Genomic DNA, 118774 nt, shown 5'->3' with positions numbered 1-118774 from the left:
TCATCTGTTAAAGTAAAGAAATGTTGGCTTGAAATATAAGTGTTCCCCAAGGTTGTAAAGAATGTCTTGTCTTCAAATAAACAAACATTAATTACCACTACCTTTTTATAGTATTATTTTACACACTGTGAATCCATGAGGTACCTCTATTAATTTACTTACTGTAATTGCATCATTGCTTCTTAAAATATCATTGTTTCTAATTCTGCATTAATGCTCTGAGTTTTGGGTGTTTACAGGATCCCAAATGTCTTTTATTACACTGAGGTTATCTTCTGAAAATTCCTCTGTGTTTACACCATAAACACAGGAATGATCCTAGTTGATTTTCCTACCATGTGCATCCACTGGCCCACGCACATGGTCACTGGGCAGTTTTCCAAGCACCACCCATGCTTTGGAAAGAAACAAAAGCATGTGATACCAAACCCAAAGCATGCAAAAGCAGGGACCTGCAGCCATGCACAGTCTGGCTCTGTGCATTTGGATCTTCTCTCTCCACACCACAGCTGAATTCTCCTCCAGGTCTGAACTGGAGTATGAGTTCGGCGACTACAGGGGCAGATGGTGCATTGATGAGCAGGGCTTTGTGTACGGCATTGGGGAGGTGTACCAGCCCAGCCCTGCTGCCTGCCCCTGCACGTGCACTGAAAACGGACCTGTGTGTTTCCGGCCAAAGTGCCCACGCATTCATCCCCGGTGCACTCGCGTCAGGTACCGAGCCTGCTGCCCTGTGTGTGAGGCCGTCAGCAAAGTGTGTGTGTACGGAGGCAAGACTTACAGACTGCTTGAGGAGTTTAAGGTGAGTTAGTAAGGGAGGAATGGAAGCTGAAATGAGGTATATATTGGGTGGCACGTGGCTTGACTGTTAGTATGTTTGCCTCTCAGCACTGGGGTCTTGGGTTCAATTCCCTATCTGTGTGTTCCTTCTGTGTCCATGCAGGTTTTCTCTGCGGGAAATTGTATATTTTATCAGTTGAATTGGAGGCTTCAAATTGACCTAATGAGTGTATTTGTGTGGATGTGTGTATAAAAGCTTGTAGGTTTAGATATTGATTATTACTCTGTTCTGGGTGAAACCCATTAGTGCCCGATGCACACCTGCAGGTGGACAGTTGTTTCTGGTTGAGTCTAAAGGATTGTGACAAGTGCTGATTGTAAAGTGTTTATGGATTTAAACATATTTAGCATATACTGCCATGTGCAAAAGTTAGGATAATCCTAGTCAGCTGATATTGTAGGTCTACAGAGATATACAGAGATATAGAGATATTGGATTTACAGAAAGTGTGCAATAATTCTATAAAAAAATAGACAGGCGCATAAGTTTGGGCACCCAAACAGAAAAATTACATCAATATTTAGTAGATCCTCCTCCTTTTGCAGATATAACAGCCTCTAAACTCTTCCTATAGCTTCCAATGAGACTCTGGCTTCTGGTTAAAGGTATTTTGGATCATTCTTCTTTATAAAACATCTCCATTTCAGTCAGGTTTGATGGTTTCTGAGAATGGACAGCCCATTTTAAATCACACCACAGATTTTCTATAATAATATTCAGGTCAATCATTACAGAACATTGTCCTTGTTCCTCTGCATGAATGCTTTAGTAGATTTACAGCAGTGTTTAGTGTTTAGGCTCATTGTCTTGTTGAAGTATCCAGCCCTGGTGCAACTTCAACTTTCTCACTGATTCTTGAACATTGTTTTTAAGAATCTGCTGATATTGACTGGAATCCATGTGACCCTCAACCTTATCAAGATTCCCAGTATCTGCACTTATCACACAACCCCACAGCATGATGGAATCACCATTTTACTCTGGGGAGCAAGTGTTTGTCTTGGCTTCTTCAGTCCACAGCACTTTATTCCAAAATGAAGATTTGCATTACTCTCCCATACAGCCTCTCCTTGTGCAAAGTGTGCTGAATAGCTGAACGATGCACAGTGTCTTCATCTGCAGTGAGATGATGTTGTAGGTCTTTGGAGCTGGTCTGTGGGTTGATTATAACTATTCTCACTATCCTTCTCCTCTGCGTATCTGAGATTTTTCTTGTTCTGCCACTTCAGACCTTAACTAGAACTGTGCCTGTGGTCTTTTATTTTCTCACTATGTTCCTCACAGTGGAAACTGAGAGCTGAAATTTCTGAGATTTTTGTATACTTCCCCTAAACCATGATGTTGAACAATCATTGTTTTGAGGTCATTTAAGAGTTGTTTTATTGCCTCATCTTCAAAGAGGAGAAAAACTTGCAATTGGCACCTTAACCTTTTTTTATAATTAGATTCACCTGTTTGTGTAGGTAAAAGGTGTTCCAATAATTAGTGCTAAATGTATTGAAATCAATAAAAATAACAATGGTGTCCAAAATTATGCACTTTCCTAATTTTGTTTAAAGAATTATTGCACACTTTCTGTAAATCCTTTAAACTTCATAATTTTTCACTTCTCAAATATCAGTGTGTTTGTCTAGTATATGACATTTAACTGAAATTGTTGATCATATCAACCAATGCAGTCATGTACAGGAAAATCATGAAAATTCTCAGGGGTGCCCAACATTTTTCATACCACTGTAAATATATTTGTAATTTCAACAAAGTACATGTTTTTTTCATACATCTTTTTCAATGTATTTTATACATATTTCATTTCAATACAGGAACGTGTAGGGGACAAATGCTGTTGTTGTCACCCAGAAATGACAAGCTACTAAACCCCACTTAAGCACACACACACACCAGTGAAAAAAACTTATTGCATCAGGACTGCATTGTAAAATAATAATGCCTACTTTAACAGTCATGCACAAACTGCTATTATACTGTTATTATACTGATATCACCATGTATTCAACTGTTATCAGTTCACCATGTGATTCACTCAACTGGTACAAAAATGTGTAATAAATAAACAGACCTACTGTGCAGTAAAGCAATGGCTGTTATTAAACCACCATCACTCACTTTAAAACTACTACCTACAGATAACACAGTCTAACAGTCTGTCCTTATAATAATACATGCAGCATCTATCTGTCCTTGTACTGCTGTGTTTTACAATGCATGAGAAAGCTGTTTCTGATGCTGTAATTTTATAATAACCCTGGATTAAACTTCCCCAGTGTTACACAAGTTTAATGTTAGTCCAGTTCACTTTAGGGTTAAGATCAGGTGTGTTATTTGAGTCTTGGTCAGTTTAATGAATATGTTTGTGCTGATTGTGTTTCGTGTGTGTGGAGTAGTTATCACGGTGTGAGAAGTGTCGCTGTGAGGCTAATCGGGAGGTGTACTGCAGCATATCCGGCTGCCCTGCTCTGCACTGTGTGGATCCCTCATACGAAGCCAACCACTGCTGTCCTGTGTGTAAGAACGGTAAGACGTACACACACACTGCACAAAGTGACACAATAATTAGCTGATATCAGTTCTAAACAAAAAGTTATATATGTCTAATATATAGTTGTGATTTACCAATTTTTTGCACTATAGGAGTTTCAGTTCAGTTCTCCAGCAGTATTAGCATTACCCGCTAACCACAACAATTGCTAGCTCTTTGACCATTCAGAGGTGAGTATTAATAATGTCCTGTAGACTGCTGCTAACCCTGTCTAGCACTGCTACAGCAATATTAGCACTAGTCGCTAAGCACTAGCTCTTTGGCTGTCCAGAGGGGAGTGTATTGTACTGTAGTCTGTAGTCTTTACTTTGTTAAAACAAGTTACGTGGGATGAACCGCTAGCTAATATCGCCCTGGTCTACCGGAACACTCTGGGTTCCAACAGTGTAGTGCTGTCGTGCAGCATTAGTCGCTAACAGTTAGCAGGTAGCCGCTAATGCTAATGCTCCAGCTTTAGTGGAAATCTAGTTCTTACAAAAAAAAAACACCCAGCGGCGAGACCTGCTGAACGAGACAAGACGAGACAAGACGAGATTTAAAAATAACATTTTAAAGAAAATGTCAAAAAAGAAAAATGGCTTGAAAGTTTTATTTGACAAAATCATATAACGCACAATTAACAGACTGGTTTCTCTCACACACTGATTTAATAAAAACAAGATTTAAAAATAAAAATAAAACTTTTGTAGGCCTTATATAGAGCAAACAATAAGTGCAAACTACAACCAGTCATATTAAGCCTATGGTTTGTGTTTTTTTCTCCTAAATCTCTTGTAATTTAACTATTCATAACAATAACCAGTCATATTAAGACTATGCTTGAAGTGTAAACAGAGACAGAACATGTTTTTAAATACAGTACAGAGCTAAGGGATTAGTACAACTGCCTACGAAACAGTCACTTGTAGGATTTACTTACAGTATTTACATATGGTTTGTGTCTTGTTGGTCACTCTGTTACCGTTTATTGTTTCCACTGGAGCCAAAATGCAGCCAGACATACAACTTAAAAGTAGCAGAAGCATCTTCTATGCCAGGAGTAAGTTATTTAATTAGAATTCAGTATGGTCCAGTTCTCGTTTTTCCGCCCGTTTTCGGGATCCCTATCTCCTTATAAAGGCGTTTTTCACGACCGCGACATGGGTTCGATCCGAACAAGGAGCAGTGTGTTTATTTATTTATTTTTTCTTACCGCCTCTGCACAGTTCTGATTGACTGAAGAGAGTGTTTGGTGATCTTACCCCACACGTGATTGGTCTGTGATTTACTGCGCCGCAAAGGGTGTATACAGTTAAATCCTTCTCAGTAGGTTTGGGTCCGCATTGGACAACGTTTGGGTCCGGACCCGGACCGCGGTCCGCCCATTAGTGACCTCTGTTCTATGCAAATGCCTGAATTTTCCTCTTCTGCTGAGAGCTGCCCTCACTACTCAGCTACCCGCTGTATCGCTAGCTTGCCAGATCCCTCTTAAAAAGTCCACACTTAACTATTTTTTTTCTTCCCACGAGACATATCGCCACGTTTAATCTCGCGCCACGAGATCTCGTCACACCCCTACTTATTGATAGTGTGCCCTATAATTTGGTGCACCTTATAGTGTGAAAAATATAGTAGTGATTTTTGCTTGTTTTAGGTCTTGTTTTTATTGAATGTCTACTTGCCACTGGAATAAGACACTAAGACAAATGCAGTGTAAAATACTTTTTTTTATTTAGTATACATAAATACAATACATCCAGTGCTAGGATGGAATGATTTGGATCAAAGAATATTCATGTGTTAGAATGGCCAGTTAAAGTTTTGACCTAAATCCTGTTGAGTATCTGTGGCAAGACATGAAAATTGCTGTTCACAGATGCTCTCCATCCAACCTGGCTGAGCTTGAGCTGTTTTGCAAAGAAGTAAACTAAAGCTACCCTACCCTAAAAGACTTGCAGCTATAAATGCAGCGAAAGGTGTAACATTAATTGATTTTGATTGTGGTTGCAAGGTGACAAATTGTAAAAAAGTTCAAGGGGTCTGAATACTTTTGCAAGCCACTGTAGACAGTTGCTCCACTCTAGAGCTGTGCTGCAAAATCATGTGTTTTTCTATGCCCAAGAAAAAGGAAAAATACCATACCATTCACATTGTGTTAGGATTTAATGATGCATGGACATTTAGAAATGCTTCACAATATAAATGTGCATTTTTGAAGATATGCAATAAGCAATGATATGCTTATTGTTGTTAAGGTTGTGTGTGTAACGATATGATGCTGGAAATGTGTCGTCCACGCTGTCATGCACATTTTATTGATCCACTGGGCTCCTGTGAGTATTACATAGGGACCGAGTGGCGCAATGGAAAAAGAGTGATGCAACGGAACTGTTCAATACACTGCTTACTACCAACCTGTCCTCCAGAAATAGAAACTAGCCCACAGCATGCTGGGATAGCAGGGGCACCAGGGGCCATGGGACGGTTCATGATAACAGAAGGCATAAAAAGAACAGATTGTGTATGTGTGTTGGCGTGTGAGTGTGTGTTTGTGTGTTTCATTGACCATAGAAAACATAGACATTGCAGCGTCTTCCAAAAGTGAAGCTACCGAAGCTACCACTAGAGTATTTTTTCTACAGTAAAAATTTCCTGTGTGAGTCACAGTATAATTATTTTGCAAATGGTACATTTTCCGCTATATACAACTCGGATACTAGTTTTGATTATCATGCAGACAGGTCGTGCCAAAAAATCCAGCTCTAGACTAGCTGGTCTTCCAAGAAAAACATACCCTATGCTGGTCAAGAGATAGTAAATGTGCTTTACTAAGTCTAAGTCTTAGTACTGGTTTAGGATATGTTTTTTGTGGATCACTAGCTGGCCTTGGGTGTTTATTTTTTAGCAAGGGAATCATTATATCTTCCATAACTGTAAATAAACACAGAAAGCTAAAGCACATGTAGCTGAAATTGACAAGGAAAGACAGCCAGTCTTTTAGCTTTACAAATGAGACATACAGTTAGGCCCATAAGCATTTGGGCAGTGACACAATGTTCATGATTTAGGCTTTGCATGCCACCACACTGGATTTAAAATGAAGTAAATCTGATGTAACTAAAGTGTACATTTTTAAGTTTCATTAAAGGGGTTAAACAAAAATATCCTATGAACTGTTTAGGAATACAAGTCTCCTCATTTCAGGAGCTCAAAGTAATTGTACAAATTATGTCAATAATGATGTCAAATATTATGGCTGCAGGAACTATTTCTAATCCATCATTATTTAAGCAGCTAAAAGGTCTGGAGATGATTCCAGGTGTGGCATTTGCATTTGGAAGCTGTTGCTGTGAACCCATAACATGCGCTTAAAGAAGCTCTCAATGGAAGTGAAACAGACCATCATTAGGCTAAAAAATGTCCCTGGGTCACCAAGATTAATGATTTGACAGAAGACAGAAGAAGAAAGATAAGTTCTGAAGTGTACAGGGATTTACTTTCTGCTCAGATTCTACCAAACGCAGAAAGATTGCTTGGACAGGCCTGAACAGTACAGATAGCCCTTTCATCATTCAGATGTGAATATATCGGACTGTAGTGTGTATGTTTACCGTGTTAAAACAAGCTACGTGGGATGAACCACTAGCTAATATCACCCTGGCTTACCGGAACACTTAGTGTTTCTCAGTGTAGCGCTGTCAGGTGGAATTGGCCACTAACTGCTAGTGGTTAGCTGCTAATGCTAATGATGCTGCACGCAATGGAAATCTGGAAATCTAAGCTTACTGTAAATAAAAAGATGCGATTTACTCCCCCAAATAAACAGTTTTCAGGAGAGAAACCTATGTAAATGAACATCCACCACTTGTTTGACGTTAAAAAATATATATTTTTTTTAAGAATTAAAGTTTTGTTTATTTTGCTTAGCTTTAGCTGGGTGGCAAGACCTGCTGAATTAGAAGGCGAACATGGTGACACCTCTGTTCCTTACTAGTGTCGCATACTGCTCCTTATGTATGAAAATAGACCAGAAAATACACAGTTATTGAAAATGTGCCTTATATAATCTGGTGCGTTTTATAGTGCAAAAATACAGTACCTTGAGTCCCTGAAATAAGGAAAAAATTGTAGAAAAATGTTTGTAATTAAACACTTTAGGCCTATAGTATATTTTTGTTCATCCCCTTAAATTAAATCTACACTTTAAGTCTACTCTTAAATTACATCTCATTTGTTTTAATTCAAGTCCAGTGTGGTGGCATGCAGAGTCCAAATCACAAAGATTGTGTCACTGTCCAAATATTTATGGGTCTTACTGTATGCCAGTGGTCAGTTACCTCATCTTACTATCATTAGGCAAACTGTCCCTTACACTGTGACAAATGTCTTGACGAATGGACCAATAGAACTTCTCCAAAATTACCTGAAATATACTCTTTTTTCATTGAACAGTGAAAATATGTGCCTATAAAGTTATTAAGCAAAAAGTCTTAAGTATCCCGATGTGCAGATGTACAGGATGTAATTTAAAGTGCCAATAGTGCAGATAAAATAAACCCATAATTTAACTTATGAGATTTAGTTTTAGCTGTCCTCATCTCTCTTCCGGTACAAAGGATCTCATAAGAGCGGCTTTTTGAAAAGGTTTACAAAATGTTTTGTCATTAAAACTCTTTCAATTTCCAGTGTTTATTTCCAGCTGCTGGTTTTCTCTGTGCCAATAATGACAGATTTTAATATGTATTTCATTTTCTGCTATATTGTACTGTATTAAGATATAAAGTGATTGACAGCCTGGCTTGAATAGACCGTCTGCAGGACCTTTATTGTTCAGTTGGCTTGATATTTGAGTCTTTCATGTTTCTTCTGGTTTAATGTCTAGAAATGTTAGCACCTAATGACTATGCACACGTCAGAATGTTTAACACTAAAAAAGTATTAATAGAAAAAATGTATTACTTAAATAAGCTATCTACATTATATATATTGACTTGGCCACAATGTTAATTGATAGACTGGTTGATTGATTAAAGTCTAGTTTAGTTACAGATTCTGAATGTTGGTTTTGAATCATCATTAACTGCCCAGCTATAGTTGAAACATTACACTTTTCAGGAAAATGTCTTTTATCTTTACTGCACATTTGGACTCTGATTGTGGATATATGTCTTGACAGGCCAGAACAGGGCAAATTAGCAGTGTCTTATATTCTGTGTTTTGAAAAATTGTGGGTCAAGTCAAGGTACAAATCAAACTTTGACCATTACTATCAGTTGCCATGTTAAGTTTAGCAGGTTTCATTAAAAGCTGCATGTAAACAAAAAAAAAAACAGAACTGCTACTTTGTGAAAATCAATATAATATTGCAAAACAGTATTGTGATACTCCGGCGTATTAATTTTTTACAACCCTACTGACCAGATGTTCTGTGTGTTTCCTCAAAGGTCCAAACTGCTTCGCTGGAAACCGCATCATCCCGGCCGGAGAGCGAGTGGAGATTGACGAGCGGACCGTGTGCTACTGCACTTACCGTGACGGCACATGGCAGACTCAGCCTCACGCCACCTGCGAGCCGAGCCAGCAGCCAGACGAGGAGGATGCATCCAAACAGATGGAGGAGAGTGAGAGAGAAAGAGAGAGGGAGCGAGAGAGAGAGAAAGAGAGGCAGAGGGAGCTGTTGCCAAGGCTGGACGTCATCCCATGAGGGCAGGGGTTCTTTGGACAGGCCAAGAGAAAAGCAGGAGGTCCGGCAGATGCCCGTGGCCAGGGTAAACACAACCTGCGTTGGGCCTGACTGCCAACGCTGACCTCTTCCACCTCCCTCTGAGCCGAGACACCTGCTGAAGCCATGCACCTGTCCCAAAATATCCAGACACCTGCTCATCCAACATTTCTTTCACAGTCAAGGGTATTAGAGGCCTCCAGCACTCATGCCTTTAAAAAAAAATGTGTTTGTTAAATGGTTAATCCCTCTTGGATGACTAATAAAAAGTAGGTCAAATGTGATCGAATGAGATTTCACTATATTGTACATTTACATAACTTGTAAGTACAATCTTGTAAAAATGAGTTTCTGATGAGTTAAGATGTCCATTGTTCAGCAGCCCATTCGTTTAGTTAACTAGTGGACCACCATCAGTCGTGAATGACAAGTTATTCTTCAAGATTTAAAGGTCTCTTGTTACTTTGATCAAACTTTGTTTTTTGATCATTGCCATCAGGTAGAAGCGTGAAGGTGTAGTTTTGGCTTTGCAGCAATATGGGTGTTAAATCGAAGCATCAACACTCTTAAGAAATAGGTTCTATAAGGGATCTGTAATAAAGGCAAAGGAGTAAAAGTCAAAGAGGCATTTGGATGAAAACATGGTTCTTAACTTAGTTAAAAGGTATAGACTAATGTATTTTTCACACTAAAAGGCGCACCAGATTATAAGGTGCACTATCAATGAACGTTTATTTTCTGGTCTATTTTCATACATAAGGTGCACCGAATTATAAGGCGCATTATGTGACATTAGTAAGGAACAGGTACAGGGGTTGGCCAATCTGAAAGCTGAAACACCTGTCATTTTAGTGTGGGAGGTTTCATGGCTAAATTGGAGCAGCCTGGTGGCCAATCTTCATTAATTGCACATTGCACCAGTAAGAGCAGAGTGTAAAGGTTCAATTAGCAGGGTAAGAGCGCAGTTTTGCATAAATATTGCAATGCACAACAACATTATGGGTGAAATACCAGAGTTCAAAAGAGGACAAATTGTTGGTGCACGTCTTGCTGGAGCATCTGTGATCAAGACAGCAAGTCTTTTTGATGTATCAAGAGCCACAGTACCCAGGGTAATGTCAGCATACCACCAAGAAGGACCAACCACATCCAACAGGATTAACTGTGGATGCAAGAGGAAGCTGTCTGAAAGGGATGTTCGGGTGCTAACCCGGATTGTATCTTAAAAAACATAAAACCACGGCTGCCCAAATCAATGCAGAATTTAATGTGCACCTCAACTCTCCTGTTTCCACCAGAACTGTCCGTCGGGACAATAAATTATTGTGGTCTAAAACCAGGTGTTTCAGTTTCATTGTCCAACCCTTGTAAGTCGCCGTGGTTCCCTTCTAATTCAGCAGGTCTCAACAGGGTTAAACGCTTCTTTTTCTGTTCGGTTATGTCATTCTTTACATACAAGAAAAAAAGCTACTTGTACATTGCTTTTTCTTGTTATTTTCTTATAAATTGTTCTACTGTATATAGCACCAAAATGTGTGAGAAAGCCCTATAGAGATGCAGCACATTGTTTATAGAGTGGGCATTTGGTATTGTTTATCTTGATAAACAACAGAGACCCTTGAGGGTTGTGTATCATTCTGTAGTCGGCTTCATGCCCAGAGAACTGGATCTAAGCTGTGTTTTAAAAATCACTGCTATTGCATTATGTGGTAAACAATACACGTGGCATTTACACTGTAGCATTAAATCTGTCTAAGCCTCTTAACTACCACACTGGCAGTCTAATATTTTGGTGAGGTTAACTTATCTTTTTTTCATTATGTTCATGTTCATTCTACAGCACTGCGGCAATATTATTATTTTTTTATTTTAAGCAACTTTATGACTGGCATTTGGGATTTTCCTGATTGACAGTGAATAAGAACATGCCTAAACCAGTATTGAATCAGGGGGTTGAATTTTTTTGGAATCCTAAATTCTGCATGCAGGTCCAAAGCTGTTTTAGAGTTGAGATTACCAAGCCCCTCAATGGAGGTTTTACCTTAAATCCACACCTTATACAGCCCCATTCAAGTAATCATTAAGTGTGTTTACATGCACTTATTCGAGATATAGATGTCGTCTTGTAAACAGCATACTCAGCATATTAGAGAAGTCAATAATCATATTTCTCAGTGCATGGACACCTACCTCCAAAAGTTTTACTGTAGACTGAATATGTGAATATAAAGCCCTATCCAGACAGGATTGGTGGGTTTAGAATCCAGTTACTTAAAGGGCTAGTCCTTCACAAACAGAAACAGAGCACCTATACAGCCACTCAAGTTTCAGAAATCATCCGTTTTTTTTTTTGTTTGTTTTCTTGTCTGATGTCTCTGTGTTCATGTTTCTGAACTCGGTTGATTTGGTTGTTTAGGGATTACTAAATGTACAGTGTCGACCAACATGCATGCAGTGCTTGTAAAAATCATATTTGTAAATATTACAGCATTACACATAAATAAACATCTTCATTTTCACCTAAAGAATGAGGTTCATGCTGAGCATATTTTAATAAGTAATGATTATTATATGCAATTTACTATTAACTATATAATACATATGCTTTTTCATCCTGTATATCAATGTGAAAAGTTGTCATTGATTAAAGATGCACATTTATAGACATGTAAATAATTATATGAAATACTCATGAAAGTTATACAGTACCAGTCAAAGGTTTGGACACAAACCAGAATATGTTTTATATTTTAGATTCTTCAGAGTAGCACCTCTTGTTTAGATGACAGCTTTACACACCTTGGCTTTTTTTTCTCAGTCAGCTTTATGAGGTAGAGTCACCTGGCATGGCTCACAGTTAACAGCTGTGCTTCACTAAGAGTTAATTACTTAAATTAATTACTTAAACTTAAATCAGTTGTGTTGTGAAGAGGTAAAGTTGGTATACAGTAACTAGCCCTATTTAAATAATGTTTTAATCCATATTATGGCAAGAACTTCTCAACTAAGTAAAGAAAAATGACTTTAAGAAATTAAGGTTAGTTAATCCGAAAATTTGTAACAACTTTAAAAAGTATCCTCAAGTGCAGTCGCAAACACCATCAGAAACATTACACTGCAACTGGCTCTCATCAGTATCAGAAACCGCAAGTTTCCATATTCCATACCGCAACACTCCATATAAGAGCACCTAAATGCTTTACAGAGTATTTTGGTTTGTTTACTACATGATTGGCACCGTATATCACCAATATTGTGTAAAAAAAAAAACACATTCATTCTTTTTTTCGTTTTGTTTTACATAAAACAAATCTTTTTGTTTTTCTTTACATTGCGTCAAAATATGGGTGGATTGATGGATTGATCGTAATTACTTATCATAAATGGATTTTTCAGAATTAAATACAACAAATAGTACACCTTAGAAAGTAAAAGAAAAATAATCAATACAATGAATTTGAATAAAATGTAATAGTTCAGACCACTTGACACATCAGGCTTGTATTTTAAAAGACAATTCTTCACTGGGTAAATTCTATGGATTAATTTCAAAGTATTTTAAAGGTAAACTTTTCACTTTTACACTTTTCGCAAAGTATAAACTCTACAATACCCTTTCTGAAGTAATGTCCTTATCTGCTTGTTATTTCGTAGCCAATGTGTTAAAAAGCATGCACTCCCAATATAAATATCCAATCAATCATGTGATTGACAAAATGACAGTGAAAACCTCTTACAATAAAGCTACTCCTGTTGTAATTACATTTATCACAACAGAACATTCCCAAATATGTATATCAATTTTTAGTATTTTTTTTAAATTAGGTCAGTATAACTTAATGGACCTCCATTAGAGTCAAGAAGCTGACCAACTAAAACAAGGTTTTACCGACTAACACTGTTGAGTAGGAGTCTGAGCATGCGCAGTGGAGTATGCTGCAGTTCGCTCCTCCGCCTGCAGGGGCCGCCGTGGCGCTGAAAGCGGAGAGCCGGAGCGTCATTTCCGAGCGCTCCCCTCTCCTCCTTCCTTTCTCTTTCCAGCCGCGATGTCTAAGAGAGGTGAGCGAGCCTGTCTCTGAATCCGCTTTAATCCTCTCTTTATAACACCTTTAAACTCACACTGCGATGTTTAACTATAATACAAAGCCCTTCTGATTTCGGTTTGGACGGTATGGAGGCAGTTTTAGTTTTAATTTTGATGATAATGGTTTATAAGTTTTGGCGCTGATGGAGGAACGGAGCGGCGGCTCTTCAGCGGGGAGCGGTGGAAGGTGTTTTAGGCCAAAACCTGTTTTGAGAAGCTTTTCAGCGGCTGTTTTATGGTATAAATGTTTTATACTTTGGTCTATTGTGTTAATTTTGGGTTAAAACAAAGTTAAAATGTAGTGGACGGTCTGTTGTGGAGCTAAGTGGGCTAGCTAAAGTTACCTAGCCTGGCTAATAGCTGTATGAGTAGCAGTTATGTTGAGAACAGCATTAGCTAACGATACTACATGAAGCTAGCTCATGGTTAATCTAAAGCTGGATGTTGGATAAAAAGGTAATACTGTGGATAAGACTGGGTCTCCTAGCTTTTAAAGGACTGTGTGTGGCAGGTTTGATGTGGAATTGTGGTTCTTTGCAGAGATAGCGTAGCTAGGCTAGGTTAGCTAACTACAGCTTGGCATTTCTGTACTGTGGTTGTGAATGAAGCCAGGCGTCACTATTTAAAACACACGTGTAGCCGAGTATTACTTTAGTGGCATTTTTTTTCTAGAAGTACTTTTTTCTTCTTAATACCTTGCATGTGTCTCTTTACCGTTTTTAATGCGGAAAAAAACACTCCTCTAATGTCACCAGGCTATGGTATTTAAACACCAAAAGTAAGCTACATAAATTAAGACTGTTATGCCATTGCATAACATGGTGTAACCTATTTGCTTCTCAGAAAAAGCAATAACTAAAGTTACAGTTAAATATTTAATTTCTCAGCACTTTACCTTCTTCCTCCCAGCAGACATATCACCAAAACCCAATATTGTTTGGCATTTTGAGTGTGTATAGCTGAAATTTAATTCTTAGAGAACCACCAATATGTATGCAGTTTACCCACATGTACATCTTTGTATAAACCTAAGCGATATTTTCGAAACAGTATTACGCTCATAAATCCTTCTAAAAAGCACTTGCTTCGTCTGCTCAGTGGCTGAGTGAGTTGTCGTGGAAGGAAATAGTAAATCCCATTGCTCTTGGGTGAGATGGCAGCTTTAATTAATGTACTGTTCAATCTCAATCCGTGATGGTACACCTTCAAATGAGCTATGTAAATCTGAACACGTCTTCATAACTATGGGGTAAGAAAAAAAAATATTGCAGTGAGGGAGATTTGGGCAGGCATTAAAAATTTCTTCAGGTGTCTGGTTTCATTCGCCCACTCTTTGTACCATTCTGACATGGCAAGATTCTTTTACAACAATTGCACATTAAATTGGTCTGTCTTTTATAGTGTTAAGTTTATGTACTCTCTTTATTCTGAGCTGATTTTATTATTTAGTCCGTCAGGTAATGTTATACAGTTTGGAGGCTTAACTTGTATGGTATGTTACTCATATGTAGTCTACATTTAATCTACTCAATAGCAATTTTTTTTCAAGCACATAACCTACAGGTACACGTTTATTTACATTTACTGAATTTGGTGGTGTGAGCTTGGTTGACTTAACAAATCTGTCAGTGATTAAATAAATGGTGATCTCTCTCTTTCAGGACGTGGTGGAGCATCTGGAGCCAAGTTCCGCATCTCACTGGGTCTCCCAGTGGGAGCGGTCATCAACTGTGCTGACAACACAGGTAAGGCAGCATGTTGCTGACCAGTTTATAAAATCTGTTTGTAACAGGGTGCTGATTTTAATAGTTTTACAGTTGCCCTGCTTTGTAAGATGTTAGTTAACATTTATTTTTCATTTGCTGTTGCTGTCACACCTTCTATTCATTGTTCACTGCAGTGTGAATTGTTGCTGGATAAAGAGAAATCAATGTAGTTTAATTATTATATAATAGAAGTTATACATTGTCAAATGTGCAGGGAAGGCACCAATAGAAATTATCCAAAATGTCTTGGAATAAAATGTTCACACTCCCTTGCATATAGGGTTATTTAGGGATCTGTAAGAGCACTTTTGGCAATATGTAAAACAAAAAAATTACTCTACTGTACTCCTTCTAAAAAGCACTTGCTTCGTCTGTTTAGTGGCTGAGTGAGTTGTCGTGGAAGGAAATAATAAATCCCATTGCTTAAGGGTGAGATGGCAGCTTTGTTTGTAACTGTTAAATCTCAATCGGTGATGGAACACCTTAAAGAACTTATGCATTCAGCAGCCTGCTCTTGCTATTTGAGAAAATATTGTCCTATAACTGTTTATGTAAAGTGTTTTTGTGACATAAACATATGTTTTTGACATTTGTTAGGTGCCAAGAACCTGTACATCATCTCCGTCAAAGGTATCAAGGGTCGTCTGAACAGGCTCCCTGCTGCAGGTGTTGGTGACATGGTTATGGCCACTGTGAAGAAAGGCAAACCAGAGCTCAAGAAAAAGGGTGAGTATATAAATGTATACAAGGAATATAAAGGCAGCTGATTGCAAACAAGTTATTTACTTTTGCTTAAAAATGCTTCATCTTTCTATGTATTGGTGTTGATTGTTCACTGCCCGCATACTTGTTGATCTTGGTACCCTTTACAGTGCAGCACTAGTGTTAAGTTTTTGTGCGCCACACCAATCCACTGTTGTTAAGCTGGACTTTTACTTGATTGCTGCCCATTTACACATTTTTAACTTTTGGTAGTGTAGTCACAAATCATAATGTCTAATTTTAACTAGAATATTTTAGACCAGACTTTAGCCTGTGAAGTAAGAGCCAGACACAGCAATGTTTGTTGGTCAGTCCTCACCTCTAAACTGAAAGGGTGTAGTGCAAGATTTCTGGGCTTTAATTACCTGCAAAGTGAGTGCCTATTTTGCCACTTTCACTGTTGCATCAATTAATATAGCCTATGTATTCAGAGGTGATGCAATTACTAAAACTAGTGACATACCAACAAGGCACAGTATAGCTGGGCATTTTGAATATTTAAGGCTGAAGTTTCTCTGTTGCTCAGTACCACCAATATTTATGCAGCTAACCCATGTTTACATCTTACAAATAAAGCTATAGTATTGCACTCACAAATCCTTCTAAAAAGCACTTGCTTCGTCTGCTCAGTGGCTGAGTGAGTTGTCGTGGAAGGAAATAGTGAATCCCATTGCTAATGGGTGAGATGGCAGCTTATTCTCTGTGCTGTTCAATCTCAATCCGTGGTGGTACACTTAACACGAAACAACTGTTTGGTGTAATAACTGTTAGGAAGCTTTTAGCAGGCTTTAAACTCCTTTCTTTTGGAGAGTCTAAGATTGTCTGGAACAAATGTCACTTCTGGCTTTGTGAAGTAACATCCCGACAGTGGTTTAACCACTCATTTAGGAATGCACCAAAATACTTAATCTGAAACTGAACCTGTGTGTTCAGAGGAATACGAAATGTGTTTTGCAGGTTTTCACCACTGCAGTGTATATTGTCTTTTTCAAAGAAAAGGTTATCACAAAAGTGAAATTGGTTCATGCACACTTGCATCGAAAAAGACATGATCTAAAATAATCCTTCGTCTTTAATGTAGTCTTTGATTATCTTGCTTTTTTTGTACTTTTGGTTAAATTTTTAGTTGATGAAAATTAGGTGCTCCTATTAATTCTCTGAGGTGCAGTCTCTCAGAGCTGAAATACTACCATGTAAAGGATTGGAATCCTAAACTATGAAAGTAGTATTCTCTGATAAATGTGTAAAAACGTGGTGGTGTGGGTTATTTTGGAGCATTTGTGCTTGATTCAATTAGTTTGTACTAAACATCAAAATGAATGGGTCTGTCTTTGTTTTGCAGTGCATCCTGCGGTGGTGATTCGACAGCGGAAGTCGTACCGGCGAAAAGATGGTGTGTTCTTATACTTTGAAGACAATGCGGGGGTCATAGTGAATAACAAGGGTGAAATGAAAGGTGAGTTGAATTCAGTTTGAAATCTGTTACTTGAGGCATTTTGCATGTGTTCTATTGAGCTGTTCAGTTAATTTAGTAGTATGCATTGCAGGTTTTTCTAACTTGTGTGGCTCTGTGTCATTGATTTGTTGAAGGCTTTATTGGCCTAGAAATATTGAATATTTTTCCTAACTCCTCCTAAAAACCACTTGCTCCGTCCACCCAGTGGCTGGGTGAGTTTCTGTGGAAGGAAATAGTGAATCCCATTGCAAATGGGTGAGATGGCAGCTATAATATCTGTACTGTTCAATCTCAATCTGTGATGGTACACCTTTACTTTCTCAAAAATGTTGACTTTAAAGAATTAGTTTAGTATATTTAAATAAATAGTAGAATTACATTGACTGGTGTGTTTTAAGTAATATAATTTGGTAATGCTATACCAAAACACAACTTCCAGTGGTTTTCACCTTTTATTGTTTGTCCACTGAGTGTAAAAGGCAGTGCTTAAGTTCTGTACTTTTTTTTTTCTCTCTTCTGTATGGTAATATTACATTTAATACTTGAGAGAACTGTGTATGTTTGTGTAAAAGCTTTTTTGTCGTCCACCTTTACATATTTTTTTGTTTTCTCTCTTCCAGGCTCTGCGATCACAGGACCCGTGGCCAAGGAGTGTGCAGATCTGTGGCCCAGGATTGCTTCAAATGCTGGGAGCATTGCCTAAATTACAGCTTGGCTCCATATTTTCAATAAAATATTGATAAAAATTGATAAAGGCTAACATCTTGTCTTTGTGGTAAATTGATGTACAGTGACTCATTACTGGGATTTACAACAGTTTTTGCTTAAGTGCTTTTCGTTTTAACTCAATATTGCTTCTAAACCCTCCCCAAAAACTTTTAAATTTAAAGTTAGGTTTACGAACCAGATGTAATGCTTAACTTGTTGACTGTAGAATATACATAGACAGTCTTGTTGCCAACTACCTCATTTAATTTGCTGCCAATTACATATTTGAAAGGAATAATTGTGGTTAAAGTATTTGGTTTATCATGGACACTGAAATGGGTCCGGTGTTTAAGATGGCCAAGTTAAGTAAGTTTAGGGTTATCTTTTATCAATGGTCATTGACTTTGTGGTTTGTGGTCCTTCATTGCAGTCATATCTTATGAGTATTATAAAAGTGGAATCTGTAAGCTTCGTCCTGAGTAATAAGACTGGATTTTGGGTCTGGGATACTTTGTAATTGGGTCATTACAGCTGGTTAAAATAAGCTTGATGTGTAGTCCTGTTGGTGGCAGAGTTAGAGAAGTTTTTATTTCCGTTAGTTTGCTATAATTCTAATAGATTTGTTTTAAACACCTTTTGGAAAAGCTTATTTTTTATTATAATGTATTTGTTATTATTGCAGTTTGTATATTGTTAGAATGATTTTCATTTAAAATATGGTGTATTTGGCCTGCCTGCAAAAATTAACACATCACTTATATGTAACTTATGGTCTTTTTTTGTTCATGTACTGCTAGGATAATCGCATAAGTGTGTGTGTGTGTGTGTGTGTGTTGTGCTATATATATATATATATATAATGTATTTAGGTATGACACTGATTGTAGAGGTCTCAAAAAGCCTAAATATATCCTTAGATCAGAGTGTTTTAAAATAGAACACAATAGTTAAACTTCAAAATAAACTGATAAGTCTATTCTATCAAATAATGACTGCCAAAATTTAATTGAGTGCATGTTTTCTGACAATCAAACATGTAGAAAAAAAAGTACTAAACAAATGGTTTGCCTACTGAGTGAGAGATACATGCTTGTGTATTATAATCTATATGCTTATGTGCGTTATGTATTCTTGAATTGGTGGTTTATCTAAAAAAAATATGGGCGTGAGAATTGCTGCTTAAAAGGAGCTCAAAAATATTTGGTTTCTATGGAGCGTTGGAGCAAAGTCATAGTTTATAAATGTTTGATCTTGTAATTTTAATTTCTTTATTGACAATCCTGTTTGCTATAGTAAAATGGAAGTGTACGAAGTCTGTGTTCTTCTGTTTGCAGTTATTTGTTTTGCTAAAAACAGCATTTTACTTTGGAAAATTTAAGGAAAATTGTGTAGAAAATAGAAATATTGGTGTACTTCTGGCATTACTGCTACTGTGAGCTGATTGAGTTTAAAAATCCTGATAAGTGGAGCTGAAAAGCTTTAAACATTGTGGTTGCAGTACTAAACATGTACTATTGTGTGCTTAGGAAATACATATATTTCTCAGTATGATCAAACATTTATAAACTCTTGATTTAGCTCAAACCATAGACTGTATATAGCTTTTATATAGCGTTTTGTATATCTGGTATCAGTGCTGAAATAATGCCACACAGCTGAGTAGCTTATGTGTACAAACAAGAAAGAGAAATAAAAGACATGAGACAAAATATAGGTGAAAAAAGAGTTTATTAATATTAATATGATAAATATATACCAACAATAACAACAAAAAAGAAATCAACATTTGTTTTTGTTTTTTTATTAAAATAGCTAAATCCTGAATAAATGTTTAAACTCGTAAAAAGGTTCAATTTAATGTTTTATAATAACTTTACATTATAATAACTTTAAACGTTTTATGTTAAAAAGCTAGACATTATTTAAAAGTCTAAAAAAATTTTAATGCTTCAAAAGCTTATTAAAAATATTTAACATTTTACCAGTTTTTTAACACTTAACGCTGATTTTAAAACATACTGCTTATGTTTTAAAATCTAATTGCATAAAAAGCTAAATGTATCAAAAATATGTTTAGAAGTAAGTACAACAAAAAATTAAAAACTAAACTAACTAAAAGCTAAGCACTAATTGAATACTGTGACTTAGGCCTGTCACAATGATTACATTATCAATGTTTCGTACAATAAATGGACATGACCTTAATTATATATATATCGTCTGTTGTGTTTATTTGTATGTTTGTACACAAATATAACAATGAGTATTTTAGCCAGCAATAACAGACATATGCTTTAATAACTGAGACTCTATACACACAGTGTGGACTGCAGTAGGTAAAGAGAAAATATGTATTTCCAATAATATGGTTATTAAAATTTAGTTTTCTTTAAAAGGGTATAATTTCTTTTTTGTTGTTTTTTTATGTTTGTCTGCTTCTTTTTTGTATATTCTATTATCATTATATTAGTGACAGAAAATTGTCGCAATAATTTTTGGGACAATATATCGCCAACAAAAAATTCCTATCGTGACAGGCCTATTGTGACTAGATTAATATTAATACTATTTAAATATATATTTAAATATATATTCTATTTAATAATATTATAACATATATATATATATATATATATATATAATATTTATTATAATATTTAAAAAATATTTACATTTATTTAAAAATTACACACAATTACTCAACATAAAGTAATTTAAAAATAATTAATTAACTCTATAAAATATAAAGAACATTTATTAACTGTAAAAAAAATTTAAAGGAAACTTAAGAGACATATATATATATATATACAGAGAATAAATAAAGGATACTGCTGAATCAGACGCGAAGTTTCTTGCTAGTGGTTCCCAGTCCTCTTCTGTGAGCGCAATGCAGGGGCCTGTGTGTTCATTGTCCTTGTCTGATGGAGGATCCAGCTGTCTGCAGGCAGATGTGGCAAACCTAAAGACAAACGACAATGAACATAAGACAAAACAAATATTATCCCTGGAATATTTTAAATGAAAAAGTATAGTCAGAAATGAAAGTTTTTGAATTTGTTGTATTTGAATGTTAATCTTTAATAAAGTCTATTAAAAAAGCAAACCTGGTCTTCTGGTAGAGTCTCCAGGTCAGTTCCATGAAGCACAGGTGTGCAGCATGGCTGCGCAGACGCCACTCCCAGTACTCGAACCTGTCCCCCCACTCGATGGGAAAGAAAGAGGGGTAGACCAGGCCTGCAAATAAACAGAAAAACACAAATAACCTCATCAGTGCTGCTCAAACCAATCTCCACTCATTTACTGATCAGTCAGGTACAGCTGCATATGTACAAAGAGAACCAGATTAAAGAAGGGAAAATAAGAAACTCACAGGTAGCTGGGAAGTAGAGGCGCTGAGGAATTCCATCCGGTCCATGCAGGGGAAAGGATGGGCAGAGGAACACAAAAGCCACTGTTGGAGCCCATCCGGGCCCTGTAAACAGCAATACCAGATATTTTACATATATTTGCAGTATATTTGAACTGAATGTATTGAATGGAGGGGGGTGGTGGGAGACATGTGAGATTAGTGTAGAAAAGCTGTTTCTTACCGTGAAAAACGACACAACCGGTTGGTCTGGGGAAATAGGGGTGGTGCTCCTCCAGCCAGTCCAGGTAGTCCAGCAGCTCCAGCCCTGAAAAAAAAAAAAACTGGAAAAGACATGGTGAGAAAAGCCCTGATAGAAATGAGTGAAGAAATGTGTGAGAATGAGTAAGAAATGTGTAACAAAAATTGTAAAAATGTGAGAAAATTGTGTGAAATGTAGTGAGAAATGTTTTAAAAATGTGTAAGAATGTGCAAATTGAGTGAAATGTAGTGAGAATGAGTAAAAATGAGTAAAAGTTTGTAAAATAAGTTGAGGATAAATCGCAGATCAAAGTCGCTCGTGTTCAGCCTTGAACTTCTCAGTCCAATCTGAGCTTCAAACATTCATATCTAAACATTTTAAACCAAACGGTTGCTTAGTAACACAAGGCGTCTCAGGAGTTAAACTTGATGCTTGCCAGATTGTGAAGAGACCTATGAAATCCGTTTTATTTATTTATTTAATTAGTTCGTTAGTTTGTTCCTTTTAATTGAGCTGAATAACGTAAAAAAAAAAACAAGTTCTGTGGGAATAAAAAAAAATAACATTATAAGCAGACGTTACACTATCTGTTGCATTTAAATAGTGGAGGTAGTATTACAGTATATTAGAAAAAAACATGATTGAAAGTTGTCCATTTTGCCATTGAAACCTATGGGGATGGGTGGGGTTACACAGCTTTCTGCAACCGAACAGCAGGGGGCGCCCGACCTGTGGTGTGTGTCCTTCGAAGGATGGGTAGGCTGCGATGGCTGTACTGAAACGGGACAGTCTACCCTACGGAGTATTTCCTGTTTCCTGTTTGAGATTCTACCCGCCACAACCAAAGTCAGAGCTGAGAAATGAGCCAGAGATTTTGATTCTCGTTTTGCTTCAGACCACAAAATACCAAATTAATTAAGTCCAGGTTAAATAACTGTGCAATTACTTAAATGTTTTAAATGTGAACGGCTGGAACTGAACATAAACAAATAAAAGGACATTTGAAATGAAGTTGGAAAAAAGAGAATAAATTAGAATAAAGTATTATGTTATATTATTTATTATACATATTATATAGTATTGTGTATTTTATATATATATATATATATATATATATATATATATATATATATATATATATATATATATATATATATATATAAAATACACAATACTATATAATATGTATAATAAATAATATGTATATATAAATATATATAAATACTATATACATAAACATATATATATATATAATTTAGTTTATGTAAATAAATATATAAGTATTTATATATCTATAAACTATTAACATATAACAACATAAACATGATACTACATATATAAACTAAATAATACTTATGTATATATATATATATATATATATATATATATATATATATATATATATATATATATATATATATATATATAGTTAATAATATAAATGATATAATATATAAATAATATTTATATTATCTATAAGTATTTATATATCTATAAACTACATAATACAGCCGACTCCTCTGCTGACTCCGCCCTTTTCGTGCTGAAATAAGCCAGCGCGCAATGAATCTTGGGATACTGTAGGCTGTGAAGGATACACCCTGTGCATCCTTCGTTTCCGAGGAAAATTCGTCGGCCGCATTCGAAGCAGTCTTCGAAATGGGACAGCCTAGTCACACCGCGGTGACGTAATCGGCCTTCAAATGAGTCCTTCGAAGGATGCAGCCCCTGAATTGAGACACAGCTACAGTCTATGCTATAGACAAGTGTGGAGTGGGGAAACCATGTCACAAAGACTGGAGGGTTAAAAAAAAGCCCTAAAATATTAGCGACAATTTCAAGAAACAGTATATACATTTTCACAGTTAACCTAATATTAAAACCACATTTTCCTTCTTTTCTATGATTTTCCTTTTTTAAATCATATTTCAAAGGTGCTTCACATATTAAAAAAACTCATCACATAACCAATTTTCAACACTTGAGCAAACATTTTTAGTGTAAAGAAATATTTTAAAAGGTTTAACTTTTGAGACTTCATAAAACAGATCCTGATTTAATATATGCATGATTAACATCATACTACATTTAAAAAATATGTATTTTATTTTGAAATTAAAAATTATTTTAAAAATGTTTTTGTCACAAAGATTTTAGGTCACTGGTGTTATCAAGACTCTTATATTATATTTTATCATAGATATTGTTAGCTCTGTTAAACTGTTCTCTGGGTCACAGGTAATCAAAAAATAAGCATCTCAAAGAATGAGAAGGTGAGTCCATACTTGATCATTTTATTTTTTTAATTTGACGATAAGTCTCTTCATCAGGTTACACAACTTCTTTGTCAAATATATTGCCATATGTCTTTTATTTAATTGATTTTAAGTACTTACACATGGTCTCTTGACTGCCAATGAGGCAGGCTTTTCACATAATCTTCCATTTTAACTAAAATGTCATTGGTGTCACAGTCACTGATGTTACAGATGTGTTACCATGTGGTGTTTGTCCTTTTTCATGATTTTTTTTTTCTAATTAAAAGTATCCTGCATACTAAAGCGCTGCCACTATGAGCGGGAGGCCGCAGGTTCGAATCCCAGCTTATGCAGCTTTGCCATCAAGCTGCCGGCGCTCAGAGGGAGCACAATTGGCCCTGCTCCCTCCGGGTGGGTAGATGGCGATCTCTCCCCACATCACTCCTACGGTGATGTCTGCAGCACAGGGCGTCTGTGAGCTGATGTATCGGAGCTGAGCAGCTGCGCTGTCCTCCGAGTGCGCTGGCTGCTCGGTAATACTGCATCAGCAGCAGCGGTGGCTGACTTCACATGTATCGGAGGAAGCATGTGCTAGTCTTCACCCTCCTGGTGTTTGGGCATCACTAGTGATAGGGGGAGTCCTAATGAGTGGGTTGGGTAATTGGCCGTGTAAATTGGGGAGAAAAAGGGAAAAATTAGAAATAAAATTTTAAAACAACAAAACAAAAGTACCCAGCATGAAATGTTAGAATCATTCATTCTTAAATCAGTAGTTTAATTTTCATGTTTAATGGACAAAAATGTATTATTATTTTTTTAATAGTATAGAAAGATGCCTTTAAGTATAAAGAAAGACTTTCTTTTTGTTATTTTCAGTGCTTGTGTATAAACATACTTTGGTAACATGTTAAGTTGAATGAAATTTCTTTATCACATTCAGCCACATTGTAATTTCAATTAAAAATAAATACATTGATGACAAAATAAATTCTTCAAGATGGGGTAACACCAGTGACAAATTGACCAAAATATTGCATTTTATGTTAAAATAGATTCAAATCTATTTGGAATTAAGCTCTCTATTTTGCATATTTGGTAAGTGGAGTTGTTAATAGACATTTTAAGGTTGTTTATTTCTGGAACAAATTAAATATATATTTTTTAAATGTATCAACTTGAATTCCCACTCCAAATGGAGAATGGCCCTCATACATGCGTCTGCTCTTATTACTTTATAGAGGATAAACCAACACGAGAGATACTGGTTCTGTTGCCATGGTTGCCAGTTTGTTTTCGGAGCGATATACCAGATCCGGTTTATGGAGAGACTACCTCTTCCTGTCTCCACTGTTAAATCAGATAATCACTGTAATCCGCTAGAGGGAGCCCGCGAGTGAGTCCAAAATGAATGGGAGTGTATAGAGCTAAACGGCTAAAAACTCAAATAAAAATAGTAACGAACTACTTGGACAAGATATTAATTTAAATTTAGAAATTAGCATGATGTATTTGTCTAAGAAAGTATAGATAACTTAGCTATACGTTTCAGTTTTTCTTCAGTAAACGGTTTTACGCAGTAAAGGCGCTAGCATTGCTGCTACTGTGAGCTGACCGGCGGGTGAGCTGGTGTTGGAACTGCAGTCAGAGCGTGTTTAAAAGGTTTATAACTGGAGTTTAAAAGCTTTATACATTATTCTTGCGACACCGGAACATGTGATATTGTTCTGTGTTGAGGAAATGAGTATATTTTTCAGTATTAATATGATGAAATATTTATAAACTATGATTTATATTGAACCCATTGATTTTAAACTCACAGGGGAGCGCCCCCTGGTTGTCAGACAAAGCCTACAGCGATACTGAAGTGGGAAATCTCTTCATTATTAGAGTTTCTCTGGCTGAACGTTCTTACTGAGCTAAGTTGAGCTGATCTCCTGCAGGATCTGCTTATTATTTATAGAGGATTTTTATAATCAGAGGGCTGTGGAGGTTCTGTGCTGATGGATAACAGCGGTATAATAGATTTCTCGGCGCTGGAGAGGGAGCTGCAGGCTGCGGTGGAGGCGGATGAGAAATATCACAGAGAAAACGAGGCGAAATTTCGCGCCGTTCAGCAGAATGTGGCGACTTACGAGGAGTTCAGGTAAAGCGCTGAAAAACTGAGGATCAGCTAAACTCACACTAAACTCAAATTATGACATGATATTACCTTATAAAATACTGGAGTTGTAAGGAGCCTCCGAAAGGACACGAAGAGAGCAAAAATTACTTTGTCTTAAAAAAAAAATCATACTTGTTGAACTACTTGATTTAAGATTATCTCGGGATAATTATCTCGAGATGATTAATGTGAGGGGGAAAACAAATCAGGTAATTGCCCTCTCTGGCCTGTAGATGGAACCAATACGCTATTCTTTATCTACAGAGCTGAGGGGTCGTGGATAAAAAAATAAATAAATAAATCGAGTAAACCATATAGCAGTTCATGCTCACGATTTATTTCATTCGAGGGAATGATTTGCAGTTCGTGCTCACGATTTCTTTATTTTGAGCGAATGATTTTTATCCGCAAATGACAAGAAGCTCGGAAGGAAAGGATCATTTTCTGCTCTTAAACTGTTACAGGCTGCTGTGATTATCATCAGTTATCTACATTTATAATACGATATGATATATTATGCTGATTATTAAAGCTCTAGTGTTAAAGTTAGATAATACAGTGTCCAGATTTTGCAGCTACCATTAGCCCCACTAAACATTAGACGTCTTATGGACGTGCAGATCATGTCTATATTGCGTCGGTCGGTCCAAGACCAATTCTGTACGTCTACACGACGTGCAAACTAGGTCCGCTATTTGGACGTCTAACTATGACCCCACTTGGACGTCAATATGCAGTTAAACATTTGAACGTCGGACTAGGTCACTTTTTTGGACGTCATGGGGACGTCTAATACAGGTGCAGGAAATTAACATTATTTAAGAATATATTTATTTTTAAATGTATGTCAAAATTGTTGTTATCAATATTGTTAATCACTATGAATATAGATTATTTATGATTAAGCATCATTTATTTCTAATTATTTATTTGAGTATTATATTTTTTATCTATTTAATTAATTAACGAATGTAGGTATTTATTTACGTATGTTTTTATTTTTATTTGGAAATGCAATTTATGTGGAAAATTGTTAAGTTGATTTCAACCAGTCAACACCACTCTGATTTGCTGAGACCGCACGTCATCATAAACTCCACTCTGATATGCCGAGGCAAAACACACTAAACATTTTTTGGCTGCTGCAGTAGCTCAGCTCAGCTCAGCTCAGCTCATTCAGTTCAGCTCGCTCAGCTCAGCTCCGCTCCGGACCGGACTCAGCTGCCAAGCTATAAGGTAAGACGATATGTATAAGTTAATGTATTTGTAGTGTTAGTTGTTTTAGCTCTGTGGTCTTAACCTGAACCTGCTGGCGTTGCCTCTCTTCCCAGGCAGTTAGCTAACTAGCTAGCTAGCTAACGATAGCTAAACAGTGGCCATAGTTAAAATGGAATTGGAATTACTTTTGAGAACGACCGTAATGCAAATAATATTTACTGTAACCGAAGCTTTAACGTAGAAGCATTGTCCGGTCATTAAGTCAATGCACTAACCAGAGCTAGGCTGATAAGCCAATCTAAGCTAAATCAAAGAACCGTCTTTGGCTAAATTCGCTAAGCTAGCGTTAAGTTATATAAGTTTGTGGCACCCACAATTAACCTAGGCAACTGGGGGCAATATCAAGTGCATTTTGAATAGCCTGAAGAAGTAAGTTTATGTTAATATTACATAAATAAGGCAATTTAAAATAGTTTGTTGTGGGAAAACATTTATTAAAATAGCTTAATATGATGTGTGAGAATTAAAACGGCACGATAATTCTGGTCAGGTGTTAAATGTGTATTCCCGCCTTTAGCTTAGCGTTAGCTAAGCCATAGCATGAAGAAGTAAGTTTATGTTAATATTACATAAATAAGGCAATTTAAAATAGTTTGTTGTGGGAAAAAAAATATTAAAATAGCTTAATATGATGTGTGAGAATTAAAACGGCACGATAATTCTCGTCAGGTGTTAAATGTGTATTCCCGCCTTTAGCTTAGCGTTAGCTTATCGTTAGCTTAGCATTAGCTAAGCCATAGCATGAAGAAGTAAGTTTATGTGAATATTACATAAATAAGGCAATTTAAAATAGTTTGTTGTGGGAAAAAATTAATTAAAATAGCTTAATATGATGTGTGAGAATTAAAACGGCACGATAATTCTCGTCAGGTGTTAAATGTGTATTCCCGCCGTTAGCTTAGCGTTAGCTAAGCCATAGCATGAAGAAGTAAGTTTATGTGAATATTACATAAATAAGGCAATTTAAAATAGTTTGTTGTGGGAAAAAAAATATTAAAATAGCTTAATATGATGTGTGAGAATTAAAACAGCACGATAATTCTCGTCAGGTGTTAAATGTGTATTCCCGCCTTTAGCTTAGCGTTAGCTTATCGTTAGCTTAGCATTAGCTAAGCCATAGCATGAAGAAGTAAGTTTGTGAATATTACATAAATAAGGCAATTTAAAATAGTTTGTTGTGGGAAAAAATTAATTAAAATAGCTTAATATGATGTGTGAGAATTAAAACGGCACGATAATTCTGGTCAGGTGTTAAATGTGTATTCCCGCCTTTAGCTTAGCGTTAGCTAAGCCATAGCATGAAGAAGTAAGTTTATGTTAATATTACATAAATAAGGCAATTTAAAATAGTTTGTTGTGGGAAAAAAATAAATGGCCATCTTCAACATTTTCTGAGATTTCTAATTTGTCTTTTTCTACTTGTGCAGATGGAGTCATGAAATGTGACGGGACAGCCACCGGACTTCATACTTCGGAGCATCTCAAACATGCACCACAAAGACGTGGAGGACACACCGCTGTCTCTCAGGACCTAGAATCTTAATGAAAGTATAATGATGTTAAGGGAAGGTGTAGTGGAAAGGTGTGATAGTGTTGAGGGAAGGTGTAATGTTAAAGGTGTGATAGTGTTGAGGGAAGGTGTAATAGTGTTGAGGGAAGGGGTAATGTTAAAGGTGTAATAGTGTTAAGGGAAGGTATAATATTGTTAAGGGAAGGTGTAATGCAGGGGTCTCAAACTCATTTTTGCCGAGGGCCACATTGACATATTGGCTGTCCTCTGAGGGCCAGATGTAACTTACAAATATAAGAAAATGTAACCAGATGTAATATAAAATGAATGTAATTACTCCTTAATGTTAAATAACTCTCAATATACTATTTATTCAATCAAATATTACAGTTGCATGGAAAAATGTTTGCTTGTTGCTCTATTAACATAAATCCTTTTAATTTGTCATGTTATGAAATCCAAAAACTCCATCAATCAAGAACCAAACTATTCAAGTGAATAGAAATTACATCAAGTACAAGTTATATTAACTTTGATCAAAACGTTTGATACTGAAATAAGGCTTAATAAATATAAAATCAAAAATTGTGAGCTGTGACAGATTTAGCATTTCCTCAGATTTAGCAGTTCCTCATCCAACCACTAGTCGGAGCTGCAGCTGCAGCACCACAAGCCCGCAGTCTTTGCTTAGTCAGAGCTACAGCCCAGCCACGGGCTACAGGACTCAGCTGAGCCTGTCTGGAGCGTTTTGAAATTTTTTAAGTTCTTCTGTGTATGAAATAAAATAACCCCACTAACCGGATAATACAGCTCTCTACAGTTCATCTTTCAGCCCAAGCAGCTAACAGCAGCAGTTTAGAGCAGCGTCACGGAGGCACTGCTGGGATTACATTATAAACAGGTCAGTTAGCGCTGCTAACCTCAGGATGTTTATAACTACGGAGTTTAATGGACACACCACGGCAGCAAGGTTAGACTGTTGAAGGCTACTGAAGACTACTAAAGCAGGCAACGCAGCGTAAGCAAAAAAAAACAAAAACCACACACACACACCAAAATACAAGTTAAGATAAAATATGAAAACGAACATAATAAAGCATAAATAATTAAATTGAATTGCGGGCCAGATGTATGTTTATTTTGTTAACCCGTGAGGGGCCGTATGAAACCGCGTGGGCCGGTACTTTGAGACCCCTGGTGTAATGTAAAGGTGTAATAGTGTTGAGGGAAGGTATAATATTGTTAAGGGAAGGTGTAATGTTAAAGGTGTAATAGTTTTGAGGGAAGGTGTAATAGTTTTGAGGGAAGGTGTAATAGTGTTGAGGGAAGGTGTAATGTTAAAGCTGTAATAGTTTTAAGGGAAGGTAAATGTTAAGTGAAATTGTTATGGTGTGAATCTAAGGTGTATGTTATGTTGATGTAAAATAAAGGCATTAACCCCAAATGAGATTTACTCATTATTTTTATTATTATATTAATGTTTCCCCAAACAGAAAGGGTCAATTTAAAATCAACAGTGGTAAGATGGGGGTAATTAATTTATCCCTTGCTTTTACTGGTTCTTTGCAGGTTGACATGTTTTGGAAAAAGTGAGAGGGTTGAAATGCAATTTATTTGTAAAGCATATTGTGTATAACTAACGTGCATAACTAGTTCCAGAAGGTTGTGAACCTGTTCCAGTAATTGTTTGGCTTAGCTTTGTATGCGTTTCCAGTGATCTGCTGAAGCTGGAACAATGGAACAGGTGCCACCGTCTGAAATGGCACTACAGTTATGCAGGGAGCTTCAAAGTAGCTGGTCTATAAAAACGAATACATGTAAATTTCACGTAGAAAAGACGTCCACAACGACTTAATTTAAACTAGAATTAGCCCTTATCCGGAGGTCTGGGGGACGTCAATACTGGACGTGCAGAAGACGTCAGAAAAAAGACGTCGTCTGGCGTCACAGTCTGCACCTTCAGGAGACCAAAATTGGACGTGCAAAAATGACCTAGAAAAGACGTCGTTTCAACGTCTCTTTGTTTAGTGGGGCTGAGTGTAGGGAGAGCGTGCACAGTCCTTCGCGGACCTTATTGCAACCAAAGGAGCACAAATACAGTTTTGGTTAAAAATTCGACCATTCTTGAAACCTTGTTTTTTCCATGAAAAATGAATCAAACGAGTGGGAAAATGCATGGCCATGGTAAATTGGACCAAATTTTGCTCAGAAATGTGACAAAAAGTACTTTTCAATTTTTTACCCAAATCAGAAAAAAAACGTAGACCCGCGGTATGTCGTTTTGGTGAAAATTTCAATTGAACAATGAACATTTTACTGATGCAGAATGACTGTATGTGTGTTATATAAACCATATCAAGTCAAAGTTATGATGCAATGTGGAATTGTGTTTATTCATTTCTCAATAACATTTAATCAGCCTCCAATGCCCCCCTTTTTAAATCTGGTTACATCATTATTACTTTTATGATACTTAGATATCATCTGTAAATAAATCTTTGTGGAAAAAAAAATCAAACACATTTAGTTTTTATGTCTTTTTATAGGAGGCATGTTTCTTTGTTCTGTTTTATTTGTGACATGTTTCGTGAGCAGGACACTGTGATTTGACAATATGCAGATCTTCAGTTTATTTTATGAGATATAGAAACAGCATATGTTATACATAAAATGCAGTTTTGTGTTTCCATCATTGTATACCTTTGAAAGGTAGGAAGCTTAAAGACCTTAGTCCTGCCCATGTCACTAAAATATGCACATAAAACAATGTCTGAGATAATACTGTTTGTGTATGTTTCTGAGCTTATAAATCTGCGTTATGGTTTTGATTTGTAATGATGTATCAGAAAATAGTATATTTATATTTAAAACAACAATGTTCATTTTACTCAAATATATACTTATAAATAGCAAAATCAGAGAAACTGAAACTGTGGTCTCTTATTTTTTCCATAGCTATATATATATATATATATATATATATATATTATATTATGATGCAATTTGGAATAGCGTTTATTTATTATATATATATATATATATATATATATATATATATATATATATATATATATATATATATATATATATATAATAAATAAACGCTATTCCAAATTGCATCATAACTGTCTTTTATGGTTTACACACATCCTACATTGGAATTGGAATTGACTGTATTTGTGTTCCTTTGGTCGCGATAAGCATTGCAAAGGACTGGGCACATTCTACCCACATGCCACCATCACAGCAAAATATGCACACTGTATTATCTAACTGTAACACTAGAGCATTGATAAGCATAATGAATATATCTAACTGATGGTAATCACAGCAGCCCTGTAACAGATTAAGAGCGGAAAATGCTCCTTTCCCTTCAAGCTTCTTGTCGTACTGCGCATAAAAATAATTTGCTTGAATTAAAGAAATTGTGAGCTCAAATGAAAGAACTCGTGAGCTCGAATTAAAGAAAACACGAGCATGAACTGCTATATCACTCGCTCACTTTAACTTGTTTTTATCCACAGCTCAGTACACGGCTCAGTACTTATCTTCCCAAACTCACTGGAAGTTTCTGGAGTAAATTTTGTGGCAAAAGTGTTACACAAATAAAATAGTAATTAAATAAAATCTGCAATAAAAAAGTTTTGTTGCAAATTCAGAGAAAAAAAAACTATATCAAATACATAGTTCTGAAGATGCTTGGTTACTTTATTTTTCTTTTCGGTTATATGAAAATTATGTGTTTGGATTGTGTCACTCTTCGCTCTCATTTTTATGTTTTTGTTGATTTTCTGTGGATTTTGCTGCTGAAGTCTTTTGATTTTGAAATCTCTGGTTTGCTTCTTTTTTTTTTTTTTTTTAGTTTTGACACAGTTTTTAGGGGTGGGTGGAGCTTTGAAGAAGACATTCTACTTGAATCTTAATTGGTCACCTGATTTTACAGTTAACTCTGTAACAGTCACAGTTAACAGCTTCTCACCAGCCTGTGTTTTATATACTGTGGCCATTATAAATCGATGGTAACAGATTAAATGGGATTTATTGCATTTCTACTGGATAATATGTGTTCACATTAGAGACTCAGTGTGTGTTAATATGTAGTGTACCCAGGTTTTGTTTCTGTTTCAGAGATATAGTTCTGGCATCCCACCTGAAGCCCCTGGATAAACAGGACAAAGCTAACGCTCCCCGGAAGCAGCCATGGAATCCAGTCTCTGCAGGGAATAAAGAGAGAACTGCTCCCACACCTGAGATCATCCAGGTGAGTCTTTTAGACCAGGGGTCATCAACCCTGCACATGTAATTAATTAATTTATTAATGTATTATTAATGAATAGTATTCACAATATTCTAAAGCACTAACATCTGTTAGGGTTTAATAATGGATTCACTAGTGAGAGTTAATAATTAAATGAGAAATACTGTTCTAAGTACTGTTAATTAATGTACCATTTTTATAAAGTGTTACATTCCAAAAAACAACAACAATAATAATAAAAATAATAATAATAACAATAATAATATAATAATAGTAATAATTCTTGATCATTCCCTTTTTTAAAACCACACATGAAACTGTGCTCCCGCTGTTTATTATTATTCATGTACATTTAGTAGTAGTAATGGTAAAGTGTCTATGTAACAGTTGTTAATATACCTGGTTATTATGAGACGTAGTAGTATTTATTTAGTAGACTGTAGACTGTTATTTAGTAGACTGTTATTACCTGTTGAAACTCTCCATTGTGTTGGGTTACAGTTAAGGTTAGGATTAGGATTTTTACAAATAAAAACTTAAATGTGTTTACAATATTATACTAGTTTATAGTTAGATTATAATATAATCATTAATAATAATATTAAAAAAATATATAAATAAACACATGGACAAAATTGTTGGTACCCCCTCAGTTAATGAAAGAAAAACCTACAATGGTCACAGAAATAACTTTAATCTGACAAAAGTAATAATAAATAAACATGCAATAAAAATGAACAAATGAAAATCATACATTGATTTTCAACCATGCTGTAACAGAATTATAAAAAAAATAAACACATGAAACAGGCCTGGACAGAAATTACGGCACCCCTAACTTAATATTTTGTTGCACAACACAACCTTTTGAGGCAATCATCGCAATCAAACCATTCCTGTAACTGTCAATGAGACTTCTGTACCTCTCAGAAGGTATTTTGGCCTCTGGTCCATGTGGTACAGACCATATCACAGCACAGTGACTACCTATAGCTCTATATATAGACCCACTGACTGATTACAAGATTGTAGACATCTGTGATGATAGTTAGTGGCACACCTTGATTTAACCCTTGTGTGGTGTTCATATTTTTGTTACTCGTTTACTTTGTTAATTATATTTAATTCAGCAAAATTAAGCAATTTTGCATTAAAATGCTTTACACATGCTCGCTTCACCTAAATTGCAAGCAATATAAACAGCTTACATGGTTAATATTTGCCCTTTACCTTTCTTATGTTACATTTCTTTTAAAAAGTGCTACTCTTTTTTTATTAGTTTTTTAATAAAATGTAAAAGAAAATAAATTAAACTCAAGATATGAGTAGAAAATTTGTTTAGTTTCAAATTTACAAATGAAGCAATGTTTATTAGCCCTTGGCCAAACATACTGTTTGTAATATATGAACAGTGTGTGTTTATTGAAAATGTGTTTTGATATATGTTTTTCACAAAAAATGAGCCAATGCCAATGAGTTTGAGTTAGAAAAATACCACACAGACCCGAAAACCACACAAGGGTTAACATTTCCCTTTGGTCGCATTATTTTCAAGGGTACCATCGTTTTGGCCAGGCCTTTTTATAAAGTTTACTCTTTAAAAAAATTCTGTTAAACAACGGTTCAGAAACCATGTCTGATTTTTTTATAAATATATTTTTAATATTACTTTTGTCAGATTCAAGTTATTTCTGTGACCATTGTGGCTTTTTCTTTCATTAACTGAGGGGTACCAACAATTGTGTGCATATGTGTAATACTAGTGTCATTACTATTGTTACTACTGCTGTTAATAAAAAAAAAAATTGTTTTTTTCTACCAAATACTATTATTACTACTATTACTACTACTGCTACATCTACCATTGTACTACTAGTTACAACTTTTGTCAGTTATTATTTGTAGTTGTGGAGTTATTTCTATTATTATTATTATTATTATTATTGTTATTATTGTTATTGTTGTTACTATCATCAGCAGTATGCTTGATTGTAGGCAGCAGTTGTGTTTTTCTGTGTTTAATTATTATTTTGATTAATTTTATTAATTACTATAATTTAAAACCTTGTTCTAGACTGCTCTCTCCGACTTCCAGCCGAGGACCTCATCAGAGTTCATGCGGGACTGGCGTAGGCTTGATGGAGGTTCTCTGGAGAAGTATGGTCTCCTCCTCAGGCTGGGTGGAGGAGTGTTGCAGGGTGTTTTCAGTGCCGAGGTTGGCTTTGGTCTTCTGGGAGAGTTCCTGGTCATCATTTCCGAGTGTCTTCAGTCGGGGGACGAGGCAGCAGTGATTGGACTACTGGAAGGTCTTTCAAAAACGGGCCGTTTTGGTCTGAACGTATCGCTCCTGAGCAAGGCCGAGAAAGAAGCATGCAGGGAGCTGTTCTGTAGGCTGTGGAAGACAGTAGAGGTGGACTGTACAAGCCATCAGATCCAGGACAAACCTTCTGAGGAATCTAATAGACATCACATCATCAAATGTCTAATGGACAAGTATGGCATTTGTGAGATTATGTCATGAACATTTGTTTTTTATGAGCCAAGACTTGCCAGTTATGTTAATGGAGATATTCCTGCTCAATCACTCTTGGTTCAACTTAAACCCTTTCAACTCAAATGCTATATTTAGGAGATGATTGGACACAGGACCAGAGCTGAAGATTCCCGATAGAGGTCTGATTTACTGTAAACACTCTTTAAAGTGATTGTTTGGTGAAAATAAAAGCTGTGGATAAACTGATAAGCCATGTTTGTTTCTGGAAATAGTTTGCTCTTCTTAAACTGTGTGCAGTGTTCAATAATCCCTAATAGATTTCATTATCTGGCTTATGACACTGTATGATTCACTGTTCTTTATTAAAATAGAATTTTGGGCTAAGAAGTCTCGATTTTGTTATTCATTCAGTCATTTAGCTGAGCAATTATAATAAACAGATTATAAAGAAAAAGTGAATAATATTATTTAATCACTTTTAACATAATCAACAGAGACAAATAAGCAGGTTAACACATTAAAATAACAACTAACAACATTTTGAAATAGTAGAAACAAAGAATAACTACTTCAAGAGATTACAAAGGCGTGTCCTATATACAAGAATGATCAAAAACGTCCATTTGATTGTTGGGTTAATGTATGTCAGTGTGTTCATTAAATCACCTCCAAATCTCTCCTCATTGGAGTCAAGTATTATTTAGTATTATTACCTATTCAACTACTACTTTCTACTGAAATTCCTATACTCTTATTAGTTTTGTAAAAAAAAAAAAAATGTGTGGCCACAACTTATTATGGTGTGGGAAGGAGATAATTAAGTTGTGGGGATGACTTATATGGCCAGGACATGCATTGTGGGCACACATTAGAATTTGTCTCCCACACCTTACTCTTCCTATCTTCCCCATTACAGGTGCATCTCAAAAAATCTGAACATTGAAAAGTTACTTTATTTCAGTAATTTAGGTCAAAATGTGAAAGATATATTACACACAGAGTGATCTATTTTAAGTGTTTATTTCTTGTGTGCCAAGTCCTGCTGGAAAATGAAATCCACATCTCTATAAAGGTTGCCAGCAGAGGGAAGCATGAAGTGCTGAAACTGCACTGACTTTAGACTTAATATAATACAGACCTCAAGCAGCTTGGATTGTGTTCCTCTCCACTCTTTCTCTAGACTCTGGTCCATTAATTTCCAAATGAGATGAAAATTTACTGGCAGTCAGTGATGGTTTGGAGAGCTTTATCATCTGCTGGTGTTGATCCACTATGTTACATCAAGTCTAAAGTCAGTGCAGTTTTGTTTTCCCAGGAAATCTTACAGCACCTTATGCTTCCCTCTGCTGAAAACGTTTATAGAGAAACAGATTTTATTTCCCAGCAGGATCTGGCAGATTGCCAATTGGGCTTTTATAATATCCACATTTTCTGAGACACGGATTTTTGGGTTTTCATTGGCTGTAAGCCATAATCATCAACAATAAAATAAATAAAATCTTAAAATAGATGCCTCTGTGTGTCATCTATATAATATATGAGTTTTCCATTTTTTACTGAAATAAAGTAACTTTTCAATGATATTCTATTTTTTTTTAGATGTACCTGTATTTTAGAAAATTACTGCAAACCACTAGAGGGAGCCCTTGAGCAAGTCCACAAATAAGGGTGAATAAGGCTTAACTGCTAAAAAACAGTAAATATATACACTTCACCAGGATAATACTTTAATTTTGGAGAGTATAAAGATGTATTTTGAAATAAAACAACAAAACCAAAGAAAACTTGCCTACATTTTTACCTATAATTTTTTTAAACCTATATTTTCTACAGCAAACGCTAAAAGTGTTAGCTAGCATTACTGCTACTGTGAGCTGATACTGGATATACAGGCAGATCATGTTTAAAATGTTTATAACTGAAGTTTAAAAGCTTAAAAATATATGTAAACATTTGTTTTTTTGTGTTGAGGAAATAAGTAAAGTTTTTTAGTATAAAAATTAGTAAACATTTATAATAATATGATTTTGTTCAGTTGCTTAATACGAACGTATTTGTTTTGGGTGGTTGTTTAGGTGTACAAAGCTTTAAAACTAAATTCTGAATTAAAGAATTTAGAAGATTTAGAAGTTGAAGAATTGCACTAAATGTCTTTCTGTTTAGAAACATCAGCGTCACATGAGGAAACAACATTCACAATGTCCAGTGGTTTGCAGGGTTGCCAGCTGTTTGAAGAAAATTCAACTGGATGTGTTTAAAACTGGCTAAGGGAAAACAGCTTTGGCGGAGGAGCAAAATTGCAAAGTCGGCACTTAACAGTTTTCTTACTGTGCCCAAAGTTGTAATTAAACAAAGTAACTTGTTCAACTTAATTTGTCCATGTTTTATATACCTAACCTGACAGAGAGTACATAGCTAGTTCTGCTGTTGGAAGTTTTGTATGAGTAGTTACTTAGAGTTACTCATTTATTTTAGTGCTTACAAATTATTATTATTTTTTTTACGTTTCTGATACGTTTCTGTTTCTGTTTACTATAAAAAGAAAAACGTACATTTAAAAACTACATTTAAATGTACTTTTTTTGGTAATTCCTGACCTTTACATATTTAAGATATCAGCAGTTTACTGTTCATGAGGTTTTTGACAGATTTTATCAGTCAATGGTCATTTAAATGGTAATCAGATTTTTCATTTAGAGTATTTTGGTCTCTTCTTGTTTAAACCGATAAAAGGCGAGAGATATTCCTATTTAAACACTCCTGAGATAACTCATCTATATGCTAAATGCAATATTTAGGAGATGTTTGGACACAGGACCAGAGTCTGAAGATTTCTGTTAGAGGTCTAATTTACTGTAAATACTATTTAAAGTGATGTTTTTGGTGAAAATAAAAGCTGTAGATAAACAGATAAGCCATGTGTTTTTCTGTAAATTGTTTGCTCTACTTAAACTTATATTATGTATAAGTAGTTACTTTCAGTTACTTATTTATTTTAGAGCTTAAACATTTATGATTTTAAAGGATTACATTTTACCATAAAAAAGGCTTTAAACACAAATTATTCACACATACAAAATAATTTAAATGTACTTGTTTTTGGTCATTCCTGATCTTTACATAGTTAAGATATCAGCACTTTATTTTAGGACCATGTTTGAATGAGTTTTTTAATAGTGATAATCTGCTGAACACTGACTACTTCAGTTTTAAGCAGTTTTCCATGTAGTTTGGTGGATTTATGGATTTTAAAACACGTTTTGGCTGGAAAACACTCTGAAACACTCTGGCAACCCTGATGGCTCATAACTGTCAGCTATCTGTTGCTTAGCAACGATATTTCAAATGCAGTCTGGTTAATATTGAGTGGAAGTAGTGAGCTACAGTGTTTACTATAATTTACTTTAAATAGTAGTTAATAGTGCCTTTAAATTCCACTTTGATTAGAAATATGAGTGTTCATGGAGTGTTTCTTCTGTCCATCTGGATGCTGTGTCCTTCATTACTGATGTCCTATCAAGCTCCTGAAGATAAAGAGGACATCTTCACTACCAGAGCATGTCCTGCTCTTCTGGTCTTTGAAAGTGTGGCCTATCTGGAGGACATGACCATAGAGCTGCCCTGCCACTGTAAGCCAGAGAAGGTGCTCTCGGTGGTGTGGTACTATCAGAAATATCTCGGCATGATGGACACCAAGGTGCTCACCGACTTCTCAGGCACTGCCATAGTGGACTCGTCCAAAGTTGGGAGAGATCTGGAGCTACGAAATCGCTTCTCCATCAGACTATTCAGCCTTATCGTCTTCAGGGTGCAGGAGGGAGACTCTGGGCATTACGTCTGCGGCACAGCTTCAGGAGAGTTCTTCTACGGCTACGATGTGGACATCCAGGTGGTCCGTGAAGTGCTTTTTCCTTGGAACCTGGTTCCATTAAAGCAAAAACAAGCCTCAGAAGCTAAGGAGAATGTCAACACACCTTTCCAGGTGTTCACAAGCTACTGGCCTTGGTCCCTCTGCGACCGCTGTGGTGTGAAAGGAGAACAGACCCGAGTTGGACTGTGTTATGTCATGAGCCAACACCTACAGGTGAGATATCTTCGCCAGTCGAGCAACGTGACCTCTTGCGGTTCCTCAGCAGTTCCTCTAAGGTTTGGCCTTGCTAACAGTCATCACAGAGCAGAGCTGGTTGTAAGAAGCTGCCACACTCCTTGTCCTAAAAAAGCTACAACCGTGAGCCCAGAGCGCAAGGGCCTGCTAGACTTTCTCGGTTATGGTGACCCAGAATCTCCTGGGCTTTCTGTTCACTACCATAACCATCCTGTAGGCTCAGATCTGGTGCTTTCCTGCCCTGGGATGAAACCCCAGCACGCAGTGGCCTGGGATAAAGGCTCCACCCCACTTTACCGCTCTGAGTTTATGGAAGGTCTGAAGAAGAGCTCACGTATGTTTATCGACGTTGGTCACCACCTGCACATCAGGCTTGTCCATCTAAAGGATAAAGGCTCCTACTTCTGCTGGATTCAAGGCAAAAAGGCTGCTGAGATCAAGCTCGGGGTGTATTCACGCGTGGGCCGAATGCGCAGAATCTCGGACCCAGAGGCTCTCTTCATCCTCAAGAACATCCTGAAGGTCTACGCTCTCCTCACTGCTGTGTTTCTGCTCATAATATCAGTCAGATTCATTTGGCAGGTGCGCAATGAACGAAGAGCCTCCTTCCACTATTACTAGGAATATGACTGATCGTCTAATAAATACATCACATTTTTTTTATTGGTTGACATGTGCTAAAATGTATCTATTCATTACATTAAACATGATGCTTTTATCAAGTATTTAAGAAGGTGATTGATGTACATTATATCACAGTTAGTTCAGACCCTGCAATGTGATTGGTTGAGAAGTATTCTATTAGTGCCATTATCAGCCGGTAATGCACTGTAACCGAAGCTCTCCATGTATGACTCTGCTACGTACAGGTGCTTACAAGCCAAACCACGCAGCTACAAACAGAGCAGTAATGGAACTATTTTAACTCATGGAGTGTTAATAACCAAACAAATCGTACTTTCTCTCCTCCTCAACTCAAAATCTTTCAATAAATAGAGATAATAGAACTGTGGTATAATCACAATAACACACTTGAGGTTCGTGCTATAACGTGTAATATTGGCACTCATGCCTACGACCGCAGCACAGCACTGCCAATATTTCTCCCATATAACATTGCTGCAAGTTAAGTAAAAACTGCATATAAAACTCACAATACTCATGCAGGTTCACTTGTGCTTTGCTATAGCAAATAAAATGGCAGTAGTTCTGTTGTAGTCCTGGTGACTCTTGGTTCAGTTCACCACAACTGTAAAGAAATACGGGTCGGTGAGTTCCTCTGTAATGAACCACAATTTCACAATGGAATTGAAACATCCAGGGTGGCTTTCGTGTGAAATGCTCTGTTCCAGAGAAAAGTATCTAGTTAGCCTCCTGAAAACACTTATTTTACATGAGTTGCCAATATTTTAACATCAATAACATTCCATATAAAACTTCATAAAAAGAAAATATGTGTAGGTTCACTGTTGGTATTGAATAGTAAAATAAAATGTATTTAGCCCCTAATTCCTTTAAACAAAACTGAAATTCATCAGTAAATTTTCTCTTCATTAAGTTTTTTTTAACTTTGTATTTGTTTAACATTTTTAAGTATGATTCTTTATGTGTTCCTTCATAGTCTTGGATGACTTCAGTATTCATTTGCAATGTAGAAAAAACACTGGATGAAATTGATATTATATTTACACCAATGATAATATATGACCATGATATGCAAGTCAGATCTGTAGATCTGATATTGTAGGTGCTAGGAATGTCAGATGATATCTAAAATGGGAGAATGAGAGTTTTTCTAGCACAAATTGCATTATAAAGATTTATATTTTGAGTGTTTTTTGGTTAAAAACCAAGTTGGGACCTCTTACCTAACTCTGGTGTCATTTTCACAGGTGTTAAAAAATGAAGTACAAATACTTTGTTGCGTAAGTAGAAATGTTGCATATGGTTATGTTGGTTGAAAAGGCAACAAATAAAAAAAAAAACACTGTTTTAGTTAGTTTACAGCAAGAATGAAATAATATTTTGCACATATACATATTTTTTATGACCCACCATTATGTTTCATTATACTGGACTTAGATATGCCATGTAACATTATAATAAATATAAATCAATTATAAATAATCAGTATGGTACGGTATGGTATACTAACCAAAAATTGATTTGTTTCCTGAGGGGAACACTATGCCATGGAGGTTTAATATATTTACATTATGCTTAAATACATTCATTTTTAATGAAACATGCAGCCCAGTGCATCCCACATTTTTCAACATTAACATTTTAATATAACATTGTAGTTATCATGGCTTTTAGAAAAATGTGTTTTGTGGAGGGGGTGGGTTGGTAGTGCACGGACAATGTAGCGTAACCTAAACTTTTATCCTTATTGCCATTTTTCCCCCTACATTATTTCTCCTCTCTTTCTCTCTCTCTCCTTCTCTCCTCTTTTCCCTATCTCTCTTCTCTCTCACTCCTTTCTTTCTCTCTCTTGACAGCTCTGAAAAAAAGAGACCACTTAAAAAAGATGAGTTTCTTTGATTTTACCAAATTGAAAACCTCTGGAATATAATCAAGAGGAAGATGGATGATCACAAGCCATCAAACCAAGCTGAACTGTTTGAATTTTTGCACCAGGAGTGGCATAAAGTTATCCAAAAGCAGTGTGTAAGACTGGTGGAGGAGAACATGCCAAGACATGAAAACTGTGATTAAAAACCAGGGTTATTCCACCAAATATTGATTTCTGGTCTTTTAAAACTTTATAATAATAAAAAAAAAAGCTCTGCATATTTTGCATATTTTTTCTTATTTAAGCCATTTCTCATTTTCTGCATATAAATGCTTTAAATTACAATATTTTTATTTGGAATGTGGGAGAAATGTTGTCCGTAGTTTATAGAATAAAACAGCAATGTTCATTTTACTCAAACATTTACCTATAAATGGCAAAATCAGAGAAACAGATTCAGAAACTGAAATGGTCTCTTAATTTTTCCTGGGCTGTCCTTCTCTATCCCTCTTTCTCCTTTTCTCCCTCTCTCTTTCTCTTTCTCTATCTCTTTCTGTCATCTCTCTCCTTCTTTCTCCTCCTCTCTCTCTTCTCTCCTCTTTTTCTTTCTCTATCGATTTCTCTCTCCCATTCTCATTCTCTCTATCTCTCCTCCTCCTCTCTCTTTCTCTCTTCCTCTCCCATTCTCTCTATCTCTCCTCCTCTCTCTCTCTTTCTATTTCTCCTTCTCTTTCCCCTCTCTACTTCTTCCTCTGTTTCTTTCTCTCTATTTCTTTCTGTCACCTCTCTCCTTCTTTCTCCTCCTCTCTCCCTCTCTCTTCTCTCCTCTTTTTCTTTCTCTATCGATTTCTCTCTCCCATTCTCATTCTCTCTATCTCTCCTCCTCTCTCTCCTTCTCTCTTCCTCTCCCATTCTCTCTATCTCTCCTCCTCCTCTCTCTTCCTCTCCCATTCTCTCTATCTCTCCTCCTCTCTCTCATTCTCTCTTTCACTTTCTCCTTTTCTCCTTCTCTCTTTCTCTATCTACTTCTCCTTCTCTTTTTCCCCTCTCTCCTTCTTCCTGTTTCTTTCTCTCTATCTCCTTCTGTCATCTCTCTCCTTCTTTCTCCTCTCTCCCTCTCTCTCTGTCCTCTCTCCTCTTTTTCTTTCTCTATCGATTTCTCTCTCCCTCTCACATTCTCTTTCTCTCTCTTCTCCTCTCTTTCTCTCTCCCTCTCCCATTCTCTCTATCTCTCCTCCTCTCTCTATCTCTCACCCCTCTCCCCTTCTCTCTCTCTTCTTTTTCTCCCTGTGTCTCTTTCTCTAGTTCTATCTCTCCTTCTCTGTCCTCTCCCTCCTTCTTCCCCAGCCTCCTTCCCTCTCTCTCTTTCATTCTCTCTCCCTCTCTTTTTCTCTGTCCCTCTCTTTTTCTCTCTCTCTCTTCCTCGGTTTTATTTCCTCTTCTCAAGCTTCAGCTCTCAGGCTTCAAGAGTTGTTTCTCTTTTTCTCTCTCAGCTGGAGGAAGCGCTCACTGCTGCCCCCGCTGGGGCCCTGAGAAACACCCCCCTCTCACACACTCTCACAGACAGGCAGGGCTTTCCGGAGTTCAGCGCTCTCCGCCGCGCGCCGCGATGAAGGACCAGAACAGCAGCGAGGAGATCGATAAAATACTCCAGGATGCTCCAACAGCACGGAAAGCCCTGCTGGACAACTACAGCAACCTGTTCAGCGTGGCGGAGTACTGCGAGAAGAACTACCTGCAGGTGAGGAGCTGCTGATTATAGATTAAAACCTGTTACTCTCACAGTTCAGAACCTCAGCGCAGGTTCCTCACTCTACACTACACCCTCAGGCCTGCACTTTACACTCTTAACCTGCTCCCAGCTCACCTCCTCAGACCACTGATTAATCAGACCACTGATTAATCTGTCAGATGCAGGGCTGTAGACACAAGCCCAAATCCACACTCAGCCAAAAGTTGGGTTAATTTAATGAAACCCTAACAAAAGTACAAATTAAAGCAGCAGCTCAGAAACAACTTAACTGAAAAGGTGATGAGTAATTTCTAAAACTTCTGTGGAGCTTCTGAGTCAAACCACTACAGTATCTCTCAGCACAGGAACTCAAGAGTGTTATAATCTGTTCTTCTCTTCTGATGCAGTTAATGAAGCTCAGGAGTTCCTTTTTACACCAGTTAATGCACTGGAGAGTAGATGAAAGTCTCAGCTTTTTAGATGTTTAGATTAACCCCAGTTTGCTGGAGTGTAGGGGGGGGGAGGGGGATGGGGGGAGTATTGTCCTAAAGAGTGGCAAAAATGAGGCAAAGTGCTCTTATCAGGTGCCCTTTCCTGACACAGCAGTGCTGCTGGAGTTTTTAAACACTGTGTATGCTCACTGTTAGGTCTGTCTTGATAATTACATTATCGAATTATCGTTGAATAAATGGACATGACCTTAGTTGTAACAGTTAATAATCGTGATATTTTCTATTGTGTTTATTTGTATGTTTGTTCACATACATATTTGGAAAAAATAAGAGACCACTTCAATTCTGAATCAGTTTCTCTGATTTTGCTATTTATAGGTATATTTTTGAGTAAAATTAATATTGCTGTTTTATTCTATAAACTACAGACAACATTTCTCCCAAATACCAAATAAAAATATTGTCATTTAGAGCATTGATATGCAAAAAATGGGAAATGGCTAAAATAACAAAATAAATATGCAGAGCTTTCAGAGCTTAAATATGCAAACAAAACAATTATTCATACGTTTTAAGAGTTCAGAAATCAATATTTGGTGGAATAACCCTGGTTTTTAATCTCAGTTGCATGCATCTTGGCATGATCTCCTCCACCAGTCTTACACACTGCTTTTGGATAACTTTATGCCTTTACTCATGGTGCAAAAATTCAAGCAGTTCAGCTTGGTTTGATGGCTTGGGACCATCCATCTTCCTCTTGCTTATATTCTAGAGGTTTCATATGGTAAAATTAAAGAAACTCATCATACTTAAGGGGTCTATTTTTTTCCAGAGCTGTATATAACAGTGAATAGTATTTAGTCATTTAATTAGTAATTTCATGACTGGCTGAAATACTGTTTACTGTTATATATGTGTACGCAGTGTTTTAAAAAAACTCCAGCAGCACTGCTGTATCAAAAAAGGGCACCCAATAGAGCACTTTGTCTCATTTTTGCTTGTCCCTTCCCCCTATACACTCCACATACTGGAGTGGATTTAAACTTAATTTATTGTCCAGTAAATGAACTGGTGTAAAAAGGAACTTCTGAGCTTTATTAACTGTGACTCCATACACACAGTGTGGACTGCAGTAGGAGAAGAAAAAGTAAATATTTCCCAATCTATGATTCATTAAAATGATTAATTAAAATTATTTTAAAAGGGTATTATTGCATTGTACTTCTATCATGTTATCATTACGTCAGTGGCATTTAATGGGTTTAAAATGAAAATATATTTTTTATCGGAGTAATTCCTACGACAATATATGATCCACAAAAAAATGATCATGACAGGCCTACTCACTGTTTACTTTATTTGACACTGCTACATAGCTGCACTACCTTGTGGGCTATATGTAAAGTCTAAAAGTTATTTTGCTCATCCTCTAGTCCTTAATCAGTGGTTACAAAACTGGGTTTAAAAACTCCAGCAGCACTGCTGTGAAAGATCTATTCATACCAGAACAATACACACTAATACACCACCATGCCAGTGTCAATGCAGTGCTGAGAATGAATGATCCTGTGGACTTCTAACCATTGAAAAACAGGATGAAAGGAGGCTAATAAGGTCTGTGGAAAAACATATTTGACTACAGTTTCAAACTATTTATTGAATGGAGCTGATTTAAGGGTGTATTTTGTGTACAAAAATTGACCAAACCTGCACTAATAAGATAGAATAAAGTCTATATCTATATTATTTATATCCTGCAGATGTGATCAGCCAACCAAGTCCTGTGTAGAGTACTTGTTGTGAAATTCTAGAGCAGGGGTCGGCAATTAGGTTTGGCCACGGGCCAGATATTTTCAAAGCTATCACATTTCACATTGTTTTTGAAAATGAAGTGTAATTGGATGAAGTGCTAGTAGACTAGTAGCTCTCCAGCCCAGAGGGTTGTTGAACCCAGTTGCAGAACAGTTGATTTTAAAGCAGGTAAACCCAAGAAGAAAGGAAAAATAAATAAATTACCACACCGCTCCTCATGCAGGATAAAACCTGTGTTGTTCACTAGCCGATAATGTTGAGCTCCAATACACTACCGCTGCCCCGGCTAGTGAATTGAGACACAGCTGAAAAAAAAATGCCCTCATAAGGAGCGGCGAAAAAACGAGAACGGGCAGAAACTAAAATCATGCCGAGCGCGTCAGCGAGGCAGGGAACGAATGTAAACAAAAGCTCTCCAGAGAAGCGTTTTATTTATTATGTTTTTCATTATCGTTCATTTTAGTTGAAACAACCTCACTGGCCAGATGTTTCTGGTTGCAGGCCACATCTGGCCCGCGGCAGACACTTATTTATTGTGAAGACACTCACTGAAGTGCATAATAGTATAGCATAATAATGCTTAGTATACTATAATCTACTTTTTTTTTTTACTAGGGGAGGCACTGAGAAGTTGTAAACTGCACAGAAAATGTATTAAAAACAGTGACACAGCGAGGTTGTTCTCCAGCACTACTATCTTGAAATTAAGTCACAATAAGTTGACTGACGAGCAAGTTTATAAGTTTAGTGGATTATATGTTTATGCCATTTGCTGTGTAGTTCTCTTCATTCTCATGTAAATATTTTTTTTTAGCAACAGCCTCAAGCTGTGCACTTTCAAAGTTCTTAGTGCCTCGTTTTAAATGTAAGGGCCCTCAGAATTCTACCAATTAAGTGTGGAGCTATTTTTAGCATATTAATGATGTAAAAATAGTAATTTCTTTGCATAGGTAGTGCTATGCCCCTATCACTAGCATGGTAAGTCTGTTGGGAGCATTAGCTAAATGTGCTGTTTTTTGGCATGCTGGGGGTGAACAGAGGTGGCTATTCGTTAAAAGTTAGTATTCATAATTTTGTTTCTCTACATTCCAAGCACTAAACAAAAACAAATCTAAAGTAATGAAAATAATTTAGAGTTTTCAATCATTCCTATTTTTGCCCGTGTACCAAACCCTTGTTTACCACCATGAGATGATTTAAATACCACCAGTTGTATATCGTCTTGTTTATCGTTGCTGGTCAATTAAAAAACAAGTATCTCCAAAACGGCAATTTAACAGAAGAGAGATAAAACCTACGTAACTTTCAATGGAAATTAATGTAAAAAAGAGTTTATTTCAAGTCATTTTGGAGAATTTGTATTGGTCCGTCCATCAAGAAATTCTGACACAGTGGAAGGGACAGTTGGTCTGTTCAAATTATGTAGTGAACTAAAAATCCATTAAAATAGAGACACTTGTTTTTCATTGGACAACGACGATATGTTAATCTGCATGTATGCAAAGCTTGAGACCCACTGCTCTAGAAAACCAACAGTTCAGTAAACAGGAATAATTAATAATCTGTGGACTTCCCCTTTTAATGTTGGCCTCTTTGGCAGCAGCCAAACAATTAAAAGTTCTTAAATAATAGTGAAATGATTAGTTTAATCAGGATCATTTCAGCATGAACATTGCCAACAACAATTACCTGTGCTGAGTTCCATCTCTCAAGACTCGGGTTTGAGTGTTTGAGATCATGGAAACTGTGAGCCTTTACGTAATCTGTCAAAACGTGCCATTCAGTGAAACTGAGTGTGAGGCACTACAGGGAAATGACGAGCATGACTTGAGAGGAAGTGGAGAGTTTCACTCTGTTATGGCTTCTTATGAGGAACCACACTGTCTGATACTGTAGAGCAGTAGTCTAAATACAGATTTAAAAAAAAAAAATCATGGTGTTTGGATGTGTCAGTCTGAGTTTTTGCTTCTCTCAGACCAGAGCTGAACAAACAATCATCTTTCAATATGTAATCAGTAATACTACTACATACACTATATGTCTAAATGTTTGTGGAAACCCTTCTAAGGAATGCATTTAGCTAAAAATGACCAATATATGTACACCTTGTCTATTTTAGGGGTCATCAACCCTATACCTGTAGAGCTACTGTCCTGCAGGTCACACCTCCATCCCTAACCTAAGACTGTGTTCAAACTGCAGGCCACATGACACTGTTGGCTGGATATTTGTGGTCGATGGACTATTCTCAGTCCAGCAGTGACACTCAGGTGTTTAAAAACTCCAGCAGCACTGCTGGGTCTGATACACTTGTACCAAAACAACACACACCAACACACCACCACCGTGTCGGTATTTCTGCAGTGCTGAGAATGAATGATCCACCACTCAAACAATACAATACCTGCTCTATTGTGGTCCTGTGGGATCCTGACCACTGAAAAACAGAGAAAAACATGATAATAAAGTATGCAGAAAAAACAAAAATAGCCATTTTAATTAGTATCCAAACCCACTAGTTAATCTACATACACATTTCAAATGAGGAAAGGGAAGTAGTTACCACCCACCTCTGAACCTTCAAATGCAAATTTGTATTTAAGCATTTGTCTATCATGTGTTGACGAGACATTGAGAACTAGTCTAAGCCTAATTTTGGACTACACTGTAGCGCCAGTGGTGATTCACACTCTAAGCTAATTCCAGGCCTAAAGCTGTCCATACACTACATGACTTTAAAAAGACTCTAAAAAGACATTTAACATACTGAAGTCTGACATTGTCTGGATTGTGCAGGGTCACTATTTGCAAGACTGCAACTAGATTCTTTCTGAGATTATTTCCCATCATGCTTCTGGTGGAGTTTACATACAATACATATTATATATAAAGTTACAAATAATGTGTATATCAATACTTTGATTTATCAGAGACTCACAGCTTTTGTCCCCATCAACAGTTTATTTTTCTGCCAGACTGTTTTAATAGATTACATTTTGTGTTCTTTCCCCCTCTTTTTTTCCACCAATCTTGTATAGAAAAGAATCACAGTGTCAATGCTGTACATTTGCCTTTGTTTTAGAAAGAATTAATGCAATAAAGAACATCATTCTTGCAAAATGTGTATTTATTAAACTTGTTTGTATCAAAAATAACACTGCACAAAAAGACAAAGTAGTGTAAATTAAAATATAAATATAATATAATGACTTTAAAAAGCTACCTGTTTATAAAAAATACTGTACATATTAAAGTAAGAACCATATAAGGCATATTAACTACTAGGAGTGTGACGAGATCTCGTGAGATTAAAACGTGTGGGGAAAAAACAGTTTGTGAGCTTAGGAGAAAAAAACACAAACCATAGGCTTAATATGACTGGTTGTTATATGATTTTGTCAAAAAAAAACTCTAGTTTTTAAGCCATTTTTAATTTTTGATGTTTTCTTTAAAATTTAATTTTTAAATCTCGTCTCGTCTCGTTCTCTTGAACCCATTATCATGTCTCGTCTCGTCTCGTGATATTAGTGTCTCGTCACACCCCTATTAACTTTTAACTATTATTAAAATGTGTTCTTTTTTAAATTGTTTAAAACAGTCACGAAATATACTCTTGTTTTGCAGCTTCCTGTAGCTCTCCTATTGGTTGTTGACACTGTTATCGTCACTATTTGCGTGAGCCAAGTCTCAAGACTTGCAATAATATTAAACATGGTTGATTTAATCTGAACGCAGGATGAGAAAAACCTTCAAACGCAGCTCGACTCTAGCAAGACTCTTGTGATTTTATCCTGACTCTAGAAATTTGTCTGCGACTGTGAAATTGATTGAAAATCATTAGGTGTAAGGTCGGCGTAAGGTTAATTAGCTAAGTCTTACTTTTCCTTTTTCGTTACAGGCAGGAGGAGATACCACTAAAGCTCTTGAAGAAACCAAGGCCTTCACCACTCAGTCTCTGGCCAGTGTTGCCTATCAGATTAGCACACTAGCTAGCAATGTGCTCAAACTGCTGGATGCCCAGACCTCACAGCTCTGCCAGATCGAGTCCTCCGTCAACCTGATTGGACTGGTAAGTGCCTGAAATTAGCTGTGATCCTGTTCTGTTCAGGCCTAACTCTCTGTGTATATTGTATAAGTGTGCATTCTTAGCCTGTTAAAGCTATAGAGCTGAACTAATGCACATAACTTATTTTTATAGGTCCCCTAGTATTCATTCCACTCGAAAGAAATTCATATTTTATACTTAATATAATCAAATTACTTTTTTTGATATCTGCTGTTAGAGCTGACAATATGGTACAAATATTGTATTATGAAAAGTAAAGATATTTTCAGGATACACAATATTTAATGAACAAATTTGACACAATATATAGACTGGGCCGATTAAAAAAATATATTAAATTAAAAAAAAACAGTCTTTTATATAGTGTTATTTTTTTAATCAGTTTTAACTGCAAATCATCCAATTAATAAGGACTATTTATCATTACTATTTCATTGGAATTAATTTGTATTTGGGTTAATTCTTAATACACTTAAAAACAATTTATATCATGATACAATAAAATATTCACATCTATCTGCTGAGGAATGAGCTAAATCAACTGCAAACACTTTAAATAAGTTATTTTTACTCCTGGGCTGTAATTCACTATTACTCGGCTACTTTAAGTACAGATCACATTTTTAGTGCCTCTAATGGACAACTGTACATATGCCTTTGTTGACAAGCTGAGAGATACAAAAGCAGCATCTGACGTGAAAGAATCATGTGGACTTAAGGTGGTAGAGTAATATTACAGGATTTTACACAAATATATTAAAGATATATAGAGTGAAAATAATGCCATTCCCCCACCAACCACTTGTGAAATAGGTTGAAAAAATTAAATAAAGCTAAATTCAGCTCCTCTTTCTCTTTCCAGAGAAATTAAGGAATGGAAAATAATAAATAATTGTTGCAGCCCCTGCCCTCTTTCTAAAGACATGCTATGCTCTAAAGTGAACTAGTTATCCCACACCAGCTAGGTTTCTGAACTTCAGCGCTGCACTTCTATCAGAAGGCTTGTCCCAATTTTTAGGGTAGGGATTTCACCCCTTCCTCTTGTAACTCTGTTCCAAAGGGAATGGTTACACCCAGAAACAAGGGGTAGGGGTCCAAATTAGAAATGGGGTTGGCCCATAGACTTAGCAGAGACAAAGACTTAGCAACATTGCAGCAACCACCTGGAATATGATAGCAACAACCTAGCAACCTGGGGGAGATTGCCGGTTCGAATCCTGTTCATGTAGCTTGCCATCGGCTGGCTACCGAAGCCCTGAGAGAGCACAATTGGCCTTGCTCTCTCTGGGTGGGTAGATGACGCTCTCTCCCCACATCACTCCAGAGGGTGATTTTCGCAGCATGAGGCGTCTGTGGGCCGATGTATCAAAACCGAATCGCTGCGCTTTCCTCCGGGCGTGCTGTGATGCTACTCGACAATGCTTTATCAGCAGCAGTTAGAAAAGAGGTGGTGGTTGAGTTCGCATGTATCAGAGAAGGCATGTGCTAGTCTTCACTCTCCTGGTGTTGGGGCATTATTAGTGATAGGGGGAGTTCTAATGAGTGGGTTTGGGTTTGTCCATGTAAATTGGGGAGAAAATGGGGAAAAAAGTTTCACTTTTCTAATTTGTAGGTAAAATTGCTGCATAATGTTGCTGTAAGTGTGATCTGAACCTCGCTGTTGGACCCTCAGGAAGGTTCATTGTGTGCAGGGGCCCTCAGCAGGGTAATCCCAGCCTGTCCGAGTCTTTTCACCCTCCTCCCCCTCCATCCCTCATTTCCTCACTCTGGCACGGGCACTGCATGGCATTCCAGAAAGCTCCGTGCCCAGCCTGCCTAACCAGGTCACCTGAGGCAGACTGCCGGGGGGGCCTCTCACAGAGACGGAGAATGAAAGGGCCAGTGTTCAGACGCTGGGAGGCTAAGCGCTACATGCTAACCCTGATTGATGTTCTCCATTGTCTGCAGTTCACCCAGGAAAAGAGCTGAAATAACGGCGCCCCTATTTCCCCTTTGAGAGCTGAAGAGGAAGAGAGATTGGTGTTTTAGGAAGTGGCTAATCTGCTAGCAGGGCTCTGTCAGCAACACAGACAACTCTACAGACACTTCTGCTCATCTAATAGAGAGCATCGCTTTTTCCCCCCCCAGACAATTAAACACAGATTATTCAGTCTGTGTGAAAATAGTGAGAACAGTCTGATTTGTGCAGAGCCCCTAAGGTGACATCATGTTAAAAAGAAATGCGTGGCCACAACCTATGAACTTATTAAGGCGTGGGAATGAGATCCTAAGATGTGGCCACAACGTATTACAGCGTGGGAACGAGATGCGTGGGAATAAGATAATTAAGACATGGCCATGACCTTTTAAGGCATGGAACGAGATAATTAAATTGTAGCCAGAGAATAATAAAGCCTGTTTTTCTGGAAATGAATGCCTATGAAGAAATGTATATCAAAGCTCCAATCCAAGGATAATTTTTGTATGAAAATTCATTTTGGAATTAATTATAGTGAAGTTTTGGGTCTCTTGCAGTGAGACATGGCATAATTAAAGTAAAAGACACCTAATTATCATACTAAAAGCTGATAGGTTTAGACACGGACTTTATGCAGACCCGTTTACCTTCCTTAGGAAGTCATATTGCGCACAACCCTCCTTTAATATTGTATGATATTTAATATTAAACAATGCAGGGCCCATGACATCACCAGCCCTGACCCCACCTGTGCGCTGTCTTGCGTCCGGACCAATCAAGAGCTGGGTCAGCGCCGAGCACAAAAAAAAAAACCTGAGGAAAACAGCACAACAACAGTAGTTAACCCTTTAATCAGGTACATAAGAGCGCTGTTCTAGGTTTAAAAGTGTGAATTCAGCTGTAACTGGAAATATCTGCGCAAAACTGTGCTGGACTGAGGTGCACAGCTTTCAACACGTGCGTTTACAAGCGCATGCCCAACCATGTGGATGTAGGCCATACGGTTACCTCGTGTTTTTGTGTAACTTCTGCCCCTCCCTTGCGCTCCCCCTCCCCCTTACGCATTTTGTGCAGGCAGCAGCAGCCGCCTGTCACTCACACAGACACAGAGACAACGCTGTGTATCTACTTCTTGTGTCAAGAATCTAAATATTGCAACATGACGTGTTTGATTTAATTGCCTTAAGTGACATCGCACGTCCTGCTATGTGACTATTGCGCATGCACACATTGCGATGACAATGCTTAAACGATATATCGTGCAGCCCTATTTCCATGCCTTAATAAATTGTGGCCACACCTTAATTATCTCATTCACGTGCCTTAATTATTTTGTTTCCATGTCATAATTATCTCGTTCCCACGCATAAGGATCTCCTTTCCACACCTTAATTATCTCATTCCCACGTCTTAATAATTGTAGCCAGCCTTAGGATCTCATTCCCACACCTTTATAAGACATGGCCACGCATTATTTTGTTTAAACATGATGTCACCTTAGGGGCTCTGTAGATTTGAGAGAACAAAAACAAAAGAAATCTAGAATATAGAAATTTCAAGATAGAGCTGTCAGCTTCAGTTTTACACTCAGTTTATAATACATTAATACATAATAGTTTAGAAATAGGGCTGTTGATCGATTAAAAAATAACAAATCAAACACACAGTTGTGATTAATATCTTATTCTCCCTGTAGTAATTAATTTTGTTTACTAATCCTTCACATTTAGGGAGTTACTGAGACAAACCAGTTTATATTAGTTGTGTCATTAAAAATAATTCAATTACTCAGATTAAAAACCTCTAGTGTTAAACACGACTTTAACAGATAAACAGGTGAATTAGTGCAGGTCAGAGAGTAAACATGGCAAACCAGCAGGAAGGGAAGGAGGTGTAAGACAGTGGCAGTTAGTTAACAGTAGCAACATATACAGTTACGTTTACACTGATAAATAAAACTGTTAATATTCATCGCTACAGCTCGGATGTGTGAGCCTACAAAGATAAGATTGGCGACAGTCTTTCCAGTTCATTGTTTGTTAGCAATTTTAACCTAGCATATCCTGTTTTAAACTATAGAAACACGTCAGATAAACTTTGCCTTGGTTAATCGGCTGCATCTGGAGTCCAGTGATCAATCCTGTTCGTCAGATTCTCACTAAACACTTTCTTTAAGCTTTAATGTTAATTAAATCTGATGTCCTTACATTTTGGGATTTAGAGCCCTCTCTGGTGAGAATGGGTAATTGCACCGAGCATGCAGAAGAATCTGGGCGGGTGTGATGCGGTCTCCTTTCAAAGCGTCTGAATCCGGTTCCGGGTTATGGTCAGTCAGTAAAACTGAGCCGGATCCTCTTTTAGAGGCTGTACATGTAAAGTAAGTACTTAAAAGCATGATGTGGCCAGAAGAACTCACATGAAAAGCGACCTTAGACCACATTTTTTATTTGGGCAGCTGTGGTTTTATGTTTTTTGGATACAATCCGGTCTAGCACCCGAACATCCCTTTCAGACAGCTTCCTCTTACGTCCACAGTTAATCCTGTTGGATGTGGTTGGTCCTTCTTGGTGGTATGCTGACATTACCTTGGATACCGTGGCTCTTGATGAATCACAAAGCCTTGCTGTCTTGCTCACAGATACGCCAGCAAGACGTGCACCACCAATTTGTCCTCTTTTGAACTCTGGTATGGCACTCAGAATGTTGTGTGCATTGCAATATTTGGAGCAAAACTGTGCTCTTACTCTGCTAATTGAACCTTCACACTCTGCTCTTACTGGTGTAATGTGCAATTAATGAAGATTGTCCACCAGGCTGCTCCAATTTAGCCATGAAACCTCCCACACTAAAATGACAGGTGTTTCAGTTTCATTCATATATATGGATTTGTCCTAATATACACATACAGTGTATCAGCACCATCCTAATAACGCCTATGTTTTCTGAAGTCATGTAGAACCTGATAGAATCATGTGTGTTATCCAGTGTGAAATGACCCGTTTTTGGTGTGTTTGTGTGCAGACGGTGGACATGCACAGGGAGAAGGTGGCTCGTCGAGAGATCGGTGTTTTTACTGTGGGGAAAAGATACAGCAGGAGTAACAAAGTCATCCCACCATCAGGGGGAAAAGGACCCCAGCCCAAATATTCCCGCACACCCATCACATACGCTGCTCTGGACTCACTCGGCCACGGCATGAAGGTAAACACTCTGTACCCGACTCCTCATCAGCTCTTTTCCTCTTCAGACTCTGCCCGTATCATCTACTATAAAAATACATTTAATATCTACTATCATAATCCAGTACAAACTATATCAACAATTTAGTCAACGCCCATAATGAACTATTCAGTATCCAATGGTAATTCTTCAGTATCCGGTATGAGCTATTGCACTATGAACTGTCCAATAATCTTTATTGATCCTCTATGAATTATTCCATATCTAGTGAACATATTTTTAAAATCCTCTATGAATTATTTTGTGCCTACAATAATTGTTTTAGTATGCACTATAAATAATTCAACATCTACTGTAAAATATTCAGTATCCACCATAGATTATTCAATATCTACTAAGGGTGGGCGATGTGGACCTAAAATAATATCACAATATTTTATGGTATTTGTGCTATAATGATACTGAATTAAAAGAATCATTAGAATACACTACTGCAACAAATTTAAAATCCCATTTTATTATTGCATACGATATGATATGGCACACCCCTAACCGAGTGTATGTATTTTTCACATACTGCCACACGGCTAGAGGCGCTGCAGAGCGCTGTATAGAAGAAGCACACAGGTTGCTAGATAAGGCTAGCCAGTTAGCACAACAAGCTAACATTAGAGGAATGGAATTGAGCAATCAATTTACAGCTCGGACAGACATTCCTCTGAGGGCGGAGTCATTCATACATTATAAGAGATAAAACTCTGGATAAGTAACTATAGTCCTGTTTAAATATATTAATACTGTAGCCTGAATGATCATTTTAATACACACTGAACTGAATCTTATTTGTTAACTGGAAAAAGAAGAGAAGTGTGAATTTAAATACTGTAATACCTCTAATTGTTTCAATAATAACATATTGTAAATTGATATTAAACTTGTGTCTTACTTGTGCCATAGAGCTTTTGAGATATATCCCTTTTGAATACTGAAACATTAAATATTTTAGGACCATTTACAGACATTCCAAGTTGCAAAAGTTGATTTCAGGGAGGTTAGCACCCCCCCCACCCCCTCCCCCCCCCCAAAAAAAAAAAAAAATTGCACCCACACAAAAGGATAACGAAACTTCACTTTTATTTTAATTAATTTTACTTTTTTTTTTACATTAAATTTAGAGTATTCTTTTTGGAAGGCCCTGCCTCTGCTTTCCTTTTTTTTTGGAAAAAAACCCTTTATTTGGCAAAAATTGACGGTTACAATATCACAAAAAAATCCACAACATCAAAAACATTTCATATCATATTACAATAATTATTAACATTGCCTCCACCATGATCTGCTTTCTCTCACTCACTGAACAAATCCCATCCGAAAAGGGGGGAAAACACTGCCCGCCCACACTAAAAACTGATTGGCTGCCTCAGACTCTTTGCAGAGAACAGGCCAATCAGAACCCTTTCTGTTTTCTCTCTATTCTTCCCACACGCGATTAGAGAAAAAAAGTCTGTCGCCTGTGTGCGTGTTTGAGGCACTCGTTCTGAATTCCGGGAGATTATATGTGACTCGCGGGCATCAGGGAGCCGCTACCGAAATGCGGGAGACTCCCGCAGCTTCAGGGAGACTTGGTTTGTCTGTATTTATAGTGTTTATGGAACTATTTGAAAAAGGAATGCTGATTTCTTTATATATTGTGTAATTTTGTGGGACAAAGTAAACCCAATACTAATCAAAGCCTTAATTTAAAGCCTTAATGTTTTATATTATATGTACTCCTAAAAGTACATATAATTTCAAATCTATATAAAAGCCCAGTCATGCAAAAATAAATAAATAAATAAATAATAATAATAGCTAAAATAATTAAAACCATGATATACCGTAAAACCATCAGAATTGTGAAAAATTCTGTGATATACGTGTTTGATCATACCGCCCAGCACTACTATATTGTTAACATGCTACATATAGCATTTTAGCTGTGCTAATGAATGTTAGCGCATGTTAACAGACAGCAGTGAGCCATTAAGTGTTAGAGACCACATAAGCAGGTTTATTTCTGTGTTTTAACCAGGCTAAAAGAGAACATGTCTGCTTTCAGTGCTTACATTATGTCTCTGAATTGTTTTGTTTAAAACTGGGTGCAGCTAAACATGCTACAATGTATAAAAGCACACAGACTCTATAAGTGTGATTTCTCAGCTTCAGCTCACACTTCACCACATCCTGCGTAGAGAGCAGCTGAGCTAACGTCAATTAGCATCACACACCCACACTTTATGAAGTTTTTGAAGTCTCTAAACCCTACACTAAAGTATACACTACAACAAAAGTATTGGAATACTTGCTCATTCGTTTCTAATAAAATTGCTGGTATTTTGCTGGAGTTGATTCTGTTATTGCTAGAGTGTCTGTCTTCACTGTTTACTAGGGGTGGGCAAAATGTCCCTAAAATAATATAACAATATTTTATGGGTTTTTTTTTTTTTAAATAATGATACTCTTGCTGATATGACAAAACACAGAATAAAAAAAATATTTCAAGAATACACTACTGCAACAAAATGAAAATAAAATTTTACTATTGCATACGATTTGATATGGCACATCCCTAGATATATTAAAAAATACAAGATTTTTTTCAGTTTTGTAATAGAAGTCAAAGGTTCAAACTAATAATGCACTACATATATCTCCATATATCCAGGATTTGTCACGTATGATGAGGGGATAAACGTAAGTGCAGAATATTGTAATATATATTTATTAAACAAACAAGATAAATCAAAACAGTAAACAAAACGCGGGTAACGCAAAAAACTCAGAACTAAGAAAACTATGAACGAAACTAGGTGTAACTACATAAATAAAACACTGAATAACTATAGTAACACTAGGAACACAAAATTAACAAACTTGGTAAACTTACTAAGATAACAAAACAACAGACCTGGATTCAGCTACCACAGAATACAAAACTAGAATACACGGAAGACAAGGATACAAAAGACTCGACACTGCACATTCAAACAGAGGGGCTTAAATACATGAGGAGAGTGAGAAACACCTGGGCCTGGATGACGAGGGGGCAGGGTTACAGACAAGACAGGAAAACAGAGGGGCAGGAGCACAAGAGACCAAATGAGAGAGAAACACAAGACAGACATGGGCTTAACTGTGACAGGATTAAAGTAAAATAAATTATACTGGACATATATAAGCTGTCTCTAGTAGATATATGATGGGAAATAAGAACAGTGTGAATTTTTATTTTGCTAAAAAAAAAGTTCAAAAGTAGTACCCTGATGTGATAATTAGGGGTAGGTGATATGGCACAAAACCTCATATTTCGGGGTATAATATCGTTCATCTTATTGAAATATTATTGCGTAGGATACGATATGATACACCCCTTCTATCTACTAGATTTTGAAGCATTGCTGTGCGGATTTGATTGCACTAAGTATCAAGATCATTAAAGGGTCCCAAACTAATCCCAAAAAATAAATACTTTTGTATTTGGACTAGACAACCTGTGAGGGTGCATGTGCACATCTGTGTCAGCAATGGCAGCAACCTAAAGTAGCTGAATGCATTCATTAGAAGCGACACTTCACACACACACACACACACACACACACACACACACAGGAGACTGGCTGGCAGGCAGCCACAAAGCACCGTGGGAAAAGAGTGTGAGGATCCATTGGTACCGTGTGGACTAATTTGGCTCAGTTGATGCCTTCACACAATCCTTACTGCATCCAAAGAGATCACACACACACACTCTCACACTCTCACAGGCACCAAGCTACTGGCAGCTGAAAGAATTCACTTCTGCAAATACACAGACACAAAAGACAGCTCAAAACACACATTCACTCACTGAACAGGAACCTTCAGTTCTCGCTCCATTTTTAACATAGTTCATAGTGACGACCATGCCTTAAAGGGTTATTTATTCATCCAATATATTTATGGTTTGCTAAATACTAATAATGTATTGTGGTGATGATATTATACTGTCATATAGCTCAGCCGGCCACTGATTACCCCTGATTACCAGCTTTTAATATCTGCTGTTCTTCACAGGACTCTAAGAAACCACAGGAAAGAACGGCGACCATGACTCGCAAACAAAGCACACTGGGGTACGTCACACACTTTATTAATCTGTGCACTGTTTCACCATGTACCATTATTGTCAAAAAGTTTCCAGAAAATTAAGTATTTCTCTTAGAAAATTATTGCAATTAATTAAAAAAACCTGCAGTTATGCACAGGTTTATTCCCTTTGTATATATTAGACCAAACTAAAATAGCAGAGAAAACAAGCACTTTTAACATATTTTCACTTAAAACTCCAAAAATTATTATCCTTAAATTATTGGCCCCTTTTCAGAATTGTGGATAAATAACTTCTTTTCAAGCATGTGATGCTCATTTAAACTCACACAACAGGTGTGTGTAAAAAAAATTCAAGCTGTCCTGCAGGCTCAGGGTGCATCAGCGTCAGCTCTGATGCACTTTTAAGATTTGAAAGAAATGAAACATTACCGTAGGAGATCCAGGAGGACCCCACTGCTGACACAGAGACATAAAAAGCTAGACTGCAGTTTGCCAAAAAAGAATGTGAGTAAGCTTTTCGTTAAAGCACATCATTCTATTGTTTATCAAAAATGGAATGAGGCCTACAAAGAAAAGAACACAGTATCTACATTCAAATATGGTGGAGGTTCAATTAAGTTTTGAGGTTGTTTTGCTGCCTCTGGTTCTGGGTGCCTTGACTGTGTGCAAGGCATCATAAAATCTGAACATTACCAAAGGATTTTGGGTCACACTGTCAGAAAGATGGCTTTGCATCCTAGCCCATGGGTCTTCCAACAGGACAATGACCCTAAAACATACTTCAAAAAGCACCTAGAGATGGATGGAAAGAATTGGCCTGTTCTGAAGTGTCAAGCAATGAGTCTGTATCTAAATCATATTAATTACCTGTGGAGAAATCTTAACCCTTTAAATATGAGACCTGGAGCAATTAGAGAAAAAAAAATGGTTTAAAAATTCTAGATAAGAGGTGTAAGAAGTTTATTTATGGTTGAACAATGTGTGCAAACAGATATTAATTTGAGGGTTCCAATAATTTTTCTGGCCTGTTTTTGGAGTTTTACATTAAATTCTATTCATTTTGATTTTTTTTCTCTGTTTCTTGAGTTGTTCAAATACACACAAAGGAAATAAACATGTGTAATTGCAATCATTTTCTTGGAGAAATACTCTCAGGGGTGTAAACACTCTCTGACATGACTATAAACTGGTATATTTGGGTATGGATGGGCACAAGTATGAGTATGTGTCCAATCAACGGGCCAATGTGGCTGTGGGTTTTCCATTCTAACCCATGAGCAGCACACCTGATTTAACTTTAATCAGTTTAATCAGTTACTCAGTCTTCAAACAACTAATGACTCACGCTTCTACTTGAATAAAAACAAATCTGCAGCCACACCGGCCCTCTTCAGATAAGACTGGACACACCTGGTGTATACAGTAGGTATAGGTGTGTTGTTGTTTTTGTGCAACTGTTTTCGCAGCCAATTTTCTATATACAGCTCTGGAAAAAATAAGAAACCACTTCAGTTTCTGAATCGGTTTCTCTGATTTTGCTATTTATAGGTTTATGTTTGAGTAAAATGAGCATTGTTGTTTTATTCTATAAACTACAGACAACATTTCTGCCAAATTCCAAATAAAAATATTATCATTTAGAGCATTTTATCATTTAGAGCAAACAAACAAATCACACCAAGGGAAAAAAATATTTGCAGAAAATGAGAACTAACTGAAATAAGTTCATTTTCATAAAGTTTGAAGAGTTCAGAAATCAATATGTGGTTTTTAATCACAGTTTTCATGCATCTTGGCATGTTCTCCTCCACCAGCAATTTTGCACCACATCCACGTGCAATTTCTGTGTTCACACTTGCCCAAGCAAATCACACCAAGCGTAAATATTTATTTGCAGAAAATGAGAAATAACTGAAATAAGAAAAAAAGATGCAAAGCTTTCAGACCTCAAATAATGCAAAGAAAACAAGTGCATATTCATACAGTTTAAAAACCCTGGTTTTTAATCACAGTTTTCATTCATCTTGGCATGTTCTCCTCCACCAGTCTGACACACTGCTTTTGGATAACTTTATGCCTTTACTCCTAGTGCAAAAATTCAAGCAGTTCAGCTTGGTTTGATGGCTTGTGGTCATCCATCTTCCTCTTGATTATATTCCAGAGGTTTTCAATTTGGTAAAATCAAAGAAACTCATCAGTTTTAAGTGGTCTCTTTTTTTTCCAGAGCTGTATATAGACTGGATAGCGAATAAAAACCTTTGGGCCCTTTCTACTCAGAATTTCAGTGTCAGTATGCTAAAACAAACAGTGACCCTGTGCACTCTCTACAGATGAGGTATAGATTTATTAACTAAGCACGCTCTGTTTAGTTTATCAACATATTTGATGCATTTGGGTCTGGGTGTGAAGCGGAAGTGAGTAAGTGTCTAATGCACAAAATAAACCTCCCAGCTTTCACCGCTTTGATCGGTTCTACAAGAATGTGTCTTTATCAGGAAGTTCATTTAGTTTTGCTGAAACCACTTCCTCTGCACGCTCCGCTCACAGTGACTTTAAGAAACCTTTATTCACAGTTTAGAGTTTCTGTTTGAACTGGCTGTGAATAGAGAAGTGTTTCTATACAGAGATACCATTAGAGGTTAGAACAAAAGAACGGGTCTCATGCACGCTTCTTCACACTGCCGTTTCCTCACTCTGTGTGTGTGTTTGTGTGTGTTCGTCTGTGTTCTTGCAGCAGAAACAGTCGTCCTGCAGAGCCTGTGCAGTGTCCAGTGGCCCCCACTTTATCCCGTGGAGCATCCCAGACCTCGCTCAATGATAAATCTGTCACGTAAGAACAGTTCACTAAATAACACTGGAAAACAGAAAGCTTTTCTACAACTAAGGGTATTTTTTTTACATCTTTTTGGGCTGTTGTACTCTGGTTCAAATCAGTTAGCTTGTAAACTTGAGAAGTTCCCCATTGGTTAGGTTAGTTCTCATACAGGGAAAATCCAAGCACACCAAAATATGTAAAAACACGTTCTCTGCTTATTTCTCATTTCTAATCGCATTTGTTTTTCTTCAGACAGAGACATTTTTTACAGTGGATATTTAAATGTAAATAAAAGAATGAATGTAAGAAATGTAAAATGCAATTATATTCATATTAGTGGTGTCAATTAAAATAATAGTATATACTTGTATGTTTGAGGGGAGATAAAATCAACGTAGGATTCTGGAATAAATAATGCATGATAAATTGGACTGTAAATGTCTCAGCTTGGTTGTGAGGATTTCTGAATTCAAACTTAATTTGCTGAGTGTAAAAAACTCAGGGATGACCATTTAAATGGCCTGGGGGAAATTTGTAACGGCCAGTATTCAGTGATGTATATACTTTTCCCTTTAACAGACTCTTTCAGGCTAAATTTTCACGGAGTGTGTATAAGTGCTGCATTAGTTCATTTATGAATTAGTGAATAAGTGGAATAGCACCAGAGCGTGTCCGAGTGTCCTACCTCCTGCCCTAAAGCTCTCTATTTGGCGGAGAAACGAGAGAAAGAGGGAGGGAGAGACGAAGAGAAACAGTCGCAGAGAGAGAAAGTGAGAGACAAAACAAAATTCTACCCAGCTCACTATTTGGCTCAGAAACAAGAGAGAGAAACAGAGAAAGAGAAAAAGAGAGAGAGAAACCAAACAAAGCTCTCTGACCGGGTCTGAGCTGGAATTCTTAACCGGAGTGTTAGCGGCGGGCAGATAATTCGGTGCCTTAATTAACTTTTAAAAAAATAGTAACGTTTTACTGATTCCAAATTAACAGCGCCCATTACTGCTTTAACATAGACAGTCCTAAATTTTACCCAGTTCTCCTCAATTTACCCCACTTATAATAACTCCCGCTATTACTAGCAATGCCACCAACACCAGGAGAGTAAAAACTAGCACATGCTTCTTCCGATACTTGTGAAACCAGCCACCACCTCTTTCCAAACGGCCACTGCGTCAACGCATGACTGTGTAACCACAGCTCTCTCAGAGGAAAGTGCAGTGACACAGCTCTGATACTTGAGCTAACAGATGCCTGTGTTGACCAGCATCATACTAGGTTAACCAAAGACAACACAAGTGAAAAATTTAAATAAAGCTTTATACTATTAAGGCAGAACAATTTCAAAGCTATATGGCCCTATGTGAAAAAATGTTTGCTTCCCAGTTAAAACATAACTTAACTGTGGTTTATCACACCTGAGTTCAGTTTCTCTTGCCACACCCAAACCTGATTACTGTCACACCTGTTCCCAATCAAGAAATCACTTAAATAGGACCTGCGTGACAAAGCAAATTAGACCAAAAGAACCTCAAAAGCTAGACATCATGCCAATATCCAAAGAAATTCAGGAACAAATGAGAAAGAAAAAAATGGGCTCTATCAGTCTGGAAAACGTTCCACAAATTGTGAAAATGTGGAACAGTGACAAACCTTTCCAAAAGTGGCTGGCCGACCACAATTACCCCAAAAGCGCAGCAACGACTCATCCAAGAGGTCACAAAAGACCCCGCAAAAACATCCTAAGAACTGCAGGCCTCATATGGTTCAGTTAAGGTCAGAAGCATGTGCCAGGGCAAAAATGTGCCAAGACCAAAACCACTGCTGAGCAAAAAGAACATTAAGGCTTGTCTTAATTTTGCCAGAAAAAATCTTGATGATTCCCATGACTTTTGAGAAAGTACTCTGTGCACTGACAAGACAAAAGTTGTATTTTTTTTTTTAAAGGATTGTGTCCCATCACATCTGGTGTAAAAATAAATCTCATTCCAGAAAAAGAACATTATACCTACAGTAAAACATGGTGGTGGTAGTGTGATGGTCTGGGGCTGTTTTGCTGCTTCAGGACCTGGAAGACTTGCTGTGAAAAATGGAACCATGAATTCCACTGTCTAACAGTAACTCCTGAAGAAGAATGTTCGGATGTTGAGATGCTGTGGCATGACCCTAAAAAAGGCAGTTAATTCTCAAAAACCCTCCAATGTGGTGGAGTTACAATAATTCTGTAAAGAAGAGTGAAGCAAAATTCCTCCACAGTGCTGAGAAAGCCTCTTTGCATGTTTTTGCAAACTTTTGATTGCAGTTGTTGCTGCTAAGGGTGGCCCAACTAGTTATTAGTCTTTGACTAATATTTCAATTTGTTTGATGATATGAAACATTTAAGAGTGATAAACTTACAAAAAAATTAGAAATCATGAAGAGGGCAAAAAAGATTTTACCCCACTCTATGAGTTAGCTTATTTAGCCTAATGACTAGATAATGACTAGATAACTTCAAACATCAAACTTGTCTTTGTTTGTGATTATTTCTAGTTTTTTTTCCAGAGAATGCTGCTGTTCTCTCATTGAGTCTTCTCATTGTGATGTGCTGTTACCATGCTAAAGAAATTTTAGCCAGTTAGCTTTTAGCCAAGCCCCCACTCACTCCACTGAATTGGCTTTCTTGTGTCTTACTGGTGAAAAAATAAGCCAGTGCTTTCCCCTCTGATGTGTATCCAGATCCAGTTTGATTCAGCTGAGGGAGACCATTTTGTTTTCAGCGATAAGATGAGATGAAATGGTGAAAACTAGCATCACTTTGTATTAGCTTTTAGTCTAAAGAAGATTCCTGTTTTTTCCCATTCCCATTTTTTTTTTGCGTGTAGACACTGACAGAGTAAAAGCCGTGGTCACGAAGTTTGGTTCCCACAGCAACCATATTTTAATAACATGCAGAGTCTGTAGGTGATGGGTTGCTCTCCAGTATCAACAACATCCTATTCTCTTGAGGGTGGCTTTATGTTTTATCATTTCTCCAGCTATGATTAGAGCTGTCTCTAGTGGGCTTAAGTCAAAACTGTGATGTAACAGTTTTGGGGATTTGGAATTAGCCTGTTGTACAGCTCTGTTTTGAAAATTATTTCAGTTTGAATTTTGTCAGTCTTTGCTTTTATTTTTGTGTTTTTGTGAATTTTCTGTGGATTTTTGGGGATTTTTCTGTTAGTGACTTTTGCGTCTGGTATCTCTCCTAAGAAGATGGCGTTCCACTTAAATCTCCATTGGTCAGCTGGTTTTGGACTGACTGCTGGTACCCTGAACCCTTGTCTGAGACTGACCACGCCTATCCCTCCAGCTTCAAGCGTTCTTCTAAACACACAGCACAGCAGCAGTGAATACTTTTACAATTGTATTTCATACAAACATTATACTTAATGTTATATTTATTCTCTAAGCAAGTGTTTCACTCCATTAAAAAGCTCACGTTAGCGAGGTGTGCTAAATGTTCATGTGCAAAGTATGATAGTTACCTAGTCAGTGTGAGTTAGCTGGTTACCTAATCAGTGAATTAGTGAGTTAAATAGTTAGTGAATTAGTGATTTACATACTTAGTGAAGTAGTGAGTTACCTAGTCAGAAAGCTAGTGAATTAACTAGTCAGTGAATTAGTGATTAACATACTTAGTGAAGTAGTGAGTTACCTAGTCAGTAAGCTAGTGATTTACATACTTAGTGAAGTAGTGAGTTACCTAGTCAGTAAGCTAGTGAGTTAACTAGTCAGTGAATTAATAAGTTACATACTTAGTAAAGTAGTGAGCTATATCCAAAAAAATCCGCAGAAAAATCACAAAAACCCACAAATAAAAGCAATGACCGACAATATCCAAACTGAATTAATTTTCAAATAACTGCAAAGGATAATAAAGTAACTAAGTATATATAAAATATATATTTGCTTTATATTTTTTTCTCTTTTGAATTTGCAACATACAATTTTTTGATTTTTAAAATTTTGATTGCGGACATATTTTTTTTTTTTTGGCAAAAAACTCACTCCTTACTTTTAAATGTCTTGAATTATTACAATTCTATTCTATACAAAATTAATACAGTTTACAATTCTAGAGCCTCTTATTCCTGTCTTCTCTCAGGTCCAGCTTCGGAAAGGCAGTGGCCCCACCAGTGGTGCCTAACTGGCCAGCCCCTGATTCTGACATCATCACCACTCTGCTGGATGAGGTGTCCACACCCCCACCCCCACCACTGGAGGGCGAGAAAGAGGCAGAGTCTGCACCGGGTGCTCCTCCACCCCCACCCCCACCGCCTCTGATGGACTCCTGCGACCTCCTGCCACCCCCACCCCTGCCGCCTGGAGAGGAGAGCCCTATCCCTGTAGACCAGAGTGGCATTCCCCCACCTCCCCCTGCCCCACCACTGGAGACAGGTGAGAGCCTCGCTGGAGGCGTGGTGTTAACAGTAAAAAGTACATTTTCATGATGTGTTCTCCTTTCAGAATGGATGAATCCGATTCCAGGTTATGTTCAGTGAGAGAGAGAGAGAGAGCTCAGTCAGAAACTTTACTTCAACTACACACTTTTTTACTATGGCTTTACTATGAGTGAATGAACTACTGAGCTTTGAGTTTTTTTCACCTTCTAAAGTCTCCAATGCTCCACCAGTTGCACACGGCCAGTAAAACTGAGCCGGATCCTCTTTTAGAGGCTGTACGTGTGACGTAGGTATGAAAAGACGCGTAAAGTGGCCAGAAGAAGTCCCGCAAAAAGCGACCCGACACCACAGTTTTTAGAAGGACTATATTAGGCTTAGCAGGGATGGTTGTTCCAGCACACTGGTACCCTTCAACACAATATTTTATCCCTTCTCCACTCAGAAATGCTTCTGCTTTCAGTTTAGAAACAAAATAATAATATGGACTGCCACTTTAAATCTAAAGTAAACAACGTTACATTGAAGTCACAGATGATATTACCCATCTTACTAACCTTTCTTTATTGGAACACCTCAAAAATCATGTTGCCAAATCAAGAAAACTACACTGACTTCGCACAGCAAGGGGTTTTCCACAAAATTTAGCATTTTACTCTACATAGTTTCAACACTGAGAATACCCAACATTTAATAACTGTCTATTGAGTCAATGACTAGCAGGGTTGCCAAGTTTAACAAAGTAGCTCTACTGTTGCTGTGCAGTATACTAAACACTTTAAAGGTAATAAAGTTCAAATTTGTAAGCTCAATTAGCAGTTAGAGCACCAGGCCATCGATTACAAGGTTGTGGGTTCAATACCCAAGTTTGGCCTGCCATCACTGTTGGACCCTTACCCCCTACTGCTCTGGGCATGTTTTCTCTCAAAACTCACTAGTGTGTGTGTGTGTGTGTGTGTGTGTGTGTGTGTATGTGTAATCACTGCATGGATGGGTTAAAGTTGGAGGCGAAATTCCATTAGTGCCCAGAACATGTATGATGTGTATCGTTGCTAATAAAAAAAATGTACAGCAGCTTTAGATGAGAGTACTTTTAATTAATGTCAGTGTAAAAAGAGTTTATCCCAAATAATTTTGGAGAATTTCTATTAATCCATTCATCAAGAAACATAGTGTAAGGAAGTGTTTGTGTGATCAAATCACCAAAGAGTTGTTTTTCATTGGACAGTGACAATATGGTTCTTTTGCAATCAAAATGTAAAAAACTTTTTGGCAATTGTGGTAGGTTTAGAAAGAAAACTACAAAAATCTCTTATTTACCCATGACTGCATTTTATTGGAAGGAAAATCACAAACCTGGCAACCCTCATGGCTAGACTTTCTCTTAGTTCCGGTTATGGGAAAAAAGATCAACAGCACCATCTAGTGTAATAAACTAGCAGCTGATCAGAGGAGCAGAACAGAATCAGCATGGGAATATCTTTGCATTGGCCTGTCACAATAATTATTTTTTTTAAATCATACAACAATTAACAATTATACATAAAATAAAATAATTAGCCATATCCTTAATCATTAATGCTAGCCTCAGTTTGCCTTTTTGTTTAAAATGTTTGCTTAAAAAACTTTGATGTAGGATATTTAAGCATTTTTATATTCTAATTTTAATACAGTGTGATATTCTTAATAATTGTTATTCTATTATTATGCTAATATTATTATATTAGTGGCATAAAATGTGGTGATAATATGACATTATTATTGATTATTGCATTTATTTCCAGTTATTCTAGTTATTATAAATTAATAAAAATTTTCATCTGAGATAAGTGGAAGGCTTGGATGATAAAGCAGCAAGAAGTTATTTACCAAAACTGTCTGCATGCGAAAAGCAACTTTTGCTCAAGTCTGCCAGTGAATCCTGATCCTGGAGCAGTGTCAAAAAATCCATTATCAGCAACAGGTTTCGAAAAGCTGGACTGCTGCATGATTAAGAGTACAGCACAACCTCTGCCAAGCACTGCATGCTCTCCTGACATGGAGGAGCACAATATAGGCTAGGCCACCGGTAGCGATGCTTTCACGCCAAATTCTGGACACTGTGCAGGTCCTTCTCAAAAAATGTGCATATTGGGATAAAGTTCATTATTTTCTGTAATGTACTGATAAACATTAGACTTTCATATATTTTAGATTCATTACACACAACTGAAGTAGTTCAAGTCTTTTATTATTTTAATATTGATGATTTTGGCAAAAAAGTAAAGAAAAAACAAAAATAAAAAAAAATTGCATATTTCATCCGACCAATAAAAGAAAAGTGTTTTTAATACAAAAAAAGTCAACCTTCAAATAATTATGTTCAGTTATGCACTCAATAGAAATGACTGCTTCAATGCGGCGTGGCATGGAGGCAATCAGCCTGTGGCACTGCTGAGGTGTTATGGAGGCCCAGGATGCTTCGATAGCGGCCTTAAGCTCATCCAGAGTGTTGGGTCTTTCTCCTCACAATATCCCACAGATTCTCTATGGGGTTCAGGTCAGGAGAGTTGGCAGGCCAATTGAGCACAGTAATACCATGGTCAGTAAACCATTTACCAGTGGTTTTGGCACTGTGACCAGGTGCCAGGTCCTGCTGAAAAATGAAATCTTTATCTCCATAAAGCAGATGGAAACATGAAGTTCTCCAAAATCTCCTGATAGCTAGCTGCATTGACCCTGCCCTTGATAAAACACAGTGGACCAACACCAGCAGCTGACATGGCTCCCAGACCATCACTGACTGTGGGTACTTGACACTGGACTTCAGGCATTTTGGTATTTCCTTCTCCCCAGTCTTCCTCCAGACTCTGGCAGCTTGATTTCTGAATGACATGCAAAAATTGAGCAACAGTTCAGTGCTGCTTCTCTGTAGCCCAGGTCAGGTGCTTCTGCCGCTGTTTCTGGTTCAAAGTGGCTTGACCTGGGGAATGCGGCACCTGTAGCCCATTTCCTGCACACGCCTGTGCACGGTGGCTCTGGATGTTTCTACTCCAGACTCAGTCCACTGCTTCCGCAGGTCCCCCAAGCTCTGGAATCGGCCCTTCTCCACAATCTTCCTCAGGGTCCGGTCACCTCTTCTCGTTGTGCAGCGTTTTCTGCCACACTTTTTCCTTCCCAGAGAATTCCCACTGAGGTGCCTTGATACAGCACTCTGGGAACAGCCTATTCGTTCAGAAATTTCGTTCTGTGTCTTACCCTCTTGCTTGAGGGTGTCAATGATGGCCTTCTGGACAGCAGTCAGGCCGACAGTCTTACCCATGATTGCAGTTTTGAGTAATGAACCAGACTGGGAGTTTTTAAAAGCCTCAGGAATCTTTTGCAGGTGTTTAGAGTTAATTTGTTGATTCAGATGATTAGGTTAACAGCTCGTTTAGAGAACCTTTTCATGATATGCTAATTTTGTGAGACAGGAATTTGGGGTTTTCATGAGCTGCATGCCAAAATCATCAGTATTAAAACAATAAAAGACCTGAAATATTTCAGTTGAAATATTTCAGGCACTGTCCTCCAAGCGCGCTGTGATGCTGCTTGGCAATGCTGCGTCAGCAGCAGCTCGAAAAGAATCGGTGTCTGACTTCACATGTATCGGAGGAAGCATGTGCTAGTCTTCACCCTCCTGGTGTGTTGGGGCATCACTAGTGATAGGGGGAGTCCTAATGAGTGGGTTGGGTAATTGGCTGTGTAAATTGGGGAGAAAATGGGAAAAATTAGAAATAAAATTATAAAAGAAAAAAAAAAGACTGTATTTTTTTAACCAGCCATGTTGCAGCACTGTTCGTGGTACGTAGCGTTATTTGTGTACGTAGCCTATTTAATAAAAAAATTCTGTAACATCTTTCTGTGTAAATATATCCTGTCATGTGGAAAACTTATAGTCAGGTGTGGTGTGTATTTGCACTATTTGCACTTTTTAGTGGGTGTGGCTTACATTCAGGTGCACTCAGTAGCCCAAAAATGAAGGCAGTCACATTAAGAGTTAGTGTTTAACTGTTTAACCCTTTCTGTGTGTGTGTGTGTGTGTGTGTGTGTGTGTGTGTTTAGTGCCAGAGGAAATCAGCTTGCCTCCTCCAGAAGCTCCAGCTGATCTCCTCCCTCCTCCAGAGAGTGACGGCCTGCCGCTCCCAGCTCCTCCACCTCTGCCTGGAGTGGAGAATGGAGAAGGTACACAAATCCTCACTCACACCAACCACTCTAAATAAGACAACACACAATACCATCCAAAAGTTCATAACTTGTCATGTTCATAACTTGTTTTTTGTGTATAACTTGTACACTACAGATGTGAACATGATATACTGCATTCCATTAATTATTTTCAATTTTTTACCCATTATTGTTGTAATATTGTAGTTTTAATACAGTGTAACCTTTCCTTATTTATTAAGTCATTTTGCTTTTCTTTTTTTTATTATCACAGAGTAAGGAATAAATTAAGTAATAAAATTGCAATAAAATTTGATGTTTGTTGCTAAGAGTGGGTGATATGGCCCTAAAATAATATCACGATATTTTTTATGGCATTTTTGCGATAATGATAATCTTGGCGATATGACAAAACACTAAATTAAAAAAATATATATACATTTTACTCTTGCATACAATATGATATGTCACACCCCTAACTGAGATATTAAAAAATAGAATGTCATGATATGAATAATAGTAAAATAAATGATAATGGACAGATATAATCTGTCTCTAGTAGATATATAATAGGAAATGAGAACAGTGTGAATTTTTCTTTTATTAAAACAACAAAAAAAGTAGTACCCTGATGTGATAATTAGTGGTGAGTGAAATGGCACATTATTTCAGGGTATAATATCGTCCATGATATCCAAAAATGTTGCTGATATTATCGCGTACGATAAGATATGGCACAGCCGTATTTGTTGCTATATTGCCTGATCTTTCTTATTTTCTGTGATGCTTGCTAAAGCTTGCTTGGTGTGTGTGTGTGTGTGTTTGTGTGTGTGGAGGTGTGTTTTTAATGATACACTGCATGTCAAAAGCTTGACTTATCCCATCTTCTCGGACAAAAGATGGTTATTTGTAAAATGTAAAAAGTGAGGGTGTTCCAATATCAAGTACAGATTATTTTTCATGTATCGAGATGCCGTTTCTCCTGTTGTGTCCAGATGTTGATTCATAACCTGTTTCTGCATTAGCTATAGCTCCCCATTATCTCTTTAACATTAACACTAAACATATACCCATTAATCTCTACATGTCTCTACTGTCCGGATCGACCAGAGGAGGATGGGTTCCTCTGATTGAGTTTTGGTTCCTCTCAGTATGATGAAGTTTTTTCTTGCCACTGTTGCCACTATCAGTGTGGTGCTCACTCATAAGAGTTGTCATACTCTCCTTATGAGTCTCTGTAAAGCTGCATTTTAAAAACATTTGTTTAAAAAAAAAAAAAAACTTTATTAGTTTTTGGGGGAAAAAAACAAGTAACAATTGTAATATTCCTCAATGTGTCTTCTTTGAAACAACTTTGATGTGCTTAAGGTCATAGTTCCTCTACCCACGACAATTTGTGAGATTGATATTCTCTACAGGGTTTGTACGGTCATGAAAAAACTGGAAAAGTCAATTTTCAGGCCTGAATAAGTTGTGGAAAAGGCATGGAAATTTGTAATCTACAAATCTTTGTGTTTCCATTTATTGACGGAGAAAAGCTATTTTAAGCTAGAATTAGTTAAGTAATTTAGCCCTACACGATGGAGCTCTCAGGATCTGACAAATTTATCAAATTAACTTTAGGCCTACTGTAATCAATTTGGATTAGAGTTGATAAGTTTTGGTTTTATTGTCCGTGTCTGCACTGATATTTTAAAGATCATATGGTCAAGAAAATTTGCCATGAAGTCACGGAAAAGTCATGGAAATGTATTGGATAAAAACTGTATGAACCCTGCTCTAAATAAAACTGATTATGCTTCTTAATGGTTAGTTATTATAACATGCACTATATTAAATAAATGTAGAAAATCAAGGTGTCTGCAAACTTTGCTGGCAGTCGGTTTCCCTGGTGTGTGTTTAAGATGAAGTCTGTGTGTGTGTGTGTGTGTGTGTGTGTGTGTGTAAGCTGATGTGTTTCTTTTTGTGTGCTGCTGTTCAGCTCGTCGCTCTCGTCGCTCCAGAACCCGTCTGCCCCCCAGCTCTCGCTCCCTCTCTCTGAGGCTCCGCCGGGGCCCCGCCACTCGCCTCTACACACACTCTCTCTACCTGCCCACCACACACTCACGTAAGACCCAGATAGCCCGATTAGAGCTAGCTAGTTCACAACTAACCCAAAACAATAGTTTAGAATATCTAATACTCTGTAATGTTTAAATGTTTGTGGACACTACTTCTAATAAATGTATGAGGAAAATACTGTGTACAGTATAGTATTACAGACTATAAGGCACACTGGTTTATAAGCTAGTATCAATAATGCGTCTATTTTCTGATAGACGCATTATTGTAAAACTCAAACAAGTGCTGAATGTTAATCTACACAGATTTCTTTCCTGAAAACTGTTTATTTGGATCAGTAAAGCGTTTCCATTTATTTACAGTAAGCTTAGATTTCCAATATTTGGGTGAGTTTTTTAGGGAAGTTTCTCCAGCACTAAGGCTGGGTGCAACAGCATTAGCTTTAGCCACTAACCGCAGCGCTAGTGGGACGTAAATGTCGCCTGATAGTGTTAGACTGAGAAACTGTTGAGTGTTTTGGTAACCCAGGGCGCTATCAGCTAGCGGTTCATCCCATGTAGCTTGTTTTAACATTGCAAACACGCAGACTGCAGACCAACTACAGACCAATTACGGCTAAAGCATTATCACTGCGGTTAGCGCCGAATGGTAATTTTGCTGCACTTAGCCTTAGTGCTAGAGGAACTTCATTGAAAGCTCAGCCTTATTATGCTGTACTTCAGCAGCTTTACTGCTCCCTTATACCTTAATACCTAGAAGTCATACATAAAGCGCACCGGATTACAAGGTGCACTGTCGATTTTTGTGAAAATTAAACGTGCTTTATAGTCCGAAAAATATGGTACATTACTTGTTATCACCAATTTCAGTAGAAATATAACAGATTATTATTTTAACACAAATATATTTGGATATTTAGATTAACTGGTTATTAAGGAGGATGTAAATCACAGCCTCCTTTTGGTCTATATGTCCAAAATTTACCAGACACCCCTTTTAATGAATATATATCCAGCTGCTTCAACACTCTGTACTAGAGGTTTAGTAACTCCTAACTCCTGTTATTTGTTCTAATGAATGGGGTTCTGTTTTAGGGTTTCTAATTAAAATTGTGGCAGTAATGCAGTTACAAGTGTAAACTACTGAGATGTGAACAGACACACATGAGCCTAAAGTCATCAAGCCCATTTCCCAATAGTTACTTTGATGCTCTTGTGTGGCTGAATACAATCAATAGCAATCCTCATAGCAATGTTGGAGCATCGATTGTAAAGACTTGCCAGAGGTGTAGAACCTCTTTCTGCAGCAAAGGAGAACAGTATATTTATTATTACCCCAGATGTCAAGTAAAACGCTAGATGAACCTGTGTCCACATGCTTTGGATAGTGGATAGCATAGTGCACACCTGATTAGTAGTATTTAGAGTATTTATTTAAAGTATTGACTGTAGGATTAGCTGTATTATAGTAAATTAAGAGAAATGTAGGGATGCACCGAATAACTGGCTGCTGAAATTACATGACCAAAAATTGTAAAGAAAAAAAAAAACATATGGTGTTTTGGCTGAATAAATGAAAATAAAATAAATATATTCATTCTTCAAGGATTCAAGGAGATTTTATTGTCATTCGCATCACATGTGGTACATGAGGTGGAACGAAATTGTGATCTCACGATCCAGTTTTACACCCAAAGAGCTGTTATTAATAGCCATAAGTTTCATTTTGCTGCTTTTTGGTTTCAGCCAAAAATGTTATATTGGTGCATCCCTAGAGGGATAAGAACTGATAATAATGCACCGCATGATTGGTCAATTTATCTACAATCACCTGTCAGTCATGATCCCCCCACCCCCTCCATATCCTCCTCCTATGGCTCCGCCTGCCGCTCTGAGTGCGCTGTCCCGGATCCCCGCCCGCCTACAGCACCTGGGTGAGTTTAGGCTTCTGCTTCTTCTTTCTGCTCCTCATCTTCCTCTTTTCTGAGCTCTGATGCTGTTAATTTTGCAAATAAGAGAAACAGAAAGAAAGGATCTGTTTAAGGTTTGTCATCAGGATATGTTTAAAGGGTCCATGTCATACTAACACAAATTATTTTTGCTATTTTTGAAACAGAAGGGTTGCCGTAGTTCAGTTTGTTTGTACTCATAATGGTTGTGATGTCACAACCATGAAAATATATACATATTACCATCTACATACAGTGCTGCGAAAAAAGTATCCCCCCTTACAGATTTCTTCAGATTTTGTTTTTGTTTTTTTTTGTCATACATTTATTAAACAAGATTATTAAACCTTAGTAAGTACAAAACAAAGAGTTTTTAAATGATGACTTCATTTCTAAGGGAAAAAATATATCCAAACAAAGTTTTTGCCCTCCCCCCCCCCCCCCCCCCCTAACATTATGCCCCAATCTGAAGAACACATGATACCATCATACTAAAAGACAAACATGGTGGTGGTGGTGTGATGACCTGGGCCTGCTTTGTTGCTTTATGACATTGACAACTTGCTGTAATTGCTGGAACCATGAATTCTGCTTTCTACCAAAAAATGCTGAAGGAGAATATCCAGCTGTGACCATAAGCTCATGCATATTTGGGTTCTGCAGCAGGACAATGACCTGAAGCACACTATCAAGTGCTCCTCAGAATGTCTCAAAAAACAAAATGAAAGTTTTGGTGTGGCCTAGTAAATGTCTGATTGAGATGCTGTGGTGTGATCTTGAAGACCCTCCAATCTATCTGAATTTAAACAACTCTGTAAAGAAAAATGGGCCAAAATTCTACCACAGAGACGTGAGAGACTCATTGCCAGTTATAAATGCACGATTGCAAGTTTTTATGTTTAGGGGCAAATACTTTTTCACATTAAATCAGGTTGGTTTGAATAGATTTTTTTTCTTGTAATAAAATAAATAATTATTTAGAAACTGCTTTTTATTTTGACTCTTATCTTTAATCAAATGTAATAGTCAAATGTAAGTATGTTAAAAAAGCTGAATTAAAGAAATCACCCTTTTTTCACAGCACTGTATATGGCCTACATTCATTAGTATCACCCATTCAGCCAGCAGCAGTTTATCTTGTTAATGGATTAATGTGATGTTTAGCAGTATTCAGTTATTAGGTGTATTTTAATGTGCTTTTAGACCTGGAGATTCCAGCCCCTCCACCTCCTGTGCTCATGGACTGCATGGATGGCTTTGATGACATTCCACCTCTGCCTCCACCAGTGGACTACGACACCTCTGCACCTACAGAATACTTGGAGAAAGGTACAGTTCTGCTCAGATAATGGTTAAATTACTCAGTGGCAGTGACATCCCAGCCAACATGCTTATGTGGGGCTCACATGGGCGGATAGTTGGCTTGGTGGGTTCCAAGTGGAAATGGGCACTGAGTGGGTCTGTATACTATATGTGTTTAAAAAAAACAATTGTGCTTTACAAATGGGTTCTAATAAACAGAGAATATACAGAATACAGTCATATGAAAAATTTTGGGCACCCCTATTAATCTTAATCATTTTTAGTTCTAAATATTTGGGTGTTTGCAACAGCCATTTCAGTTTGATATATCTAATAACTGATGGACAGTAATATTTCAGGATTGAAATGAGGTTTATTGTACTAACAGAAAATGTGCAATATGCATTAAACCAAAATTTGACCGGTGCAAAAGTATGGGCACCCTTATCATTTTATTGATTTGAATACTCCTAACTGTCACTGTGCATCGGTCAACAATACAGCGCACTTTGCACAAGGAGAAGCTGTATGGGAGAGTGATGCGAAAGAAGCCATTTCTGCAAGCACGCCACAAACAGAGTCGCCTGAGGTGTGCTTTTGCATGCTTTGCAGAAATGGCTCCTTTCACATCACTCTCCCATAAAGCTTCTCCTTGTGCAAAGTGCGCTGTATTGTTGACCGATGCACAGTGACACCATCTGCAGCAAGATGATGCTGCAGCTCTTTGGAGGTGGTCTGAGGATTGTTCTTGACTGTTCTCACCATTCTTCTTCTCTGCCTTTCTGATATTTTTCTTGGCCTGCCACTTCTGGGCTTAACAAGAACTGTCCCTGTGGTCTTCCATTTCCTTACTATGTTCCTCACAGTGGAAACTGACAGGTTAAATCTCTGAGACAGCTTATTGTATTCTTCCCCTGAACAACTATGTTGAACAATCTTTGTTTTTAGATCATTTGAGAGTTGTTTTGATGAGCCCATGATGCCACTCTTCAGAGGAGATTCAAATAGGAGAACAACTTGCAATTGGCCACCTTAAATACCTTTTCTCATGATTGGATACACCTGGCTATGAAGTTCAAAGCTCAATGAGGTTACCAAACCAATTTTGTGCTTCAGTAAGTCAGTAAAAAGTAGTTAGGAGTATTCAAATCAATAAAATGATAAGGGTGCCCATACTTTTGCACCGGTCAAGTTTTGGTTGAATGCATATTGCACATTTTCTGTTAGTACAATAAATCTCATTTCAATCCTGAAATATTACTGTGTCCATCAGTTATTAGATATATCAAACTGAAATGGCTGTTGCAAACACACAAATATTTAGAACTAAAAATAATTAACATTAATAGGGGTGCCCAAACTTTTTCATATGACTGTATACAACCCAGATGGAGCCTATATTTACCCCTTTCTGATTCCATCACTGACCCTGATGGGGCTTGGCACTGACATCCATATTTGAGGCCAACATGGAAAACTTTCTGCTTCCCAGTTGTGCTTCCTTTACAGGCCAAATAAAGGCATGAACCTATTGGCTGTAGAGCAGTGGATCTGTGTTCTCTAGAATGATGTCGCTCCATCCAGTACTTTAAGGATGAGACAGTGAGTTGGGGGTAAGGTGGTATGGTGATTGTCCAACTTCCTGACCTCACCAAAACTATCATCACAAGTTGGTGAATTTATTTTGTTGAGGAACATGATCCAATATTACATATTTGTGAGTGTAAGTGAGCACCCTGTTTTATTTAAAGAAGAACAGGGATCTATCAAAGTCTGCTCTTCACAATTCTATCATAGTACGAACAAAGGAGATTTCTGAGGGGGCCTTAGAAAAAGAGTTGTTGATGCTCATCAGACTGAAAAAGGTTGCAAAACCATCTCTAAAGATTCAAGGCCATTGTTACCATTGACCAACAAAGATCACTCTAAGAGCAGGGCATATATTAATCAGCGACGTCACAAAGGACCCCAGAGTAACTTCTACGCAACTGAAGGCCCCACTCACATTGACTAATGTTAGTGTTCATGAGTCCACCATCAATAAAAAAACACTGAACAACAATATTATGCATGGCAGAGTTGCAAGTAGAAAGCCACTGCTCCCCAAAAAGAACTTTGCTGCTCGTGTGCAGTTTGCTAAATATCACATGGTCAAGCCAGAAAGCTATTGTAAGAATGTTTTGTGGGCTGATGAAATCACAATAGAACTTTTTGGTTTAAATCAAAAGGGATCTGTTTGAAGAAAGGAAAACACTGCATTCCAGCATAAGATCCTGTCTGTAAAACATGGTGGTGGTAGTATCATGGTTTGGATCTGTTTTTCTGCATCTAGGCCAGAACAGCTTGCCTTCATTGATGGAACAATGAATTCTGAGTTATGTCAGAGAATTCTAAAGGAAAATGTTAGGATATCTGTGCATGAACTAAATCTCAAGAGAAGGTGGGTCATGTAGCAAGACAACGACCCTAAGCACATAAATCGTTTCACCTAAGAATGGTACAAAAAGAATAAAGTTATAGTTTTGGAATGGCCAAGTCAAATTCCTAACTGTAATTGAATCAAAATGTTGTGGAAGGACTTGAAGTGAGCCATTAATGTGAATAAACCCAACAACATCCCAGAGTTAAAGCAGTTCTCTTCAGAGAAATGGGCTGAAGTGGCCCCAAGCCGGTGTGCAGGACTGATCAACAGTTACTGGATGTATTTAGTTGCAGTTATTGCTGCAAAAAAGGGGATCACACCTAGGCCTGTCACGATAATTACACTATGAACTTATCGCACAATAAATGGACATGACCCTAATAATATTTGATGATTGTGATATTGTCTGTTGTGTTTATTACACAGTGTAGACTGCAGTAGGTGAAGATAAAAAATACATATATATTTCCTGATCTATGATTAATTTTGGTTGTCTTTAAATGGATAGAATTGCTTTGTTATACTATTATATTATCATTATGTCAGTGACATATATCATGCATTAAAATCTTAAAAAGACAATAATATTGTTTATTGCAATTATTTCTGGAATGATATATCGTCCACAAAAAATTCTTATTGTGACTGGCCTATTCACACCAGATATTGAAAAGAAAGGTTCCCATACTTATACTTTTTCTTACAAATATGTAATTTTGAGTGATTTACCTCAATAAATAAATGACCAAGTATAATAGTTTTGCCTCTTTTGTTTAAGTGGGTCCTCTTTATCTACTTTAAGGACTTCCAATGATGTTTTCTGACACGTTTATTCAGAAATGTAGAACATTTTAAGGGGTCCACATACTTTCAAGTACCAATCAAATTCTCACAGAAATGCTCCACACTCTGGCAGACAATTCCCTGGACTACAGAGACAGCTACTCCCACTAAAGCAGGATTAACTCATTTTTTAATACCCTTGATTTAAAAGAAAGAAATAATGAATGAGCAGATGTCTCAACACTTTTGTCCATGTAGTGTATACTTTATACGCATTTGAAAATGCTTAAGGTACAAATCCAATACAATATTAATTAGGTACAGTAACTTATATCTATAAAAGTCAACACAAGTTTTTTATTTTTTATTTTATTTTTATTTTATTTTTATTGCTAAAAAGATACTAACCCAAAGCTTATGAATGTGTATTTACCTCACTGTAATTCTCTTTTCTTGCCAAGTGGTGGCACTGTACAGCTACGATACGGGCAAGCAGGGTGATTTGGCCTTCCAGGCGGGGGATGTGATCTACCTGACGAAGAGGAATGAGGACGGCTGGTGTGAGGGGGTCATGAACGGGGTGGAGGGATATTTCCCTGGAAACTATGTGAGCACTGCCAGCTAAGTGACCACAACCAGCAACGGAAGACTGGACGGGAACGCTGGAGGGAAGGATGTGCTGTGTAATATGTTGGGATCAACAGTGCCATATTCACGAGAATCACCAAATCACTGAAAATGTGTTAGAGTTTTATAATTCAGGAGTGTTTTTATTATACCTAAATGCTAGTGTATTTTTGTTTATAACTAATAGCTATATAATTATAGGGCTGGGTGGTACTGATAACATTTTAACAAGTGATATATTGTCTTCCAATATTATAACTTTCTTTTAAAGGTCACCTTCCGTCGTTTTTTCTTTCATTTTAAAATGTCTAGTTGTGGTCTCTAGTATGAATGAATGACATGTGAGCCGTTTTTGTAAAAAAAAAAGTGCTCAGGTGTCTCTGTATAGCTCTTTTTTAATGGACTGTTTTAGGGGTGTGTCCAAAATGACCGGATTCCAGCTTTGCTCATGAATATTCATACATGCAAACAGCATGCAAATATCTCTCCTCTGATTGGCTAGGAGCACTGCGACGCCCCTCCACCGCTCTGCCGCTCACTGCCTCCCACCTCCTAACTGATGAGCGGTGATGTTGCGTCGCTTCAGCTCCGCCTCTGGGAGTTTCTCGAGCCAAGGTGGGCTGGTCTGTGAGTTTCTGCCTACATAGGCAGAAAGATAATTCAAAATTCACCCGCTTTTCGGAGGGGGGAGGGGGGATTTCTTTGCTTAGCTCCTGCAGACAATGGGGGCTGCAAAACAGTTTAATGTGCAGGTGTACACATTCAACTCGGAGAAACCTACTGTATTCCACAAAAAACAAGAAAAATCGGATTTTCGCGGAAGGTGAGCTTTAAGAATATTACTTTATTTTTTTATATTATGACTATGCTCAGAACACCATACTGTAAAACTTTTGTCTCAAAATATTATTATTGTATTTTTCGCACTATAAGGCGCACTTAAAATCTGTTAACTTTCCCAAAAATCAGTGTCAGTGTGTCTTATAATCTGCTGCGCCTTATATATGAATTCTACCAGTCAGGTTGTAAGGAGCAGTAAAGCCACTTTGCTGAAGTACAGCATTATACAGGAGTTTCAGTTTAGTTCTCCAACACCAAGACTTGAGACTGGAGCAGCATTAGCTTTAGCTGCTAACCACACTAAGCATCAGATATTTCGCCGTCTAAAGGTGAGTATTACCAGGCTGTAGCCTGCTGCTAATTACCGGCTAGCACTGCTGGATTAGTATTAGCATTACCCGCTAACTGTGCTAAGCGCTAGCTCCTTTGCCGCTCAGAGGCGAGTATGTCGGACTGTATTTTGCGTGTTTACCGTGTTAAAACAAGCTAAGTTGGACGAACCGCTAGCTAATATTGCCCTGGCTTACTGAAACACTCAGGGTTCCTCAGTGTATTGCTGTCAGGTGCCATTAGTGGAAATCTGGAAATGTAAGCTAATAGTAAGTAAACGGAAGTGCTTTACTCACCCAAATAAACAGTTTTCAGGAGAGTTTTGTTTACTTAGCTTAGCTTTACAGGTCTCACCACCCAGCAGCAAGACCTGCTGAATTAGAAGGAAAACATGGCGACACCCCTGTTCCTTACTAGTGTTGCTTAATGTGCTTTATAATCCAGTGTGCCTTGTGTATGAAAATAAGCCAAAAGATAGACTTTATTGATAGTGTGCCTTATAATCCGGTGCGCCTTATAGTGCAAAAATACAGTACTTTTTTTTAAGTCTGCTAATTTTATTTCTCTAACAGTGGCCTAAAATGGCATCGTAGCCCAGTGATGTTGAAAAGAGGTGGTGGCTAAACTTTACATGCTAGTCTTTAAATAGAAATTTGGTAAATGGCCCTCCAAATTGGGTCTAAAATGAGGTAAAATTAGAAATAAATGCTAAAAAATCTATATGATCTCAATTTAGTTTAAAATCAGTTTAATTTTTTACAATGAACCACAGGCACAGCATAGTTTTTTAAAGGGATGGTTTGTGATCACACACATTGTGAAAGTATTGACAGAAATAAAACATAAGAAATAATGAATATGACAAGGGCACAATTACATCAGACCTTACAAGAGGTACTGTCTTCCAGACACAGTCAAAAATGCTACAACATCAGTAAAATGCAAATAAAAACTGTTAAGAATTGTAAAAATGTAATAATTAAAGCAGCTGGTTGATATATAATATATTATAAACCTATGGTAAAGTATTAAAAACTGGCCATATACTGTAAATAGTAGATAATAAATAGATAGTATTTAAGAATATATAGTATGAAAATATTGCTGCTAAAATTTCTTACAGATACAGGGTTGACTATAGAGATATGAAGCAAAATTTATAGCAATAAAATTTGTATTAAGAAATAAAAAAAATAAATAAATATAAAAAGAAGTAAATAAAGTGCAGATGTGCAATGTGGTGAAGTGTGTACAATCATATAAATCATATAAAAGATGCATCACCCAGCCCTATTGTATAAAATATGATTCTTATGAAGCTGTAGCTGAAATCGAGTTGCAGTTTAGATCAGTATGACAGCTTGTTTTGTTGTGACTTCACTGACTCGCAATAATCACAGTCATGCCTGTAGTTTCTTTAATATTTACATAGTTCATATATTTATTTACAGCAAATAAAGCAACTAACAGAAATCATGTGACTGATGTAACTCAAATTAAATGCTGTTTTTCAATCTGTGGTCTTCATTTTAGTCTTCTAGTCTTCATTCACAATCAGATCCAGTTTCCACTGGGGAGGCTTTTCAGTCTAAAGCAGTTTCACAGACTCTAGACTTCCACTCTTTCTATAGTGTTGTTAGAGATGATCATATCTGGCCGGAGTCATGCTGTATGGTGTGAATGAATTAACTGTCTTTTAGTTTGAAGCGTTCTGTGTTTTTAACCGATGGAAATGAGAAATTTATAATATTTATTTAAATGCAATTTGATTGTTTAAAGTACAGTTATGTAACGTAAGGACATTCTGTAAAAAAAACTTTGGCATTTTTAATCATATTTAAACATATGGTCTGTTGACCTTCATTTGAACAGTACTGAGAGATGGAGATAAAGGAACTAAACACAAAACTGAAGAAATGTCTATTAAAGCAACAGTCTGTAAGTTTTGGGAATAATTGGGGATTTAGAGACATCCCTGGTGAGAATGTGTAATTGCATAGAGCATGTGGAAGAGTGTTATTAATGCAGGATAATGTAAATAAATTGCTGTGTGAAATTCTGGGTTTTTTATGTTCAATTATGAGAATAAATGTAGATTTTAACTTTTTGGGGATTTTAACTAGTTATAAATGTTGGAGTGTCCTTACTTTTTCCCTATTAGAAAACTGAATTTCCACTAATTACATTTAATAAGAGATTACTGGTTCTAATCCTTTTCATGTAGCTTGCCATCAGCTGCCGAAGCCCAGAGAGAGCACAATTGACCTTGCTCTCTCTGGGTGGATAGATGGCGCTCTCTCTTCCACATCACTCCAAAGGGTGATGTTGATCAGCACAAGGCATCTGTGAGCTGATGTATCGGAACCGAGTCGCTGCGCTTTCCTCCGAGCGCACTGTGATGCTACTCGGCAATGCTGCATCAGTAGCAGCTCAAAAAGAGGCGGTGGCTGACTTCACAAGTATCGGAGGAGGCATGTGCTAGTCTTCACCCTCCTGGTGTTGGGGCATTACTAGTGATAATGGGAGTTCTTGTAAATTGGGGAGAAAATCAGCTTTATGTGTTTATTATCTCCATCTCTCAATATTGTTGAAATGAAGATCAAATGTCTACATGTATAAATATGTCAAAACACAAAGGTTTTAATGTGGTATCCTATTTTTTTATATGCCCGTAAACTATAAATAAGAGTGTATCTGAACCTCTAACTAATTTTCTAACTGTTACATTGTCCTTGTCAGTGAACATTGTCAAAAAATAAACTGTAAACCTAATAAAATATCAGTAAAATCTCCTACTGAAGGGTTCAACACATCTACAGAGTGACTCATTATTACATATATCTCTAAGACCCAGAGGTAATAATGTTGATGTGGCAGCAGTGCTGCATATAAGGGACTGGTTATTGGTTTTCTATTAACAAATATATGCTGGCATTTTGCATCTAAACACAAATTCATAATGTTTTTTTAACCTAGACACAGTCTAATTTATTTGTATTTAAACTTCTGTACAAAAGGTATATACTCTGAAAAAACACTCCCACAACTAATATCATTGGTCAGTGACAGTTTTGGGCTTGAGAGTCAATTTCCAGGGCAAGGTTAAGAATCAGTGTTGCCAACTTAGCGACTTTGCCACTATATTTAGCGACTTTTCAGACCATCTGGCGACTTTTTTTGTAAAAAAGCGACTAGCGACAAATCTAGCGAGTTTTTTGTGAAGTTATTGGAGACTTTTGGCGACTCTGAGATGAACACACATGTTCTTCAGTTACTGTCCTCAGCGGGCAGCGCGTGCCGTGAGCCCCGCCCACACCACTCACACTGCAGTCTCTCACAGTCAGAGCAGACCTTCACCGCTCCACGAAAACACTGTAAATCAACTGCGCATGCCCAAACCCCTGCTGACTGACCCCGCCCCCTATTTACATATAAATGTGTCTTCAGTGTGACACGAAAATAAATCACTGAATTTAACTCACACATTCTCTGTCACTGACCTCATTCACCACACAGCCTGTCACTCACCTCCACAGTGTCTGCCTCTTTGTGAAACATCTAGCTAGCTAGCTCATTATTGAACAATTAGTATAATAGGTTTAAAAATAAAGAAAACTAAAAAAAAAGAAAAAATAAAACAAAAGAAAAAAAAAACGTAGAGTAACAGTTCCGACTAACTGCTGCTCTTATAATAACATTTAACAAAAGGGCAAAAAACTGATTAATGTAATTTACGTAAAAATGTTATTTTGTAAAAAGTTATTTTAAGAAGTGACTGCCTATTTAAAAAGCAACAGAAGTTGTTCATTTGTTGGAGTTAATTTGTAACATTTCTACCATATTTAGGGTGTTTTACTCACTTTTTTCTCTTCCACAACGTTAATCCTTTACAGCTTCAAAAACATATATTATGCAAATTAGGCGATGACGTAATTTAGCGACTTTTAGGACAGCCAATAGCTACTTTCCTTACTGAGGAGTTGGCAACACTATTAAGAATTTACAAATCTTAAGTTTGGGCAGTGCAACCCTGATAAGTAATTTGCACATCCTTTCTGTTGGTTCTTGGCACCAACTTTTTTCATACTGAGTGCGTCTCCCACCTTATTTACATTACTGTTTAGTCATTCCCCCCCAGGCTACATTCCCCTTTGCTTTTATTGTATTTCTCTATGTATTTTATGTTATAATGTAATTGCCTGGCTTTAGTGTTGAAGGCTGCGAGATCAAGTTATCATTTATTCTGCTGCTGAGTGAGACTGTTTGCTATCATCATTTGTGATGATAACTGTGAAATGTTATGTAAAGATTGTGATAACAGAAGATGTCAAGTTGTCTCCCAAGCAGCTTTAGTACGGTGGCCGAGAAAGCCCAACGCAGTGCAAATTGAAAAGCGCTGCAAAAGCACAAAACACATCCATCAAAATTACAACACAGGCGCAGCAAATAGAAAAACGCGCTGCAACTAGAAAAACGCGCTGCAAATAGAAAAACGCGCTGCAAATAGAACCACAACACAACGGAAGTGAGTCACAACACAACGGAATTTTCCCGGGGGACCTTAAAAGATACTGTACCAGCTAAGCTGCGTCTTCAGTAACGTCTCGGACTTCACTATGTGTACAAAGGACAATAAGTGGCAAACAAGGCGTTTTGTGAAGCAGAACTTTTAATAATATGCACACAACCGTGGTAATCACAGGTAATAAACATAACTTACTTTTCAGAAGCTTGTTTGCCACTTATGGTCCTTTGTACACAGCTGGTACAGCATCTTTTAAGGTCCCCCGGGAAAATTCCGTTGTGTTGTGACTCACTTCCGTTGTGTTGTGGTTCTATTTGCAGCGCGTTTTTCTATTTGCAGCGCGTTTTTCTAGTTGCAGCGCGTTTTCTAGTTGCTGCGCCTGTTTTGTAATTTTGATGGATGTGTTTTGTGCTTTTGCAGCGCTTTTCAATTTGCACTGCGCTGGGCTTTCTTGGCCACCGTACTTTAGGGCTTGTCAGCAGTGGTGAGTATATACTGATGGTAGTTTTCTTCAGTATTCAATAATTTGTAGTTTTATTTTCATTACGTGTTTCTCCCATTCCAACTCAAATCTACAGTCATACTGACCCACAGTCATCTGATTTGCTCCCATTCGTTTTTGCTCACACTCGAGCCATACAATTTCCTGTATTTTTCACACTATAAGGCACACTTAAAATCCTTTAAAGCTCACCTTCCGCGAAAATCCGATTTTTCTTGTTTTTTGTGGAATACAGTAGGTCTCTCCGAGTTGAATGTGTACACCTGCACATTAAACTGTTTTGCAGCCCCCATTGTCTGCAGGAGCTAAGCAAAGAAATCCCCCCTCCCCCCCTCCGAAAAACGGGTGAATTTTGAATTATCTTTCTGCCTACGTAGGCAGAAACTCACAGACCAGCCCACCTTGGCTCGAGAAACTCCCAGAGGCGGAGCTGAAGCGACGCAACATCACCGCTCATCAGTTAGGAGGTGGGAGGCAGTGAGCGGCAGAGCGGTGGAGGGGCGTCGCAGTGCTCCTAGCCAATCAGAGGAGAGATATTTGCATGCTGTTTGCATGTATGACTATTCATGAGCAAAGCTGGAATCCGGTCATTTTGGACACACCCCTAAAACAGTCCATTAAAAAAGAGCTATACAGAGACACCTGAGCACTTTTTTTTTACAAAAACGGCTCACATGTCATTCATTCATACTAGAGACCACAACTAGACATTTTAAAATGAAAGAAAAAACGACGGAAGGTGACCTTTAAAATCGCCACTGCGCCTTATGTATGAATTTTACAGGAGCTTCAGTTTAGTTCTCCGGCATTATTAGCATTAGCCGCTAAGCGGTAGCTCTTTCGCCTGTTAGCTTGCTGCTAACTCCGGCTAGCAATGCTGGAGCAGTATTAGTATTAGCCGCTAACCACAGTACCTCTTTAGCCGTTCAGAGGTGAGTATATTGGACTGTAGCCTGCATGTTTACCGTGTTAAAACAAGCCAAATAGGACAAATCGCTAACTAATAGTGCCCTGGTTTAATGATACACTCTGGTTTCCTCAGTGTAGCTCTGTTGGATGGCATTAGCTGTTAATGCTAATGTGGCTAATGCTAATGCTGCCTTAGTGGAAACCTGGACATGTAAGCTGTCTGTAAATAAACAGAAGCGCTTTACTCAGCCAAATAAATTTTTTTTCAGAAGAGAAATCTGTGTAGATTAACATCTGACTTTAAAAAGCAAATGTTTTTTTTTTAAGAATTACTTTAGCTTTACAGAAGCTAGCTTTACAGAAGGAAAACATGGCCAAACCCTTGTTCCTTACTATTGTCACATAATGTGCTTTATAGTCTGGTGCGCCTTATTGTGTGAAAAACACGGTATTTGCCACCACACCACGCACCAATGTTTTCCTCAGGACAGTTAAATGCGCTGTAGTCCACAACTAGGATGACCCACACTCCTCTATTCTTCGTTTTCTTCATCTCTTGTTCCTCCTATTTCCTCCTATTATTTTTTTTTTATTGAAGTTCTAGAGTTAAATTTAATTTGACTGCCTCCAAACAGCTTGTGCTTCTTCAAGACGGGTCCCCAACTTGAATTTTTAATCCACTGTCATTTTCTCATCCCTCGTTACTCATACTTTAGCTGTGCCAACCTTTTATGCTTTCTTCCTTACAGTATTTGTTCTCACTACAACAGATAGATGTGTTTTACACACCTAACCCTCATTATCCTCTTTATTTTGTTGATGCAGAAGGTGCAGGTGAAGGTGAATGTGCAGATGAAGGTACAGGTACAGGTGCTGTGTCTTTAACCAGCAGAGTGTGGTCATAAAAGCTCTCAAACTGAACTAAGTGTACTCCTTTACTCAGATAACACACTTTCACTCGCACACACACACAGCTATCGCCTGACGCAACTAATCACCTGTGCGTGTACAGGTAAGACACCTGATTATTCTACATTTGCAAATATTTAATGTGTAAGTGGTTTATTGTACAGACTATGTTATAATATCAACAATAATAATCTTTATTGTAGTAAAATTATATTAGCACTATTTAGATTACAGTTGTATCTCTCTTAATGATTCTACAATCTTAAAACTCAGAACTGAGTTCCTTTATTTATATAGCAAAAGAAAGTCAGTTAAATGAAATCATCATTATTTAACAATTTAATCATAAATTGTACTTGAATATTTTGTATTTGACAGCTGAACATAAAAATTAGTTATGAAAAAATGTATATGAAACCAGTTAAAAATGTGACTATATAGTTATAGTAATAATATGATGAAGGTAGAGAAGGTTCAAGCTAAGCAAAGGCCTGCGATAACTTTGTTTAAACTAGTTTAGTAGCTTAAATTGAAGGTTTTAAGGACATTTATTTTGTAGTTATGTGGCTGGTTTGGGTTCAGTAGCTCTGCAATAATGATAATACATTTCTTAATACTTTGTAAAACTTGGTAAAAAAAAATGGTTTGAATTGATCCTTTGAGTGTTACAGGTCTTAAGGACTTTTTTATTGATGCAGAGTGGCTGGTTTGTATTTAGTAGCTTTATGATAATAATAATGAATATCTTAAAACTTTGTAAATAAAAAAAGTGCCTTAAATTGATATTCTGAAAGTGTTATAAGTTTGAGGACTTTTATTTTGTAGCTGTGAGGCTGGTATTTGTTTAACAGCTCTATGATCACCATAATATAAGTCTTAAAACTTAGCAGAAAGTGCCATGAATTGACATTTTGCATGTTAACGGTCTCTATGTTCCTTTTGTAGCTGTGTGGCTAGTTTGGGTTCAATAGCTCATGATAATGGTAATATGAGTTGTGAGATTTAAAAAATGGTAAAATCCTGTGTGTTGAAGGTCTTAGTGACTTTTATTTTGTATTTGTTTGGCTGGTATGGGTTCCATGGCTTTATGATGATACAATTCTTAAACCTGTAAAATTGACATTTTGAGTGAGAAATTTTTTGTGGACTTTTATTTTGTAGCTTTGTGATGGTTTGGGTTCAGTATCGCTATAATAAATGACAATGGAAGTCTTAAACTATCTTACTTGTAAAAAGTGCCTTAAATTGACTATTTGAGTGTAATTTTGCAGGTGATTGGTTGTTATGCATTCAATAGCTTTATGATAATGATAATAATTTGATATTTTATGATCATTTATGAATGATTAGTTATTTTAAGTGGTCTTAACACTTTGTAAAAAGGTCCTTAAAGGAAAACTCTGGTGTAAAATGAACTTGGGGTGTATTGAAACGTGAAAACGAGTACAACCTTTTGTCAAATAGCCCACCTCCATTCACCCTCACTTTTAGCTGATGCTCCTAACATGCTTACAATGCTACCAGTAGGGGCATAGTGTTGCCCATGCTAAGAAATGGCTATTTTTACACCATTAACAAGCGTAAATTATCTCTAAACTTAATTGGTAGAATTCTGAGGGCACTGACTTTTACAACAAGGCACTGAAATCTTCGAAAGTGCACAGATTTATTAAAACAGTTTATTAAAAACTGTTTACACACTCAGGACTTTGTAGTATTTCTCTAGGCACCGCCATCTTTAAATAAAGTCATAAATCTGAAAAAAAAAAACATTTTTTTTTGTTCATGCTAATCATTTTGCTTATTGTGACTTTATCGTAAATTAACTCGCAAATCTACCAGTGAAGTGTGGAGCTACTTTTGTCAATAAGGATAAAATTAATCTTAGAATCTTGTAAAGCTGTGAAAATGTGCCCTAATTTGATAGTGGTAAAGTGTAAAAGTGCTTAAGGACTTTTATTTTGAAGCTGTTTGGGTGTTATAGCTCTATGATAATGATAATATAAGTTTTTGACTTTTGTAAAGCTTTGTACAAGGTCACTAAATTGACATTGTGAAAGTGTTAATAGGCTTAAGGACTTTTATTTTGTAGACGTGGGGCTGGTCTGGGTTCAGTAGTTCTATGATTAGTATCTATTTGTTCTTCATCGTTTAAAATGGGGCCAAAATGCTTCTTTGCATTGCACGTTACAGTTTCTTGTAGAAATGTAAGATCTGTGAGTTTAAAGAATCTTCACATAATGTAACTATTATATAACAACCTACAGGTTCTTCCTATTGGCTTTACATAACCTGTAAGGTTGTTTAAGCCATGAATAAGTCCTTCATACTCATTATACAAAATACTCACAAAAGTGGTGTTCCATATAACTGCTCATTTCCAAGTTTTATATGTAGAATTTAAAGTGTTTTTTTTTTCTGAGGCTTCACAGGATCACATGCTGAGTCATGAGTGACAAGCTTTATTACACTCTTAACCCTTAAAGTGCTTAACGTCTTTTTTAGGAGAACCACTTTCGATGGATTATTGTTTGAAAAGCACTTTTGAAAATAAGGTGTAAGGGTCCCCTTAATGAACCATGTTTATTAATGATAAATGGTAATATGCAGAACATTTTATAAGAACCTTAACATAATATAAGGATAAGATAAGAGATAAGATCACACTTCATTAATCCTCCAGGAGAAATTTGAGTTTAGGCGCAGCTAACATACAAATACTCACAAGTACACAAAGATAAAATAAAATAGAAAATAGACAACAGAATATTAATAAGAATATAAAATTAGAAAAAAGATTAATCAAAAATGTTTAAAAGATATCTAAAGTGTATCAAGGTTCCCAAACAAAGGTATTCAAATCAAGAACCTGTTTTTATTTTGTTAACCATTGATTATGATTATGAATTTAACCATTTGTTATGCATCTGAATAAATATAAATAAATTATAAAAAGGGAGGTTTAAAATATTTTTAAGGTCTTTTAAGGGAATTGGGTCTCATGCTTTGTAAAGTAAAGCATGAATTAAGCATGTTGTATGCTCAATCTTTTCAGCTTTGTTAATTTATATCTTTATTAGTACATAGCTGAAGCTTTGTTACATGAAAATCATTAATAACAGCATTGTTGCGTTGTAATGCTTATATATAATAATGCACACTATACACTTTGTAACCACACAACCTACAATAAAACCACACTGATTATTGAGCATGAATTATTGCCTAAATGTAACAGTTACTGGTGTGTCAGTTACCTTGATTGATGTGGCTACCAGATAGTGCCAGATTTATTGCTGTGTGTGGATTTATTGAGTTTGATAAGTCACTGAAACATCGAGCATACATCAAGTTCCACATTCCCGATAGAGGTTATACTCACCACAGTTTAAACTGTTATGTATTAACAAATACATACATTTGGTATATACAGCTCTGGAAAAAATCAGAGAATAAGTTATCCAAAAGCAGTGTGTAAGACTGGTGGAGGAAAACATGCCAAGATAGTGATTAAACAGTGATTAAAAACCAGGGTTATTAAACCAAATATTGAATTCTGAACTCTTAAAACTTTATGAATATGAACTTGTTTTCTTTGCATTATTTGAGGTCTGAAAGCTCTGCATCTTTTTTTGTTATTTCAGCCATTTCTTATTTTCTGCAAATAAATTGTCTAAATGACAATATTTTTATTTGGAATTAGGGAGAAATGTTGTCTGTAGTTTAAAGAATAAAACAACAATGTTTATTTTACTTAAACATATACTAATAAAAAGCAAAATCAGATAAACAGATTCAGAAACTGAAGGTATCTCTTAATTTTTCAGAGCTGTATATATTAATATTACATTAGTTACTTTGGCTATCGTCTGCCCAGCTTGTTGAGAAATGAACACTGTAGGTGCTTCAAGTTCAGTATTAGGGATGCAAATTATCGATTAATTCGTTAATCATTAGTTGATTGATCTTATCGATCGACTTTCGATTAATTGATAAGCGGCGTTTTTACCTGAATTTTAGTGTTTCAATAGGGCCTTTAAAAATACCAGCTAAATAGTTAAAACACTGAGCTCAAAAAGTATATATTATATTATGATAATTATATTGTATTATATTATATTATATATTCCTCAAGTAATTATGCATTAGGAAAAGAAAGCAGACTTTTTATGGTATAAGAAAATACATTCTTTAATTTAAAAAAAGAAATAAATTAAGGACTGGCTCAGTTTTTGCGTTTTTGTACCATTAGACATATTAAAAAAAAAAAAAAAAAGAATAGAAGAAATTAAATAGAGAGCCAAACAGATTATTATTGAGCCTATAGATTATGAAGAAACTGCATCTAGGCTATTAATTAGGAAATCCTCAACAATCCTCAATGCAATGAGATCCTGAAACCCTGTACCGTCAACTGTCTAGATTGGCATCAAATCTCTCTTGATCATGCTGCATATCCTCTCTGTAATGTCCTCCGCCCTTCTCTCATCACACGCTCGCGCTCTCAGTGAAACTGTGACGGCGTTCAAATGATAACTGAGTGAGCTAGTGGAACTTTTGTATTTCAATACCGCATTACACAGAGAACATTTGACTTCTTTGCCTAAATTAACACTGTTGAAATGGTCCCACACCGCACTTATTTTCGCCCGCTTCATTTTGTTTTCAACCCTGGTCTCTCGCGAGTCGTGTTCACCTCTCGTTCTCACGCTCTGTTCAAGTTACTACAGTAGCGCCCTCTAGCGATTAATCGCGAGTAATACATTTTGTTCGAGCAACCTCTTGATCGACAATTAATCTAAAGTCGATTAATCATTTGCATCCCTATTCAGTATATTTTTAATTACAGACTGATCAGCCCTAAATTAAGTGTTTATTGTACATTACAACTAATAATGAAAATATATGTACTGTAATTTTCACATTATAGACCTCCTCCTCAAAAAATGTACTAAAATGCACATGAAGCTTAATATATATAGTGAATTAGAAATGACTATTTCAGTCTTTATTGGAACCTAATCCCCTAGTGCATTACAATACAGCCTATCCCTAAAATGTTTCTCTAAAATAACTCTGTACAGTAACCCAGAGATATGTTAACAGTGTCAACACAGCCAACATAAAGTAATGGACAACATAATAAAGAGTCAATGTTAATAGAACATGGCTTTCATACCCGCAGCATAGTTGTTTAAATTTCATACAAAACTTGTGTAATAATAAAAAAATCCAACATTTGGAAGTTTGAATGAACTCTGAATAAACAAATTATTACACATATAGAGGAGTAACAATCTTCACTTTAAAATACTTTTTATACATTTGATACAGTTTTTGCATTGTCCTTAGTTCTGCATAGTTAAATAAAATGATTATGGGGTGCTGAGTGGTCAAGCGGTCTAGTGGCACTGCCACTATGAGCGGGAGGTCACAGGTTCGAACCTTAGCTCATGCAGCTTTGCCATCAGGCTGCCGGCGCTCAGAGGGAGCAAAATTGGCCCTGCTCCCTCCTGGTGGGTAGATGGCGCTCTCTCCCCACATCACTCCTGGATGTTCACAGCACAGGGCGTCTGTGAGCTGATGTATCAGAACCGAGTCGCTGCACTTTCCTCCGACCACGCTGGCTGCTTGGCAATGCTGCATCAGCATGTGTTAGTCTTCGCCCTCCTGGTGTGTTGGGGCATTACTAGTGATAGGGGGAGTCCTAATGAGTGGGTTGGATAATTGGCCGTGTAAATTGGGGAGAAAAAGGGAAAAATAAGAAATAAAATTATAAATATATATATAAATATATATATATAAAAAAAAAGATTATTTGAAGTGGTTACTTGTGTCAAACACTGGGGGACACACCTAGTATGTAAATAGGTTGTGGAAACGAAGGTGCCAATGGCAACAGACAAACTTTAGTTATTAAAAGATTATTCAATAGTTCAGAAACATTTGGAAATTCTATATGCAACAGATTTAGTTTATTTAAACTTAAACTAATTATGGGTTTATTGTGCATGTTTTAATCAAATGCCAATTTTTTGTAAAATATTCCACCCTGTCATTACCTGAACTCTGTTGTGCAGCTTATCATGCATCACAGTAAATGCATGAAAAGATGGAGAAATATGAGTAATCTAAGTACAGCAGTTTAAGTGGGGGTTGACTTGTAGGGTTTGAGCTGTGGTATGAAACTCAGCTGAGATCTGCTGTACTGAACTGCAGGAGCAATAAAAGCACATTTCTTGATAGAGGCTGATAAGTGTTGAGAGTGTTTGTACAACCGCCTGCCATTAAACAGATAACGATTAATATGTTGGACAGGATTATGAGGACTAATATACGGCCTTATGTAAATGCTGGGCACTCCTGCTCACTGTAGATAAGAGGTGCTGTTGGTTTCTGAGAGTAAATGACGATACAGAGGCATACTTCAACACATTTCAATACATAATTACTTCATTTATTCATTCACTTTATTTAACATGTTGAAAAAACAAACAAACAGTACAAGTTAAAGTTAGAAAATACCTTCTCATTCAGTGTTGTTCTGTTTATCTTTTGTTTCCTACATTGAAAAAAAAATACTGCAGCAATTCAGACTATGAAGGAACACAAAAGGAATCATGAAATAAACTAAAAAGTGTTAAACAAACAAAAAAACTCTGTGAAGCATTTAGGTGCTCTTATCTGTGGAGCTGTTAACTTATGGTTTTTGAGGCCGATAACTCTAATTAACTCATCCTGTACAACAGAGGAAAATGTTGCTCTTCCTTTCCTGGGGTGGTCCTGATGAGAGCCAGTTTCATCATAACAATTTTTAAAAAAATTTCTTTACTTAGTTGAGTAGTTCTTGCCATAATGTGGATTAAAAATTACTCAAATAGGACTATTCTCTGTATACCTGTAACTCTACCTCTTTATAACTCACTCTTTACAACCGATGCTCTCAAACACATTCAGAAGCAAGAAATTTAAGTAATTAACGTTTGACGAGTTCAGCACAGCTGTTAACTGAAAGCCATTCCAGGTGACTCTACCTCATAAAACAGACTGAGAAATTCCAGCCGTTTAACGCTCAATGCTGTCACCTAAACAAGATGTGCTACTTTGAAATAAAATATATTCGGGTTTGTTTTAACACTTTTCTTGTTTACTAACTAATTAATTATTATATAAATCTTTATTAAAAGTTTAAATTCAATTTGGAGAATATTGAGAAAACATTGGTACACTGGTACATAAATGGATGAATATACTACACTGGTGCTATTCAAACAATCTGTTAACACACTGTTAGGTTATTCATTGAGAGTTAGTTATTATGCAAATTTACATTGGTAGTAGTTTGTTTATTGAGTTATTGAAAGTTTCTTCATCACTAATCTCCCCTTTTTGCCAGTGACAATTAATAACAGTGTTAATACTTAAGCAATAATACACGAGAGGGAGTGCTTTCGGCCTCGTGCCTATGACTGCAGCACAGCAGTGCCAATATTACACGTTATAGCACAAACCTCAAGTGTATTATTACAATTATACCACAGTTCCATTATCGCTGTTTACTGAAATATTTTGAGTTAAAGGGGACGAGAAAATACGATCTGTTTGGTTATAATAGTTAAATAGTTCCATTACTGCTCTGTTTGAAGCTGCTGTGCTGTTTGGCTTGTAAGCACTGCATCGTTGCTAGGTTTACCTGTATGTGGCGAAGTAATACATGGAGAGCTTCGGTCGGAACTAACTGTGGTATAATTTGTGTTAAATCAATACTTTAAGTGTTAAATTAACACTTCCAGTGAACCAAATGATTCTGGACATACCGGACTCTGACAAGGAAGTAGCAAAAAAGAAGACGGATGGACAGAACATTGTTAAAAAGGTTAAATTAGCATCTGTCCAGGTGGTATGTTATGTAATGGACAGTTCAGCTGACCTACATTGTGTGCGTAACAGGGTGGTATCATGGTGTTTATTTTGCATTGTGCAGATTTATTCGTTACTAATTCGGTATGTAGATATTAAAGACGGCACTGCTTACTCACTGCTGACTCATTACCAGTGACTTTAGAGCAGGTGGGGTTAATATAGTTCACATCAGCTGGTTGGGTCAGTAAACCATCCCCTAAAATATCACCACTGCCATCTCTTACAGTAAAAGGAAAAAAAACTTCTTCTTTTTCAATGGAAGTCAGTAAAAAAAGTGATTTTGGTGCATTTGTGTTGGTTTATTCAGTGTAAAGAATAGATTCACATTATGTCACAAAGTAAAAAAAAAAAAATCAAAGTCCTAAAAGAGAATGTCATACAATATATTTATCAATAGTTATTCTGAACACACATTAAAAACAGAGGTACAGTATAAGTACTTTCTTGTACTCAAATGTATCCTTTTTTTATAACTGTACCCTCAAAGGTATAATATTGGTATTTAGAAGGTCAGATGTGTTTCTTCTAAAGCACAAAGTCTTTCCTAACAGCAGGAAGTACCATTTGTACTATTTAACCAGCCAAAAGGTACATTCAGTGTTCTGTATCACTTTACCAATAAACAATATATATTTTAATTATATATATTTTTTTCATTTTAAATACAGACAATGCCTATAATCTTTATAATCTTTACTGGTACAAAAAACATGGGTACAAAAAAATTAACTGAAAGGTACTCTGTTTTACCTCAGTATACGTTACAGACCCAGCAGCAAGCTTTGTACTCTTTTAAGTACAAATGTGTAATTATTTTTCTTAGTGTGGATTAGTACAATTACAGAAGTATTTTCATACATTTTTTTACTGTTTTCTTTCATGTACACTGTAAAAACAATGTCTGTAAATTTACAGTAAGAGTATCTGTTTTTAATAAAAGAAACTGTCCTTTTTTGTGAAGCAACTTTCAGCATTATGTGTATAAATAATCACATTCCCTGCCTGCTCTCTTGATTTGAACCTTTGTGGTAAAATTAGCCTAAATCTAGCAACATATTTTCATATTACTTTAGATTTTTAGATAAACTTACTCAATATTTTAATTTTAGCAGGTTTTAGAATTGTTATTGTAGGTCTGAGGTAGCTAAACCTAGCTAGCTCATGCTAGCAGTAGGCATTAACGTTAGTTCAGTTAGCTAGGTTAGCTAGCTAGCAAGCTAATGTCAACAGTTAAACTAGTAGCTAAAGTTCAGGTAGCTGTGAACAGGCTGTGAAAATTGATTGAAATTAATGTTCAGTTTTTCATGCTAAAATAAGTAGATTCACATATAGAAATACATTTTCAAAAATACATTTCTTGAACCTCACAGGAATCCTGTTTTTAGACATATCTTTCCCCAATTACAAAAGACATGTTCTGTTTCCAGAGATGTTTATTTTTTCATGTATTTAAGAATAAGTAAATTTACAGATTTGTTTTATACAGACTAATTGCAAAATAACAGAAAATTTTCCATGTAATGAAACTGGCAGTATATTTTCCCTTTTTTACCAAAATATGTTTTACAGTGTGGATAAGATGAATAATTTCAATTTCACCTTCATACTGTTTTATTTCCAAAGAACTGAAGACTTTCACTGCATATTTAGCGATGTAATCTTAATTTCCCATAATATTCCTCTTTTTTATAAAGCTTGTGCTGCTGTCCATCCTGTCTTGTTAATATATCATGTTATTATTATTATTTTTAATAATGTTTTACATTTAAGAAAATCAAAATGTATCTTTGAAGGTCATCATGAACAATTCACCATGTCTGTAACTTTTGGACAACTATGTTTTCATCAAATGCCAATTTTTACTAAGATTTTCCACCCTGTTCTTCATCTTACCATCACAGAGTGAATGAATGCATGGTAGGAGAAGTAAAAATAAAGAGAATATGATTTCTGTGTAGTCTGATGGCTTATAAATATGATGAATAGATACAATTTTATGCTTATGAATAAGTAGCTATAACAACCTTATTATTATAACTATTACTATTATTATGTATTGTTAGACTTTAATGTTTAGAGAGTGTTTAAAACATTTCCAACTATTTCCAATCTGTTTTCCCCACAGATTTTCATCGAGCATCGGGCATTTCTTCAGTAAGATGCTTCTAAATGACCCTTTTCCTATTATCCAGTGAGTATCTCTTCATTTGACTCCTAATATCAAGTAATCTCTTAATGCTGAGATATGGATATGGATTAGGCCTGATCTTGCGTTGATTTTCATGCCAGATCTTATATCTTTGTTTAAGTCACAGTCTATATGCCCAATTATATACTTTAAGTTGTACCTGCTGCTAACACAGATGTGCAAATGCACACCCAGAGCAGGTCTAGTCCCTGTTGAAAAGTATTACCAATAGAAAAGGACTCTGGGTCACATAAACAGAACATTTTGACACCATGTAATGCCAGAGGTCCAGTATTGAGCTGAGGAGCAGTGGAACTGTGTTCTCTGTAATGATGGATGATTGAGCACCATCCAGTAGGTTTGGGATGAGTTGAGGAGATGAGGATAAGGTAAGCTGCTAATCATCCAACACCATGACCCCACTAACACTGCTTTTGTTGCTAAATGCAATAAAATCCTTACAGCAATGTTTTACTACTAAAATGTAGTGAAAAGCAGTTGTTCCAATAGTTTTGTATGTTCTGTTCTGGTGCCTGTTATGTAACTATTAGCTGATATTAATTCCCATTAGAAGTAGGCTAGTGGGTAACCTATTAGCCTATTTTCAGTGTCAGAGTGGCTAATAAACCTAGTGAAAACCTAAAAAGGCAGCACCAGTGCCGCTTATATTAAGCTGCATATTAAATTAAAGTCATTACCCAAGATATCTTACACTTATAATGTATTTTTTATTATGATTTATATTCATGAGTATCTCTACAGTACGTTCTAATAAATGTTTTTTTTACAGGTACACAGTTTTTAAAATGTGTCGATTTTACAAAAAAAAAAAAAAATACCTGTATCTAAAGTGTAACTAAACCCCCTGATTTTAGCTGACTCAAATTTGAAAAATGAAAAAAAAAAAAAATTAATTAGTAGTTTGAGAGGGGCACCAGATGATGTATGGGTTTAGGGACAGGGCAGAAAGGAGAGCTGATTGGGCTAAGAAGTGCGTCTCTGATAGAGATGAGAAAAATATGGCATATTGTGACATCCTCATTTGTACAAATACTTTTGTGTATATGTCTTCGTTAAAACACAATTTATAATTTTTTATAAAATAAAGTTTATAAACTTTTGAAGGCGTGTCAGTATGACTTATCTCTATCTCTAAACAACATGTTTTCTTTAGTAAAAGAAAAGAGAGTAAAAACCCATATATTTAAGATGTGTATGTGCATTAGCACATCTGTGTCAGCAACATTAACAGGGATTAAGCCTAGTCTTGGACTATAAAGCATTTTGAATGCAGATTAGGCCTAATCCCTGTTTGGGAAACAAAGCCTTAGTTTAAGAAAGCCACTGAGATTATTGGTTTATTAAATTATTTTATATATTTTAGCTAATTAAACATAGAATACAGTAGATATGGCCACACTGTGTTAACACTTGCTTTCTTCTGCAGGATCTTTGTGCCGTTAGTTGCCTTTGCTATCGTTATCATCTGCTGCACGTCGCTGTGTAAGACCCTGCAGCGGGCTCGCCGAGAGGTCATGGAGAGCCAGGCGCGGACCTGCACTCTCGAGACCTTCGAGCGGCCATCTGTCTACATCATCCCAACTGCACTACCTGATGATGAGCTACACGGACCCCCTCGCTACAGCACAGTGGACCACTACAGCCCACCCCCCTCTTATGATGAGGTAATGCCTTACAGATCAAACACCATAAAAACACCATTATAGCTCCAGGGAGATTCATGAACGAAGATGGGTTTTTCATTTGATTTCCAAATAAAATTCAAAATTTACTGATGGTCAGTGATGGTGTGGAGAGCCATGGCATCTGCAGATGTTGGTCCACTGTATTACTGTATATTAAGTCCAAAGCAAGTCCAGTGCAGCATCTACAAAGATAATTTTAGATAACTTCATGCTTCCGTCTGGGGAAGAACTAAAGGGAGGTGCAGATTTTATTTTCCAGCAGGATTTAGCACACTGCCCATATTGCCAATAGTACCAATTGGTTTTATATAATATTCTAATGTTCAGAGATACTGATTTTTGGGTTTCATTGACTGTAAGCCATGGTCATCAGCATTAAAATAAATACACACGTAGAATAGATCACGCTGTGTGTTATGAAGCTATATAGTATAGGATTTGACTTTTTGAAATAAGTTACAGAATTACTACAATGCACGTTTTAAAAGTACTCATTACTACACATTCTAACCAAAAAGATCCCTAAATCTCCATAACTTACATACTGTCACTTTACAGAAAGTCATGCAACGGGTGATAATAAAGTTCAGTATTGTATAAATCAAGTCCAAAGTCAGTGCAGTGTCTACCAGGAAATTCTCCATCTGCTGACGAGCTTTAGAGAGATGCAGATTTCATTTACCAGCAGGACTGGCACACTGCCAACACTGTCAAAAGTATATTATAAAAGTAGTCTTATATGAACTTCTAGTTTTCTGAGATACTGAATTTTGTGTTTTCTTTAGCTGTAAGACAAAATCATCAACATTAAAATAATTAAACATATGGAATGTTTGTAATGCATCTATGTAATATATATATATATATATATATATATATATATTAGGGGTGTCACGATTCTCTAAATCCTCGATTCGATTTCATTTTCGATTTGAGGGTCACGATTCGATTCGATTCTCGATTTTCTTGTTTTTTTTCTTGTTATTATTTTATGCCTCATAAAATTTAAATAATATATATTATTATTATTATTATTATTATTATTATTATTATAAATATTATTATTATTATTTATTAAGATATATATGATAATGCCATCTAGTGACTTTTTTTGGTAGCAACAGTGTGCACTATTAAAACAAGCAGTTTATCAGAGCTGTGTGTGGATGGCTGGTGAAACTGCTCATTACATGAAGCTGCAGTTCTTCATCCAACCACTAGCAGCAGCAGCACAAGCCCCGCTCTCTTCACTCAGTCACTACTTCAGTACAGCCCAGCCACGGGCTACAGAGCTCAGCCAGTCCGTTTTTACTGTTTCTGTAAACAAATAAAGGTTTTAACCCCACTAACCGGATAATACAGCTCACTACAGTTCATCTTTCAGCCCAAGCAGCTAACAGCAGCAGGTTAGAACAGCCGACACGGAGGCACTGCTCGGATTACATTATAAACAGGTCAGTTAGCGCGCTGCTAACCTCAGGATGTTTATAACTACGGAGTTTAGTGGACACACCACGGCCGCCAGGTAAGTCTTTTAAAGGCTACTGAAGACTATTAAAGGCTATTAGAGTGTAACCCCTGGCTCCCAGGGGTTACAAGAGGTTATTGAAAGCATTATTGGGGGGCAGAAATCAGTACAGGCTGGTTAGATAAGTGATGTGGGTATTGTCTTATAAATATTTACACATAACTTATATCTCTCCTGAAAAGCTTTTATTTTAGTCAGAAACACGCTTGTGTTTACTTTATCTGAGAGAAAGATGTTTTTTTAATTCAATGGAAAGCAACAGGTGTAGTCAATTATAAGTTTAAGATTTTTAATCCACCTCACTGTGATCTATAGTCAGTGTTCTCAAGTCACACTGACACACGCATTTCAGCGAGTTCACACGCTCTCACCTGCGCGCACCCACCCCTCCGTTAGATACAGATACAAAACCTGCGCGCCCAACCCCCGCCCCCCCTCCCCCGTTGGACAGATAAAAACAGTGATCACACTCCCGCCGACTGCGCTCATGCAGTGGCTATCTCTATTTAAATGAATAGGATGCGCTGTGTTGGTGCCGCGCTATTTGCGTAGCGCGCGCGGGAGGGATCGTCGATCCTCTTTTTGACTTCGATACTCGAGATCGTGACCTCATTTCGATTCGATTTCGATAAAATATCGAGATCGTGACACCCCTAATATATATATATATATATATATATATATATATATATATATATATATATATATATATATATGACTTTTACTTTTTGAATGTAATTACTAAGATAAATAAACCTTTCGATAATTCTAATCTTTTTTAAATGCACCTGAATTCCTTAATGTAAAGGGGGAAAAATATCCTCATGAATGGCAGCACTGTGCTTCTACTACCATCCCTGAAAGATGCTTTTAGTCCACAGCAGATTTTTGGGTATCCTGAGTAAATGTAGCACTGCTAATGATACTGATGCAAGAGCTACTGCAAACATGGATGTGTTGAAACTTTAAACTCAGTTTGTTTGCTCATTTATGCATCGTTAAACAAAAAAAAAACAAGCTAAAATAAAGTGAAACAGGGCCTTTGCTAAAATCACTAGATTCATCTGCTCTGAAGTGAGACATTTTAAAAGTACGTTCCTGCACGCTCTGTTCAATTACACATTCTCACCAAGGAAACACAGAATTAGAACTCAAGCTAGAAGAGAGCAAAACAAAGTTTGTGCTAAAAATACCAGATTCATCCTCTTTACATGGAAACTATGATACAATGCATGTTTTAAAAGTACTTTTCTGCATGCTGAGTGCAATTACACTTTCTAACCAAAAAGATCTCCAAATTCCCGGGACTTACAGAAAGTCATGCATAGGTGATAATAAAGCTTAGTATTGTAAAGGCAGTATTTTATAGATGGATGTTTATGACAAGATGGTTCGTTTGTGACTTTTGTGCAGAATGAATGTGAATAACCTTTACTGTCATTGTCACTGTTGTGCTGATTGGCTTGGCAGTCTGTGTGTGTGTGTGTGTGTGTGTGGGGGGGGGGGGGTACAAGTGTATCAGACGCAGTGGTGTCACTTCTAGGGGTCCACTATCCAAATCTGTTCGGCCAATAGAGACTCTGTGATCAGAGGATTTCCAAGGTCCGATCCCATTTCACTCCTTGGCCCTACCACTTAGCTTTACCCCTCTGTTTTGCTAGTGTGCACCTAGGGGTAGGGTGTCCTGATTCTTGTTAAGCTTGAGGGGTAGGTTGGGTGAAGTGTTAGGGCTACATGAACCTAAGAGAACTACAGTCAAGATGGCGGCACAAGTGTCCAAAGAAACTCATAAATTAAAGTATTTTCCTTGTCAATTATTATGATAACCACTGTATTACCATAGTTTATTGTGTACTTTCATTGTTTATAGCAAATTTTCTTTATAACAAGCATAAAAAAAAATCGCTAGTACTTTTCCTCAGTAGCTAGCTAGCTAAGTTCCCCATTCCACCTTAAATAGTGCAACAGATGGGCTGCAGCATTTAAGGTGGAACATTAAAGTTAAATAAAAGGTAACAAAAGCGAATTTCATCTCCCCATCACAGGAAAATTAAGGACCTTAAGGACCTGCCTCCTTTTTGAAGACATACGATGCCCTTAAGTTTACTAGTTAAGTAGCAGCTAGTTTGCTGAACTTTAGCGCTTTGGAAAAAAATAAGAGACCACTTAAGAAATTATGAGTTTCTTTTTCTATTTTACCACGTTGAAAACCTCTGGAATATAATCATCAGGAAGAAGGATGATCACAAGCCATCAAACCAAGCTGAACTGCTTGAATTTTTGCACCAGGAGTAAAGGCATAAAGTTATCCAAAAGCAGTGTGTAAGACTGGTGGAGGAAAGCATGCCGAGAAGCATTTAAAAACCAGGGATATTCCACCAAATATTGATTTCTGAACTCTTAAAAAACTTAATGAATATGAACTTGTTTTCTTTGCATTATTTGAGGTCTGAAAGCTCAAAATCGGAGAAACTGATTCAGTAACTGAAGTGGTCTCTTATTTTTTTTTCCTAGAGCTGTATATATAAATTAAGAGATAGGGGGGGTATTTCACTCAAAAAACAAGGGGTATAGGGGTACTAAAAAGAAATGGTATTGGGTCCTTACCTCAAACTGTGCACTATCTAATACTACACAGATCTAAAGTCTCCACCTAAACACCAGCAAGGTGGAGCTAGACTAATAAGTCTTCTAATAAAGTGTCCAGAGAATAGATGCTTTAGATGCTACTGTATGCTGTTGTAAAGACTCAGTTTTGCTGTTTTGTTTTGCAGTTGGGGCTGAAGCCTGACTTTATTCCACATGATCCTCCTCCAGCCTATTCAGAGTCCATCCATACTCCAACCACCACTCTATCCGTTCCAGCCCAGCTCTCCATATCCATCCCCACACAATCACACGCTTCAGAGACTGTATGAACAGCTGGAAAGACTCCCAGCACGTCCCAGAAACCTCTGGCCAGAGCTTCCGTTACCCTCACCTCACAGAAACGTATTTTAAACCACTTTTGGCTGCATATTTTGTAAATGTGATGCAAGAAATGTGAAAAAAAGTTATAGTTATAGAAGGTTCTTACATAATGTAAATGCTCTATAGTCATTGAACATTTTTCCTCGAAGTGATAGTACCTTTAAGTAGGGCTGGATTATACATTATTTCACAATATACACTATATTGCATATTGCAAAGTATCAGCTCACCTGCATTCCGTTTATTTTATCTGTAAGCGAACCATTAATATTAACCAACCGTGCAGCTTGATTTAGGGCATGTCAGTGTGTCTTTGCTATCGTAATGCCGGGAAAAGTACATCTTTTGCAGCTTAAAACACACAAAAGGCATGTACTATTTCTCGTAAATAATTATGGGTGTGTTTTCAGCGTAATGTGAAATAAACTATTACCTTTAAGAGCCAGGTGCTCTCTGACTTTGGCGAATTGCTATCTTAACGGCGCAGTGCTTCTTTGCTTCTCAGTAGAGGAAACTGTCCTGTTTGTTCACACTGTGAAGATGCTTGAGCAGGTCATTTTACGGGAACAGCAAAGTTATCAAAATGTTATTTTGTTTTCTGTATATTGTCGATGTAAAAGTAACAGATGGATGTGTAACTTGCCGGCATGCCTGTGTTGCCAAGATGGCAATGAACGTCTGACAATTGACTGTTGTCTAGGTTGTCTTCGGCCAGTGGCGCACATGTGTTTTCTGTTGCCAAGATGGCAGTACGTCAGAAATGTACCTGAACACACCTCATTTCGGTTATTTAAGTGACGCAGGCACAAGGCATGAAAAAATAGTGTTGATGGGGTGTAAGATGGCAATGAGTATCATGACACGCCTTGCACAGGGTGTAAGATAGGGCCCTCTGTCCATAGAACCTAGACTACTCTAGTATGACATTAGTTGAGATGTAATATTAATATTTCCCCATATTTTATTCAAAGTTTAATTTTGCACATACCAAATAAAATAGTTTTTTTTATTTATTTATTTATACTCTCTAGCCTGACTTAACTTTTGTTGATTCAATTGGACTAGCCACAATGCTACTGCCACAGCTGGACTTAGCTGGTTTAAGTGACAGTGTTGGGGAGGTTTAACTGTGATAAGAACAGTCATCCACAGCAGACTTGGCTTGGAATGGGTTATCCCTGATGCTAAATGTTTTTCTGAGCTGAATTATTCACTGATAGTTTACAGTTTACAGTGATATTAGCACGTTTGCACATACTTTTGCGCTAGAATAGTGGTTCAGCCGCTAATACTACCAGCTGAGCACAACTGGGTGAAGCCATGATGCTTAACAATCACAGCAGCCATCCTAGGCAATGTTGGGGAGATTAAGCCGCTTTTATTTCAGCTTTTATTTTTGGGCTGAATTATTCTGAGCTGATAGTTGAATAAACTTCTATTATCCTGCACTCTGTCATGTTCTGACTGATGTTGAAATATTGAAAATGAGTTTAAAAATCATATCACTATTATTGAAACCTCATCTGTATTACATAAATTTATATCAAATTATTGTCCAGCCCTACATTTAGGCAATGAAACATTTAAGAGTTTTTATTTTTAGGAGTGTAGAGTCAGAGAAGAGCACTGAAAATGTGTACATATTTGTAAATTGTGTAAATATATTTTGTTAACTTTTTAGATGAACAATAAATGTAATATGGAAAAAATTAAAATAAAAAAATACAATAATAAGCTTTGTGTAGGTTTTACTTCTTAATGTTAAAAAACCCTGAATGTATTACATATTCAATTAAAATATTACAGTTGCATGGAAAAAATATGTTTGCTTGTTGCTCTGTTATTACATACATACTTTTAATTTGATCAATCAAGGATCAGACTATTCAAGTGAATAAAACATAACATCAAACACAAGTTATAATAATAACGTTTGATATACTGAAAAGTCAGAACTTGTGAGCTTATAAGAACATGTGTGACAGATGTAGCAAATTCTTTACTGCAACATACTTGCATCAAACTAATGAGATTCTTTGATTACAATAAACGTTTGTCTAAAAAATTACGGCAGCATTCCACAGCAATGACTACACTGCCCTTAGCCAAAACTTTGTGGGTAACACAATCAACATGCATTGTGGGAAATGTAGTTTTTGCTCAAAGCCAATTCTGATCTATTGTTTGTTTTAACATCTGTCTAATCCTAAATATACCCCTTTCCTAAGCCCTATTAAGAATGATTTAATAAGAGGCTCTGAGTGGTCCAGCAGAGTAAGGCGCTGCACTAAGATTGGGAGATCGCCGGTTTGAATCCAGGTCATGTCTTGGTTAGTAAATGGCACTCTTTCTCCTCATCACTCCAAAGAGTGATGCCGATCAGCATAAGGCTGCGTCTGTGAGCTGATGCATCAGAACCGAGTCGCTGCACTTTCCTCTGAGCAATTTCCTCAGCAAATCTGCATCAGCAGCAGTTGGAAAAGAAGCGGTGGCTGACTTCACATGTATCGGAGGAGGCATGTGCTAGTTTTAACCCTCCTTGTTTTGGTGCATTGCTAGTGATAGGGGGAGTGAGACACTTTGCATAGTTAGCTTGCTTGCTAACACCGCATGAGCAAAGACTGTATGTCCTGGATCGAATGATTCATATTATTACACACAATGGTTGTAACAATACTAATTTCTGATATCTCAGACACAGTTTTACTATTGCTAAATAGAACTGTGGCTTATATGTACTTTTAAAAGGAATCGCAATGTTTGGGGCCATGAAATGGTTCAATGATCATGAAAGTGATGCAAATAATGTGCATATAATAACCCTCCCAATCACCTTATCTTAATCCATCAGAACACTTTTAGGGAGATTTGGGAGACACCAGTCAATAAAACACCTATAAGGAAATATTTTAGGGAACCAGAGACTAGTGCAATCTACGCCAAGGTGCATTAAAGCTTTTCCGAAACACGCTTTTCCTTTCATTTGCTTGTTATATGACAAACAATTCAATAAAACCTTTGGAACATTTAAAAAAAACCCAACTACTGTTGACCTCTATAGACCACAAGAGCTTATGGAAGTTCTCAGCCTGTGATAGTCTCATGGTATCGTAAAAGCCTAGTGCTGCTCTTTCCATTCAGTTACTCAACACAGGGCTGTTAAACATTGACCAATATAAAATGAGAGCCATTAAAAACTCCCTATCTCTCTCATTCTCTCTCTCAATCTCTCTCTCTCTCTCTCTCTCTCTCTCTTCTGCATACCTGTAAAATGGTCTCTCCTTTGCCCAGCCCCCACAGGACAAAGTCCTCCGTAGCTCCTGTTTAGAGCACAGCATGACTAATGTGTGAGTTTTGACCTCCAGCTCTCAAGGCCTTGAGGTGAATGTTGCTGGTACAGCTTATCTCTCATCTCAGTGCTTTATGATAAGCAAAAGGTTTGCAAATATCACTGTAAGCCCGGATAAGTTGAATTTTCTTTAAAAAAAATGAGGAACCCGGTTGCCTTAAAAAAGTTAAGTAATAGGTAATGAATACTTACGTTAGCATAAATTAAAACATCAAGTTATTACAATAGGGTGACCATATTTTCATTTGGGTAAACCAGGACACCTGGTAGTGGGGGGGTGGGGGTTAGTGGTTGAGGGGTGTTTGTGTGACACTGCACCAGAAGGGGGGGGTGAGCTCCATGCTGACAGTCACGCTGTCTACTGCTCTCTGGTCCAATGAAGGTAATTTAAAAACCAGGACATTTCCTCACTTTTTGAAAAAAAAAACCCGGGACGCCCGGGACAGGACGTGAAATACGGACATCACCCGGGAAATACGGACGTTTGGTCACCCTAATTACAACTAAAGGGGAAGTTGATTTAACTTTTTTTTTTGTTTGTTTTATTATAAGACCAGAAACATTGAATTTACTTAACTTTCTTAAGGCAGCAAGTGTGCTCATTGTTTTTTAAATAATGGGGAATAAACACATAAGTTAACATAAATTAAAGCATTCAAAGTTATTAAAACTAAAGGGGGACTTGATTTATTTCTAAGATAGCCCAAGGGGAATCACTACACACTGATGGTGAGTGTTAGTCAGAAACTGTTGGACACACCCAGTATGCAAATAGATTGTGGCAGAAGCCAATGGAAAAGAAGCTGTTAATGGCAACAGACTAAACTCAGTTATTATAAGTTGGTTCAACTCAAAGAGTTCAGTTTGAATGTATATATGTGCCCACAAATGTTCAACTAACTCAAAGTAGTTGAGTATTGTTTAGAAATGTTTTCAATTTTATGTAAAACAGACCTTTAAATCATTTGAGTTCAAACAACGTATGGATTTACAGTGTACACCTGTCGAAACATTAAGTTCTCTACAGACTGTAGGATAAATAATAAATTATAAATTTAAAGGTAAAGATCTGAACAAAGTCATTCAGAGTGGGTTCGGTGAGAAATGCTTTGTTCCACAGAAACTTACAGACAGTGGTGGCCAATGGAAGTGAACATCTGAAGTGATTAATTTGGCAAACCTCCACAAATGGTGCTTAAAACTTTACTGTGCAAAGCAGAAGATCTGGGACGGATCATCACGCAATGGAAATGTATATTTTGGTCAGATGAAAAGAAATCAGAAACAAGCCCTTAGCCATGGTCCGTCATAGGATCGGCTTGTGTCAATCAATTAAAAAAATGTAATCCGTTGTCCGTATCAGTTGATGAGTTTGTTTACTTGGAGCGTTTTCTCCCTCTGTTTGGTTTGGTTTCACACAGGTATAAACCTAAATGCACCAAAGTACGCACCAATACACTGTGTGAGCACATTGTCTTCTCTGATTGGTCAGAGAACTTCTACAGAAATCATTAATGCAGAAATGTACATTAATAAAACTTGAATTAAAAACATCTTTTACAGGGACTTTTCTTCATTTCTCAACAAGACAGTGCCAACCAACATGCTGAACATGTTACAAAGGTATGGCTGTGTTCTCAGCAGAGAATGTGTAGAGAAATGTGAAAAAAATGCTTGTTGCAGTAAAAAAAAAAAAGAGACACAAAAAATCACCTGAAACACTAAATCCCATTTTATTAATTTTTTTTTCTCTGTGACAAAATGTTTTTTAAGTGTCTTGGGAATAAATGGAATTATTACAAAGGGGTAAATGCCTTTTCTTCCCAACTTCTTTGGAATGCTGTACAGGCCTGGACCCTAAAAGCTTCCTTTACAAAACATTATGATACCAAATGAAAATGAATACACAGCCAGATGCCTGATACATTGTTTAAAGAAGACTTTATGATTGAGAAATATACAGTGGCAAGTGGAATTTTATGTGTTTTTGGATAAATTTGTCATGAAATGGGATTTGATCTTCATCCAAGTCAAGGGTATTGACAAACATAATGTAACTTAAAAAACATTACACACATTTCTAATCATTCATGTGTTTGAAGAGCCGTAGCATTTAGAACAGCCATAAAAACGTCAGTGCTGGTGGAACTCCTTATGTGCTAATGTGAACCCTTGTGTTCTTGACCCTAAAAAAGCTAATTAGAGTGAAGTGCTAGCATACCTGAAGTCTTGCTGTATTGGAAGTGTGGGATAGAGCCAATCTGACTGATAAAAAACACTTAAAATTCTCAGAGGTTTCAGAGGATCTATTATTAAAATAAGGTTTGATTTATATAGGTTTGATTTCAAAGACTTGACGAATCCACCAGTCAAAAAAATTACAAATGGAGACAATGTGGGACTGTGGCTACTCTGACAAGAAGTGTGACCCCAAAATTATCCCAAGGGCATATAAAAGAGACTCACCAATGAAGTAAAGAAACAACCGCGAGTGACAGCCAGCTTACAATCATTAAAAGAAAGATGAATTCCCATGTGTATAGAAATAATCTACAGGATAATGTGAGAGTGTCTGTACATCAGTTAAAATTCTGTTGATGTTGGGTGATGCAACAGGACAATGACCCAAAACACCAAAGCAAGCAGTTCTGCCACAACTAAAATTCCTCAGTAACTGCTGTGATCATGTATGATCTATATATGGAATTATGTATATAACGGAATTTTGGGAGATTGGTCCATGCCCTTACTCCTCCCACTTTCCACCCTTTATTAACCACCACTTTCTCTTTGTGTGGGGGGCTTCAGCTTCACGCTTTTCCAGCGAAGCTGCCCCTTATCCTCACTTTTTTGCACATTTTATTGTACCGTTTCGGTACTGCACTGTCTTGTCTGTCATATTTTATTGTTTTTATTGTAGTGCTATAGTTTTATGTTGCACTTTCGATACACGTTCCCACTTAATGTTTGTCTATTGCAGGGGTTTCCAAACTACGGCCCGCGGGCCATTTGCGGCCCGTTTCCTTTTTTGGAGCGGCCTGCAAGGAATTTTAGAAATAGAATGAAAGTTGGCCCGCTGTTAAGCAGGTTTTTATAATGTGAGATTCAAAGTTTGAACGCTAGGTGTCAGAAACGGGCCAAAGAGTCTAAAATCGGAGAGAACGCGCATTTCTAGCGCAGAAAAACGGGGCAAAAGAATCTAAAAGCGGAGAGAGTGTGCATTTCTAGCACAGAAAAACGGGGCAAAAGAGTCTAAAAGCAGAGAGGGTGCGCGTTTCTAGCGCAAAAAACGGGCCGAAGAGTCTAAAAGCGGAGAAGGTGCGCATTTCTAGCGCAGAAAAACGGGGCAAAAGAGTCTAAAAGTGGAGAGGGTGCGCATTTCTAGTGCAAAAAAACGGGCCAAAGAGTCTAAAAGCGGAGAGAGTGCGCGTCTCTAGCACAGAAAAACGGGCCAAAGAGTCTAAAAGTGGAGAGAGTACGCATTTCTAGCACAGAAAAACGGGCCAAAGAGTCTAAAAGCGGAGAGAGTGCGCATCTCTAGTGCAGAAAAACGGGCCAAAGAGTCTAAAAGCGGAGAGAGTGCGCATTTCTAATGCAAAAAAAAACGGGGCAAAGAGTCTAAAAGCGGAGAGGGTGCGCATTTCTAGCGCAGAAAAAGGGCAAATGAGTCTAAAAGTTGCCGTAATTAAGGAGTTTAATATTAAGAGACATCATGAAATGAAACATCAATTTGAAAAATCTTAGTTTACACAACACTGTCAAAGATAGATAAAGATAATACGTCAAGTAAAATGGTGTGTAAATGAAAGTAATTAGGAAAAAGTATTATTTAAAGTGGTATATTTCATTATTTGTTTTATTACAGAGTCTGTGGCCCGTGACTTCAAATATATTTCTCCTTCTGGCCCCCAACAAAAAATGTTTGGACACCCCTGGTCTATTGTATTGTTGTTCCATGTTGCCAGTGTTGGTTCCAGAGGAACATCATTTTGTTACACTGTGTACCTGTACTCAGATATAATGACAATAAAAGCTTCTTGACTTGACTTGAAGTCTGATCCACAGCTACAGCAAGTGTCTGGTTGAGGTTATTGCTCCCAGGGAGGGTTCAACCAGCGACTGATTCCAGGGGAGTTTTTGAGTGTGTTCAGTGAAAACCTGCAAGATCATTTTTTCTTGTGTTATTATTTCAGGCACATTATATTTGTCAATACCCTTGACTTGGATGAAGATCAGATCAGATTTTATGACAAATCTATGCAGAAAACCATGAAACCATGAAATTCCAATGGGTTCAGATACTTGTTCTTGCCAGTGTATTCATGGCCACTATTTCACCATCATCAACATTCCATGTAAGACTCAAAATACACTTGTAGATTCACTGGTTGGTTTAAATAGTAAATAAAGAGTGACTATATTTATGTTTCCATCATAGTGGCACCTAGTTCCATTCTCCACCACTGTAGCAAATATGAGTCAGTACATGTTTCACAATGAACAACACACCAACCACTACTCTGAGTGACTGGATATCCCAGATTTCATGCTAATGAGGGGGCTGTATGTGTAGCCCAACTGGAAACATGAATGTTTTGTCCACAGACTCCATATGGGCCCCACATATAAATGTTTTCAGTCAACAATTTTTTTTTGTAGAATGTTTTCTGAATGTTACAATTAATGTTATTGGAATGTTCAATCTGGGTGTTATTAGACTGTTTTTATTTATGCTAATGATAATATACTTTATTCGTGTAGCACCTTTCATACTTTAAAAAGTGCTGAACATAAACAGATATGTGAACAAAACACCAACAAAATTAAGCAAACAAACACAAGAACAAGTAAGAGATAAAACTATGACCCAAAATAAAAAAAATGTATATTTATAAAAAAATATATAAAAAAATAAAATCGATTTAAAATGGAATGTAAAAAGAAATGATTGTTACTTTTTCTTAAAAGCAGTAACAGAGGCAGCACAACTCATATTTATTGATAATGTGTTTAAGCTTTAAGGGCGTTTCAAGTGGGTCATCACAATTTTTTTTATAAATTTTGTCAGTAGTTCAGAAATGTCAGAAAGTGCTAAACCATTTTTTAATTTATAGAGTAATAATAAAACATTCAAAACTCATTTTTAAAAGAAACTGTCAGCCAGTGGAGGGAAGCTAGAATGGGTTTGATATGGTGGCATTTTTTGCTTGTGTCTTTAGGTGTGTGCTTTTTTATGACAATATTTATTAATTAATTTATTTATTTATTTATACAATTATTTATGAATGTATTTATTTAATTATTTAGTTATTCATTTATCTGTGCATTTATTTATTTATTTTTGACCTTTTTAGTCCTCGTATAAAGAAGTTATAGCTGAGATTATGATTTCTGACAGTACATACTAATTCTATTTAGTAAATTATTTTTAGAAATGCAGAAGTTTTTTACTGACAAAAGAAAAATCTGGAAAATACTGATATTAATCAAGACTTTTTACTGGCATTCTATGAGCCACCCTCTAGCTTTTAATGATCATGTTAAATGAATTTCAAACACAGATTAAGGAAAATAAAATGCTCAGGGTAGAAAAAAAAATAAAACATTTTGAGACCTCTTTAAAAATGAATGACCGTGTATATAAAAACTAAAATGTCTAAATGTCAAGGTGAGGCCCCTTAATGTTGTGACAAACAAATGCAATTGATTTCTCATTTTTAAAAACCTTTACGTATTAGGTGATAGAATTATAACCTGCTGCTCTGTGGGGGAACCCTGTGGGAATATAAAGCTCAGAAACACAGATGCAGTGGAAATCTAGAGAAGTCCAAAGTCCAGCATCATTACGTTTCTCAGCACTGGGCCAGCGGGGACACGCTGTAAAACACACCCAGTGCTTGTTCCTGATACTGATAAAAGCGCTGCCCTGTTGTTACATCACTTCCGCATGAGACACTTTTTTGCAAAACTCCTCAACACTCCTTTTTTCATTATGTCATCAAGGAAAAACAATAAATGTGATTTGTAATGTCATTACCATTACACAATAAAGACTGAGAGTGTGGAGAATTTTGTTGGAAAAAATAGGCCAACAATGACCCCATACTATTAAAAACCTTCAGGCGTTTCTGCAGGATAAATGAGACAAAATAAAACCTGAAACATTTCATCGCTTGATGTACTCAGTGCAAAAAGGTTTTTTAGATTTTGTGAGAAGAAATGGAAACATTACATTGGGGTAAATGCCTGGAATGTATAACAGATGATTAACTTTTTACATAAAGGCATTACATAAATACATTTGTATTTGTATATTTTTAAATAAAATACTATACATAACACAAAAGTCATAATTTATTTATCAAATCATTATTTCTCTAAAAATTATTTCTGGAAATTATTTTTATTTTATTTATTTTCATATTAATGTTATTAGAACTTCATACTGGATATTAATGTTTTTAGAAATTTATACTGGATATTAATGCTATTAGAACTTTATACTGCATATAAATTTAAAAGTTAAATTCTGGATATTAGTGTTGTTAAGGATTAACAAAATTTTGGGATATGAAGTGCGCCTCAATTACAAGCTCCACCCCTTCGCCCTATATATACCTCCAAGTCACAACTCACCTCCGTGACGAACAAACTCACGTGACGTCGAGTTCTCAGTCACTGCTACAATGGATATTGATCTGGATGCCTCGGATCCCGAGTTGTTCTCGGGCTCCTCATCTGCCGGTGTGTCTCATCCGATCCCTGGGCCTCTACCCATCATCTCGGTGCCCGATGCCCAGGCCGGTTCGGTGGTTTCCAGCTCCTCGGCCCGGCGTGGCCGCTCCGCTGCTCGGCGCTCCAACTCCCCGGCTCAGCCCGATCGCTCCTCGGCCCGGCGCGGCCGCCCCCCTGCCCGGCGCTCTAACTCTCCGGCCCAGCAAGATCGCCCCTCGGCCCGGCGTGGCCGCCCCGCTGCTCAGCGCTCCATCTCCCCGGCCCAGCAAGATCGCCCCCCGGCCCGGCGCGGCCGCCAAGCAGCCCGGCGCTCCATCTCCCCGGCCCAGGAACATCGCACCTCGGCCCGGCGTGGCCGCCCAGCAGCCCGGCGCTCCATCTCCCCGGCCCAGGAACATGGCTCCCCGGCTCGGCGTAGCCGCACCCGCACTGCCCTCTCGGGCTCCGGGCGCAGCCGCCTTTCATCTCAGCCTTCGTCTACTCCTGCTCAGCGCTCCCGGCGTGGATTTCGACAGGACAACTCTCCTGTGGCTTCTACCTCCCGGGCGATGCCTCCTCCACCTCCGGTTCCGGCCCACTCCATGTCTGACTGGACCGTCGCTGGTTTACAGAGGGCCCTACGGAATCGCGGAATCCATTTCGCCCGCTCGGCTCCCAAAAGAACACTCTTCTCTCTCCTGCTCGCCTCTGATGCTGCCATTCGAGGGTCCCCTGCCGGGCTTCCTGCGAGCCGCATCGACACCGCCCCTTCTCCACCCAGGCGGCGCGGCCGCCCCGCTCAGGTTCCTTCCAGCTGCTCAACCCCCCCTGCCGGCGAGGCGGACCCTTCGCCCGGCTTCCTTTTCACCCGGCCCGGAACGGCTCGGGCTTCTGTCTTCTCTCGTCTATCTCCTCCTTTTTCTGCTCCGCTCCTTTCTCTCTCCGCTCTTCCGCCTCCTGCGCTTTCTGCTCCTTCCGCCAGTGGCCCAGCTCCTTCACACGTTCCCCCTGTTTCTGCCCTTCCCCCTGTCTCTATTCCTTCTGTCTCCTCTGTTCTCCCTCTTCCCGTTCCCTCCAACCCCCTCCAGGCCGTTCAGCAGCCGGCCTTGCTCCCTACTCCTTGTGCTCTCTCCTCAGGTGCTCAGGCTCCCCAGCCTTCCGTCCAAGCTCCATGGGTTCATGACGGCTCCTTCTCCCTCTCCACCGCCGCTCCAGCCCCTCCTCCTGCGGGTGCTCGCTCTCTCTGCCCGCCTCTGGTTCAGCCATCACTGCGTCAGCGCATCTTGCAAGGTGCATACATAGATCTCTCTTCTCTACTGCGTCCTTCGGCCACCGCTCCGGCGCCCCGCCTCTTTGAAGTCGGGGGTTCACTGCTAACTATCGGATCTTCAGATTCGCGTGGCTCAAGAGTTCTCTCTGCCCCCGAATTCGCCCTTGCTTTCTCCACCTTTCGAGACGTGCTCTGCGCGGCTTTTCCAGCCCGCCGTCAGGAACTCGACGATTACCTTTCCATCATCCTCGACCTGGCCGTGCGCTATGGGGGTTCTGGATTTTACGATTACCATCGTCTGTTCTCTGCGCAGGCTGCATCGCGCTTGCAGCAGTGGAATATGTCCACCTACTGGGGCGCCCTTGATCTCGAGTTATACTGCCGGATTTTCGCTGGTCGCCCTTCCCTCGCTTGCGAGTTGTGCGGACAGCCTTCTCATCCCGTCTCTGCCTGCTCGCTTGTGGCCCCCTCTCCAGCCCCCCCCGCCAGCGCGCCCCCCGCCGTGTCTCGCGTATCGGCCTCTAATTCCCTAGATACTCGTGGGAGGCGCCTTTTTTTTCTCGGCTCCCGGGCCATATGTAATAATTTCAACTCAAGAGGTTGCTTTTTGTCTTCATGCCGTTTTTTGCACGTTTGCTCTTACTGCGCTCAGGCTCACGCTCGTCCTTCCTGCCCCATCCGTCCACCCAAGTTCGGACAGAGCTGACTATTACGTTATCTGTCCACTCCAGTTAACGTGCCCGAGTTAGCTAAGAGTCTCTCTTCTCACCCTGATTCTACCTTCGTCTGCTACCTCACCTCCTGGATGGTCTGGTGTTCGGATTTTCTCCCGGGCTCGTTGTTTTGCCGGATACGACCTTTTCAGCTTCGAACCTCCTGTCTGCCCAATCGGAACCCGATGTGGTTACCTCTCTCCTGGCCAAGGAGGTCGCGGACGGCTTTATGGTCGGCCCCTTTTCTTCGCCCCCTTTTTCAAACTTCCGCGTCAATCCCATCGGCGTTGCTACTCGTAAATATCCAGGGAAGAAACGCCTGATTATAGACCTGTCTGCACCCCATGGTGCTCCTGTGCCTTCTATTAACAGTCTGGTGCCCAGTGATCTCTTTTCCCTGTGCTATGCTCGCATCGACGATGCTATTTCCCTTATCAAGATCGTTGGCCACGGCGCCTGGATGGCCAAAGCCGATGTCGTTTCAGCTTTCAAGGTTTTACCCCTACACCCTGACTTTTGGCACCTGTTTTGTGTTCGTTGGAGGGGGCGTTTCTATTTCGCCACCAGGCTCGTTTTCGGCTGCAAAAGCAGCCCCAAAATTTTTGACTGCCTCGCCGAGGCTCTTTCCTGGATTTTACTCAATGAGTGCGGCGTTCCTTACGTAGTGCACCTACTAGACGATTTTCTGGTCCTGGACACCCCTTCCTCTCCTCCTGCTCGCTGCATCACCTCCCTGGAATCAGTTTTTCGCCGTCTGGGTATTCTGCTGTCCGCCGAAAAAACGGTGGGCTTCCAGGCTTCTCTTCCTCAAGAGAAACAGACACGCATTTCTCAACTCCTTTCCGAATTTCTGGATCAGCCTCGTCGAACCAAGCAGCAGCTCCTGTCAATTCTCGGACATCTAAATTTCGCAATGCGCATTATTCCGCAGGGTCGCGCTTTCATCTCGCATCTCCTCCATCTCGCATCATCCGTGGCTTCCAATTTCCAGTACATTACTCTCGACGAGGCTTGCTTATCAGAATTGCGTTTCTGGCTATTACTCCTAAAGCACTGGAACGGTATTTCTTTTTTCTTCAACGAAGCAGAATCCGAACCTGAGAATGTCCGCCTCTTTACGGACGCCGCGCCTTCTACAGGCTTTGGCGGTTACTGTGATGGCAGATGGTTTGCTTCTCCATGGCCTGCCGAATTTACTCTTTCTCCTCCGGATCAGAGCGATTCGTCCGCTCTCCGTGAGCTCTACCCCATAGTAGTCGCTGCCCTGTTATGGGGCCACGAATGGACGCGACGCGTCATATTCACGCACTCTGATAACTTGGCCGTAGTTCACGCAGTTAATAAGGGACGCTCTAATTCCCTGCCTCTAATGCCTTTTCTGCGGCGTCTTACCTGGCACTCAATTACTCATCAGTTCATTCTTAAAGCTGTTTTCATTCCCGGTACATCTAACCCCATAGCTGACTCTCTTTCTCGTTTTCATTTCCAGAAATTCAGGACCTTGGCTCCTCACTCAGACTCGCATCCAACTCCAGTACCACCCTATTCGGAAACCATCTTCCCTCTTCACACGCCTTCCACCAGCTCACACAGCAATCTCAGGATCTCATCATAAATGCTGTTTCTCCCAACACTCTCTCGACTTACTGGACAGCCTTGTCATGGTCCACATCATTTTTGGGGGGACCAGGCTCAAGATCATCTCAAGCAGTACCGAACTGCACCCAAGCATTAACTGAACTGTACCCAAGCATTAACAGAGTTCACATCTCCCCCCACATCCACCCCCCAGCCCCCCCCCCCCCATCGCTCGCCGCAATTCATTATAGCAAAATGTTATTTGAACTTTATTTTGGATAATGTTGTTATTAGAGCTTCATTTTGGGTATTGATGTTTTTAGGACTTCATTGATGTCACAATTTTATTAGTTTTATTAAAGTTTCATTCTGGATATTAGAAATTCTTTTTGGATATTAAAGGAGAATAAGGATTATATTTTAGTAGTAGATGATAAAATTATCAGGATTTATCATCTGATATTAAGGAACCATTTCAACATTTCCAGTTCAAGAACTGTAAGCTCAACCAGTATTTTCTTACTAGAAATCTGTGTGGGTGTGGCCTCTAAATCTGCCTGCAGCTCATCCCCCAACACTAATTCTACCCCCGAGGTTATCAGGTTTAAAAACACAACTGTGGTCCTGCAGTCATGGAAGCTAGCAGGTGGGCTGGTTCAGCCTTAAGCCACGATATTTATCGAAAAATGTTAGAATAAAACAAAAGTAATTAATGACTTAATTAATTAATGAAAATGTAATGTTTTTTTCATATCAGTGGTCTATGTGCAGCTTGGTAACAAGGTAGAGGGTAAATAGCTAGCTAATAAGATAGATAGCTAGGTTAGCAAGGTTAGCTAAAGTGCTAACATGAACACATGCTAACATAAA

General features: G+C 37.5%; 6 protein-coding genes across 7 annotated transcripts; all 6 read left to right on the top strand.

The window, feature by feature from the left end:
- Positions 1 to 430: 430 nt before the first annotated feature.
- Positions 431 to 9386, top strand: si:dkey-283b1.7 (brorin). Its single transcript, XM_015601615.3, has 3 exons — positions 431 to 802; positions 3247 to 3376; positions 8825 to 9386. The coding sequence occupies exons 1-3, from the start codon at positions 437 to 439 to the stop codon at positions 9082 to 9084; spliced, it is 756 nt and encodes a 251-aa protein (XP_015457101.3). The 5' UTR covers positions 431 to 436; the 3' UTR covers positions 9085 to 9386.
- A 3670-nt stretch (positions 9387 to 13056) lies between these two features.
- rpl23 (ribosomal protein L23) lies at positions 13057 to 17930 on the top strand. Its single transcript, XM_007234434.4, has 5 exons — positions 13057 to 13161; positions 14848 to 14931; positions 15550 to 15678; positions 17057 to 17170; positions 17791 to 17930. The coding sequence occupies exons 1-5, from the start codon at positions 13149 to 13151 to the stop codon at positions 17871 to 17873; spliced, it is 423 nt and encodes a 140-aa protein (XP_007234496.1). The 5' UTR covers positions 13057 to 13148; the 3' UTR covers positions 17874 to 17930.
- A 6658-nt stretch (positions 17931 to 24588) lies between these two features.
- ccdc103 (coiled-coil domain containing 103) lies at positions 24589 to 35667 on the top strand. Its single transcript, XM_022672034.2, has 3 exons — positions 24589 to 25890; positions 32825 to 32957; positions 35029 to 35667. The coding sequence occupies exons 1-3, from the start codon at positions 25748 to 25750 to the stop codon at positions 35473 to 35475; spliced, it is 723 nt and encodes a 240-aa protein (XP_022527755.2). The 5' UTR covers positions 24589 to 25747; the 3' UTR covers positions 35476 to 35667.
- A 3133-nt stretch (positions 35668 to 38800) lies between these two features.
- LOC103028597 (Ig-like V-type domain-containing protein FAM187A) lies at positions 38801 to 40271 on the top strand. The gene has a single exon (XM_007234438.3). It carries the CDS (start codon positions 38900 to 38902, stop codon positions 40172 to 40174), a length of 1275 nt encoding a protein of 424 aa, XP_007234500.2. The 5' UTR covers positions 38801 to 38899; the 3' UTR covers positions 40175 to 40271.
- A 3220-nt stretch (positions 40272 to 43491) lies between these two features.
- On the top strand, positions 43492 to 80213 carry abi3a (ABI family, member 3a). Of its 2 annotated transcripts, XM_022672022.2 has the most exons (11): positions 43492 to 43809; positions 49963 to 50133; positions 55109 to 55288; positions 59357 to 59415; positions 62127 to 62222; positions 66328 to 66620; positions 70706 to 70825; positions 72789 to 72914; positions 74706 to 74801; positions 76020 to 76145; positions 79785 to 80213. In XM_022672022.2, the coding sequence occupies exons 1-11, from the start codon at positions 43678 to 43680 to the stop codon at positions 79946 to 79948; spliced, it is 1563 nt and encodes a 520-aa protein (XP_022527743.2). In that variant the 5' UTR covers positions 43492 to 43677; the 3' UTR covers positions 79949 to 80213. The 2 variants fall into 2 exon arrangements, with proteins under 2 accessions (XP_022527743.2, XP_022527750.1); XM_022672029.2 differs by lacking the exons at positions 72789 to 72914; positions 74706 to 74801 and having other exon boundaries at positions 43500 to 43809.
- A 7812-nt stretch (positions 80214 to 88025) lies between these two features.
- On the top strand, positions 88026 to 106038 carry si:dkey-283b1.6 (uncharacterized). Its single transcript, XM_049467862.1, has 4 exons — positions 88026 to 88068; positions 98014 to 98079; positions 99524 to 99761; positions 104085 to 106038. Exons 2-4 carry the CDS (start codon positions 98048 to 98050, stop codon positions 104226 to 104228), a joined length of 414 nt encoding a protein of 137 aa, XP_049323819.1. The 5' UTR covers positions 88026 to 88068; positions 98014 to 98047; the 3' UTR covers positions 104229 to 106038.
- Positions 106039 to 118774: the final 12736 nt, after the last annotated feature.

The sequence above is a fragment of the Astyanax mexicanus genome, chromosome 19, assembly GCF_023375975.1.
Source record: "Astyanax mexicanus isolate ESR-SI-001 chromosome 19, AstMex3_surface, whole genome shotgun sequence".
In the NCBI taxonomy this organism is placed as follows: Eukaryota; Metazoa; Chordata; class Actinopteri; order Characiformes; family Acestrorhamphidae; genus Astyanax; species Astyanax mexicanus.
The sequence above is the reverse complement of the archived record's forward strand: the minus strand, read 5'-3'. Positions and strand labels throughout refer to the sequence as shown.

Coding starts and splice junctions, on each gene's coding strand:
- si:dkey-283b1.7 (XM_015601615.3), top strand. CDS start 437: ATGCAAAAGCAGGGACCTGCAGCCATGCACAGTCTGGCTCTGTGCATT. Junction 803..3,246: donor GACTGCTTGAGGAGTTTAAG/GTGAGTTAGTAA, acceptor TGTGTGGAGTAG/TTATCACGGTGTGAGAAGTG. Junction 3,377..8,824: donor CTGTCCTGTGTGTAAGAACG/GTAAGACGTACA, acceptor GTTTCCTCAAAG/GTCCAAACTGCTTCGCTGGA.
- rpl23 (XM_007234434.4), top strand. Junction 15,679..17,056: donor ACCAGAGCTCAAGAAAAAGG/GTGAGTATATAA, acceptor TTTGTTTTGCAG/TGCATCCTGCGGTGGTGATT. Junction 17,171..17,790: donor TAACAAGGGTGAAATGAAAG/GTGAGTTGAATT, acceptor TCTCTCTTCCAG/GCTCTGCGATCACAGGACCC.
- ccdc103 (XM_022672034.2), top strand. CDS start 25,748: ATGGATAACAGCGGTATAATAGATTTCTCGGCGCTGGAGAGGGAGCTG. Junction 25,891..32,824: donor GCGACTTACGAGGAGTTCAG/GTAAAGCGCTGA, acceptor TTTCTGTTTCAG/AGATATAGTTCTGGCATCCC. Junction 32,958..35,028: donor CCACACCTGAGATCATCCAG/GTGAGTCTTTTA, acceptor ACCTTGTTCTAG/ACTGCTCTCTCCGACTTCCA.
- LOC103028597 (XM_007234438.3), top strand. CDS start 38,900: ATGAGTGTTCATGGAGTGTTTCTTCTGTCCATCTGGATGCTGTGTCCT.
- abi3a (XM_022672022.2), top strand. CDS start 43,678: ATGAAGGACCAGAACAGCAGCGAGGAGATCGATAAAATACTCCAGGAT. Junction 72,915..74,705: donor CCTGCCCACCACACACTCAC/GTAAGACCCAGA, acceptor ATCACCTGTCAG/TCATGATCCCCCCACCCCCT. Junction 76,146..79,784: donor TACAGAATACTTGGAGAAAG/GTACAGTTCTGC, acceptor TTTCTTGCCAAG/TGGTGGCACTGTACAGCTAC.
- si:dkey-283b1.6 (XM_049467862.1), top strand. CDS start 98,048: ATGCTTCTAAATGACCCTTTTCCTATTATCCA. Junction 98,080..99,523: donor GACCCTTTTCCTATTATCCA/GTGAGTATCTCT, acceptor TTTCTTCTGCAG/GATCTTTGTGCCGTTAGTTG. Junction 99,762..104,084: donor CACCCCCCTCTTATGATGAG/GTAATGCCTTAC, acceptor TTTGTTTTGCAG/TTGGGGCTGAAGCCTGACTT.